The sequence below is a fragment of the Girardinichthys multiradiatus genome, chromosome 9, assembly GCF_021462225.1.
Source record: "Girardinichthys multiradiatus isolate DD_20200921_A chromosome 9, DD_fGirMul_XY1, whole genome shotgun sequence".
NCBI lineage: Eukaryota > Metazoa > Chordata > Actinopteri > Cyprinodontiformes > Goodeidae > Girardinichthys > Girardinichthys multiradiatus.
In genome coordinates, this window is record NC_061802.1 from 30,580,513 (window position 1) to 30,724,691 (window position 144,179).

Here is a 144,179-nt window from a genome sequence, read left to right on the forward strand (position 1 = left end):
AGAAACTGTCCTAGAGGTGCCAAGTACAAGGAAAACAATAGTGGACTTGATACGGATGCCTGTGAGACCCCGTCAGACAAAGGAAGAGATCCAGAGAATGTGTTACTCTTTCTAGCATGTACGATTTTTAACCAGTGCAACTAAGATGCCAAAGTAATAAAGAAATATGTCCAGTTAAAACACAGTCTGCTGTGTCAAAGGCAGAGGTAAGATCTAGCAGCCGTATGACAGATAATAACTTGAGTCTCCAGTTCTCATTGTGAGTAATGTTTCTGAATGATTTACCTGAAAAGCAGACTGTAATAGTTCAAGTAAAACATTAGGTTTTAGATTCTCTACCATTATAGATGTTAATGATCTACTTGATAGATGATGTACAATTGCAAAGCTCTGTCACTTAGCTAAAATACTCTGCCTTCCCACAGCACTGAAAAGTCATTAAGGAGAGATGTAAACATGTAACATATTGTATTTTTTTTCCATTGATTTATTCATTGTGATGTAATGTGGAAAATCACTGGAGATTAAAAGTACTGCATTAATTTAGTTAGTTGGATAGTTAATATTAGCTGATTTTTACCTGAGCATTTTGGTTTTTTTTTTACTCTTACAACTTCAAAACATTTACATTAATTTTTTCTTTAAGAATTTTAAACATACGTATGCCACATTTGCAAAAGTCTAATTTAAAAGTTTCCCAAATTATTCACGAACATGTGCATTTTACTGAGTTCACAGCTTGATGATGCATCTGTAAAAACTTGCAACACTACACACTGGCTTGAAATAGTTCATATTTCAGTGTTACACACTACACACTAGTATGCAAATAAACTGTTGCTTAAAACAACTCTGGGGGCTTCCGTCAGGGTTTAACACAAACGTGTTGCGTCATATCCGGCCACTTATCGCTTCCGGATAGTAAAGACGAAGGAAAACAACGCTCCTACAAGGATTAATTAAGATGACAAGTCGCTGTCGGTGCGGTTAGCATAGCTTACATTGGATTCAGGAAGACGGATCCAGACATTTAAGGCTGTTTGTGACTTAGGTCTTTTTTACGGATTTTTTATATCTTTGCGCTGCTAGCTTAAGCCTCGGTTAGCTGGTGCGCGAACAAACGGCTTCTCTCTGAGAGGTGATCATCGGTCTCGCTGCCGTTTAACCTCATATAGCACTGCTTTTCCTTGTTCAAGGGTGTGCAGCTGTCTACGTGTCTGGGTGTATTTTAGAAGCGTTTAGATCATTTTTGGGCTACGTTAAAGCGGAACAACAGAAAACAAAATTTTTGGCCATCCAATATACGGTTTAGTTATTTAAAAAAAAAAGTGAATAGTGTTCGAAATCAACTTTAAAACTTTACAAAATGGCTGGAATCTGGACTTCAGTCTCTTCCAGGAAAGCTCTTCAGATAGTTTGTGAATAATACTGTGAGTTGTTAGGCTCCACTACTCCGTCCTTGTTCAACTGACGGGGCAATTCAGCTACATCCTGTGTTGGAAATTGAAGAAGACACCCTTTATTTATTTATTCATTCTTGCCTGTCTAAGCAGTGTATTTTCCATAGATCTTCAGCTCAACAGGTACGTCAGTTTTTCTGCTAAGCATAATGCAAATTAGAGCAGTTTTTTTATGGATGCCTTATTCATAATTTAGTTGAGTCTCGTAAGGTTAAAAAATTCACTAACATTAACAGGAGACTGCAGTAGGTGCTCCAAATTTTGAAAATTGGACAAGCAGAGGACAATAGAAGAGTTGGAGTCTAGGACTAAAAATCAATTTAAATCAGGTTAACAATATCTGAAAACTGGGCTTCAGAAATTAGACGATCCAGCAAATAGTCACGATCTTACAAAGTATGTGAGGGATACCTTGTTTATTCGTTGTTTATTAATTTTTTTAGCTGATATTGCATAAAACGTTTTGCTAGAAAATTAGAGTAAAATGAGACAAGGTTTAAATTACTTCTTAGAAAAGACTGAGGAACTATTGCTCCAGACCACGTTAAAAGGATTAGAAGAACTTTAGAAGCAAAATATAAAGAAATACGGGAAAAAATCAAAGCTAGGGATGGCTAGAAATTTGTTTCCAATCTCTGGTTTTTGTTAGCTTTTTGACATGCCAAAGCCGTCTTTAGCCAAGGTCATTACTTTAAGACCTATAATTTCAAAGGACAAACTAAGATTCAAAAAATGTTTCTAGCAGTCATAAGTTATTTATATTTGGAGCGTATTTGATCTAACACTTCTCTGAGAGCAGTCAAGAACAGTGTTTTACTGAAACAAAAGACAAAATGGTGATTTGAAATTGTGACCGTCTTTAGCAACTTATGTTTGTGATAAAACAGATCGTCACCCTAACTCTAAGATTTCTAAAAGGCTGACCACATTCCTAAATCCAGCATGTTAAAACACCACGAATTCGCTGTACTCTATTTAGCCTTCCTGTTATCTGCAGAAACCCTTGCTCTTTATCGCCCTGAATGAACAGCAGACCTGGATCAACATAACATAAATAATCATTTTCTTTTTAAAAACTTCTTACACCTTTTGTGCTTCCTCTGGATACTGAAAATATATAACTTTGAGACTATGCCCTCAGAAACAACTGAGTAGCTTCGGTGTGGTGCGTTCACAGATCAGAAGAAGATTCGATTTTTGAATTTCTCACAGGCTGATCATTGGTCAGGGCAGGTCAAGCTGAAAATTTGAGTCAACAGCTCAAAACCTTTGCGCAGTTTTTATTCAAATCTAAACACCTGTGCTTTAGTAGCCCATATGTTTACAGCAAGGCGTTCTCATGTGTTTATGATGTTTCTGTGGAATCAGCACAGACCAAAATAAAATAAAGGTTCGCATTGAATCAGGAATAAATAGCTTTAGGGTATAAAGCAAAACCAATAATACATAGCTTCTTTATGGTTTGTTTTTAAGTGCCCGCATCTACTAATCTGCAGCAGTTTGTAAAACACAGGTCAACATATTTAGATCTGCTTCTTTGCTCGACAGTGTAATACCCTAATGATATTAATTTAAAATAAACCTATATCAAGCAGGAATTTGTTACTTATCTGATAAATGCTCAAATTTGTCACATTTCTGTCTTCTTTTTATTGTATGTCCAAAAATGAAATTGCCGCTGTGTACCTTGAGTTCCTAATATAGGATATATGTACATGATCATCTACAGTCTACCTGTTAGCAACTTGCTAGCGATCATCATTGCTCTCATCTCCAGGCAAATTGCCTTGCACATGACATTGTAATAAAGCTCTTGTTATGTTGCCATGGGGCTGATGTATATTCAATGGTACAGTGACCCTCTTGTCCTCACAGTGAAGGATGAATAGCCTCTCTCTCAGTGAGCTCTGCTGCCTGTTCTGCTGCCCGCCCTGCCCAAGCCGCATCGCAGCCAAGCTGGCCTTCCTTCCGCCGGAACCCACATATGCCTTTCTGCCCGACCCTGATGCAGGCCCTCCCACAACGGGCGCAACCGGGACATCGAGTCTGCGGTCAAGGAGTGGAGCTTCGGTTTCTGGAAGTGGAGGAGCTGGTGCCGTGGAGGGGAAGTGGAAGCTTCACATGACAGAACGAGCTGAGTATCAGTACTCTCAGCGAGAGCTCGACAACATCGAGGTCTTCTTCACTCGCTCCAGCAGAGGCAACAGAGTCGGCTGCATGTACATCCGCTGTGCACCGAATGCCAGGTGAGAAGCCTGAAAGCTATCCATGCTATTCTTTTGAGGTTGTGATATGTTCCAGATTTAAGGTTTCTTCACTGTTCGTATTATTCTTCTAGTGTGTCACTGGTTCAACACATCTGTATCAAATATACAGGATTGGATGCTAATGGGTGTAATGCAGCCATTTGATTCAGGTGTGATGGACCGGAGACCCATCTAAATGTTGCCTGAAACTGGTTCTCAAGGACTGGAGTTCACTGCTGACCTAAATATAGAGATGCATCAATCTGATGATTGTAGCTGATTTGTGATCTCTGTTTTTCTAAAGGTTAGGTATAAAAAAACTTTTTTACCATTTGGAAAAATAAACTGAATTTGACTGCATTTTTTAATAACTAGGATTGAATTGGAATGTAGTTAATTGCCTTTGAATCTGTCTATACGATTGGATTGAACTAACTTTATATTTATGTGTGTAAACTGGATGTTTTTTTTTTTTTGTAAAGTGTCAAGAGACGGCATTTGTTTTGAAATGGTTCTATATAAATAAACTGAAATTAATTGAAATGGCAGGGAGGAATATGACCTGCTGATGTCTAGCTCTCTGCTGTAGTAACCCTAATTACAAGATAACTTCTCAGTTGAAAATACAGTTTCATTTTAAAAAGCTTCTTACACCTTTTTTATTTTCTCTGAATTAAGTCTTATACACGTCACTGATTCCGAAAACAGCCATCTTTGGCAGCGGGTAAATGCGACTCAAATTCGATTTTCTTTCTTTCTTTTTTTTTTGCCCCTATGCGACCCAGTATCCTTCATTCACATTCAAGTTATCCTCCTGTTCTTGTTTCTGTTGACGTAACTGACTCAGAGATGCTCTCTTCCAGCTTTTTCTAATGGATCACTCTCAACTAAGACTCCTTCCTCTAAAAATCTAAACTATCTTCCTTTTGACTCTTTATAGAAACTTGAAGTTTGAGTTTCGCTTGTTTGGTTTTTATTGCAGCAATCATAATGAAGAAGAGTTGCACTCAGTGGTATTAGTTTCCAGTAAGTCGTCACAGGTCTGTGTCACTGACGACGTGCGTAGTGATCAGTACATGACTTTATGATGCTGGTTTAAACATTAAACACTGTTAGGAGATTTAGCTGTAATTTCGATTCCAGCCCTGCTAATATACGCAGTTATTGATTAACTTACAAAATCAGTAAAAAAATAAAAAACAGTTCATGTGTTTTGACATTCTAGATAGAAAGGTCAAAGCCAAACCTATGACCGGTAGGTTCTTGCAAGCAGAAATACTGAAAAAGATTTTTCATTCAGTTCAATAAGGAGTGACAACAGAATAGTTCTCAGTTTCCAGTTAAAATCCTATTAGTTATGATCAATAACAGCAAAACCAACATTATTTCTTACTATAATTAATAACCTTTCAAGAATCTTAAGCAGATCTACCAACATTTACTTTAAATCTGTTTCTTCTCAGATTTACCATGCTTTTCTCCCACGGCAACGCAGTCGACCTTGGCCAGATGAGCAGCTTCTACATCGGCCTCGGCACTCGCATCAACTGCAACATCTTTTCCTACGACTACTCAGGTTATGGAGTCAGCACAGGCAAGCCCACAGAGAAGAACCTCTACGCGGACATAGATGCAGCCTGGCACGCCCTGCGCACACGGTTTGTTGATGCTTGCTGTGTTCCCACAGGACTGTTTCCAGCTTGTTTAGGTTTAGAGTTTAATAAAATGTATTAAAAGTTTGGGTGGATTAATGGAGTCTTAATAAACGAAGACACCATCCTGTAAAAAAAATAAAATAAAATTTAGGACACCCATTAACATGTTACAAGTGAACATGTAATTATTTATTTCAGTGGTTCTCAAACACTCAGAGTTCTCAAAATAATTTTAAACCAGACATTCAATGGTACCAAAGATTGTCTAGAAGTCGAGGACGTTCAAAACAACTTGCCCAGACTTTGTGTGCAAGGAGGAAACTTTGCTTTCTAAGAAAAACATCAAGGGCAGGTTAAAGTTTCATATAGAGAACGTGTACGAAGGCCAGTGCCCTCATTTACGAAAGAGTGTGCAGCTTTCATACTAAAAGTTGCAGTAGGGAGAAATTCAGATATATGATTCCGCACCAAGAAATGTCACTGAACACGTTGCCTTCATACATCCCAATTTGCTGTGATTTGGGCTCAGCAGCATGTGGCCCTTGAACCGCCCAGTCCCCACCCATAAATACACATCAAAGTAGATTAAATAGCCGGAAGGCACCCAAATATGTCCAAATAACCACGGCAACGGTGCTATGTCTGACTCACAGACACGTATACACACCATGAGGGTTTTTATGAATTAAGGCAAACTAACAATTTCTTGAAAAACATAAACGACTCAAATCTGACCAGTAGCCGTCTAGCTGCTGCATTGAGCTCAATAATAGCTCAGTGTTGATCATTCACACTGTGTGAAGTGTTTTAAATCTTTAAAACGATTCAGGACGTCACATAAAATAAAAAAACAACTTAAAGCCCGGCGCCGCGCACATAGCCTACTTGAGATTTGTTCCCAACTCAACTATAATAATTAGAATAATTCTGCATTTATATCTACAGGTGACAAAAACTTTGGAAAATGTATAGTTTACATCTAACTGAGGTGTTTCCATCATTTTTTGAGGCGTGTTACGTTATTTATGAGGCTAAATGTGTTTCAGTTTCATCGCTCAGGTTTATACCATAAAAGCTCAAGCTCAGGTTTGATGCTCCATCAGTTAAATAAAACTGAATAGAGTCATATTTCAGTGCATTTACGTGAGTTCTCTGTAGTTTATTATTGTTGATTGAAAAAGTGTGCTTGGACTACCGCACACTTTCACGCAACGTTCATTTTGGTACATGCCGAATTGTGCATGAAACATTGCACCGCAAGGTTTCGTGCCTACGCTTCGTACATGAGGTCCAGGACATCTAGAATAATGTTCTTTGAACAGATTAGTCGGACACTGGGGCAGTGGACATGTTTGCTATAAAGCAAACCCAGCATTGCTGGAAAAGAACCTCATACAAACTGTGAGGCATAGAGCTGGGAGTGTCATGGTTTAGTGAGGCTTTGCTGCAACAGGATCTGTTTAGCTCACCATCATGAATCTAACAATGCATCAGAAGGTGAGAAATGTGAGACTATCAATGCAAAACTTAAAGTCTAATCAAGTCAGGACAGTGCAACATAACAATCACTGAAAAGATATCAGTAAATCCACCAAGAAGTAGCTGAGAATTTAAAATGGAAATCCCTGGGCCTAGTGAAAGCCCAGATCTTGATCTCCTTGATATGATGTGGCCTGCCTTGAAATGGGCTGTACCTGCAAGACACCCATCAAACATTTCCTGAACAGCTTAAAGTGAGGAGTAGCGCAAACTTTTGTCAGACTGAAATCCGACTGGTAGATGGTTACAAGAAGCTTGTCACTGAAATTATTTCACCTAAAGAGGGTCACACTAGCTATTAGGAGGTAGGGTGTCTTCTCCTCAGAAGATGCATTTTATGTCTTGTTTAATGAGTAAAAGGAAGATAGTTTCAATGTAAATAAAACCCTTTCTTTTTTGAAGATTATTTTAGAAACAATAGATATTAGTATGTGAACATCTTGTGTAAAAGACCTGAACATTTCATGGGGTGTCCTAAGTTTTTCACAGATTGTAGGTTTAACATTCTAATATTAACTTAAGCCTGCAAAGACCGGGGTTAAAATGACAAAAGGTTTTGCTTCGCCCAAACTAAGGTTGGTAGCAGCGTTTGTTTTTGTGCACTGTTTATGTTTACTGCCGAGCAAAGATTGAAACCTAAGTTACCTTTTTGTTTTCCAATTTTATTATTGTCAGTATCACTCACGAGGCCATAAAGGTCAATCACACGCATAAGTGTTCAACCAAGCAAACTTGGTGTAATGATACAAGATCTGCCTGGAAAATGTTGGTGCATCTGACGCGAAGTATGGCATGCATACGAAGTGCCTCTGCAAAGCTTAAATTTGTTCGAAAGGCTGTGATTTTGCTTTGTAACAGGTTTTATGTAATTACATTCATTTTGGATATTTGTTATTAGGAATTCTTAAAGGTAAATTCTATTTTTGGGAAATACTGAAATAAACCAAGAAAATTGGGATTATTTATAAACAATTTTTTCTGTTCTCTATCTTGATACTCCTTTACTAATGAGGGTTTCTCTCCTTATTTTAACTAGATATTGCATAATCCCAGAGAACATTATCCTGTACGGTCAGAGCATCGGGACCGTTCCCACTGTGGACCTGGGTTCACGCTACGAGTGCGCTGCCGTGGTTCTTCACTCTCCTTTAACGTCTGGGATGAGAGTTGCCTTTCCTGAAACAAAGCAAACCTACTGCTTCGATGCTTTCCCCAAGTAAGTCGCCACAGTGTTTAAATCTTTTCTCACCCTGAGCTCAGTGCTAGAAGTCTCTTTCTACGCTCCAGATCAACATTTATTGTAATTTCATACTAAATTGGATCAAATCACTGGCCGACTGACTCAGGTTTTGCTCAGGAACATCCCTGTATTTAGCACCAGTCACCTTTCCCTAATCTCGGACCAGTTTCCCAGTCCCTGCTACTGAAAACCATTCCCACAGCATGATGCTGCCACCACCATGTTTCACTGTGGAGATGGTGTTCTTTGGATGATGTGTTGGGTTTGCAACAGACATAGTGTTTCTTTGGTGGCTGAAAAGTTCTGGTCTCATCTGACCAGACCCTCCTCCATACATTTGGTGAGTCGCTCACAGTTTTGGCGGGCGGCCCTCTATTGGCAGGTTTGTTGTGGTGCCATGTGCTTTCCTTTGTCCCTGACTTGTTTGGAGAGCTCCTTGGTCTATCTTAAATACCCTCACACATGATTGGACACAACAAGTCTGTTCAGTTCAAGGCTTAATGAGCAAATTTGGTGTTTCAGGTAATCAGTATTGAGCAGTTCCATACATTCCAATCAGCAAAATTACATAGGTATCCAGATTCTTGTACAGTTTTTCACATTTGATTTAATTTCAACAACTAAGTATTGCTTCAATAGAAATCCCCAGTACTCAAATGTTATTAGAAAATTAAAGATTCAGACTGAGACGGCTTCCTAAACTTATCATATGGCTGTACGTACATGTGGCCTATCGAGCAGGAAGTTGGACAATTATTTAGACAGTTTTACAAAATGAAGAGACTGAACCTGTAGTGTAAAGTTCATTTTGTATTTTCTTCTGCTCGTATTGAAACATATTTGCGCTGTTTTACTGTACTGCAAGACAGGCTTTGTACAACCATGTATTGCTAGTTAAAATGTAATTTTCAGTTTACTAGTAATCCATCATGTCCCATAAAGCTTTACAATATAAAAACAGTTTTTTTTTTTTTCTTTTAGTAATTATTTATATTGGCAGCAGATGTGACTTCAACCAGTCTGTGAGAGAGCAGTCACTTTAACACAAGGGCTTCTTGTTACGTTAAAACTAAAACAAAATCATTACAGAGCTGAAATTTTAAACTGTCTTCAGCATCTTGTACTAGCAAGAAGCGCAATTAGCATAACTAGCAGTACAAAAACAAGTCTCAATGTGTATATCCATTTAGAATGGAGATCCTTACCTTAAGTCTGACATTTTTTGTGCTTCCTCTGACTTTATTTTAAACACCTCACTGATAAATGTAACTAAATGTGAGTCTTCTTCACTCTGTAACAACCTCCTCACTAAAGAGTGTTCTTTGTAGCGTGACCGGGTAGCTCATCGTATGGCGCATTCAATGGTCACCACTCAGGGACAGGTGAGCTGAAGATCTGCTCATTCAGGTTGAAAAATGATTTCATGGTCCATCTGTAAATATGTTTTGTATCCTAAACCCAGTTACAAATGAGGGTTCTGTAAAGTCACTCTTTAGTAGAAAAAGTGTCCCAGATGTTCCCTTATGTTTGAGTGATACATAGCTAAACTTTCTCTCTTCCTTTTTCAGCATTGAAAAAGTGTCTAAAATCACTTCTCCCGTTCTCATCATCCACGGGACGGAGGACGAGGTGATCGACTTTTCTCACGGCTTGACCCTGTTTGAGCGCTGCCCTAAGGCGGTGGAGCCCCTCTGGGTGGAGGGAGCGGGACACAACGACATTGAGTTGTACAGCCAGTATCTGGACCGCCTCCGACGTTTCATTGGACAGGAACTGGCTGTTCAACACGCCTGACCTGCTTAAAACCACATCATCATGTCATTTTATACTTCCTCTGTCACTGAAAGCATGGCCTCCCTGTATGGAAGATGGAAATAATGTTTTCTCAGCCATCCACCATGGCCTGAAGGAGTACTGTCCCACACACCGTTACTGTAGGCCTTTAAATGGACCACGGACCAAGGAGGCACAAAGAAAATCTTTATAATCAGATCTGTTTAAGTGTGGAAGACAACATTTAGACTGTTTCATTTAGCAGAAACCTAAATAGTACTGATCATGTTTTTACTGGGCAGTTAAGGCGTCTATATTGTGTGCAATAACACGGACACAGTCCACAGGAGAGTGGCTTCTGATGATGTTCAGAGAAGATACTGCTAAGAAACCATGGAGGTTTTCTAGTCTACTTGTGTGTTTGCGTGGGTGTGTAAAACTTCAATCTGTTAACTAAAGTTGGCAGAATAATGTTGAAGCATGAGAAACACTTTTATTCAAAAGGTCTCCATGCGGTAAAATGGGGATTTTTTTTTTTTTTTTGGTTCTTTTACAGAAATTTCAAATGAGACTCCATATCTGATCTTACATTTTACTTAATTTCTAACACATTACTAGAATCAAGTGCAAACCTCACGCATATTATAATAAATACATTTTCAGATTAAATTTGATGTACACTATAGTCTTTGTTTGTTGTGGCATTGGACTGCATTGCGTTGGAGGACGGTTTTCTGTCTTATGCGTGTACTGTGGTCTGAATTTCTTGGGAAAGGGCAATCTGTCTGGATATAAATTTATATACAGAGTCTTTGATTTAGATTTCACTGTACTTGATGTTTTGCTCAGGTAACCCTGTTTTTGACATTGGGGTCGGCGTGTTCCACACTCGTTTGTTTAATGTAGTGCCCGCTGGGTATTTTCTGTTGCTGATTTCAAGTCATCCTTACCTGTAAACCAAGTAATAAACCAATACTTTGATCCAATAAGGTACTGATCGCATCAAAGGTCGGTGAGACTTTGACCTCCATGTCTTCTTTTTAGCAACCCTTGTAGGAACCCAGTACAGTGAGATGAACTAGATTTGGAATGAAGTAAGGCATTCAGAATCCATCTAGTTTCTTTGTTTAGTGAAATAAGGCTCTTTTTGTTTTGTCTGTCTTCATCTCTCACAGCAGCTCCCAGCTGCACATTCTTCTGCAACGGGAACGTTCGCACTAACACTAAACAGGCCTGGGTTGTCTACTTCAAGCCTGTAAATGTCTTTTTAATACTAATACTGCTGATTTTAACTCAAACCTGAGGCACATTTTTACCATTATACAGTGAATAAAAGTTTCCTTCTGAAGAAATAAATATCTACAAAGCTGCATAATTGTATTATGTTTTATGAATGATTGAGCTTCACACTGCTTCCCAACATGGTTCAGATGAATACAGAGGCATACCAGATCTAAGTACAGTAACATGGTTCATTTTGTTCTAATGCAGTCATTATTAACCACAGATGTTCTGCAAAATATCAAGATAAAAGGAATGTTTTCAAGGCTTTCCTTATTTCCTTTACAGTGTGTTTAATGTTCTGTAAAGTCTGTAATATTTGTGCACAGTCACAGAGGCTCTGCATTGTCACAAAGTGTCATCCAAACTACCTGCTGCTGATGTTTTCTATCTTCACATGCTTAAGGGGAAAAGGTTTAAAGCTGAATTGTTATTTCTGTCTCTTTTTTTTTGTCAATTTCTATATGTATGTATGTCTTCTAAGCTGAGTTGAAATGTTTAACAAACTGTGAGCTGATGAAGCACCTTGACACAGGAGCCTCATGTCAACACAGCTTCTTTTCTTATGAGTAAACACTCCTATCTGTTTATGATACAGATCATTTTCTAGGTTTTAAAGGTTTTGTTTTTGGTTTTCTCCAAAAGTTAAAGAGAACGAGTCAATAAAACATACCCAGAAGTTAATAGCAGTGTTTTTCTCCTTTTTTTATTTTTATCAAGACTTTGTGTGCTGAAGGGTCTAAGAAATTTTGTTTTTCTTTTTTTGTTTAAAAGGAATGTTTTTGTCAAGTTTAGTTTTTCACCCAAGGCTTTTCTGGCGCTCTGAGAATAATTGCCTCTCAGGGCTCGACAAAAAAAATCCCAGAATAGCTTGAACAAATAATTGGCTGATAAGTAAATGAGTCTTTAATTATACTTTCTGGCTCAGCTGTTAAGCCATTTTTTGAATGGGATTTTGAGCATCTGCTTTTAACAAAAGAAAAGGTTCAAATGAGGTTTTGTTATTTAAACCAGTGCAAGGACTGTGGCGTATCCCGGCCTACCCTCTCTCTCCGTCTGCTGCCACGGTGGTCTGATGTAAGCAGAGACAGATGGAGCGTAAGCTGCAGTCACTCTTCAGCTCAAACGCTCCTACACGGATTAAACGCAGCTGCGGCAACGTGTTCCCTCTGTACGAGGCATAGTGAGTGCAGGCTGACCTGCTGCAGCCAAAAACAGTCTGCAACCCTTTGACCCAGCCAGGAGCGCAGAAAAGACGCCTTCTTGCTGAGCTGTGCCCCAGCCACAATAGAGGAGTCAGAAGAAGTAATCTGACAGCTGCTGTTAAAAGATTTTCTATATAGAGCAGCATGTTTTATTGCGTCTGACAAAAGGCACAAGGCAGATTATAATTCATGTTTTATTGACCTGTGACTCATAATCTGCTTGCTGCCGTTCAAAGATCATAGTAGTTATCTGTCTAAAACACTGTTTCTCCTTTCAGGGAGAAAATTATATGCACTGACTTGACATTTAAAGTGCAGAAGATTCATTAAAGCCTCATGTTATTCAAACCTCAATCGCTAGTAATGATGCAGAAACTAGCTTCTCTGTAGACTGTTTAGCATGCAAAGATGTTTTTTTTTTTTTTTATATCATTCCTGCTATGGTGCTTATTCACAAAAGATGTCGCATTTCCCTGATAGGGAGTTTGTCCTGTTGGCTTTTTTCTGCTGTTGGCTGATATTTCTGCTTGGATTCACTCAGTGAACATTCAAGGACAGAGCAGCTTTTGCCAAATGCCAGTAATAAATATCTGCCTCAACCAACAAATCATATTTATGGACGTGTCAGTGATGCCGGGGCTGCTTGACTGATGTTAACCCACAGCCTCCTGTCAAGGGCTCCTCTTCCTCTCAACCATCATCCTGCAATGTGCCAGAATACACTGTGGTGTTTTTTTTTTTTTTATCCAGATGCTACTGTGCCTGTTTTAGGGTTTTGACTAAAACTCTGTGGTATTTGCCTTTAAGTAACAGTCTTTAAAAACGTGTTTGGCCAAGTTGGTTTGAGCAAACCCGGATTTAGGAAACAAAGGTCACAACTATCAGCAGAAATGTTCTTTGAACAGATTCGAAATGTCGTCCACTCACATAAACAGCTGTGACTTTGTCCAAAACAGCGTATTGTTATTCTGAACAGGAGCAAGAACATTGTGCATCATAAGACGATGGACATACTGTATCGTACCTAGAGAGAAAATATATCTCAAAATCAAAAGTCAAACAGACAAGTTTGATGATAATGACAATAATTTATTTGTCCATGTAGAGTAAGGGTCTTTGGCAGTACAGAACAGGAAATGAGGGTGGGTTATAGGAAAACATCTCAAAGTGAAGTGCTGCATAAAGATGCCTGACTGGCAGGTTAACACAAGTCCCAACTTTGCTTTGCTGGAGTAACTGGTCAGTATCATATTATGACCATGACCCTATAGGAACCAGCAAATGCTGCTCTGATTTAGTCTGAAAAGAAGCTCACCTGGCTTGAAGATGAGATTTGTTTTTACGATGGATAGCGAAATGAAATGTCCCTCAGAATTTGGCAAACTAAAATCTGGCACAGATGCTCTTCTTTTATGAAAATCTGAGTTAATTAACACTTCTCTGAAAGACTTCCTGTCACTCTCACATTGGTGAATACATTTCTGGAATGAATTAAGTATTATGTAAAAATACAAAAACATATAAAAAAAAAAACAACACTTACAAACAAAAAAACATTAACTCATTTAGTAAAGAGGGAGTGAAACCACTTACAGAGTTGTTTATTCATCCTTCATGTTCACATAACACTGGCATCTGTCAACTGGCATAGGTTACAACTATCCTCAGTCTAAGACATTTATCTGCTTTCTATTTCAGTGGGATGTCAAATTCATTTTCTGTTCTTGCACATTTTACTCCTTTTAATGCAAAAAGGAAAATCAGAAAGCAGCACTAATTGCACCTCTTCACCCTGAAGACAGGGCATGTAAGGCCTTTTCAGTATTTGCCAAGGACTTGATAAAAACCAAGTACAAGAACCAATCAGAATGCAGCAAACACTGCATTCGTCACACAGCTCACAATATGAAGGAAGGAGGGAACGCACACACACACACCCACATACACACATAAATGTATACATGTACACTATGCACATTGTGCACAAGTCAGACAGGGGCTGTTCAAGACGCCCTACTGGAGAAAAATACTGACATCACAGTTTCTTTCAGTCAGTTAATATGTTTCAGAATACTGTTAGAGGTCCATTTAGTCAATATTAGCAAAGCAAAACAGGTCTGAACACCAGAAATCTTCTGTTTAATTTCCGTTCAGAGAAAATTAAAGTTTCAGCTACACATACATGAAAAAAAAGGAGTTAAGTCATTTTCACAATACTGTTGGAGGTCAGGGGGCTTGGCTGCTCCCTATTGTGCAAAAATCTGTTGTAAAGTTTGGAGGCCACTTGGGGTCACTGTTGTACAGATGCACATTAAGGCGGAGCAGGTGATAATGGCACAATTCGTGATGAGACCTAAATGGAAAGAGTTAAAAAGCAGTCTAAGAGCTCATTAAAATGCATCTGGTCCGGCTTAAAAATCTCAGAGCTCTTTATTAATTAGTTAATCCACCCACAATCACCAACAAAAGTGATTGGCATTAGTGCAGAGCCTGAGGGGGTCACAGCGTGACTTTGCTGAGTCTGAGCGAGAGGCTGGAGCGATGCTGGGCCCGAGGAAGAGTGGAACTGCAGTGGCTCCGCAGCTGCACGGGTCGGCCCGCCGAGCCTCGAGCACGCAGCAGGAAGTCAAAGTTCGCTGAGGTGTTCATGGCGTAAAAGACGTTGGCATTGTCAGGAATCACCAGCTCTGAAACACATTAAAGAGAAGACAAAGACGTAGAATTAGTTGGTCCCAGTGATGTATCTCGAAATCAGTTCATGATCAAATAATAGGTGGAAAACTTAAAATGCAACTGAAGCGGAAATCTTTGTGTTTGTTGTAAATCTGCTTGCCTTGAAATTACAAAAAAGAACGCACACTACATTTCATTTTGTAAATCCATGTTTTACCTTTCTCCTCAGAGATGACCTGCACCAGCTCAAATCCCTCCTCCGGCTCCACCTCCAGGTTGTGCTTCGCCATGGCTCTAGCGATCACAGCCGGGGTCTTGTCTTGACTGGTCAGCTGTTTGAAACAACAGACTTATCAGGTTATATTTGATGTGACAAGGCTATTTCCTTTTTGAAAATACAAAGCATGTGTTATTGCTCACCAGGATGCTCTTGTACAGATTCCCGTTGCCGTGCTCCAGGCTGACTCTGATGATGCACGCGTCCTGCGCCTGGGTGTTATAAGCCGGGCTTTGACCTGGGGAGGTCGGGGAGATGGGCGTGAGGGAGATGCATCGTCTGTGGGTACCGGGACGTCCAGGGAGCGAGGGAGACGCGGGAGTCATGGAGCAGCTGGCTGTCGATGAATTGGTGTCCATGGAGTGGAGCGAAGTGCAGGATGATGACTCTGAGAGCTGAGGGAAGCCACAGAAATGTTCATGTATGAATGTCATTTTAGCAGCCACTGAAGAGAGAACAACTGAAACAAAGTGACACTTTCACAAGTTTAGAAAAGCAAAAACAGAGTTAACAATCAGCTCATTAGAAAGTTAGGATTGATGTTTTCTTTCCCTTTCTTTCTAGTGACCATAGGATCATCACCTGGGATCAAGCTTAAAAACATTTGGCACCAGCTTGGAAAAATGTTTTGCACATTTTCAACTTCAAATGTGAAATAGTGTCAAATAACAGTCATGTTCACATAAATTTGTTAAGAAATAATTATTTGCATATTTCTCTATTCTGAAAGGTCTTTTGTTGTTTTTAATAATTTATTAATGTTTATTTTCTTTAAAAGTATTTCTAAACAAAAAATGATTTGACTATACAATCTTTAACCCCTTGTAGACTGTAGTAGAGAATATCCCTAAACCTTCTTAACCACTAATGCCAGTTTATTCATACTCCACATGTACCAAGGATCATACTGGAAGCACTTTGCTGCCATCTAGTGGTCTCTGAGTTTTGCCTAATTTTTGCTTGTTTGCATATTAAACATCGGCATTTATTTCTGTTGTATATGTGATATTCAAACTAACAACCTCTACTTAATTTAGCACATTCTTAACTATAAGAACACAAAACTACATGTAAAAGGTTAACAAAGCTTTCCCTATCTTTACTTCTGTAGAACTGCTTCCCTGTCATCTTTTTAAGACACTAACATTACTCACTTGTTGCAACATAAGCATTACCTAATTACATAATATTTCATTGTTCTGTTTAAGATTTCCTAATTTTATTGTTCTATCTGCTGGCATTATACTATTCACAAATTAATAAGACTTATAAGGAATTTACAAGTCTTTTAATTCTGTTTTTAGTTAGAATTTGACACAACAGCCTAACATTTTTTAGAATAGTAACTAGAAAACACATTAAGATTACCTTGCAATTGATTTATTTATCTTACAGGATATATATATTTTTACAGATTTACAGATATAATTACAGAATTACATTTTGGCAGGAATGGTTGAGAAGAAAGAAGAAAAAGTTAAATGTGGTGTGTATGGTGACAGGCAGAGCCTTTTGTGTAAAAAATATGAAAAATGTATTTAACAATAATTGGTGATATTTGTTTAAAATTACTTTTTTTTTTTTTTTTGGCATATGGCATCATTACTGTGTAATCCTTTACGTTGAACCATTATTGTAAATCTATAATTTGTTATATGGATCTTTTTAGTTTTTATTTGAGAAAACTGAAGAAGACTGTCGGTAGATTTATGATATTAAACAACCAGCTCGGTTGTAACCCACCTTATTTTGATTGGACTCGGAGTTGTGAGTTGGAGTGGCGAGCCCCTCGTTGTCCGATGGACTGCTGGAGTCGTTGGACGACACGCTGACTGAGTCCATGCTGTCCCCTGAGCTGCCAGTAGGAGGCGAGCGTGGCGTCTCTCTGACTGGTGAACTGGCTGTGTTGTTGTCTGGTCCAAGAAACAGTCTGCGCAATGGAGGGGAGAAGTTATACGTTAGTACAAAGAGGAGATTTGACTGTAAAAACGTCAAACCTTTCTCAAGTCATTCATCTGTTGTGCACTCACAGGCTGAGTCTCTTCACCATGCTTTTTCGAGGTTTGGTTAAAGTCGGGCTGCTGTCGCCGAGGCCTTCAATCTCACAGGACAAAGTGTAGCTGCAAGACAGAACAACAGCAATAAACCTTTGATATCATAACATTTTATTAAGCCATATGCACTATGAGGGAGTGAGGGCAAAATAAAGGCAAAAACAGCAAGCACAATAGCTCATTGGGGAGTACAGACATGGCAGAGAGCAAGGAGAAATAAGCTTCTCTTGTGTTTTTGTGTTTGGACAATAGATCCAACAGACCATAACTTGTGCACTCATTTGCTCAGTACTTAACATACAGCGGTACAATTAGGAGATAAGTTACAGCGAGAGAAAAGCAGCATTACCTCTCCTCCTCACTGAGCTGAGGTTGGTTCTTAAACCAGCAAAGGAAAGCTGGGTCTGCAGTCAGGCAGTAGCTGTTACAGGCCGACTGGAGCAGCTTGATCTGAGCGATCACCTCAAACTCCTGCAGAAACAGAAGGACAGTCATTAGAGACAGAAAAATGCTTCATATCAAACAGGCCATTTGGGTCCTGCAAGTCATTAAACAAACAGGAGAATCCCTCACCCTGCGTCTCTTCTCAAAGTTGATCAGACCACCCTGCAGACACAAAGAGCATGCAGTCAGACCCCAGGACATCACATAGCAGCAGCTGCTTAGACAAACAACATTAGGTGGACTGTTCCAGAAATGGACCAACAGAATTCCTCACAGAAACTCAACACCTCAGTTTGAGACAGCAGTTACACAGACAAACTCCCACATCTGCAAGGCTCTGCGCACTCAGAATCATGCTCTCAAATATTACAATACAAACGGGAAAAAAACAGCAGGTGCATTTCCTTTTACCTCCACAAAGTCTGGAAGGGCTGTATCCAACATGGTCAGGTCAGTGAGAAACGTCCCCAAATACGGTATTGTTCCTTGCATCGCTCCCTGTGCAGAAACAGTTATTTGATCACTTTAAGGGTTTCTTCTAGGCTCGGTTCTTTGATAGGCTCTTAAGGAGATTAAACTTACTGATAGGATAATGTAACTCATATTTTGAGACTCTTATACTGGCCTCTGCTTAATATTTAACATTCGGACCTTGCTACATCACTGCAACAACTTATAGCAACACCAAGAGGACCAGATATTTTTAGAAGGCTTAAACACACTCTCTGCGTTTGTGGGGTGTTAGACAAAACCCTTCATTCTTAGCTCTTCCTGATGCCGTTGGAAGTGCAAATGCTTGATTTTGCTGCATGCAGCTTTAATGTACATTGTGCTGTTGACAGATGGCGAGGCAGGCCTGTAAATTACAGCTCGGTTTAATGTGCGTATAGCACACAGTGCATTGAATAAACAAAGCTAAGTATGTGGCTTCAACATCCTGGAGAGGCAAGATTTGTCCTTTCACTACATTGCTCAGGAGGAATGTGTTGTTGGCAATTTTGTCCATGTCAGCCCCCTTAAAAAGAAAAAAAAAAACATCTGTCTGGTAGTTTTTTTCTAATGTTCACCAGAGACTCTCTCACCATTTCTTTCTGCAGCTGCAGTCTCTTGTGGGTGCGTTTCTGGTGGTCTTTGGCACAGCTCTCCAGACTGGCAAACTTTGAAGTACCTTCCTATGGATGAACCAAAAACCTAAAGTTTGACACCACTGAAAGAAGGAATGCATTTTGGGATTTGCAGATTGGGTCAGTAAGAGGCAGTCTAAATCTAACTTACCCTCATGAGCAGCTCTCTGCTGGTCAGGTAGTTATTGTGGTCAGAGAAAATATCTGAGAGCTCCTCAAATGTCTGTATGCTGTCTCTGCATCAAACACAGGCCCATGTCAGCAAATGAGATTAGAAACAGGTACTAAAGTACAAGTGCAAATTAGACAGCAATTTGCTTCCAGAAACGTCTGCCAAAGACAGATTTTTATATCAAAACTAGCTGAGATTATGTTCATACTGGAGAGATTGTAGGCTTACTTGTGCACACATGCCCACACTCTTTTCAATCTGTACAAAGGATTGGACTGCAGTGCCGACACAATTGCTCTCAATGATGAGAAGTTTTTGCGTATCCTGCACTCCTGCTCCAAGAAACCAAACAAAAACAGTCACAACCTGGCTCTCTTTAGCAGATTTAATCTACATCTGTGATTTTTGGTCTTTTCCTAACCTGAGCAATGTCTATCCAGCGCTGGATGACCCTCGCCCTGACGTGTGGTCTGAGTTGTCTGTGCTTCAGCACGGTGTTCATCACGCAGGCGGCGACGGCGTTGAACTGGGTGATTGTTGCACGGATAGTGGGAGCGCTGTACTTGCTGTCCTTCTTGTCCCTCTGGGACCAGATGGAGCCCAGGCAGTGGTGGGGGACGACCTTCTTAAACAACAGCTGGACAGAAAAGATACAAAAACTGATGAGAATTATAGCCAGAGGTGTTGTTAGGATTCTGAAACATTAGGCGCCTAGTTCAGCCAACAAGTAGCTGAATTTTCATCAGCAGCATCATTTTAAGTATGATATATGACATGTACAAGTTCTCTACCTTGGATGGAGTTTTGAATAAATGTGAATTAAACAAAAAATGTGTCTGATGTTTTTACCTGGTTATTTTTGTCATTAGCAGAAAAACTGAAATCATGACAACAATTTGGCTTTTTTTTATCTAACTGAATCTGGGTTTCTGTTCAATCTGTTTGATAGTTTCCCTCCACTAAGTAAAGCTAGCTTCACTCAGTTTCACCCAAAAGTAATCGTCATAGATTCCTTTATTTAGATCTTACAGTTTCATCAGAGTTACACTCCTGAACCTCAAGGTTTCGTCTTTCCTCGATTATAAAAGAATAATTTTACAAACTGTTTTCTTGATTCTGCTCAAGAGAATAAAACCTAAAATACATAATTCATTTTAATTATGTGAAATTTCACAATAAATTTGAACACAAATTAGGTTCTAAATGTTTGCAAATGATAATTGAGGCTCTAACAGCTCAACTGCTGCATCTACAAACTGTGCAGGTAAGATTATATAAGTCTCTGCAAAAGCTTTAAACAATTTCTAAAGTTTTTATTTATTTACTTTTGCTTGCTAAGATAAGGTGTACAATTATTGGTGGGGGAATGAGTGAAAAAGGAGCCAGAATGCAAAGAAAAACTACAAAATTGTGCAAGATCTTAAAAGATTGAAAGTAGTTCTAACACCTTGGAAGGAGAAAAAAAGTTAGTAAGGTGGTCTAAAAAGTTAACAGATTTCTTCTTTTGTAACTTAAAAAAAAAAACAAAATTTTCTTCCTGTTAAGCTTTTTAATCTTCTATTTTTTTTTGTCATGTGCTTCAAAAGAAGAACTAGACAATAGGAATTATTGTTTGGTTTCATAAAACATTTCAAATCTCCTTAATAAGACGAGCTTCTTCGACCTGGGGAAAAAACCAGGAGCAATTAGCAAATACTAACAAGCCTGCTTATTTTTAAGCAAATGTTTGAAACATGAGATCCAGGGCTTTTCAGAAAACATCCCGGCTTCAGACCCAAATGCTGTGGTCTAATGGTGGTAACAGTTGTGGTGACATTTCGGCAGAAAGCGTTACAGGGATGTACAACATTTTTCCTTCAGTTTCCATTTCATTTCCATCCTCTTACCGCATCCATGTAGGTCAGCTGCTCGGCCACCAGGTCAGCCTCAAATGACAGGATGTCCTCCTGGACCTCAATTTCTACTTCCTCTTCCTCTCCTAGGCAGAAAGAACCGTTTCCATGGAAACCAACTAATAGCAAAGGAAAGAAACTATTAGACTCAAAATAAATGAGGAATAATAGGGAATACATATAAAATTATTAAAAAAACAAACAAACAAACACTACCATCTGTTTCATCCATGTTGGCCTGACTGTGCAGCTGCTCCAGCAGACCTTCAGCGCGTCTAAGAGCCTCTGAACCTGGCAGAGCTTTGCGCAGGTAGTCCATCAGCCTGTGGAGGCAGAGGTAATCTGGAGGCTCCTGGAAGTCCTCAGGACACTGATCCAACCAGGCACGCAGGATAGAAGCTAGAGCACTGTTGGGACAACAGGCACAGACGGATGGACAAGTGTGATCAGTCAGTAATGTAAACAGGAGCTCAGATGGAACGCAGTAGGAAGTGATTAAGGTGTTTAAAACTGTCTTACTTTCTGATTGCTTCATTGCTTTCAGACGCGTCCTGCTCGTTTTCCTCCACACTCCCATACCTGCCAGAGATAAGGAAAACAAACTGGGTGTAAATTCACCGCCAGTTACACTCGGTATCTCATGTTCTTTAATCTTTAGATGGAATAAACAAAACCTTTTTTATCCAGCCCACCTGTTTAGCAGCAGATGCAGTACAGTCTGGGTGCTGGCAAAGGCTCTGTAGGTGGAGAGGAAGATGGAGGTGTAGGTCTGGTCGTTGTCTCCAAAAGCCGTCAATAACGTTTCGACCAGGCGCTCCAGAGTCCCCGCTCGAATACTGCGGATTTTGCAGGTCTCCAGCTGGCTCACCGTGTGGCCCGGGGGCAGCCGATCGCCCTCCGCCTAAACACAAACAAACATACCTTTACACTGTTGTACCAGAGAGTCAAACACCTGCTACCTGCTTCTTTTTTGTTTGGCCTCAGATGGAACATGAATATCAGAAAAATGTCACTTTAGACATTTAATATTTTCTGTAGGAAAACACAGAAAATGTGTTTCTTCTTGCTAAGTCCCAATCACCTGCCCCTATATAAGTGTGTGTAATTCTTTTTATACTAGTTTTTCTTTCAGTATTAGAACCTGTAAGTTTTTTGTTTGTGTGTCATTCTCATCCTCTGTCTTCTTCTCACCCTTTTTCCCCTAAGCTTATTTATTTCTTGTATTTCCTTTTAACATTCCTGTCTCAACATTTAAGAGTGTCGTATTCTTTCCTGTTCCATTACGCAGTCGGGGGAGGCTGTTTTTTTATAGCTTGTCACACCTGTGAATAAATCTGGCAAAATCAAATAAAAATGTATGCAGAACTATATACTTAGGATTAATACGCCGATAGTTTCTGCTAACATTTTACATTTATAATTTTATCAGCGTATTTCCAATCCTGCTTAGATATGTAAATAAGAGAATTCAAGGTGCGAATGTGCCCTAAGGATTTGAGTTGGAAAGTTGGAGCTTTCTCACCAACCCTGGCCTCAAAATCCAATACGGCTGCTGCGTCATTAAATACAAAATTAAATAAATTAGACGAAAGAAAAAAAGAAAAAGTGATTTCACTACCCTATATATCGTTAGTACATAGCAAAACAATAAATTATAAATTTAATATGTTAACAAGATGACAGTTTATGAATTATAGTCTGAGATAAAATGAATCCATCATTGATAACCAAAGAATAAGGAGGAAACAGCAATGACAACCGTGACCTATTTTTAATCCCAATTTTTTCAGATTTGTCTGACTATTGTGTCTAAAGGGAAATCGAGTGAAATGCCTGGAAAAAACAGGCAGTAAAAGACTGAAGGACCTTGGAGAAGTTAGCACGCTGCAACAGGAAACGCTCCAATCTGCTTTTAATCACAGCGAAGCCCCTCCTCCACCGGCCCTTCAGACACAGAGGACAGCAGCAGAGCAAACTTCTCCCACCACTCCCCTCTGATAAGAGCCAACTCACATAACAAGTAAGATTGCTATCTCTGTGAGGTGAGTCACATCTACGTCACACACACAAAAAATGTTGTCCATGAAAATGAACAGCATTTGCATCTTTAAAATCCTGGAAATACAACAGAACTAATTATAACTGCTTTTCTTCTCTGACAATCAACCATTTCCAGGGAATGCACCAATGTGTCCGCTGGAATTTTCTCTTGTTTTCACTGATCAGTAGTTGGAACGGTTTAAAACACCCACTTTGTTTTAATTAGCTGTAGCACAGTTGGCGCCTCACCCCACTGTCAATACATCAATAGGCCCTTATAGCCACAGGGCTTTTATGTTATTGTGCAGCTTACCAGTTCCCACCAAGCCCTGTACAAAAACACAGACAAGCCAAGATACAAGGCTCTGATTTATCTCGAACAGAAACTCTGTGAAAACGTATAAAACCGACTAATGCCTTAAATTTGGCCCTCTGTACAGCTTAATAATACAGTGCACAATGTCTTAATATGCGGAACATAACAGCAGAGGAAACAGTAATGCCTCGTATTCTCTGGAAAAGTGTTTAATGTTCTGTTTTCATCCGTACCACCATTTCATACAATGCGGTTCCCCATGCAGGGAAACAAGCTGCTTCACTAGCAGCTGGAAAAGTCAGGAAATCACATGCTCTGGTGAAACAGTCCAGGTCAAGTGAAACAGTTTTTTTTTTGGCCAGCTGCTGAAAAGTGTTGCCTAAGTTAAGCAGCCTTAAAATGTTAAAACAATAGCAGTGCGGGTGGAGGACAATACATGGTGTTGGCCCACCAAAGGTTGCTTTAAACAAGGAACATGGGTCGAGGCTGTCTGGATTTAAACTTAGCAGATAGCTTCAACAAACCATTCGTACACGAAAACAATCAGGGTTTTTCATTTTTGCAGCAGAACGCTGGGAAGGAAAAAAAAGTGGAGTTCATGTGTCTGCTTGGGATTGTTTTGGGCTCGCTTTCACAATCACCGGCCTTATATCACCTGAAGATCATTTCCATGATTAAAGGACTAATGTCCCAGCAGGAACTCAAGAAATGTATCTATGCGTTTATCTTTAGTCGAATTGAGTACAGCAAAAGTTCTGCCTAACACGTCAATCAGAGAGCTGCAGCGGATCTAGAACGCTGCTGCGTAGAGCATATCAATTCATTTCTAAAGTCCTTGGACTGGCTCCCTGTACCTCAGAGAATAGACATCAAAACACCTATGTTAGTTCATAAATCACTGAATGACTTAGCACCAAAATACATTGAAGATTTGTTGTTAGTGTATCAGCCTTCCAGACCACTCAGTTCCTCTGTTTCAATTTTAATCTGCATCCCCAGAACCAGAACCAAACATAGAGAAGCAGCAGTCAGTTCTTATGTCCTGCCTATCTGCAACAAACTCCCAGAAAACTGCAAAAACATTGAAACCCCTACTTCTTTTAAATTAAGGGTAAAAACCCATTTGTTTAGAGTTGCATTGATTGTTTTATTTAAACTAGTAACTGATATTAACTCACATCATAAATTTTGAGTCTGAGATCCAACTATTCATTACCTGCCTTTTTTATGCCAGTGCAATGTATAATTTGTTTTCTTTTCTTATGTTTTTATCATGTAAAGCTCTCTGAATTGTCTTGTTACTGAAATGTGCCATAGAAATAAACTTGCCTTGCCTTACCCTTGACCTATGATCTACTTGTTTTTTTATTGTAAGGAAATGTGGTTATATGACTCCATTATATAATATGTATTAGCAGAAGGTCACTCAGAGTTATTATGATTTGATCACAGGCCATAATCTCGTTTATTTCATAAGAGCCCACTGGCCCAAACAGGAAGAACCAAAATAAATGGAAAATGGGTCATACGCTCTTTTTTGTGGAAATCAGAACCACAATAAAATGCAAATATGCTGTAATGTAAAATCTAGAGAAAAATTATATACAATTTAGTTATATGAGTTATATGTGAGGTATGAGCAGTTTATGATTTTTTCATAATTCTTTAAAAATACCAAAATAATTAAACTGATTTGAGTGTGAAATGAAAGAGGGGATGAAACAGGGGTATGAACTGGTGGAGGCGAATAGACCAACTGCTGGAAAAGTCTGACCAGATGCACCTCTTCATGTCAGACTCACCCCCAGCCATCTTGCTCCCTTATTGGCCGCCTGCTGAATCTGAACCCTCTTTAGTGTCACGTTGTAGATGGCTCCTTCCTCGACTTCCTCCCCCCAGTCCTGCACCGAACTCTGAAAAGAAGAGGAAAAATATTATTTAACCTCTGCAGGAGAGGAGGGAACTCATGTTGAGGATTAGGAGGTTTTACAGCTTCCAGTAAGCAGCTGTGGGCTGCAGAGCTGACTTGCACAAGTGTCATTACAATAACTTTATAAAACAGGAATTGACTTTCAGAGAGTGGTGCAAGAAAAAAAAGCAGAAGGTTGAACACAAAAACACAACCACAGCACAAAGTAAAATAAAGTAGAGAGAGAGGAGTGCAGGAAAACATCAGAAAAAGGACCACAATCCCCCAACCCCCACAAGTGCTATAGCTAGCCAGCCAGACCTCCCTTTCTCTTTCTTTACTCCCTCTTTTATTCCACATCCATCTCTTTCACAGCCTGTCTCTGGAGTTGAAATCTGGTTTGGACTGCTTTTCCAGAGTTCAGAGAGACAGAAGATCACCGGCTAAACGAATAAAATCTCCTGAACAAACACCTAGATCGTCAATTTTTCTCTTTGTCGATACAGTTGTCTGTTTGTCGGGGCTTGAAGGAGAATGATTGCAAATGTGTGCAGAAAGTGAGAGCAAATATAACTAAATATATTTGTCCTGATCGTTTAACCAAAGACTGATAAGTCTGTTTCTGGATGTAAATTACTTCCAAACAGCAGAGTGCATAAACAAACAGAGCGAGCAGATCCGAGTCATAATGCAAAACTCCTGCTCAGAGAGATCTGCTGAGGCATCAGCATACGGAGACAAAAACAGAGGCAGGGCTGGCAGAGAAGCAGAAGAACTGGCCAAACATAAACAACAAGCTTGCAGCACTTTTTTGGACAATGCTAGCCAAGATCATTCCCATTCTTATTTATACAGCTCAGTGACAAAGTCCACTTCTACTCCCCAAACAGAGGGCCCGCCAGGAAACAGATCAAGGGTCAACATCGCCATTAACAGGCTCAATGGTTGGTCTAAGAGGCCAGCGGTACTCAGCCATGACTGAGCCGTGTTTGGGTTTGAACAGAAGCATGGGATGTGAAAGCAAAAATGCAGTAACTCACAAAAAAAAAAAAGACAAGAGAAAGAGTACAAATGATTTCAGCAAGAAAACACACACTCTCCATCTCATCTGATGGGGGACAGCAGGTCCCCCTGTGACTGTCCTGACCCGCTCCCGGCTGTCCGGCCGACTGGCGCAGAGACAGATAAATACATCAGTGGGTGAATCATGCAGTCCACACACTCCAAAAACAATAGCGGGAGGTTTCCGTGCTGCTGAGCTCACAGTCCTGCATACACACTGTCTGTTGTGCTGCAGATTTTGTTGCAGATTTTGCTGCAGATTTTGATGTGTTTCGAGCAACAAGTTCTGAGAGCTTATTTTGGGACAGCATTCCTGGAGTTTGCATGCAAATGGAAACCAAAGCATTTCCATTTACATGGGAAGTTATTTCAACAACAGCGACGGTGTAAGTGGAGTTTACAGAGGCTGCAGGTTATCAAACACAACAGGGGATGAGCTCTATACTAGTAAAGAAGGATAGTTCATGATTTTTGAAGTGAGGTTCTTGTTAAGAGGTTATAAGCAGTTACTATCTCGGTTGCAGCTGATAACTCTCCGGGCAACCTCATTTTTGTATCATAGTGGATTACATTTGTCTCTGAAGTTGGAGATTGGATCTGAGCTTGACTTGAGCACTTTCCAGTGGAAAGTCATAAAGCCAGCAGGGCCTGATATTTGCTTTAGTGTATTAAAAGTGCAAGCTAAAAGTAATACGTTTGTCTCTATTTTATGCATTTAAACACTAAAGGAATGAGTTGACAAATAGATATGTGTGCATCTGGCTTAATGAAATGCAAACTGTTAGGAGTGCTAATAAATAGCTCATATCTGCAACTTTCTTTACATTTATATGCACGGCCGCCATGTTAGATGCTGTACACTGTGTGCCACAAAAGATTTTCCTTTATGTAACATGCAACAACAACAGAATATATAATGCATTTCCGGGCAGAGTAACTCCCTGATAGAGAAGTGATTCAGTGTAAAATTCAATTTAAAAAAAGGTACTCTGACTGGAAACACTTTACATTCTTCATATTCAGTAGGTGTTTCACACAGGAACTTTACTGATTGTGCACCACCTCCAACCTCCATTTCCAGTATAAAAATGCATTGGCTTCTCTATACGTTAAATGCAAATGTGACAAGGTTCATAAAAAATGCAATAGCATAAACTCCTACAATGTTTTTGCAGTTGTTTTAAACGTTTAAACATTCAATTTGGTCTTAGTCATTTTCAAACTAGTTGTTTTCCTCAGCGTCCAGGTCCAACAAAGCTGGATTTATACAAATTGAATAAACCAAGGGAATTATCTACTGCAGGTAAGATATTAGCTGCTTATAACCGATTGACAGAACCTCGTTTTAAATATTCTGATCTATCCCTTTAACCTGGATCTTTCCACATAAGATGCACGAATGCTGCAGAGTACTGAGAAGCACACAGAAGCATCTCTTCTTAAACACCCCTATCCAGTATTATCAGATGGTTTTTAACAATACCCACAATAAAAGAACAGTTGTGTTAAATCTGTGGCGCTGATCTGCAACATGTTATTCTTTCCAGGACGCAGCTGGGACCTGTGGAGACACTGCTTTGGCCCCTGGGGGCTGCGCCAATTGTTCCCTTTCTCTGTCACACTGTGGATCCCCAAACAAAAGTTTTCATATCCATCATCAGGGAGGCGTCAGCAGACAGATCGAGGATTTTATACTGTCTCCCAGGTCCCTTATCCAAAGTCTGCGCCTCATCGTTACGCAGCAGCTCTATGTGGGTTAAACTGGGTTTAAAGCACAAGAAAAACAGAAGTGTTCAGCTGTTGCCCCCAATTTTCCCCTCTTCCCCTCCTCTTTCTTGTTCCCCCGTTATCCACAGCTTTCCCAAGCATAATACACCCCCCTCCCCTCCTCCCCTCAACCACCAACTCTTTAACCTAACCATATTCTCCCAGTGCTTTCTGAACCACAAATAATACAGTGCAGACTGAAAAACTATTAGTTTTTTCTTTTTTTACCATTTTAGTTTTCCAGGCGAACTTCATGGCTAGCGTTTCTTTCATGATCCGGGGACAGCATCAGAGCTCCAGGATAATCCAACCAGGGAAAATAGAAAAGCTGTTCTTTTTTTAGCCTAAGATCCGTTGAAAATGATATTCTTCCTCACGTTTCTCTCTAAAGTCAAACTCCTGCTATTCCGATCTGTCAGCAAGCACTCCCTTCTTCCACTGAATGACCGATCTCCTCCTCCTTCTCTTCTACTCACAACAGTCCCGTTTAACTCCTCCTCCTTTTTTTTTGTTGTCTGACTTTCATCAGACTGACAACAATGTGCGCACTCATTCGCAGAGCTGGGATTTCTGTTTGCGCAATTTCACTAGAAACATAAAATCTTTTTCCTCCACAGCTAAGAGGAAAGTCTTATGTACGTTCATTTGGATTTTTTTTATTTCTTTCCTTTTCTTTTCGAAAGGAAATGGATGCTTGCCTGTTTTATAGGGAATAGAAACAAGTATTTTCCATCAGTGAAGCTATTGCTTTATCTCATCCGTTACTGATGGATGCTGATATCATGGAACAAAAGTTGTTCCTAGAAATAAAATTGTTTTCATGTATAAAGTATGTATGACCACCAGACTTAAAGAGTGACACTCTGTCTCACAAAAGTAATCACACCCCTTGAACGTTTTCACATTGATTTATATTCCAGCCACAAACTACACTGTAGTTTATCGGGGCTTTATGTGATGGACCAGCACCGCGGCGCATAATTACAGTACATGGTTTTACAACGTTTTGCCAAAACAAATTATCTGAAAACTGTGATGTGCATTTGTTTTTATCCCCTTTTACTCTGGTGCCCCTAAATAAAATCAAAGTACAACCTGACGTCAGAAGTCACCTCGGGGCTGGGTTTTGGAATAGGCCACATTGGCGGTTGCCCAGGGGACCAACTGCTTAAGAGCTCTGCTGCAAAGACTCAAAAAGATTTTTAAAATGACTTTATTTCACAAAATAATCTGAGTGTTTACTTTTCACGTTCCTAATGCTTATAGAATAGGCTAATGAAGCTTTGAAGAAATAGTGAACAATGATATCCTTGTGCCCCCATTTAAATATCCTTCAGAAATTAGATGCAAATTAAATTATTTCACAGTGTCTTTTTGCTGATGAAGAACAGAGCTGCTGTTTATATTGTTTGTTAGGAACATCTCCCTCTTGGTCAGGTTTGTGCTGCTGCGTACCTCTATAAGTGTATTGTAGTCTGTAGTTCAACTTTTTTTACTTTTCTTTATCATGCCACTGCAATGGACATTTTTATGTCTTTTGTCACAGCAAAGTACTTTTTTCAGCATGCAAAGCACTTTGAATTGCCTTGTTGCTGAAATGTGCTATAAAAATAAACTTGCCTTGTCTTGCCTATTACAACTTCCCTTACTTTATAAATCCATAATCTCAACTAAATAATTTCTTATTCAAACAATTTGAACTGTTGTTTCTACATGGATTCTATTTGTTTTAATTTGATAAAGTTTTTCCACATGTTTGACCATGTCCAATGTACTCCATTTCAGAAAACTAACTATATATATTTAAAAACTATCTGACAACCTTCTAATAGTATTTAAAATACTGTGAAATAAAATATATTTGATGGTAAATGTTTACCCCAGGAACACAGGCTGGAACCATCAATATTTATCTCACCATGACACATTAAAGCTGGGATAGCTTGTTCGCATGGTTAAATCTTCCATAGCGACTGTGGTTTTACGACCCCACTTTGCTTTGGGAACCAAAATGGCTAGAGTCGGCTCTGCGTCACCTAATTAGTAAATAGAGTTTGGCTCTAATTTAATTTAATATAAATCCAGCTGTTCTATGAGGCCTATGAGGTTTGTTAGAGACCATTACTGAACAAACAGCTTCATGAAGACCAAGTAATACAGCAGACAGGTCAGGGATATAATTGTGGAAAGGGTTAAAGCAGGTTTAAGTTATAAAACACATCAGAAGCTTTAAGCAATGTACTTTTCAATTTATTATCCAATACTGGAGAGGGTCCAACTAGACTGGCAGGCCAGGCAAGGAGTGCTTCAATCAAAGAAGCCAAGATGCTCATGGTAACTGTGAAGAAGTTGCAGAGATCCACAGATCAGGAGGGAGAATCTAGATGATTATTTTATATGCTCATAACTGATTTGGCCTTTATAGAACAGTTGCAAGAAAAAAGGCCACTTTTGAAAGATAACCATAAAACTTTGCTAAAAGCAATTCAACACACAAAAAACACATCTTTAAGAAGGTGCTTTGGTCAGATATGACCAAAATTTTACTTTTTCGCTTAAACACAATACATTCTAAAGACTAACCATGAGCATCTCACCCTGTAAAGCACGATGGTAGCAGCATCATGCTGTGGGATGATTTCCTTCTGTAGGGACAGGGAAGCGGGTCAGAATTAATGGGATAGGGGATGGAGTTAAACAAATTATGGAAGAAAACCTGTTAGAGGCTGCAAAAGACTTGAGAGTGGGATTGAGTTTGACCTTCTAGCAGGACAACAACCCAAAATATACACCCACAGTTACAATGGAAGGTTAAGATCAAAACATATTCACGTGTTAGATTGGTCCAGTCAAAGTAAAGACCTAAATTCAATTAAGAAATTATTGGCAAGAAATGAAACTTCTTCTTGTTCACAGACACTCAGCATCCAACATAACTGAGTTTGAGCTAAGAAGAATGTGCAGAAAATCTCAGTATCTAGATGTACAAAGCTAGCAAAGACATATCCCAAAAGGCTAGCAGTGAAGTGGAAGGTGGTTCTAAGGTACTGGCTCAGACAGTCTGAATGCAAAAGCAGTCCACACTTTTCAGATTAGAAAGTCATATCAATGCACAGACCATACATATTTAGGGGAATTAAAAATATTGCAACAGATGTAATTGTTGAAATATACTTTTAGTAGACATATTGTATACATGTATCTGTTTTATCTCATATTTTCATATATTTAATGTCTGGGAAATCTATAAGCTTATATCCTATTTCTCTAGGTTTAAATAATCTGCTGCTTTGGTCACTTTGTGAAACACAAACATGTTGTGATGAACCCTGAAGATCAAATGTTCCCTCCATATCTACGTCTATGAACTGTCTATCCATGCTGTGCTGAATTTGTGCTAAAGCTATTGTTCATATTAGGGTTTAGTGATTTTCACTGAAAAAGAGACACCCATACTAGGAATGAGTGCACAAAGGTTTTCATGCAGGCGGCTGGTTTAAACATAAAACTGTAATGTTAAGTGGAGCAGCAGATCCATGTAGTAACTCTTCAACATCCTCCTCTGAAGTTAACATTTCTATCACAGATGTATAAATAATCTACATATAGATATTATCTTCAATCATATAGCTGCCTTGTGTGCAAAGCAGCTGCGGCCCCTCTGCCCCTGCGTGGGACAATACAAGGAAAGCGATGGATGCCGTCACTAGTACTCTGCATTGTCAAAGACAGCAGAGGAGAATGGGTTTAGTGTGTCAGAATAGGCGGTACTGTTCCACTGTGAATGTGTCTCCACACGTACTCAAATGGCCCACTTGTGTGAATAAACGGGAAGATGTGAATTGAGCTCTGAGTTTGTGAGGGATCTTTTTGTATCACAAAACTAAAGCAAATAAACTGAGTTATGACTCAAATGATATTCAAAACTCATGATGCAGGGTTGTAAAGCCCTAAATATACAGACAGTGAACATTGTGATGGTTATATATTCTATGATTTTACTATTAAGTTTATTAGATTTTAATACAGTCCTTTGCAGGCCTCGATAACATCAGCACACAACCGAAACGTCCCACTAACGTCACTGGCTATGACACACCCGTCCACGTGTACACAAGGAGCCCAGCAGTTCTCCCAAACTGCTTGACCCAGAGGGCACTGAGAGGCTAGGGAAACCTGCTGTACATCTCCGTCAGTCTTTCTCCATGTGTGGTATCAACCAGCATAAGATTTTCTCTCTGCTGACTTCTCGTTATGCTGCAGATCTGGCCTGTGTCTAATTCCCAGGCTGAGTTGCCCCCGGTGTCCACTTGGGTCTGGGGAACTCTGGGAAGCCCAGAGGGGTAGTGGGAAGGTTGTGACCCCAGAAGACCTCCAGCTCAGTCCCAGGGGGTAGGAGTGTTGGTCTCACAGCGGGACTAATGTCACATGTCCACAAAAAACAAGACATTGGACAAATGTGACGCCTGCAACTGTGTCTGACGGATGACTGCATGAGTGTATGCATCCTTCAACTGGGGAACAACGTGAACCTTTTCTCATATGATCCATGAAGGACTATATATGATTGTAACAACCAGATTTTAAGACAATATTATTATTATTATTGTTGAGTTGTAATTATTGAATAAGAGACGTTTCAGTTTCTTTAATGTGGAGGAGTCTGACTGATCTCAGTTTGGACAATCAGCTAGAATTATGCTAACTGCTGCTTAAGCAGGGGCGCTTAAAGAGTGAAGCTGCATCTAGAGTTACTTAAACTCCAAACCAATTTAGCTATTGAAGCAGATGCCATGTTAAATATTTTTTACAGCTCATAAGTTAAACATAAAACGATTATTTAGACTTTTACTATTTTCTCAAGTGGACATTGATGCTGCTTCTGATTACCAGAGCTATGGCAGCAAGACCACATAAATATTTTGTGGCAAGAAAAGGAGATACCTGTGTGACACAAGTTGTAAAGAGAGAAAAATATTTGTTAGAGAGATAATGAAAACCCTTTTTGCAGGTTCCTAGAGTCAGCATTAGGATGTTTCTAAGCAGATTCTGTGGCAACACAGTGTTGTTTAGTTAAGAAAACAGAGCCACTTTCTTATGAATGGTTGTTATTACAGGAGGCAGAAAGTTTTTCTTAAAAGGGCCAAGTAGCCATTAGCTTTCAGATTACTGCAGGTAAAATGATTACAGTTAAATACGCCACCGAACCCTACAACAAAATAATGGTTTAAAGAAGAAAGTTACATTATATTGTTGGTTTAACACAAAGGAAAACAGAATGAAAAAAAGCTCAGCTTATGTATACTGATCATTACAAAACTGATGAAGCACTGCTGAAGCCCCTACCACCCAGATCGTTAGCAATGGAGAGACACACCAAAGAGGGTACACTTCATGGAAAAATAACTGCTAAGCTTCACTTTAAAACATGGGTTGAGGACAGATACTGACAGTGTTAAAATAGGGAAATAAATAAAACCCCACCTCAACGGTCTGATGTAGGTCTTGTAACTGACTAAATATTTCACTTACATTTAAGCCCAATAGCAGATTTGGATTAAAAATTTGTTTCGATAAGCCAAGAAGTTTGTTTCAGATTGGAAATGAGACTGGTATCTCTTAAAAGACCAGAACACAATGTGAAAGGGGTCTCATCTTAAATTTGTTTTAAATTCACCTTTGATCAAAAATGGTTTGTCAAAAATGATTCATATCGTTCTCAATAATCAATGGAAAAATCTTTACTGGGAGTAAAGCAATCAACCCCTTCATTAATAAGAAACATTTAGCATGTTTTCACTGGTATTTAGATGATTTATCTTTGGTAATGAGATTTGAGGATTGAAGGCCTCCTTGCCATCACCCGAATCTTTCACTCCCTCTCAGTCGGATTTAAGTTGGGTCTCTGACTGGGCCGCTCCAAAGTGTTATTATTACTCACATTTAGAAGAAAGATGATGGTAAAATTAAAAGATTACTTCAAACCTTAATTTTCAAAAAGGGGTTCTTATAATATTGGACTCAAACTCTATTGTTTTCTTTGTTCACTTCCTGTTATTGCACTTTGTTCATTACAGAATGAGGAGTTGGAGACGGACGGACGGACGGACACGGACATGGTTGGATGGATGGATGGACGGACGGGTGGATGGACTGGTGGATGGACGGATTGATGGACGGAGGGACGGAGACGGACGGACATGGATGGATGGATGGATGGATGGACGGGTGGATGGACGGATGGACGGACGGACAGACGGACGGACATGGATGGATGGATGGATGGATGGATGGATGGATGGATGGATGGACGGACGGACGGACGGATGGACGGACGGGTGGATGGACTTATGAATCCTGATGAACCCAACCAGTTAGATAGACTACAAGCATGTCTTGAAGACATAAAAACTTGGATGACTTTAAATTTTCTGCTTCTAAATTCAGACAAGACAGAAGTTGTCGTCTTTGGACCGGAGTCTTTAAAAAAGAAACTGCTTAGTCAATCACTTAACCTGGACGGCATTAAATTGACCTCCGGTAATAAAGTAAAAAACCTTGGTGTTACTTTTGACCAGGACATGTCAATTAAATCCAATATTAAACAGGTTTCTAGGATTTCCTTCTTTCATCTCCAGAATATTGCCAAAATTAAAAATATCCTATCCAGGAGTGACGCTGAAAAACTAGTCCATGCATTTGTTAATTCAAGGCTGGACTATTGTAATTCGTTACTATCAGGATGTCCACAAAATGCAGTTAAAAGCCTTTAGCTGATTCAAAATGCTGCAGCAAGAGTTATGATGAAAATTAAAAAGAGAGATCATATTTCTCCTATTTTAGCTTCCCTTCATTGGCTCCCTGTTAAATCCAGAATAGAATTTAAAATTCTCCTCCTCACATATAAAGTCCTTAATGATCTAGCTCCATCATACATCAGAGATCTGATTGTTCCATACGTTCCTAACAGAGCACTTCGTTCTCAGACTGCAGGTTTACTGGTGGTTCCTAGAGTCTCTAGAAGTAGAATGGGAGGCAGATCCTTTAGTTATCAGGCTCCTCTCCTGTGGAACAAGCTCCCAGTTTTAGTCCGTGAGGCAGACACCCTGTCTACTTTTAAGGCTAGGCTTAAAACTTTCCTTTCTGATAAAGCTTATAGTTAGAGTGGCTTAGGTTATCCTGAGCCATCTTTCTTATTTTTACCTCCGTCTTCTTCCCTTCCTGTTGGATGGAGTAAGGGGGAGTCAGGTTTAGCCTAAACCGGCTCAGTTATGGTTGAGGTGCAAACACACCCTCCATTTCTGCTACCTGTATGACCCCCTTTCTTTTCCAGTGGTTATGGTCAATCTGACAGAGAGAGGTATCTCAATTGTTGTAGTTTTTAGTATAACAATGACCATCAGTGGGCTCTAGATGGACAAACTGTCTACTTTTAAGGCTAGGCTTAAAACTTTCCTTTTTGATAAAGCTTATAGTTAGAGTGGCTTAGGTTATCCTGAGCTATCTCTGTAGTTATGCTGCTATAGGCTTAGGCTGCTGGAGGACATAATGACCACTTTCACCCTCTTCGCTACATTCTCACACTACTCTCCAATTTTGCATTATTTGCTATTATTTCAGCTTTTAACTTTATGTTCTCTCTACTTTCTCTTCCTAGAAGCTACACCTGGCCTGAGTCTGTGTCTACCTGTGACACCTTTCTGGAGGGGGGCATCGTCCAAGCTTCTGCTGGCAACAACTTAATGCTCACCCTCTACAGATGATCCACATAGCCCTGTCTTTTAGTGTTTAACCCTTTCTCTCTCCTAGACATGGCAATTGACTGAGCTTTTACTGTGACTAACTCTATGTGCTCTCTTTCAGACTCTATCCTTGAAAACTGGCTCAGAGTTTATCTGTTCTTTCTTTCTAGGTGAAACGACTAAAGGAGCTACATCTATTAACATTTACTTTTCCTTCCCATAGAAAGTAATTCTGGATCAGTGCTTCTTTGTTCTTTTTGTGTCTCTGCTCTGTTCTCTCAAACCCCCAGTCGGTCGTGGCAGATGGCCGCTCACACTGAGCCTGGTTCTGCTGGAGGTTTCTTCCTGTTAAAAGGGAGTTTTTCCTCTCCACTGTCGCTACATGCATGCTCAGTATGAGGGATTGCTGCAAAGTCAACGCCAGTGACTGTCCACTGTCTCTACATGCTCATCCTGGAGGAGTGAATGCTACAAATCTCTGACTCTATGTAATCTGCTGGGTTTCCTTAGACAGGAAAACATTTTTATCCAATTTGAATAAATAACTGAATCTGACTGCACTGTTCAATGATTAGGATTAATTGGAATGTATTTACCTGACTGTTGTGAAGTGCCTTGAGACAACATGTGTTGTGAATTGGCACTATATAAATAAACTGAATTGAATGGACGGGTGGGTGGATGGACAGATGGACGGACGGACGGATGAATGGATGGGCCAGTCTGAAGGTTCAGCGTGGCTGTATGTTTAAAAGCCCAGCAGTAATCGATCATTGTCTTTCAGCATTGTGATTCAGGTCAATCCCCTCTCCAAGTTTTCCTTTCCATGGATGTTTAGTGACATAATTCCTGTCAGGAAAGCCCTTGACCAGAGCGGATCCTTTTTTTTTAATTATTTATCAGAGGATTCCTGCCATTACCCAGCCTCTCAAGTGCTATCCTTTCTATTCCACAGACAGCACAGTGAGCTACAGTACCCACAGAAAGGGGACAAAAACAGGAGGAGCACACACAGTGAGTGCTGTTATTGCACTACAGTGGGGAAAAACGCACATTCCAGGAAATCTCCCGCTTCCTGCTCTCAGCCTCCTGACTCCAGCAAAGCTGCTGTCCTCATACCTGACTGGCCTCGGAGCCTCTCTGCTGGCCTGAAGTGAGGTCATAAAAGCTCACCAATAAGGGTAAAGAAAGGAGACCTGATAGAGGCAGAGAGCAGGTAATACCATCAAAAGTGAGGGATGTTTGAAAGCAAACCCAAATATAAAGACAATAACAGAGAATCCTGAGCTGGGTTTGTAACATCTTTGTTTATATACAAGACAAGAACATCATGTATTGGAAGAAAGTGCAGCAGGACACTGTTGAGATTAGCTTGAAAGAACATTATCTCCACTTTGTGAGTGAGAGACTGAGGAGTTCACAGCTCAGACAGAAGCTGAGAAAAACCATACTGACCGGAAGACAAGTGTGACGGAACTGGGCAGTCTTACCCTGCTATAGAAAGAACAAGTCATTCCTCAATTCAGACAGGAAAGTCTGAATTGAAGCCATGCAGTAGTAACTGTGAGTGGAAATCTTTAAGTGGAGTTCAATTCTTTTAAAACTCAAAAGGATGCACACTTCTGAATGAATCCCTGCTCTTAAATCCTGTATGTCTGTGTTCAAGGGAATATGCTTAATGCTTTTGGTCGAATGTTTGTGTGCGGTTGATGAGTTTTGGTTTATAAAGCATGCCTCCCAGTAGAGGGCAGAGTTCGTAAACCGCTATGTTTATCCAGCGTCAGCAGAGATTTTAGTAAGAGCAGGCCAGGGGGAAAGAAGAAAAAGAGCATTAGATTTATAATTCAGGGTCAGAATGATATGTTTTAACCTCATAAACCATACAAACAGACCAGTTATAGCTGAAATTGGGCATTTATGACAAAATACTCAGTGGCAACGAGAGCACATCTTTAAAAAAACGCGGCAGATAGAAAGATAGCACAATCTGGATTTGTGCTCTCCTTTTTCCTTTCTGTTGTCTTTGTATTTCAGCCTCAGTCGAATAAACCTTTTGTTTAAACAGTTGCATTAAAGCTCTGTCTGCCTCTCTCCTCTACACTCTTATGTCATGTCTCTATTACTCCCCTTAGATCCTTTGTCTAGGCTGTTGTTGTTGAGCTCTCTCTGGTTGGGTGACATCATTCATTTCCAGTAAAGTCCAAAGCTGCAGATGGGGCTCCCCCTTCTCCTCCTTCTCCGAGGTCAACATGCAAGTGCTCTTAAAGGAAAAATGTTAAGTCCAGGTGTTGCATTATCCGTAAATCTGCCAAATAAGGTTGAGCTTAAATAGTCTAGGAAAACATGTTTTTTAGAGTCTGCATATACTAGAAAGCAAGAAGACGTGATGCAAGGATGATTCAGATGGTGCTAGTTGGGGTAACGTTAGGAGTTTTTATATTTACAGGAAATGTAAAAAAAAATCTAAAATGTTCCAGAAAACCCTTCCCCCGCATGTGTCCTCCAGCCCGACCCCCCTGAATCTAAGCTCTGCTAAGCCTGGAATGAGTCGGCCTGAACTGGCTTGGATGTCTGTCTGTCTGACCCCGTCAGCTAATGTGAGCAGGACCATCTGTTGCCAAGCAAACAGATGCATTCCCAAAGTTGTCACATATGCAACCAAAACAACACACAGCGTCAACTAAACAGGCAACACACCAGCAACAACTGCTTCCACAGTAAAAGTTAAAGCACCAAAAAACCCACAGCAACCAACAAATGCTGCAAGACAGAGTGGGACAAACCTTTTTTTAATTTTAGCAACATGCAGTTCTGGGGTTTGTTTTAATATTATTATGCAGTCTAACACAGTTTGTTCACCTGTTTCATGAGCGTTGTAGGAAACAAAGCTGAAGAAGTGAAGCACAGAACCCCAAATGCAACACAAAAGAGGCACAGTGACATGCTTGAACAACACTGGCCTTACCGCAGCATTGACTGAAATGTGACACTCTATAAACATATAATAAATAAACATATAAAGTTAAATGAAACTAATGCATGCTGGATTTCCTGTCCTGATGCTGGTATTTTTCTGTGTGTCAATTTAAACCAATAAATCTGACAGTTTTGAATGTTTTACTATCTCTAAGCAACTGGAGTGCACTCTACAAAGAGTCAAGCGCACCCATCCTTGTCATTGCTCTATCTCAGCAGGCAAATCTATAAGGTAATCCTGTTCACCTGTGCTCAGATTGTATTTTATTCACAGAAAGAACTTCAGCTGAAAGCTTCTCCAAAGACACCACTAGTAGGAATTGGACAATATTATTTAAAGTACATAATTGATATTTAATTCGAAAAACTAAAACTGTGCTGAAATTTGCTGATTGTTTGTGGTTGGATACATATTAGTATGCACGCTTTGCAATATAGTTTGTTTACCTATTTCATTCACTGTTAAGTTAAAAGTAAATTATTAAAAGCATTAAGAAACTAGTTAAATATTAAAAGTCAAAGTCAATTGTTGTTTCTGATATTTAATGTTTATCTCATCTGTTTGTAGGTTATCAACCTACTTATGTCCTACGAATGTTGCACTGCTGTTGAGATCCATCTAAAAAGAAAGGATGAATAAACAAATGTGACTGAGTTGAGTGGTTCCAGGGGCTCTTTGGAGGAAGCAAGCCTATTCAAGTTTGGGAAAATGCTGAAGAGACTTCAGATGGAAAAAAAACTTGACACTGTGTTTACTTTTGTTTATGACTTAGGGACAGTTTTTATTCATGGGGATCTGCTGACAAGAAGACTGAGTGAATGCTGACCACTCACATTAAGTCCTGAGCACAAAAACACATCGCAGTGGCAGCTTGATCCCAGTCATGCGTTCTGGCTAAAGCTGCATGTGCTGCCTGAGCGGGAAAAGAGAGAATTAAGTGTGTGCATGTGTGTGGGAGGGGACACCTAGCCTTAAAGCCCCCCAACGAATGCACACACACATAAACACACACGGATCCAATTATGTAGCTATCTAACCATGAAACACACCCAAACACACACACACACACACACTTACTTGCACGTGCCACCATCAAGAGCACTAATACTGCCATATGGTGTGATCAGTTTCTGCCCCAGTTAAGCAAATTGCTGGTGTTGTGTTGCTACTCTGGAACAACATGTGGGTGACAGGGACAGTGCCAGTAGTATTGACTTTTCACACGAGTTCTATGATATGAACTAATTAGGTCCAAGATCACGACCTCTACAGACCTGTAGGCTACGAGACAGCATTACAAGCAGGGGTCACTTAAGAGAAAACAGCATTTAAAGTGTTCAGCTGATTAAGAAGGTCATGGTGACCTGCCTTTTGGACAAAAAAAAAACGATAGTTTGTCAGTGGTTCTATTTCAAATACAAGAAATAACAGAGAAGACCAAATAGGAGACCTTGATTATTTCCCAACTTATAGTATCTTATTAGAGTTTTTTTTTTTTTACATCACTTGCACCTCTACTGGTTTTGTGAAATTACAACCAAATGTGACACATCAACACAAAGCACTGCATGACAGTAAAGGGAAAGGTAATTGATATTACATTTCTAATTTATAAAAATGTTAAAAGTGTGGTGTGCATCTGTATACAAACATCATCATGAAGAACAAGGAACACAGCAGACAGATCAGGGATAAAGCTGATGATGAAACCAGGGTTAGGTTCTAAAACCAAATCCTTACATATAAACAACATGCAATCCATCATGTGAAAATGGAAAGAGTTCAGTAAAACGACAGGCCTACCAAGACACCTAAACTGACAGGAGAGGCAAGGACAACATTGAACAGACAAGCAGCCAAGAGAGCCATGGTAACTCTGGAGGAGTTAGGTGAGAAGGTCTGTTAGAAGGACAACTATTATTCTTGTACTCCCCAAGTCTTGCCTTTGTGGAGTGTTAAGAAGAAAGCCATTGATAAAAGGAAGCCTTAAAAAATCCAATTTTAAAGTTAACAAGAAGCCAAAAAACGTCTTTTTGTGTGTCGTTTTGGCCCAAATGCAAAGTTCTATGTGTGGCAGACATGCAACACATAGACATGTTTCTGCAAGGTGTTCAGGGCTGATTACAAATGCACCACCCCCTTTTCATTTTTTTTTTTTTTTTTTTAATAAGGAATAAAAATTGTGTATCATTTTCCTTCCACTTCAAAATTATTCACTACTTTGTGTAAGTCTGTAAAAAAAAACAACAACATTACAATACAGTTAGGTTTGCACATCAGTATGTGGAAATGTTTAACGTGTATGAATACTTTTGCCTGATGATCAAAAAGAAGTTTCTCCTTAACCTTGACCCCATCCCCATTATTGTTTATTGTATGAGTGTCAAAACTGAGAAACAATCAGGTCAAAGGTTACAAAAACTGGTCTTATCCGGGTGAATGAACCCCTTGGAGTGTTGAAATCATTGTCAAGTCATCGAAACTCATGACATGCAAAAATAGCCAAAACATCAGAACTGGAAATATTGAGACGTCACAAAGCATCAGAATGAAACGTGCTCTTCTCCGTGCAAAAAGACAAAAAAGAGGAAGAAGGAGCGCAACCTCAGCTTTCTTACTTTCTTTCAATGGAAAACACAGACTCAACAAAATTTTTTGTCACCCTCCTGCTTCTTTTCTTTTCTTCTTGTTTTCTTTGTATAAAGTAACTTATTTGTTCCCATTAACAGGCTAGCTGAGGTTACTGAACTCCCCTGTTGGGTATTATACAGCATCAGGACTGGGGGCAGGGGCGGGGCGGTGTAATGGATATTCCCTCTGCTTGAGCTTTCATTGATGGACCTGCAGCTTAATTACATTGCCCTCACACTGGCAGAGACGGGGTAATAAAAAAGAACATCTGAGGCTTTAAAATGAAGTTAGAGCTGTGTTATTACTGAGCCAACACATGCTGATGTGTCCAATGTCATTTGGCTAAGTGCAATGGATCTGGTATCAGAAAACCCAGTGCTTTTATTCAAAACATATATATTAACAAATATTATTCAGCTTTTCTTGTTGATCAATGTGTCCACCAGCATGCGTGAACTGACGTGTGTTCTGACACCTCAGCACTCTTCCTTGGTCTCCGACCTGAACTGTGGACTTGACAGTATTCCCCAACAGCACAGCATGGTGAGCAAATTAGACCAGGTCACTGGCTCTGTCACTAGCACAGTTTCATAACCTCCTGCAAGGAGGTAAAGGTAAAACAAGAGCGTGACAAACACCTGACAACTGTAAAGTAAAGGCAATCAGCATCAGCACAGGGCAGAGGGTAAACTTATAAAGCTGTTATTTTATTCACAAAATGTTTTCCATTTGTTAAAAAGTGAGCTTTGGAAGTTTCAAGTAGTGCCAATATATTATTAACGGTTGCTGTAAGGTTGATACCCCACAAACAGCTCAGTTTTCCTTAAATGACTTTATGGAAAGTATTTAGTTATTTTCATAATCATGTCATCACCTCGTTCCAGCTGAGATGGCGATCACAAGCCAACACTGTAAAAACAGTCACAAGGACAAGCCTCATACAAATATATTTGCAAGTAATTTGAGCTTTCAGAGATAAAGTGTCTGTCAGCTAACCTCCACTCTCCTTAACCCCCAAAAACAATTGCAGGAAACAGTGCTCTGTGATGGGGCCACATTTTGGCCAGGATGTCAGATAGGCAGCAAGGAGGATGACCTACCAAACTAAAAACAAATATATGGGCATCACAGTGAGACTCTGATCCAATTCAAACTGAGCAAAGCATGAAAGAACTACAGATTCAGCTCCACCATGATTTAGCAGGGCAAAGCTATCAAACTGTTTTGAAAAAGGGTGCTAGAAAATTCCCCCCTCCACCAATTTTTCAGCTACAAAATGGAGTCATCCACCGGCTGGAATTTTTTCATATCGACAGTGCACGAGTTTGTACCTACCAGGGAGGACATTTCCTGTCTGCTATAACAACCAACAATTCACAGTCATTTTCTACACTCTTATCAGCCTTCGGTGGCTACTTGACTTTAATAAATATTAGCTGCCAGAAGTTATTTTGAATTGATCAGAGATCATGACTGGCCCAAACAGTTATCAGAACTAAAATAAATGAGCATAATACCTTTTGCATGAATTATACAAGAAATCCTAGCAGTTTTATGACCATTTATCTCCACAATTCCTAAAAAATACAATGAAAAAAAAATGAACTCTTACACAACAGTTTAAGTACATGATGTAAATTGGGAGGTAGGACACAGGATGTGAAATGGCAATACGAAGATGCAAAATGGGAGTAAAATGGGAGTTTCTTTATCCAGAAATTATTCTTGAAATGCAAAATACAATTTCTTTGCAAGCGGTTATATGGAAACCTAGCCAGACTAGTAGTCTCCAAAACAAGCAGATTCAACTCCTGACAGTTATTAACATATAATTGCAAATTACAATGAACATATGGTATCAGTTTTATTGTATTATACCTATTGTACCAGGGTCTAGCACTCCATCTCAGTAGCTCCCCAAATAAGAACAGTTAAAACAAAAACTCATTTTTTCTTTCTCATGTAGGTCACGACTGGATTCAGTTTTTAAAACATATTTTAACTTTATTGTGCTATTAATGAACATGTATTAGGGGTAAATGGGATGTCTAATCAAAGAGATCAAGTTCAACTTCTCCAGGAAAGTCATTACAGCCAATTCTTTCAACCATGAATATCATTTTTTAAGCAATCTAGTTGGTGTTTTTTCACGCTCAGTGCCTAGTTGGCTCATGCTACTTTTAAAACTACCATAAATGCATTTTTAGGTTATAAACAGAAATCAACCTGCATTATCACTATGTTCTTATGGTTATAAGAACAGTAATATTTACTACAATACCTTAAAATCAAATTAAATAATTTAATTCTTTAAAAATACACGCTCATGTTATTTTCTTACTTTGTAAAACAAATATAAAGTCAAAATTGTTATTGGTTTCTGTGCATCTTCCATTGAAAATACATTAAAACTAAAGCTGCCTTGGTCTCTAGGACAGACTTTGTTGTGTGAAGCTGTAGGGATCTTCCTTCAGACATAAAAAAGATATTTCTCTAATAATTACCAGAATGTTACAAATGTTAATTCATTCCTTTTTCCCCAATTAACAAGCTAAGTTGCTCATACGAGAAAATTGTAAGACCTTCAGGCACTTTTCAGATTTCATTTTCTCCCCTTATAAAAAGTCTACGTGCAAGCGGAACACAATGTCTTCATGCAAACAATCATCAATCATAGGGAATATAATGATAATGCAGGTTGATTTCTGTTTATAACCTAAAAATGCATTTATGGTAGTTTTAAAAGTAGCATGAGCAGAACTTTTATGACATTCCTTTTTTTAATTAACATTTATTAAGCTCAGAATACAATGGGAGCCGAAGTAAAGTGAGCGATATCATTTAAACTCTGATCAGTCAGCAAGATGCAAAACAAACAGAAAACAACTAATAAGCAGTAGTTATGGTAAAAGTGAATCACCATCAACATTTATAGGAATCCAGCTGTCCTTCAGTCTGTACCAGATTACTGTGAAGTGTGACATATTGCACTGTGACTTGACAATCTATTGCATAAAAAGTCATCAAGAAAGAGACAATGGATGAGCTAATATTCTGGAAATCTCATTTCAGTTGCTGAGCAATTTAATCGGGGATTTCACTGTCCCTCACTTTCTCAAAGTCACCAAGTACCTCTAATATCTAACCAAACAGACCTTGGAGAAGTTGCAAACACCACTGATATCTCTGACCCTCACTGCATATCTTTGATGCTTACAATTCCAAGCTTCTTATTTCAGATATTCCTTTTTGGCTCCCGTGTTCTGGGAAATTTTCAATTGCATGCCCCATCTCTTTTTTTAAAAACAAAACAATAAAAACCATCATAAACAGCAACACCCCATACATTCCAAGCAATGACCAAAGGCAATCATGTGACAGGTTACATCTGCCAGATTGTTTAAGGAGACAGGAAGGGCCTGTGCTTTCCAAGAAATGCAAACAAAATTTCAATAGACAAAATTATTTTGGTTTATATTGATAACAAGTGCTGTACTGACCCAGTGGTGAGGACTGCTTTCTGGGGAGCGAGGCTGGTACCTCTGCAGAATGACCCCTCCCTCCCCCTCCAGCAGCAAGGTGCTATCCAGGTCGGGGCAGTGGTTCAGCTGGGCACTGATGGGCAAGGGCAGTAGGGTGGCCAGAGGGCAATGTGAAATCATGGCGGCCACCTGCATCAGCTGCAGGGATGACAAGGACGGCAGGCCATACTCCAGTCTTGATGGCAGAGTGGAACAAGCTGTGGTCTTCTCTTGCTGATTATCAGGTTTAAGAAGATGCAAGTCCTCGAGGACAAACAAGTTTCTTGCCAGATATATTATTCCTCCTCTCAGTGTGATTGTTGATGAATGGCAAGCGTTCTCTAAGGCTGTCAACCCCTCCTTCTTTGTCTTCTCTTCTGTTTTATTCTTTCCTTCTTATTTCTCAGCACACATGAAGTTCAGCGCGCCAACAGCTCTACATCACATGAGTGATTAAAGTCTATTGTCTCTCTTTCTCTCCTCACCTCCTGCATTCATCACAAGAGGGGGAGGAGTTATAACTTGGTGGCCCTGCCTCCTTCCCTTAAAAACACCACCCAGGGACCAAAGAGAGTTTGAATGTGAAGAAAGAAATAACGAATGACAGGAAAGCTGGGATAGAGAGAATGATGTTAGGGGAGAGTTTCTAAGAATGGTAACAATAAAAACTACTTTCAAAGAGAGTTGGCTCAGCTATCACTCTGATGAAACTTTAAGCTACCCAGCAAAGCTTAGTTATTAAGGTTTTTGGGAGCTATTTATATATTATCTTGTGATCAAATCTTCGTCAAATGTTCACTAATTTTACCTGGTTTTAAGTGATCGAAAAAGTGGAGTTACGTTAAAAGCTGATGTGTTTAGGTGTTACATGACCTCACAAAGACATTAATTTAGATTCTGATTAGCAGCACAGCTTTGTGGCTGGCCAAATGTCAGACTACCAGAAATGTGTAATGGTCATGAGCAGTGAGAGAAAGGTTCATGTGAGTAACTGTACTTGTTTTATTGTCTCGTGGGGCCCTATTCTATATGTAGACCTTATGGGGACCAAATCTCAACACTGGCTTCTATGCTTTTGTATGTTATTTCACTTAATTATCTGAGACATTGTGTAAACTCATGTGTTATGCTATGAATAAACTTCTGCAGAGACTTGTCTGCCTTTACTGTTTTTTTCAATGACTGTTTATTTACTACAAGAAAACAGGAGGCAAAGTTGGACTTTATACCAAAGCTTCCAACTGTAGGAAATAACTTTCATCATACCTTGTACAACATTAGCTGCTGAGTCCACAGTGTGTTCAAATGTTTGTGTGTGAGAGAGACTCAGAGAGCTGTGCCTGGTCCCAGATAATCCTCTTTTCAGTGTTTTACACTTGACTGGTTCTTATTACTCCACCGAAGTTTAGTCTCCTAACACAAAAGAGACGTTATCTCCAAAACAACCTCAAAAACTTCCATTTTGTTTCTTTCAAGACATCTTCTATGTTCAAACTCTATTGTTTAGTCATCTCAAGATTTTGCCTACCCTGTGGTGCCATATCCACAAATTAAAGTGGTTTATTGAGACTAACATTGTTGTGCTAAGTTGTTTAAATAGTAAACCCTTACCCAGACTCAGATTCTGCTTTTACCTTGTTTCATTTCAGATTTCTTATGACCAGCACTGATTACGAGTTTCACTAAAGACACTTCTCCTTCTTAACTAATATCTGTAATTTAGTCATTTTAATAACAGTTCAGCACACAGGTGTCAAACTCCAGTCTTTGAGGGCCGTTGCAACTTTTAGATGTGTCTCTGCTTTAACACACCTGAATCAAATAATTAGGTCATTAGCAGGACTCTGGAGAACTTGACTGCATACTGAGGAGGAAATTTAGCCATTTGATTCAGTTGTGTTGGACCAGGGATGCATCTAAGAGTTACAGGACACCAGTCCTCGAGGACTGGAATTTGACACCAATGAAATAGATTTAAATTGTCATGTATTTGCTATTAGACCAAATCTGTGGGAAGAATTTAATAATCTTGCAGTCTCTGAATCTATGATAAGGAGTCAAACTATAAACTGACCACACTAATAAAAATGTCTAATCATTACTTAAATGTGTGCTGCTATTTATCTTGAATAATTAAATATTTATAACACTTCATCTCTCATTCATAAGATTGTTATAAGTTGTGAATTAAAAGAACCCAAATTATTGCATAAGCCAGGCAGAATCAATTTAAATTGATTTATTGAACTTTGAATGGATGATGTGAAACTCAGAGGAGAACATAGGAGGACCCAGGAACCATGCCGAACAACAGGAGAAGCCAGCGAAAAGTGATTGAAAACAGAGAGCTAGAGGAAAAGGATAATGGTTACTGGATGAAGAAGTAGGTGCACTGCAGCAGTGTCCCCCCTTCTGTAATTTAATCTCTGCATAAATACAGTTGCTTTTGAAGGCCTGGGAGGTTTGTTAGAGAATATTACTAACCGAAAAGCATCAGTAACACAAACACACCAGACAGGTCACGGATGAAGTTGTAAAGATCGATGAGGTTATAAAACAACACCCAAAGTTTTAAACATCTCAGAGTATTAACCCATCAGGAGAGTATTAATCAGTCAATATCAATATCATGTCCAATTTACTATTATGCATTACTGTGTTGGGCAGAAACATATAATTCTTATAAAATGCATTGCTTGTGATTGTAATGTGAAGAAATGTGACACCAGTTCAATAGTATACTGTATTTGCAGCCACTACACATACTGTCCATTCATTTAGGTCATGAAAATTAAACAGAAGTGGATTGTATAATTTGTAAAAACAACAAAATGTTAAAACTATTAAAGGACCCATGTGAATTAGAATGCACAGTCTTTACCTTGCATACCATCAGGGCAGTTCTGGGAGGCAACACTTGGGAAATCAAAGTTCAAGCTGTGTATTAAAGTCCTGCTTGTGTAAAGTGGGAAGGCTATGTATTTAATCACTTTACACCACTGAAAGCATATGATAGTAGATGAAACAGGCTGGCAATACATAATAATCTTAGATCTTAGGTTCTAAAAAGAAAACATTTTGCAATATAAAATTTGCTTCTCCTCTCAAGCAGTAGTATCACAACTACTCAGTGCTCTCTGGTGGCCATCAACAGAATAACAAAATAGAATCCCATTGAATTTCTTTTCCAGCACACACACATACACACTCATCCGCTTAATAGATTGCTGAGAAGATCGTGTTGACACAAGTTACTCATTATCACTTTAAGTAAGAGGACACATATAGAGAGAACAAATACTTTCTCCTGACCACTGGTTGGAAGAGAAGTGAAAACAAGGGGAAAGGTGAAGGTCAGGGAAATGTGTTTCTTCCTTTATTTCCTTCTCCTTTTCTTCCCAAAAGCTGTTCCAACTTATGCGTACAGTATGCACATGTTTAGGTTATCTCTTTTAAATGTGGTGCAGGCCATGTTTATTGGCACCCTTTTAAATAGTCCCAAAAAGCCTTGAAAGAAATGTATCTTTTATTGCAGTAACAAAAATACCATCACTCTTGAACAATATCTCCCGGCCCATGCATGAAGGTGTTGCAGAACTTGAGAACTCCTTCAGTGACAGACTGCTGCATCCGAGGTGCACCAAAGAGCATTATCTCAGGTCCCTTCTCCCAGCAGCTATAAGACTTTATAAGTATCTCTGCTCCACAGAAACGTAAACAGAATAAGCATTTACATCCCTGCTATTTGTACTTTTTTTTTCATTTCTTGTAAATAATCTGCTGTTGTTTTGCACAAATTTACGTGCACATTTTGTACATTTTATAAATTACCCTACTCAATTACACATTTATTTTCATCTGAGTATGATATTTTTAATAACTTTACAGTATTAGTGTTCTTATATTGTAAATTTTCTCTCACTGCACAGTTTCTTATTTTTATGTTTTTATATTATTTACCTTTGTGTGAATCTGACTTTCAATCTGCTGGTTCACCTGAATTTCCCCACTGTGGGACAATAACAATAATCATTTCTATTATTTTCTCTATTCTATAATTTTAAACTGAAAAATGCAGAAAAACTCAGTCTTTATTGATTTAGCAAGTAAAACCTTCCCCCAGTTTTTAACAATATTGCAACACAACACTACAAAGTGCTATAAAACACAGGATAAACATGTAAACGAGTATGTATGTATGGTGGAGGATCTGTGTTGTTGTGGGTTTGTTTCCCTTCCAAAGACCCTGTGGACCTTTTTAGAGAGCATGGTATCATCAGGACTTTTAAATACCTGGAAATTTGAAATTCATTTCTGGTAGACTGTGAGAAAACTGAAAATGGATCATTTTTGGGTTGTTTACAAGGAAAATGCTCCGAAACATATGGCTAAATCACCCACACCAGACACATAATTAACCTTCTTCCACAATCCTAAATCCTACAGAAAACCTGTGTTGAGCTGAAGAGAAGAGAGCATTAGAAGAAAGTTAGGACTGAATGATCTAGAGAGATTGTCTAAAGAAGAATGGTCAAAGATGTCACGGAGTGACATTTTTGGACTTTGTTTGTGACTTTGTGTTTGTTTACCTTTTGCTTAGATTTTTCTATTTTGGTTTTTGTATCATGTTTTTCTTTTCTCCCTCTTCTGCCTCCTAGTGTTTACTACTTAAGTTCTTTTATGGTTGTTTTCTTATTACTTGGTATGGTTTATTATTATTATTATTATTATTGTAATTATTATAGTTCTTGGTCTTCCCTGGATTCTCTAGTTTTATTTCTCTTTAGTATCTTTGTGTTTAATTGTGTTTTATTATTTGTTCCTTTGCACCCTTCTTGTTTACTAGTTTATTTTCTGTTTCCTTTCCAGTTATTTCAGTCAGTGTGGTTAGGTTTGTTTACTTTTGTAATCAGGTTTTCTTTATGGGTCCTTTGTTTGTTCTTTGGTTGTTATTGTTGTTCCTATGTTCCCTCTAGTTTCTCTGTTTACTTTAGTCATGTTTATTCTAGTTTTCTTATTCCCCATTTGATTATTTATCTTTTTCTATAGGTTTGCTTGGTCTGTGTTTCTGTTTATTGTTTATTAGTTACTTTGCCCATCCTCAGTCTTTGTATTTGTTTTCACCTGTTCCTTCTGCCTCCTTGTCGCACCTGTTCCCTGTTCCGTTGATTATCTGCCTTTGTTATCTCACAGTATATAAGTTTGTTTTGTGTCTTTGTTCAGGGCTGGTTCCTTGTGTTCGTCACACCTCCTTCTCGACCATGATTATGCTTTGTTTTGCTTTACCTTGGAAATCTTATGCTACGCTTTGTCTTGGAGTACCTGCGGTGATTTTTGTAAGTTTTTTTTTGTATTTGGACTCTGGTTCGTTCCTGCAGAGTTTTTGCTACGTTATAACTTCATAAATAAACCTATGAATTATAAAGATGATCCTGCCGAGCTCTTGTCTGCACTTTGGTCCGATCCAAAACCACACCGTGACAAAAGATCCCTGTCTCTGTGCTCTCCATCTACATGAAATGCTATAGGATGTGTTCCTATAACAATATTGTTGATGTTATAAAACAATTTTAAACCACTCAGACTTATTTACTTTTTTACATTTTTACCAATAAATATGGCTGACAGTGTAAATGTGCATTTATTCAGGCTCACAGACAGACACAATGACAGGGCAGCTCTATAACTTGTATTTTCACTGCTGAACACATCATCAATGAGTCATTTCACCCACTTATGAACCAATTTCAGTTTTGTTATACAAAGAATCAGAGTATTTAGCATACTGTCTCTAACACAGACGCCGTTCTTACTTACTGACTAACAGTTCAGCATTTGCATGCCCTTTGCATTTCACGTACATCAACTGAATCATCCATAAAACATGCAAAATGAGGAGATAAGACACAACAACTTCAAGGTCCAGATTATTTTTACACTTGTTTAAAGAAAATAGTTTCTTTGGCATCTGCAGGTCATACAAAAATGATCTTAATAGAAATAAGTAAATTGTTTCCCTGTTCTTGTAAAGTGTTTCTCACCATACAAGCTTCCAAGGTAACTTGGGGCTAGTGGAAACGTAAGCTGAAAATGACCACCTACATTGGTCATCAACTATGTAATGTAATATAATGTGATGAATGAGTAGTTTAAGGACAGTCACAGGTTAATTCTCAAAAGCTCTTTTATTTACTCCCCAAACGTTTGGCAGAACACAAATGAACCAAAGACATGAGATTAATATGTAATTAGGTCCTTAAAACAGGTCAAATAAACAAGACTCTACTCATTATACTGTATATATAATAACATATATAATTTCAGTCACAAACCAAAGCAATTAACCTAACCAGATGAGATGAGAAGTGAGATGAGTATCTTTATTTTTATGTTACTCTGTTTTTGTGTGCGTTTTATATTCTATGAATGGAAGCTTTTAATTTTTCTCCTTTTTGTCATTTTGAAATAGAGTTAGTTTACAAATATTTGTATTTTCTACTTATGTTACATGTTACTCTTCACTTGTCCAGGGACAACAGAAAAAAACAGCATGTTGACTAACTCACGTTTATTTAACAGGTTTTTAATGTGCACTGTCCATTGAGGGCTGTACGGTGGTGCAGTTGGTAGTACTGTTGCTTTGCAGCAAGAAGGTCCTGGGTTTGACTCCCGATTGGGGGTCTTGCTGCATGGAGTTTGCATGTTCTCATCTGCCTCTCCAGCTTCCTCCCTCAGTCCAAAAACATGACTGTTAGGTAAATTGGTCTCTATATTTCCCTTAGGTGTGAATTAGTGCGTGCATAGTTGTTTGTCCTGTGTGTCAATGGAATAAGTGGTATATACACAGAACCAAACATGGAGAAGCAGCTTTTAGTTCTTATGCTCCATTCATTTGGAATAGACTCCCAGAAAACTGTAAAAGCGCCGAAACCCTAAGTTGCTTTAAATAAGATAAAAAACGTATTTGTTTAGAGTAGCTTTTGACTGTATAATTAGTTACGTTTTCAGTCCAATTTTCCTTTCATTTTCTTATCCATCATTCTATTTTCTTTATTTTGATTTTTTTTTTAATTACCTCTGTTGATTTTATCTTTTGATTTGTTTTTCTGTGTCTGTATCTGTGTTCGTTTTCTTTGTGATTGTATTGTAATTGTATGTACAGCGCTTTGTCTCATTGCTGAAAAGCACTATATAACTAAACTTACCTTACCTTACCTTATAGAAGATGAGTGAATGAATAACTCAAATTGATGGGACTCAAACAGCCAATTACATTCAAAACACAAAAAACTCAGTTTACTTGAACTCTGCATCTAAATTTGCAGTTTGGACAGCTGTAATTACGTCCAGCAACTTCAAGTATTTATGTTAAACAATTTTCACATCATTACAGATTAAATGTTATACTTTAAACTTAGCTGCTTGTCTAAGAGCCAAAAACTCCACCTTTACCTGTGAAGTTGTACGAATACCAGTCTAATATTAGCCTTTGACAAATATCAAACAATTATACAATCTAATGGTGCATGCAGTGTTTAAATATATACTCTAATGGTAAGATGTCTCCCCTATTCCAACAGAAAACCAACAAAAACTCCAAGCAAATCTACAAAATGAATAAATGCATGAAAAAAGCTCAGTTTTGTTTAAATATTACTGGTATCATCAGATGGATTTCAAGGGATGGAGCTGCTGCTCTATAACCTCTTCTTCCAGGAACAAATGTAGTTCCTCAAACATCAGTTCAGTGGACCTCAAACTAAAAGGCCCAAGTTCTGCTGATGAACATTATGTTACTGCAGCCTCTGTTTTAGCCATGAATACCATCATGACATCAATATTTAACATGTTGGGATCATTTATGCCTAACAACATTAATGCTATAAACTGATTCTGTGAGGAAATTATAAATACTTCATAACTAAAGTACCGTTCTGCTAACAGAAGTTTGCCTGCAATTTATGTATTACAGTGTGGTTGTGTGCATGATGGAGAACTGGTGTCTCCATTTACTGCATACTGAATGCATCACATAAGTTCAGTTCAGTGACCCTTAACGGCTGCTAAAGGCCAAAGTATAACGTGCACAATAGTAATATTTAAACTTTGCTACAGTGCACATTTGTAAACATCTAGTAGTATGTATTTTATGATATCTCAGAGTGATATAAAGTTTATTGTTGCATGCTGGAACCTAAAAAGCTTGAGTAATTCAAAATGTAATTCTAGTTTCCTCCTCCGAAAACACCAGAATTTGTTAACCACGTTTGAAACGGGAATTGGTAGAGATGTGTGATTATGAGTAAAAGAATAGATTAGTTTTTGTATTATCAGGTTTATAACAATAAGTCCCAAATGGTTACTCAAGGGATTTATTTGTGCAACTAAACAATTGAGCTGGGGAGGAGCAGGTTCTACAGGTTCAGTACAAAACCCAAGTTGATCGTCAACAAGACATTAAATAAGAATGTAAAATGTTGTTATGCTGCGTCTCTTTCCTTGACTGACATATTGACAGACCTATTAATCTCATTTACTCTGCAACCCTTGATTATTTTTCCTATTTTAAACCATCCAGAACTGATGATTTTTTTAATAGTTCTGTGTTTCCTCCTTGTCCTCCTCATCCCCAGTCGATGCCCTATCAACCTAAGTCTGGTTCTGCTGGTGGTTGTTCTAGTAAAAAACAGCGTCACTGTTGGACAATGTCTCCCACCCGATCATGAAGCTGTTGCAGAACTGGAGAACTCCTTCAGTGACAGACGGCTGAATCCAAGATGCACAAAGGAGCATTATCGGAGATCCTTCCTCCAAGCAGCTGTTAAGACTTTATAACCATCACTGCTGCAAATAGATTCTAAGTGTGTACATCCCTGCTGTAGTTGCAATTTTTCCATTTCTTATAAATAGTCTGTTGTTGTTTTTTACAGTATTTATTTTCTTATGTTGTAAATTTTTCCCTAATTGTAGTCTTATTACAGTTTCTTTGTTTTTATATTTTTTACCTATATACATCCATTCGCCTTTTACTTTGCTGCTGATACACCTGAATTTCCCCACTGTGGGACAATAAAGGTTATTTCTATTCTTGTCGTCATTTTCCGATTTATCCCGAACCGGGTCGTGGGGGCCGCAGACTCAATAGAGACGCCCAGACGTCCCTCTCCCCAGACACCTCCTCCAGCTCCTCCAGGGGGAGCACAAAGTGCTCCCAGGCCAGCCGAGAGACATAGTCCCTCCAGCGTGTCCTGAGCCGTCCCCTGGGCCTCCTCCCGGTGGGACGTGCCTGGAACACCTCCCGAGGAAGGCGTCCAGGAGGCATCCAGTATAGATGCCCGAGCCACCTCAACTGACTCCTCTCGATGTGGAGGAGCAGCGGCTCTACTCCTGCCACAAGCTTCCTCAGAGAAAATGTTTTTCACATTAAATGAAATATTGTAATTTGATGGTATTGTATTATGTATTGGACTGAACTGGATTGTATCTAATTAGATCTGAATCTTAAATGATCAGATGGAGTACATTTTTTTTATTTGAACTGAATTGAATGGAATTTAAACTCTATCTACTTGGATATAAAGTGAAGCTCTTTATCTTGTAATGTGCAGTACAGAAACAATTGATGTTAGTCAATGTTGTATAAACACACTGAATGGAAGGTCTTTAAAACCTAAGTACCTTGAAATGTTTAATTTAATGTGAAAGTATTTAGTGAAGTATTCATCTATGGCCAACAGAGGGCAACAAAGGATAACACATTTTCCGTTAAATGAAGCACCACAAGCATAAAAACCTGCAAATAAATTTAACAACAGCAAGAATTAACTTTATGACAGTATGACAGAAAGATAGTTAATATACTTCAACTAAATATTTTCAACACATTATTTGAGTAAACAAGAAACAATTGTTTTTGTCCCCTTTTTCCACCTCAACTGAAAACATTTAAGAAATCAAATGATGTATCTAGGTTACAACTTTTCCTCTTTTATTCTGCACTACATATACAGACCATTGTAAAACTATTCACAACCTTTGAACCTTTTTTGCATTTTGAAAGAATTCAACCATTTTTGGGAGCTTGCAAATAGAAAGACACATGAAATTGAAATTAAATATAAATCTGTAAAGTTTAACTTGCACTTGAATTCAGCCTCTCTGAGTCATTGCTTGACAAAACAATTTGGACGCCTAAATGTTCTTGGACCTAAACTTTCATCGTAGCACTGGATGCACTATGTTTAGGTTCGCTGTCCTTCTGGAAGGCCCAGTTCTCAAGTCTTTTGATGGCCTTTAAAAGAAAAACATCTAGCATGATGCTGCCTCTACCATGTTCCACAGTGGGGCTGGTGTGTTCAGGGTGATGTGCAGTGTTTTCGGGGGCTTTTTTTGACACAGATTAGTGTTTTAAATGTAGGCAAAAAAGTTAACTTGTGCTCACATCTGATCTGAGCTGCTTCTTCTATGTTTACTCTGTCCCTTACACACCTGGAGGCAAACAGGCCTTATTTTAGATTTCATAGTTTCCATAGTTTCATAGAAACTTTGGTTTCTCCTCCTTCATTAATTTCAGATTACTTTTAAAATCTAAAGTTCATTAAAACTTCTCCAGAATTTTTTTTCTAACCTGTCTGCTTTCTTCCTTGGTCTTCATGACGCTGTTTGTTCACTAATGTTGTCTAACAAACCTCTGAGGCCGTCACAGAACAGCTGAATTCATATTGAGGTGTTACAGACTACGCACATTTACTAATTGACTTTTAAAGGCTACCGGTTAAACAGGATTTTATTTAGGGGTATCGGAGTAATACAAATACACCCAAAATTCTCAGATTTTTATTTGTAAAAAAAAAAAACATTAACTCTGTTCCTTGGTCTATTACACAAAATAAGTATTTGGTTGTAATATCACAAAACGTGCAAAAGTTCAAGAGGTGTGTGAATCTTTGGAAGGAACTGTAACTGTAACCCCTTATTTCCCCAGTTATATCCCACAGAACATAAGAAACAGAACTGTGAGAAATATTTCAAGGAACTGGTGAACACCAGGAGGTAGCACCAACAAAGATAGATTGACCTTTACACAATCACTGCTCAAACCCTTAAATTAAGAGGGAGGCCTAAGTTTCTGTTGTGTTTTACCACCATCTGTGTAATCCCATGGTTCTGAATCCCATTACAGGGGATCCTAGGGGGTCATGGGAATATTCAGCTGAAATTTATGCTTGTTCTCAACTCTTCAAACAATAATATACACAAGTTAATTACTAGCAGAGAAGAAAACGTTTTCTGTTGATTTGTTTCATAAGCTTTAATCTGGCTGAGCAATTTTTTTATAGCCTCGAAACACTCCACCAAGCAAGTACAACAACAACCCAGGAGAGTGTAAAAAGACAACTAACATCTGTCAGTTTAGTCTGCAGAGACAGAGATAGCACAGAGGTGAAGAAGCTGTTTTATTGCTTCAACTCAGCAGCACAACTGAACAAAGAAGTGCCTGTGCTGCACAGAACTGAAGAATCCAAAAAACCCAAGCCATAGGTTTTAAAATCACCAGAGGTTATTAAAACTGTTCATCGTTCATTTTAATTGCAACAAGATGCCCTGAAATGTTAACAAGCAGGACCAGCCTGCAATGAAGACTCTTCTTTCTGCTGCAACAGAAACTCTTGGCCCTAACAACATCTGTTACTGCCCTGCTGCTTGGCAAGAAATGACTGGATATTTTTATTTTTTTCAGTTTGCATTACATCATCTGAAAAAGTGACACCCCTGGGTACAAAACGTCAGCCTCTGTCCTCCAACACGTGTTCAGTTTTGGAAGAACATGAAAACGCACCAGTGACCAAACCTAAACGTAAATACATTAGAGATGTTGATGCACAGCTTTGTGAAAAAGTTTGCGTTCAGCTTTAAGTGTCTTTTTTTTCCCCCACAGTCTGTTAGACACACATCTATTCTGTTTAAATAAAAATAATCTTCTTTAAACATAAAAATTATTTCACATAAGATTTTTTTTTTTCATTTCACATCATGTAAATGCTGTTAGCCAACTTCCGTGTATAAAGTTTTCAGGCTGTAACTGGATCCACATGCACTGAGGAGACACATGGAGAATAAATAAAGCTCTATGTAGAAGTTGTGCTGGCTCTCGTCCTAGATTCTGCTTGCTTCGTCCCTTCCTCAGGCAGCAGATACCAGGTTCATCTCATTTCTACCTTAATCCACCTGTTTTTTATTGATGTGAATGCCTGTAAAGTATGTCAGCTCCAGTTTTTTTCCCCCAAGTGTGCATATGTTGGCAATTAACCGAGTCTCTCCTCTGTCTTGATCAGAGCTCATCGCGTGAAGCTCGGGCGGCAGGAGGCGGCGAATCTCCAGTCACGCTGTTTTGCGCCATGGGCCGGATGCTGTCCTGCTGGGACGTCTTGCGAGCGTGCTGCCGGTCCCAGTCCGTGGCCACGGCTTCGTCGTCCCAGATGGTGGAAGTCTCGGTGTCGCTGATGTAGCCCGCCTCTCCGGTGTAATGGGTGGGATAGAGCAGCAGTGGCTCCACGGAGAAGGCCTTCAGGTCCCGTGGCTCGAAATGGGACATGTACTGAACACTGAGGAGGACAAGGGAAAGAGAAACAATGGAGTATGAGAGATATTGCTATTATTTTTTTATTAATTTGATTAAAACTAATAAAGTATTTAGTATTTTAGCCTTCTTTAAGACAATATTTTATTCTCCCAAAGCCCTCTTATTCATTATTTAATTTAATTTCATTATTTAGGTATGTGTACATGCCTAAATAATAATTATCTACTTGACATTTATTTCCTTGCAACAGCATTCATTCCCTCTTAAACTTTTTCACACATTTGTCACATTTTTGTACACAACAAACAAAAACTTCAATGTATTCTTTGGGAATTTATGTGACAAACCAACACAGAGTAGTGTAATATCGAAAGAAAACATTACATGGTTTCCAAATTTGTTTACAAACTAACGTGGCATTTTAACCACTGAATCTGATACCCCTAAATAAAGTTCAGTGCTGCCATTTGCCTTCCGAAGTCACCTATAGTAAACAGAGCTTAGCTGTGTGTAATTTACTCTCAGTAAAAACACAGCTCTTCTGAGAAAACAGGGTTAGAATATAAAACAATATCGGAAGCTTTCCACATTTTATAGAGAGTGGTTCCATCCATCATTTAAAAATGAAAAGGTACAGCTGCGGATCTACCAAGACATGGCTGTGTATCTAAACTTACAGGCGGGGCAAGGAAAGCATTAATCATAGAAGGAGTCATGAGGCGTGCAGAGCTGCAGATATCTACAGGGGCTCATTGGATAGAGTAGTTGTCCAGCAATCAGAAAACATAGGGTTTAATACCAGCTGCCTCTTACCACATGTTAATGCTCCCCTGGGTCAGGCTAAATCCGATTGCCTACTGATTTGTGTATTAGTTTATAAATGTTTCCGCGTTTATGAGTGCAACAGGGTGAATGTGGCTCTAGTATAAAGCGCTTTGAGTACTTGTTATGACTTGACTGGAGTCTTCCAGTAGCTGTGTGAGGTTCCCTCGTGCTTCAAATTCTCCACCATCATCTCCGTCCCCAAGAAACACACCATCACGTGGTAAAATGATTACAGGCCTGTCACTCTGACATCTGTGGTCAAAAATCCTTTGAGCGACTGGTGTTGAAGCACCTGAAGTTGTTAAACCACCCAGCAGGTCTAAGGTAAGAAAAGGGAAGCTAACATCTCTGTAGACCCCACACATCCTGGACACAAACCATTTTGATTTTTACCTTTTTTACCTTCAAGGTTGTCGCTACACAGAATTATTCGCAAAAACAAGCTGCCACAGAGACAGTTTCTTTCCCCAGGCTCTTTCTCTGATGAACACAATGAATACCTTACAGCCAGAGAAGTCAGCTAATCTGCTGGAAACAAATAAGCACATTTGCACTATCACAACCTGCCTTTGTTTATTCTTTACAAATAAAAAGAATTGGCTGTACATACACAAGCATGTACATACTGCTCCTCTATCCTTTTTTTTAAAATCTCATCTAAAGGTTATATATGTATAGTTAATGTCAGTATAATGTGAGCGCTGGAAACTAAAGTCATGTGATAAATTAATAAATGACAGTTAAATGAGACAGTTGCATTAAAGCCTTGCAATTAGGGTAAGCCATGATCTGTCAGCTCATGTTATTGTTGCTGTGTAAAAATATAAATAAGGTGTTCTGTTGTCTATATTCAGTTTACCCAGAATATCACAAGGAAGTCAATGAATGAACAGAACAGGATGGAGATTTCTTTTTGCATGTTTCTTTCTTTTTTGAGGAGAGAGACATGAATGAAAGGTAATCATTGCATTTATTGTTTTGCAGATTATGCACAAACAACAAATACACATTTAAAGTGTTTAAAAGTGTTTTTGGTAAAGGCTTTATTAAATAATTTAGGTAACAACAAGCAGATTTTATTAGACCTGTCCCAAGTGTCAGATCAGGGTCCTGACTAAACTCAACCTCCAAAATCTGTTGTTGGTGTACTGTGTACAATTTGATGTCAGCCACATGCATAGATTTAGTTAGCAAGCTTCGTTTTGAACAACAAAATTTTAAAAATCCCTGCCTTTTTGCAACTGTACATCTTGCAAAGCTGTATAAAAGGCTGTGAATATTTATTTAATCTAATAAATATGATTTATCCTAAAAGATTGATGACTATTTGTAATTATGTGACTGAAATAGGATTAAAAGTATATTTTAGGCACCTGGGAGTTGTGCAACAACTGAATTAATGAGGGGAAATATTTTTTTGTGTGTTTTTTATGTGGTATCTGAGGGGAAGATGAGGCACAGATATTATGTGCATGTTTACCATAATGTACAAACAGCAGCCTAATAGATGGCATGACCTTAATCTAGTCTAACATGCTAATTTACAACTAAGCTGGATTGCTAAATTTGATTAATCGGTCAGTATCAGGTATCAGATTGATTTATGTTATTTGTTATTGTTGTTCTAATCTAGAAAACATTTTTAAAACAGACCAAAGATTAATTCAATACTGACGTACCTCTCTTTATAATACCTTGGTAATACACCCCCCTATTAGCACAGATGTTGAATAACAAAATGAATACAATAGAAAACACTTTTATTTTATCTAGTTCGCTATACATTTTTGTATGTTTTTTATTTTTTTTTGTTATAGCTGGATATGAGGAGTGTTTTTGGTGTGACACGTCGCTACGCCATCCCTAACCCTTTATAAAATCTCTGAGGAGCTCACCTACAATAACACACACACATTCACACACATCTTCCACAAAATGAAACCTTTTACACCAGGTTTCGCACCATTATTCCTCTCTCCTCTGTTTCTGTGCATTTATAAGCAAGTGAGCTACCTGAAAATGATGGCGACATAAGAGCTTAAAAAATGAACAATAAATAAATATTTTTGCTTTTTTATTGCTTTATCGTTTTGATGTCTGTGGAAAATGAATATTTTGTAATTTATACACACTGGACACACATATTGGTGTGGTAATAAAGAGCAAAAGAGAGACACACACTAAAACATGCACACATGCAGAGTGTTCATCTCATACCAACCCCCATACTCAGGACTCTATCAATGGGAATCCTGTCCCCCTGCACCAGCCAGCAGGAAGAGCCACGCTGCTCGACATTCCTCGAAGAGAGGGGGAGGAAAAGTAGGTGACACTGCGATGGAGAAGGTGTGCTTTCGAACAGAAAGGAGTATAACTTTAAAGGATACTTTAAAGTTAAAGAAGCACATGAGAATTATGGAGAAAGACGGTAGAGGTGAAGATGATTGAGAAGGGTGGTAGTTGAGGAGGAGAGCAGGGCACAAATGGAAAACCCTAATCTGAAGAAAGAAAAAAAAATGTTACGTTGCCTCATGCAGGACAAACAATATGAGGCACCGTAAGGCATGGTGAACCCTCAGAACAATCAGTGCCCTGTGTGTGTGAGGAGAGGAGAGGAGAGGAGAGGAGAGGAGAGGAGAGGAGAGGAGAGGAGATACACTGTTCGTTGCCATTACAGCTACAGGATTTCTGGGATATTCTCCACCATCTTTGCACCTCTAGAGGCTGACCTTCTGAGAGGGTCTGTGAACATCAGTTTTAAAGTTTTGCAAGAGATTCTCAATTGGACATATGTCGGGACTTTGACTAGACCATTCTAACACATGAATATGCTTTGATCTAACCACTGTGGCTGTATGTTTAGGGTTGTTTTCTTGCTTAAAGGTGAACCTCTAACCCAGTCCCAACCTTTTAGCAGTATTTGCCCTGTATTTAGCTCCATCCATCTTCCAGTTAATTATGACCAGCTCCCCTGTCTCTGCTTAAGAAAATCATCAGAATGATGCTTTAACCAGCACTACCATCTTTCATTATAATAATAATGCAATCAGATTGATTTGTAGCATTAATGTTCCACCACACAGGGTTTTGCATGTAGGACAAAAAGTTCAACATGGGCTCATCCAACAAGAACACCTTCCACATTGCATTCCTTACCATGCTTGTAGAAAACAGCAAACGTGACTTCTTACTGCCTTCCTCTTCTTCCTCTCTAATAAAAGTCAGATCTTGGAGTTCATGACTAATGGTTGTCCCATCAACTGCTCCGCCAGAGATCCCACGTGCCTTTTCTGATTAACGCTCTTCCTGCCCCGCCTGTCAGCTTAGGTGGCCGGGCATGTCTTGGTAGGTTTACAGCTGTTGTGTACTCTTTCAGTTGTTAGACTACTGATTGGACAAAGTAGTGACTCAGGAGGACTGAATACAAATGCATTCCACATTTTTCAGACATTTCTTTGTAAAACTTTTAAAAACCATGTATCATTTTCCTTCCACTTCACCATTGTGTTACCTTGTGTTACTCTGTCACTTAAAAAATCCCAATTAAAAACATTAGTTTGTGGTTATGTCAAAATGTGAAAAGGTTCAAATGGTAAAAACACTTTTGCAAGGTGCTAATTGTACTTCAATCTTAAATCAGAGAAATCCAAAGTAAGTACTAACTTGGGGTGTTTGTTGAACATGATGGGAAGAAATTCATCGACAGGCAGCATCTTCGTTAATGGCTGAACTGCCAGTAACTTTTGGGCCCCTTGCTGTGAAAGAGCGTAGGCCAGGGTCCAGTAGGAATAGTCAGCTTCAACCAGGTTGTTCACACCTTCCACTGAATGTTCTGGCTGGTGTACCTGCATACGCTTTCTTCCCACATAGCTGAAGATAGAGTAAGAAAGAGTGTGTCAGTACTCTTTTAGAGTTTAAAAAGGCTAATCCACACAGAAGTGCTGATATGTGTATTCAGACAAGTTTTTACATGAGGTCCCAGTCCAGCTGGGCTCTGTCTACGTCCTCCATTATGGCCTGAAGCCTGCGTTTGAACCTGGGCTCAAACCTCACATCATCCTCCAGAACGAGAACCTTCTGGAGGCCACGCTCGACCACCTAATGATTAGAGAACAAAACGAGGTAAAGAGAAACGATTTCTGCTGGATGACCAGTTTCCTTCTTTTGATTGGTGTATATTGGTTAACCACTGAGCCACTGTCAGCTGTCCCAAATCATCACCACTGAACCACCGTGGTTGACATTTGGTGTAAAGTGTTTATATTTCTGTTTTGATCAGGACATGTATGTGCAAACCTTCTTAAAAGTTTGTAAACAGTTTATTCGCTACACGTCTTTTTCCCTAAGACGTTGAAAGAAATAGCAATTTTTTGCCTAAACCATCACCATTTCAGCACCATGCTTGAAAGCTGTTGTGAAGTGTTAGAATTGTTGAAGGAGAAGATCTACAGATCTTTTCAAAATATTTATAATTAAATTTAAAATTTCGCTTTAATAGCATAGTGGCACATTATTTGTATCTTTTAAAGAGCTCAAATGCTGGTTCAAGCAAAAGGTTTGAAGAAAACTAGACTTGGGTAACACACAGGATGATTGCCTTTTCCTCCTGCCCTCACCAGTTTCCATATAGAGTGATGACTCAGGAAGCAGCCAATCTCCCCTCTGGTGAGGACACGACCAGAATATGGATCCTTGTAGCCTGGCAACATCTCAATTCCCAGCGCCTGCAGCTGGGACGTATTGAGAGCTCTGAAAGCAACAAAAGAAAAAAATGGACGATGAGGAGAAGAATAAATACTACATTATGTATCTCAACATATTTTATCCAACTCAAGTTAGTCATCATTAAAATCACTGCAACATCACAAAGTTCCTTTTGCCAGTTAGGTTGTCAGACAAATGAAAGGAGGCAGAGGGATTAGGAGATTCCTAAGAAAGGATTAAAGTGTGCAAAGAGGAGGGAAAATAACTCAAGCATGAAGGAATAAATACAAAGCTAGAGAGGAAGGTTGGATTTATTGACAGGAAATGTAACAAACTCAAGATGGAAGATGAAAGCTGCTGGCGACACTTTAGTTTTCTCAGATATGTCAGTCAGTGTAAGAAGATCCATCATATTTCTGATTCTGATGCATGAAGGTTTTCAGCGTTTGTGACCTACTTCCCGTCCACTGCGTCAATCAGTGTGGCTCGAAGGCCCATAGAGGCCATTGTTTTCAGCATCCTGGTCCTTCTGTCCAGCCGGCGTTTCAAGTTAATCAGGAAAATCTAAACGTTGCAAAAGGAGCAAATGAAACAGAAAAACAGTTTTACAATCCAAAACAACTCATTCCACAGTAGAAAAAATCTTAAATTCAAAGTGTAGATTGGTGATTAAAAAGCTGATTTAAATACAGACAGACTTACTTCATCAAAGTTCATTAAGTCTGGGGGCACCGGCGGAGCGTAGACATACTGAGAGGAGTCAATGTCGTGTTCAACTGATAAGAAAATCCAAAAAGGTCTATGTTAGAAAATTACAAAATTTCCTCTCAACTGAGCACAATGGGCTCTGCTGGAACAAAACTGAGATGGAGGTAGAGGTCTGAACAGAAACATGGGGGGGGGGGGGTTGGGGATATATGCAGACAACAAAGATGTGGAGCTGGGTTGATGCGGGGCAATCATGAAGGGTCATCGAGGTCAAGACGGAGGACAAACGACCCTGAGAGGTGAAGAAGTCAAAAAGTAAAATCTTAACATGTTAAAGAGTCTCTAAGTGTGGAAACTCACTCAGAGCTTCTGTGATGGTGTGTATGAAACTCTCCGTTTCATCCTCCTCGTTTTGTTGGGCCTTGAGCGGGACAGGCAGAAAGCCATAGTGGTCCCTGTTGCACACGTACATCTGAACACCTGAAACACACACAAATACATAAACAGGCTGCTGTAATCCAAACACTTCCAACAAACATCGGAAGTTAGACCAGCACATCATCATCGTACCGCCTTGACCAAAAAGGACTGCAAACTTTGAAAAGTCTCACAAAAAAATAAACTTTATGATAAAAATTAAAGTTTGGAGGAACACAAATTAAAGTTCAAACAACAAAAAGAAGCACGAAGCCATGAAACTGTAACCTCAATCCCATTTTAAGATCACAGTGTCTAACATTTACGTGACATAATGTTAAAAAATAAATGCTTATTATAATCGTGTGAACTTTCCTTGATCTTATGTTTCTGCAATTAGTGCCTTGTCTGAAATGAGATCATTTATTATATGCTTTTATTAATTTGGAGGAGTGAGAAAACAATAATAGTTATCTTTTCATCCCCTTATAAAAGTGAATCCATACCTAAAGATATTTGTCCATCTGCTGTGCCTCATTACTTTGTTGCTATAGTAACCAATATAGGGCTCAGAGTGGATTCTGACAGAAAAAAAAAAGATTTATTTGCAGTTTGTAGATTAAAACCAACCAGCTAATGGTGTAGAGAAGTTCTTAAATATCCCGTTTTTAAATAAAGTCACTACCAATTCTTTAGTAGTTACTAAGTTAAGTTCATTAAGTCAGGAAATAAAACAAATTATAAAGGTTTTAGCATTTAAGAGGCTAGAGGCTGGAGGTGGCTATATTAATCATTAATCTTGATCAATTAATGTGCTTTTAAAAACTATACCAGTGGTCTCCAAAGTTCAGCCCATTAAATGATTTTGTATGACCCCCGATCACAACTTGGCCCGCCAGCACAGGCAATGGGCAATTGTTAAAAAGTTTTAGGGCAAACTTTTACTAACAAATAAAAATATTCTTAAAATGTATAACATTAGGTACAGCACAAAAGTGTCTTTTATTTACCTTGTGTTTTTTTGCTTCCATTTAAAATTCATGTTAAAAAGGCATCACAAACATCCAGCGACTTTTACTCAAAAGCAGACTGCAGGTGCACCCATTTATTACACTTGGTTAAATACAGCAAGCATTTTCGGAGCAAAACAATTCCCGACCAAGAGAAATTAAAAAGTAACTCTTTGTTTTAATAAGGATAACATGCAAGACTCTTTTTGTGTTTCTGATCTACAATGATTACATACTCCTTTTCCACAAAACTTTTATTTGTTTATTAAAATATTACTTGTCTAGTGTATTGCAAGGCAGCCAATAAAATTACGTTTGTGTTTTTAATTTAATTAAATAATTTTTGTACTTTCAACTTGACAATTTTGACCCCCCTTTTTGCTCTTATGAGTTAGGACTCATGAAATGAGTTACTGGATTGGGCAGGCCATTGAATTCTGAAAAGGTTTAGTAATCACTAAGAAATAAATAAAACCTTAAAATGTAAATGAAAAAGAAAACTGATGGAAAAAGTCACCAAGGCGCTTTAAAAAAAAACTAAAAGTAAAGAGGTTTCATCATTTTTTTTATTAAACTGAGTGAATTGTGGTTATTTTTCATCTCTGAACAATATTTATAATCATCAGAGTCAGCTCATAATGTATTCATAATGTGTGTAAAATATATAACAAAACAAGCAGGAAGAAATGTAATCAGAATACTTCATCTTTTTGCACTTTCCTGCTGCATCTCAAGCAACAATGTAAAATGCATCTTAAATGAAATTTATGGAGACCCAATTAACAACAGCATGACAAGTTTATTTTCACTTCAGCTCTGAGAGGAAAATCACAAAAGAGCCAGGGGGCCACAGCGTAAAGGCTCAGGGGTCAAGAAAACGGGTGTTCCACCCGGATGGTAAATCTTTGTAACAGAACAATAATGAGCTTCAAGGATGTAAAACGTCTGACTGAAACTCAGAGTAATTGGATGTGCTTTTATCCTGTTGGTGCTGATATTCATTTATGAGTTGGAGGAAACGCATGCTTCCATCTGCTGATATTTGCATGAATGCTTTGATGTGTTTGTTTGGTTTTTCAGCACATATGGAGAATGTTAAATGGTCCTGTTTGTACCTGTTGGTGATTATTTACTTGAAACTTCAAAATCCACAAACTGTGCAGTTTGTCTGAGTGACCTAACAATAATCTGAAACGTAGAACTAACTGCTAAGAAGCTAATTACTGGTGGTCTGCATTTCAACAGTGAATTTGTTTCTCTGCATGAAGTCCCGTGGTTTGGTGAGTGTCAAACCAACCTGCTTGACGTGCCGAGAAGGCAAACACCATGATATCATCAAAAGCCCAGCTGTAATCCGGGTGAGGTGGGTAGAAAGCCAAGTCCCGACTGGATTCACGCCGAAGATCCAAAAAGAAGGTGCTGTGCACCATGGGGACAGGAAAGCAGCCCAGTCTCTTCCACTCCCTGATTGGCTGGTAGTCTGGGGTTCGTTTGTAGTAACCCTGAGAGAGAAGAGGGGGAATCAGAAAACCATGTTTAGCTGATAACTCTGACAGGGTGGATAGATGGTCCACAGACGTCTGCCTGAGCTGCACCTGTGGGGTGACGCCACACCAGAAGTTGGAATAGAGAGAGCGAGACTCCATCATGGGAGCGACCAGCGTAAGGTTCTCGGCTATCAGCAGGTTCAGCAGTTGGGGGTTGGTCAGCAGGTTGTCGCTGTCAACAAACTGAAGAGAAGCAGGGTTTGATCGCATGAGTGGTTTTATACTAAGAATGTTCTTGCTTCATATTAAGTTACAAATCAAAAATGAAAACAGCAAAATGATTGATGATATCCAGAACTGAATTGTTGCATTCTGACCAAATCTACTAAGCAAAGCTGAAGTATTCATGCCCCTGAAATGTTTTCACATTTTGTCACAGGATGCTGAAGTTATAACCACAAACCTCAATGGGTTTTATAGCAATTTAACGTGATGAATCAACACAAAGTAGCACATACATACATGAAATGTAAGTAAAAGGATACATGGTTTAAAATGCTTCGATAGAAGCCGCTTTGGTGGATTTCTAAAGATATTTTTTCAGTGGTCTTTATTTAAATTTTTTGACAGTAGGCAGACAGTCGGTCGTGGCAGATGGCCGCTCACACTGAGCCTGGTTCTGCTGGAGGTTTCTTCCTGTTAAAAGGGAGTTTTTCCTCTCCACTGTCGCGACATGCATGCTCAGTATGAGGGATTGCTGCAAAGTCAACGCCAGTGACTGTCCACTGTCGCTACATGCTCATCCAGGAGGAGGGAATGCTGCAAGTCACTGACTGGATGCAATCTGCTGGGTTTCCTTAGACAGAAAAACTTTTTATCCAATTTGAATAAATAACTAACTCTGACTGCACTGTTCAATGATTAGGATTAATTGGAATGTATGTACCTGACTGTTGTGAAGTGCCTTGAGACAACATGTGTTGTGAATTGGCGCTAAATAAATAAACTGAACTGAATTGAATTGAAAGAGGGGTAGAGAGAGGGAGAGACATTCGGCAAATGTCACCGGATCCAGGACTCGAACCCGGGACGGCCGCTTCGAGGACTGTAGCCTCTGTATATAGTCGCGCGCTTTCGCCCCTACACCATCAGCGCTGCACCTGGTGGATTTCTCATTAGCTTTGAGCATGTAGAGACAATTTATGACCAACTTTTCTCTGCAAATAAGCTCAAGCTCAGTCAAATTGGATGGAGGTCATGTCTGAACATCAGTTGTCAAGTCTTTCAATTGGATTAAGGTGTGAACTTTGACTAGACCATTCAAAAGTAAACTAAATATGCTTTTATCTAACGCTTCCTCGGTCTAACAAGTTTTCTAACAGGATTATTTTGTATTTAGCTCCATCCATCTTCCCTTCAGCTCTGATCTGCTTTTCTGTCCTTGCTGCAAAGAGCATTTGCTCAACACATTTAATTAATTTTGAAAACCATAAATGCGTTATTCCATTTTAGAATTCTGCTCTACTTTGTGTTTGTCACATAAAATCCCAATAAATCATACTAAAGGGGCATGAAAACTATTACAGGGCTGTGACTCTATGCTATAATGGATGAATGTTTTTGCATCTTTTGCATTAATCAGTCAAATTGTGATCAAAATTTTGATTACAATTTAATTCTAATAACATAAGTTACTAAAAAAAAACACTGGTGTGTCAATATGTTTTTGTAATGGTTAGAAATGGCTGCATATTTCTACTTTTGGTGTTACCAGTATGTAGTCGGCCCATCGTTCTCGAGCAGCCTTCAGAGCTGCCTGTCTCAGCTTCATAACATGGCTGAATCTGGAAGGAGGCCAGTGTTTCGGACCCCACTCATCTGTGTAGGAACTAATGCAAAAATGCCAAGTGTCAATTAGAGCAAATGGAGTTTTTTATTGCATTAGGAAGGAAATTATTGCAATAAAATAACTCATATTTAATGAGACTAACTTGTTTAAACAGTTTTCAGAGAAACCAAGAGAACCCTTATTTCTCACCTGGTGATTTTCAACTTTTAACAATCTGACATTCAAATTCTAATATTTTCCAGATCAAAAAACACTATATAGCTAACCGACTAGGTCTCACTGAATAGGAGCTCATCTTTTGCAGGAATACAGGTAGAAGAAAACACAAAGTCAAGTGTCAGAGGCTACTTTAAGGACAGCTGCATCCTGTGCGCGCTGTGTGTGGTGAATAGATACATTTGGATCCTCATCCTAGCTACGTGTGGCACAGTTTCCGGTGTTTGTTTTTACTTTTTCATTTTTGCTCTGACTGTACATATAACAGGTTAAGGTGATGATTTATTTTATTTTAGCCAAATTTAACAGATTAAATACACAGAGAAATAACCCTCTTTGTCACTATATGAATATACCCCAGTGAAACAGAAAGTCATGGATTACTAAAAAATGTAAGCAAATATTACATTATGGCTTGTGTTATATTTGTGTTAAAAGGATTGTGCTAGCAGTGATTTTGTTAAAATGTTCTTCCCCTTTTGAATAAAATATGTGAATAAATGTTTTACTGTGAGGTTGCTCCAACAAATGATACATTAGTTATAAAGTATTACACCTTTCTTAATGTGGGATGTCTGCTGCTCATTGTGCTGCTCTTTTCTAAAAGGTTGAGGTTTCACTTTAAAGTACCAGCTGCCAGTTAAACAGGTGACCTTCCAAGTGCACTCTATCACCTCTACATCTATATCTATTTCATTGTTTAATTGTTATTATAAATATCAAACGGTAATTTGCCATGAAGACAGACACAACTAAATTAATTATTGGATGAACAATCTTCAAAAGCACAGTTTTTTTCTTAAACATTAAGTCAGACAATGCTGGGATTTATTTCAAAATATGAATTGCCTCATGATAATAAATTTTTGTGTCTATGCAATAAGAAACATAAAAAAAGAACATAAAAACTTTTATGGAGCTACAATCTGCCTTTTGATTGTTTGTTTTTTTGTTGTTGTTTTTTTTACTGTTTTGGTAAACTGCAAAACTTTTTAAATTGGATTTTATACTTTAAAATAATAAATTAGAACAAATATTTTTTTGGCCATCAATAATTTTTCCCAGCATAAAATTTTAATCAGTCAGAACTGTACAAAAAATTGAAGAAATTGAAACTAGACTAGAAAGCTGCATTAGGTGTATTTCTGTTCATGAACGTACCTCGGCTCCTCCATCGGCCTCCACTCCACATAGTGATAAACATGCTGCGCTCTCTTCAGCCATTCTCTCAACATGGCTGTGGTGTTATCCATGTTATGGTCTGTCGCTGCCCTGTAAAGCCCCCACAGACAACATGCACTCATCAAACTATGACATACGCTGGGACATGCTGAGATGAAGTCATGGAGAACAAGTTCTATCTTATAACAGAATGAAGGTTTCACAAACAGCCTCTGTGTTGTAAACCACATTTGCTGTCTAAGTAGCTGTAGGAAAATGGACCAAATCCCAGGTACTCTGGTTAGAAATTATGATGCTGCAGGCTCTAATTCTCCCTCACAGGGTGGCTGTGATAAAGACATTAATTGCAGAACTCTTAAGTCTTAATAAAACATAAAACATGCTGAGGGAGAACTGATGCAATAACCACTTAAAGCACAAAAGCTCTTCAAAAGTAGCAAAGCACCAACTTGCACATAAGCATTTGTAATAGTGGGAAAATATAGTCAACATGAGTGCATCAGCTGGTTTGCTGCTACTGTGGTTTGTGACTGTTTTTAAACATTTTCACCTTGGTTAACATTGTTGATTTAAAGAAGACACTGGCACCACTGTATGGGAAAGTAGGGGTGTGTGCAAAGGTGATACATGTATGCAAGACAGAAATTAATACCAAAAACAAGCCCATCCATTGCACTTCATCAGCTTAAGTTTTTTTAGGAGTCACTAAAATAAAACATCACCTGTCCCTTCCTCTAGTTAGAATTAAAAAGTAATTTAAGGAAAACTGTCAACAGAATATTAGGAAAGCTCCTGAGCTCAGCAGTGTGAATACAAACACACGGTAGTTTTGGACTTTTCCACTGCCGGCTGTAATATTCCTAGCTGTGCCGTCTCTAAAAATCGCAGCCATTTTTAGGTTGGACAGACAGACAAACACACACACTTGCACAACAAAACACCAGCATGGTTCGCTCACATTTACAGCCACCAAGATGGATGCAACGGCTGCTTTCTGTATGAGAATCATAGGATCACGTACGCTTGTACACACATGAAAATACCCACACAGAAAACCTATTTTTCCCAAAGCTTTGCCCAAAAACTTATCTTAGTTGCATGTGGAATTTCAATCATATTCAGTAAAAACAAATAAAAACATAATCCAAAATAAACATCAGCAGGCCACAAACCACAGGGTCAAGCTTTCTAATGCTATGTGTCTGTGCTTGCAAATATGTGGCAAAGCATGATGATCATTTTTGCTTCCTGGGAATGTTCAGTTACGGCAGTGTGGCCTGTTATTTATGTGCTGCAGGACCGCTAGTTTAAAGTTTTCAATGAGAGTGTAAAACCAAAGTAAAACTGGGAAAATAATAGCACAGAGGCAGTACAAGGTGCCTTTGATAACTAGCTGCTGATATTTTTTTAATTCTAGGTCTGGTCCATACCGAAAGCCCTGACTCTATGATAATGAGAAGGTGTGCAAACACATTTATTTCTCCAGTAGGCTATTGGAGCATAACTGCAGACTCTAGCTGCAGATTATCAAACAGGGGAACCCCTTAAAGACAAAATAAACACAATACATAGTACAATATGAGGGAACTATGAGTATTGGTTCAACAGAGCTTCTTAAAACATCCTCTGCATTTAAGTCATAGCTCTGACTTCATGCAAGACATCATTCTCACTTTTACAGGCTCTCCTTGGCAGAACTAGCTCTTCCTAAATTCAGATTGAATGAAGACCAGGGCAAACGTATGTCTGTTGAACTGGCTGGAACACTCTGGGCACTCTTACATCCATACACAAGGCAATTTTATTAAGGCAACATTGTTTTTTTAACTTTATACCAAAATCTTTTTTGGTGTCACACCTAAATGAATAATACATAATTCCCCAAATTCTTCGTGGAGATATTTCCGACTTTCTTTGTAGTGGAGTGAATCCCTCCTACAAGCTGCTCTGGCACCAAGGCCTCAGTACACGTTGTGATTTTCCATTGCCATTCTATTTCCGGGCGCTCTCTTATTTATGGATATGTGAAACTAAATGATGCTTACAAGTCCTTGCAAAGGTATTCATACCCCTTGAACTTTCCCACATGTTGTCACGTGAAAACTTTTATCCTCTGTGGAGAAGAAAAATAAATAAATGGCTACCCTCATTAAACTTTTTCAGGAGATCCCACTGGAGATGTTTTCTACATACATAGCATGGTGCAGGAGGAGCTTTTTTGTTCAGCGGAACAATGGAGCATCAGGTTGCATGGCGGCATGAAACTATGGGTGTATTCACACCAGGAAAATCTTTTGGAAATGCTGCACCATTGGACAGAAATGACTAGGGCGGGACAGAGCACAGATGGAGGTTCAAATGGAGGAAAACTCTCACAGAAAATAATGCTTGCTGTATTTCTGTTCTGCATATTTGTTTTGCAGTTGTTACAGCTGCAAAATTATCGTAAGAGCAGCTCATTCAACACAATTTTCGCGATATTCAATTTCTAATTTTGTGTTGGCATTGGCGAATGAGTGCTGCAAGCTGAAGAAGACGCAGTGCTCTTGCCCTGTCCAGCAACATGCAGCGCTGCTAAGCAAAGGACGGAAGATTAGGTATGACTTCAATACATTCACTATTCGTAACATTCGCTTTGGCGGCTCGTTAAATCCAAAAAGCATACGTTTCCTGTAGTTGGGTCGGATCGAGTCAGATTAGTATTCACACCAGGAGTGAACTGCACCAGACTCCATTTGGAAGCGCACCAAGGCCACCTAGAAATGTGGGTCTCGGTCAGATTTTTTGGTGAGGGGAAATTAACTCTGGTCCGTTTAAAATGGACCAAATATGGCAGGTGTGAATACACCCTATGAGAAAGGAGAATAACACTCTTCTTTTGGACCATCTTGCATGTTGACCTGATTTAAATCCCCTTCAAGAAATTTTGAGAACGGATGGCAAGTAAGCTTAACAAAACAGATGTCAATGCCGCTCATCTTCATTAAATTTAGAAACTTTCCCACCAGCCGACCAGAAAATTTGCATCAAGCATTTCTAAACTAATTTTTCACGTAAACAACACGAAAATAAGCAGTACCCAGTACTGAGTCTTTTTATGTACATCAACATTACTATGTTCCAAAATGTTTGATCAGCAGCAAGTCTGTTAAACATAGTTTTTATTTATCTTGTCTCTTGCTCCTTTTCTTGTTTTTAGATTTAGACATTCTGCTCACAACCTGATTCAGTTATTCACTACTTTGTATTGGTGTGCCACATGAAATCCCAGCAACACACATTGAAGTGTTTGTTAGCAATGTAACAAATTGTGAAAATGTTCCATACTTTTCCAAGGACTCTTGTTTTCTCCTTAGGTTCGTCACCCTAAAGCAGTTACTGACAAGTGACTCTTTCCAGTTTCTTCTTCCTTCATGCAGCCAAACTCTATCAGAAACTCTCTGCAGCTGATTTCAAATCCACTGGGGGATTTTTGTTCATCTGTCCATGGAAAGGAAATGCAAAATGGGTTTGCAACCCTTCATGCAAAGCAGAGAGGGATTCATTGTTATACAGTTGTCCACATGACAGACATGCAACAATCTGGGTTCTTTACATAAAATCCCTAATTTCCTCTTGTTATACCTGTGCCTGTCCCTCTCTCCTGCCTCATGCTGTGTCCACACATTGCTGTTTTTGAAGTTTACAGTAAGCAAAAGCCTCATTATTCTGTCGCCTGGAGCAATAGGGGTTAGGCTTCCTCTCTCCTGCAAATTTATGAGCACCATCTGGACAACACATGAGTGCAGGGCCCTCACCTACATAGCCCCACCGCTCCTTCTCATATCACATTAGAGACGCCCATTCTTGTCCCTTATCTAATCTTAGCAAATTCAGTCTTTATGTAGACATGAAGGCAGTCATCCAGTGGTTTTTATCACCTTCAAATATTAGATTAGATGCATTTTGTTAGAACACAAAACATGTGGGTGATTCCTTTTATAAACACTGTAGACACCAATCAGACTTCCTTTTCAAATCACCTGTCTCATACTTTTAATGTCATCAGAACAGCTCTGAAAAACTGGGATCTTTTGAAGTGTAGTGAAATGTTTAGTAATATGATGCTGGCAGTAGATCTTCATGTGGGCTGCAGGATGGGGTTTGTTCCTGCAGCTTCTCAGGTCCTAAGACGAACTGGAATCTTAAATGTTACAACCAAAATATCCGTTTCTTTGTACAAATGCCCTTCTGTTGTGACTGTTGCTATGGAATATATTGGTGGATGATATTGATATAATGGTTACATTTATTTTGATGCAAAACTTAATATGTTAAGCTTCTGATCAAAGTCCTTCAGGTCTTGTGCACTACCACCGTACCTGCGTATCATCCCTCCTTCAGCAGTCTGCCTCAATTAAGCACTCCAGAAAAGTGTGGCCCCTGCTGGCCCCTGAAACTGGCCCTTTCAGGTAAACATAGGTCTGAAAAGAACCATTTGGCTACTTTAAGCTCACTGTTGGCTCAATAAACTATCTAATATCATCATCAATAATGAACCTGCCCTGCATGCAAAAAAGGAGTAAGAATACCCCCTTCAGGCAGTTGCAACAACAGCCTTTACAACATAATGACCCTGCTAGAGTCCAAGTGTCTCTGTGCTGTCTTTGTGGTTCAATCCCCAAGCTGACGTGGCCGTCAGGTTTTTGATGGCGGGAGGGGGCAAAGGAGACAGAGATGGGGGTGGGGCAGGGGGGCAAAGAGAAAAGGAGGGCGGAGGTGTTTGGTTAGACGGAGGCTCTTAGCTGAAATTCCTCACGGTTCTGAGGGTCAACAGTAGCTTCAAAAGTCTGCAGAGTTGCACTGAAGTGCAATGGTCAGCATTCAGATTCAAAAGTAGAAGGAAAAGTACGATTATTCAAGAGAAAAAATACATTTCATACTAGAAGACTTGACACTTAACTTTAAGTGGAAATTAAAGGAACTGTTATATTTGATCACCTCTCCTTGCTTTATTATTGTTCAGCAAATTTCCTGGTTTTCAGCTTCATGAAGCCCAGGAAACGCTGTGTTGCAATAGAGAAAGCTGTCCTGCTGAAATGTCTGTCATAAAAAGAACAAAAAACAAAACAAACAATAGAGAAAGTACGAGTCAGAATAGGGCACAATCAAAGTACTGTGAAGAAATATAGCAGGGAAAGCCAACCTCACTACAGAGAATGATTTTTAAAGACTTAAGTAAAGTCTTTTAAGCCAAGCACTTAACTTTACAAAAACGTTCAGTTGTACCGAATCGCATTTTAATTCGTATTCAGTTATAAATGTGAGATTTAGCCATTCAACACTTCTGGAAAAAAGAGACTGAAGTCACTGCGTTTAGTGTTTGGACCACATAGCAATCATCTCATAATAACTCCTCAACATCAGGTGTGGAAGATAGCAGATAACCTTCAGACACATGAGCAATACCATGGAAAATCTGAATCAATAAGAATTAACGCCCATTTTAAAGTAAAACATTTACAATGCTATGAGCTACATATTCTGCAGTCCTTCATATACCTAATTAAGGCATACAGGCACACCGCACAATGGTGTCTTACTGCACCGTGCAAACTAGGAACACATTTTTCCAGCTTAGGTCAGGATTACCAAAATTATCTCTATTTGTTACATGCCAGAATAATGAGAAAAATATTTGATTGATATACACTAAGTTTATTATGTCTACAAACAATTTTGGAAACCCCAGATTATGATACCATGGCTTTGTAAGATTCTCATAGATGGATTCAAAGGACCAGTTAGTTAAACGGAAGAACTTTTGCAGATGTGTTTTAAGGCAACCCCTCAAATACATTGTTTTCCTGTATGTCATCATGGGAAAATCTAAAGAAATCAGCGAAGGTGTCAGAAAAAGAATTCTGGACCTCCACTGGTGTTTTTCCTCCTTTGGACCAATTGTCTGACATCTAAAGGTTCCACATTCATCTGTTCAAACAATTATAAACACCATGGGACACGTCGTAGCTTTGAGGAGGGAGACGGGTTCTATGTTCCACAGAGAAACGTGGTGAGAGTGTATATATCAACCCCAGAAGAAAAAGGCAAGACGGTGAGAAGATGCTGGTTATCCACGTTATAGCAAATCATCTACTCAAATGAGCTGAAGAGCCGCTCAGAGGCGAAGAAGCCATTACTCCCAAAGCAACATAAAAAGCCAGATTACAGCCTGCAAATGGAGTCAGCAAATGTTTTTTTACTTTTTATTGTGATGAAACAAAAATCGAAGTGTTTGGCTGCAGTGACCATAGTTACATTTGTAGGAAAAGGAGGTAAGCTTGCAAGCCTGAGAACACCATCCCAGCTGTAAAACACAAGGGTGGCAGAATCATGTTGTGTGGGTGTTGGTAGGACTAGTGGATCTTACAAAATAAATGGCATCAAGAAAGAGCATTATGTAGAATTATTACTTTCTTCTATTAAAGCAATTATTTGTCGACAACAGAAAGTTAAAGGCTGGACACAATTGGGTCTTCTAAACTGACAACAGTCCCTAATGATACTGTCAAATGACTCACAATGTGGCTTAAGGACAATAAAGTCAAAGTTTTGAAGTGGCAGCTTACAGCCACTTTGAAAGAAATACTAACCGATCTAAAACAGAAAACGTTTATTCGGATTTCAATTCAGACAGTGAATAAATCTGGTTTCAGCTGTATCTATTTATTTAAATTCAAGCAACATCTAAGTTTATCATTGCAAAGTCATTCTACATATAATGCCTGCAATGCCTGGAAAACACAGATATTCTTGGCTTTAGAAATTATGGGTATGACCAGCTTGTTGGGGCGCTAGGGTCACACCCTAGGGCCAGAAGATAAGGTTAACTCCTGGTTAAGGACAATCCGAAAGGGCCAAGCAGGGTTAAAGGTTAGGGCAGATGTCAACTTGCCAGTAATGGGAGTTGAACACCAAATCTTCTTTTCACACTACATTAGTCGTTGCCATCTTTATTTCAGTATATGTACGTGAATGTAAATGAAATATATATTTATGCACTCTCCAAGCCATCAGACATTGTTGCTGAAAATTCTAGTCTACATTTTCACCCAAATTGTCTTTTTTTAAACTCATCTGTGGTAAACTTTAATTATCTGAGTCACTTAACAATGCACTTAAAGTTAAGGGTGAGTTTAGAATATGTTGTGGATTCCTGCACATGGAGAAAAAATAAAGACAAAGACAGAAACATCTTCCTCTGAATTTGTCTCATGATGAGCTTCTGTCTGGGAAATTTCACTTTGACTTTTTTTAGGAGTCTCCAGCTAAAACTGGAGCAGATGCTTGAGAACTTTAAAGTTCCCTAAGAATTGGATATGACGATAAAAGGCAACTCCACAGGAGATACTGATTAAAAGGCCAAGGTTGATTGGGTCCACTTACTTCACAGAGTTCTGTCTTATGGAAGGCTGAATGGAAAGCAGGGAACGAGCCCAAATAACAGCAGAACACATGTAATTGAATCCATACCTAGCTATCTAACACAGAGATGCATGTGAAACACACACTATTGCACAGTCATAGGCATCCTTGAGACAGAACCTTATAAATAATTAAATTGTTTACTCAGTGCCAGTGCTGTGATCAAATGCATGCTGGCACAAACCAAAAACACTAATCGTTCACAAATGCAAGATAATGCACAACCATGCAGATAATCTGTTCCATACAACTGGATCTCCCAAACATGTCTCACAACACAAAGGCCACTTTTCTCCTCGCTGATGCAGTCCAATAAACTCCATTGTTGAATCCTGTTTAACTCCTTCCCCGCTCTATGTGGCGTCTTTATCTTCTATGCGTACAAAGCATTCCTAATGCTTTTTGCGATACAGAGGAATAGGGTAAGCTGCAAACAAGTCTTCTCCTTCAAACAGATATTTTTTCATGGAGTCACCTCAAAGAGTTACAAGCTACAGCAGATGTGCTCACTGTTGTCACCTACAGTTTCTTCCAAGCACATTTATTTATTTATTTATTCAAAGTATCATCAAGTTGCAACCACAACCTTCAATGTCTTCTATCTGGATCTTTCTTAGACCAACACTTTGCTGCACATAATGTTGAAGTGGAGCAAAAATGATTCAGTTGTTACTTATTCCTAAGTAACTAGAGTTTAACTGTGTGCAATTTGAACTCAGTATAAATCCAGCTGTTCTGTGAAGGCCTCTATGGTTTATTGGAAAACATTAATGAACAAAGAGCACCAGGAAGACCAAGGAACACAGCAGAAATGTCAGGGATACAGCTGTGTCTATAGAAGGGTTAGGTTCTAAAACAATATATAGCAACCCTTGAACATTTCCATCTGTTATCTGTCATAACTGAGTACCAGAGTAATGAGGACTCAATACAAATGCATGTCACACTTTTTTAAAATTTTGTTTTCATCAAAATGTTGAAAACTTTTTATAATTGTCTAGTCTATTTGATTACTTTATTCAGTCGAAAATGTATATATATATTTCCTTAGTATTTTGTAGAATTTCCTTTAAATTACAGGACTTGGGTCAAATGTTGAGGGTATCGGTCCATAGGCTTCTCTAAACAGTTGCTTAATCACAAATTTTCTACACTTCCCACAGATTTTCTAAGATTGTGACTAAGATCAGGGGTTTGTGACGGTCACTCCAAACACTGACTTTGTTATCCTCAAGCTACTTTGTAACTAATTTGGTGGTAGGTATATGGTCAATGTTCATTTGGAAGATCTATTTCTGCCAAAGCTGCACCTTGGCAAATATGTTGATAGGTTGTTTCCACATAATGATTTTTCCTCATCATGTCATCTCTTTGTGAAAATACACAATGCATTCACTCTTGTACTTCATAGTCAGGATTATGTTCTTAGGCGTGTAAGTTACCGTTTTTACCTCAAAATGTAACGAAGGTCTTCATGGCCAAACAGTTCTGCTTTAGTTTAATCAAACCATAACAACATGCCTCTGAAAAATCCAAGTCTTTGTTTCTGAGTGCAAAACTGAAAAATGTAATCTGGTTATTTAAGTTGGTTTTGGAGTGATATCGTTTTATCTCAGAGAGGGATTTCACCGGTTGGACATTCCCATCATGTTTATACTTGTGTATAATTGTTTGAACAGATGAACTTGGCATCTTCCGGTGTCAGGAAATCATGCGCAAGAATGAACCAGACTTGTGGAGGTCCACCATTCTCCTCCTGATTTTTTGCCTGATTTCTTCTGATTTTTCCATGATGTCACACATGGAAGCAGTGTGTTTGAGGTGTTGCCTTCAAGCACATCCCACAGGTGTGCCTCAGTGTATCTCACATGATCCAGTGTGATCCTTGAGATTTTAAAAAGACAGACGACATGCCGGTACTTTCACTGAAGGATGTGGAAATGCTTTTCAGTTCAACCAACAAATTTGCTTCTAGGGATGCTTTTGTTGATGTGAGTTATTGCCTTCAAACCTTTTCTTGTCAAACCAAACATTAGTAAAGCTCAACAGTACAGACAGCAAACCTCACCCAGTCAGGCAGGCTTTCACTCAGCATTCAAGCACAATTTGTTATAGTCCATTTACCCACATTTCTCAGTGCACTTGTCAAAATAGATTTTAAAAATTTGGTGATGTCATAACATGTGGGTTAAATGTCTTCAGGCTACATTATATGAAAACCAGCGCAAGATATAACTTCTCGCTTTCTCTGACAGGAGCTGCAGCATTTGACACATCCGTCAGACCTAAAGTATTTAGGCAAATGTAGAAAATTCTTAGCCTCTGGTGTCATTTCATGATCCACATTTTAAAATAAAGCAAATCTTTACGTTTGAAAGGTAAACAATGACGTGCTGTACATCAGTCAGTTTTTTATTATAACTGAATCATTTTGAACAATAAATTACAAGAACCATGTGTTCATTGACTTTGAGCCTTACATAAATAACACTATATAACCCAAACCTCATTGTCTCTGAGCTCTGTGATGGCGTAAAAAAAATGACAGATTAGTAGTTTTCCAATAACTACGAGAACAGACAACATGATGCTATTAAAGTGAGAACGTTGGTCCCGAAGGGAGTGGCCAGTTATGTAAGTATTATTTCCACTTTAAGTCAAACTCTGACAAGTCCGCAAATCATCTGGACTCCAAGCTCAGCACCTGGAAAAGCACTCCACCTCCACATGAACAGAGCCGGCAGGCAATCGACACCAGGCAGTGAGTAATAAGTGGAGAGAGAATCAGATTATCACCGCATGGTTTAACACATTAAGAACGTTTGTCAGAATTTTTTAACATAAGAGGCCAAAACACAAAGTTCACAACTCATGGAGTCCATCATGATTTCTCTCATAGCTGCGTATGAAGAACACCATGCTGGTTATCTGCCTCTAACAAAAAATAATCAATAGGGAGCAAAACTATGAAGAAGATCCAAGCCAGATGATTAAGCTTTTATGGTGTTGCCCTGTTGGATTATATTTCAGTACAGCTCTGGATACATATCAATGAGAAACAAGAATCTTTGTGTGGTTCAAGTGGCGGGAAGATTTAGTTGAGTTAATTTGAGAATGCAGATTACCCAAATTTCTATGCCTTCTGGGTAGTTTCTAACACTGCTGACCACTCTCTTTCCAACCACCCACCCCCTCCCTCTGCTACCTCACATTCTTCATTTTCTAACAGGGGCATGAGAGGTTTCTCCTTCCTCTGTGATTGTTTGATAAGCCCTGTGCCCATTTCAAAGGAAGAAACTTCTGAAAAAATCAAGGGCCAGGATTCACTGACAAACAAAATATCTGCACAAATAAGAGCAGAGGTGGGATTATCGATTAGATCTAACCTGAAGGAACGGATTTCACTTACAGAGTTGACACTTTTCTCCCACCACCTTCACAGATCAGCTACAGGCTTTCTGTACTTCTTTGGGAACATGTATGTTAGTTTTACTCTATGCATAAAATGGTTTGATGAGATAGTCTCCATCATCTAAGCAACTATATTAATGCTAAGGGGAAATAAACGTTTCTGCGATCATTATTTTTAGTAGGATGTCCAGCGTTAACTTTTTGAAAACTGCACACTTTGTTCAATCAATCTTAAACTACCATCATAATTGAGTAAAAACTTGTTATTACTGCATTAATTACACGTGTACAGATGTTTGTGTTTTTAACTTAAAGTAAAAGGTTGCAAGTTAAATTTTTATGTCATTTTTTATGTATTTTCTCTTAGTTGTGGGGTGCCTCGGGGCTCTACTTCAGGCCCCATGCAGTTTTTTTAAGATTTCAACTTGGATCAGTCATCAGACAATACAATATCTCCATGAATTTATTAACTGATGATTTACAGATCTATTTGCCCATTCAAGCTATTATATCTGCTTTAATTCAGGTGTTAAAGAATTGTCTTAAAGACATTTCACTTAATTTTAAAATGTTGATTTAAAACTTGCTTTCTAAGTCTAAAAGGACAGCCTAAAAACATCTTGCATATTTTTTAAACATTTACAAGCCTACCTATTGGTTTAGTTATCTAAATATTGTTTCACTTGGTTATTAGCTTTGAACCCCGTTTTCTTTATATTTTATTGTTTCACAGTATCCATTCTCTTTTAACTTGTTGTGCTTGGTGTATTTACATTTTTCCCACACAGCATTTTGTTGCAACTAAGGCTGTTTTAAATATACAATATAAATTAATAAATAAAAGTGAAATGAAATCCCCAATTATATTCCTGCACCAGACATGCCTTGCTTATTATAAAAGGACAAAATAAATATGTACTGCTGGAAAGAAAAATCTGAGTCTAATCTCTGAAGACTATAACACTTGCTGCAGCATGTAAGCAACTGAATTTTAAAAGTGAAAATTTATAGAGAGCCTTCAAATTAAAGCGCAAGTTGCCACAATTTCTCTTTACATTTAAGGCTTTCCCTCACCGAATGAGCCTTGTCAATATTTAAATGCAAACAGTGTAAAAAGGTAACGTCCAAACACACAAAACATGATAAAACAATACAAATACCGAGTGTACAGGTTTCTTCATGCCTGCTTTAACAAGGTTTCTTCCAGGGTAAGGATTTATTCACCTGTCAAGCCATAAAGACAAGACAGAAGTGAAGTGAACCCCCTCAGCTGACATGTGCACATAACCTATATTCTCATGTAAGCCCGTTGGTTCTGTCAAATAAAAACAAATGCCATTAAGTGATATCTTAGTCATGCAAAATGAAACTGACTGCCTGAATATCTTGTTTGCCTATTTCTGTGGAGTTTTGTTTTTCTATATTACGCTTTGGAATAGCACACCTTGGTGGAGAGCGGGTATTTATTAGGTGGTTTGGCTCAGGTATTAAGCTGCAATGATGATGAAAACATAGCAACGCATAGCTGCTGGAGTTAAATTCAGTAAAACATGTCATTTTCCTAACCAATATAACCACAAAAAGCCAATAAACTTTGTTCGAAGTAAAAAAAAAAAGTATAATCTAAATGCATCAAATGTTGTTTTCTAAATATCCTTGCAGTTTCGAAATGCCAGTCTTTCTATTTTACTTTCCCCGAACCCAAGCAGTGCTGTGTATTACAGTGTTTGTGCTGCAGTATTTAGTTATTAGTTGAAATGTACTGGCCTTCTGGTCAGCTTTATGTTGCACACTGAAAATGGTTCCTTTCAACAAACCAAAAGACGCTAACAAATTATTGCACTTCTTCATTACATCATTAGCAAAGGAAGTGGGGTACTACCAAAGCTGCAGTGCTCCTTGTGGTGATGGAGGACATAGCACCTGAACTCAAATAATTTGTTTTTATAAACAGATGGCTAACTGGAAGCAGCAACACTGTTACAAGGGAGGCAAGAGATAACCCATGCATATTTACTTGCTAATGTTAGCATAGATGCAGGAAGTTTGAAAAGCAGCACATTACAATGTCACCTAAGTTTTTGCATGAAAATATATGAAAATGTTTCCAATCTGGCCACTAAATATGCAGATAACTAATGCAGTGAGTTTATTTTCTAGTTTTTAATATTGGTGTTGCTAAAGATGTTGGTTTATTCCTGTAGTCAATAGCTGCCATTATCCTTGCTGCTCCATCAATGACTTAGATGTAGCCAATGTTCATAGACTTGCAATTGTGTAGAAAGCCAAAGCCGTGACCTGTTAATCAGTGAATTATACGTGGAAATAAATTATTGTAATTTGACGTTTATTTGGAATTGTTAAAGTAACACCTGTCCCCAAACATCCTATAGAAATAATTTGAAGCCGCTCCGTATTATATGTTATATGAAATCAGGATTCTCTGCACATCTTCCAGTGAACAGTAGCTGAATTAGGTGCTTCACAGCTAAAATGCAAAGAGATGCCACTCATAAATGATGGGGTCCCTTTCTCTGCTGATTAATGCCCTCACAAATCCATGTAAGCTTCAGTGCGCTTTGCTGCAGAGTGCAGATTCCCACACTGCGGACAGTTTTTCCAGCGTCTGAGCTCTCGTGTGTGAACTGGGTGTATTTGATAAGGCTCGCTGAACTGGAAACAGACCCCCATGCAAACAAACCAGGGATGGTGGGAACAAAAATAACAAAACAAAGCTCTAATAACTGAAATGCAGTGCCTTGTAAGCATATTCATACCACTTGAATCTGATCTCAATTTGACATGCTGCAACCACAATTGGATTTTATGTAATAAATCAGCACAAATTAGTGCCTAATTGTGAAGTGGAAAAAAAGAGATACATGATTTTTCAACGATTTTTACAACGACAAATCTGGAAAATGAAAAGTGAGACTGCATATATATTCTGCCCCTGTGAGTCAGTACTTTGCAGAACCAAATTTGGCTTGATTAATCCATCGTCCCATCAACTCCCTCTCATTGAGAAGCTTTAATGTCCCACAGCAGGATGCTGCCAACAACGTCTCACAGTGAGGATGGACCTCTCTGGGTGATGTGCATTAAGTTCTTGGCCACCAAGAGGTTTTGGCAGGTCAAAATGTTTCATTTGACCAGTGCACCTTCTTCTGGATGTTTGCTGTGTCCTCTGCATAACTTGCGGCAAACTACAAACGGGAACCTCTTATGACTTTATTTTAACAACGCCTGTCTTCATGCCACAGGGTGACTTCAGAAAGTTCCACTTAGATTTTATTTATGGGGTGTAACAGTAGAGGGGGCAGACACTTTTCAAAATTTTATTTGTAAAACAAAAAAGAAAACAATGTGTCCCTTTCTTTCCACTACACCATTAGGGACTAAGTTGTGTTGATCATTCATTTAAAATCTAATTTCAATACATAATAACAGAGCTTGTACTTTTAACGTGCATCAAGAATACTTTTGCCATGCATACATAACATCGAGTGGTGAAATCATTGCACAGATTCATAACCACCCCTTAAGAGTCGTGTCCTTAATGAAATAATTTTCACAACTTTTTGAAATCTACATAGCTGAGGCTCGATATCTCTCTGATTCCACAAAGATTTTCTATCATCTGATTCATAAGCCAACATAACCTATCCAGACTATACAGGGGCTCACACATATTTCACACATGACTTCCAAGAGCTCTCTGCTGCTGTCAGACCAACTGAATATCTTCTTTCATCCCTTCACCTGCAGGCACCCTCTTTGTCTGCTTCATTTTCTCCTAAATAAGAGAGGCACTTTACAGGACCCTGCCTGTGGTGAGGCCCCTCTTTCATACCTGCTGTTTTAAAAAGCCAGTTGCTTCCGCAGGTTAATGCTGAATCAGCCAGATGGAACAATGATTAAGGGTTAAGTCTAACTCTAACATGCCACAAAGGCTCTTTCATCTTCTCCCATCCTGAGCAATTTAGGAGCCAAACACACGTGGGGGACGTATCGTAAAAAACGCAGAAACGGCTCTGTTGTTAGACTAACTTGCAGATCACACCTAAATGGTACCTGAGAATGTAAACCTTTAAAAAATAATAAAAAAAAACGTCTAAAATGTGTCTCTGCTGAATAATGCAGGTAAACCCGACCTCAGCACCCCAGCCGGTTCACCTCTCTTACCAGATCGCTATGCGCTCCTTCGGGTACTCCAGCCTCTCGATGCAGCCCAGGTAGTGCGGCAGGCTGTGCGCTGCGTTCCGAGCCAGGATCGCGATCATAACCTTCGGCGGCAGCACCGGGGATTCGGGCTTCACTTGCTCCTGCACTAGCGTCACCAGTTCGCACACGACGCCGCCCAACAGAACGGCCAGTACGGCCCACAGCTCAGCGACTCCCGCGGCTCCGATTGCCCGCATCTTTACTACCGGATTCCGCCGTGAATGTTCCGAGCTGAAGCCGGAGTCTTTCAGACTGAGAGGAAGGGAGGGAGAGAGCCCTGGAAAGGTGGAACAGAGGGATAGGAGGTCTCTACCTCTGTTACCCCTCCTACAGTCACTGGCGGTTCTTGCTTGAATGCCCTCCTTAGAAACTATATTCCACTGTGCGATTGACCTGATTTCAGTGTTGAGGCTAAACAAAGACCTCATTTAGACATTGCGCAATGATATGCGTAATTCCAAAATTACGCATATCATTGCAAATTCAGATTCAAAAGCATTTCCATTCAGCCAAGAAATTTGTTTACCCACAATCTAAACAGACTGCTAGTTTACTAGCAATTCTTTGAGGTTGGAATACTTTCTTGCCAGAGTTGAAGAGATTGCCTGATCTCTTAAAAGCATATTTTGTTTATCTGTATGAAAGTTATCTGTATTCAGAATAATGAGAAGAGAGAAATATTGAGGTCCTTTTTTTTATAAACAGGTGTGCAATACTATTTAATTTAAATATTCTTATTCAATGGATGCTTCACTGTCTTCGCTGCTCTAGTTGACTCCAGGCCAGCTTTTGAAAGTCTCTCCCTCACTCAAGAAACAATCACAGCTGCCATTCCTGAGCAGGCTCTGCACTGGTGGCTACTCAATGTCACAGGTTAATGATCTTTAGAGGACAGTCTTAGCATTTGTATGACTTTTTGGGTGCTTTGACACTTTCTCACAGCAGTTGTACTCTATTTGAAGTTCTTGATGTCTCGTAGATGGTTGGTTTGGGTTCAGTCCTACTCACAGTGACGTCCTCACCTGTGATGATGACAACAGTGGTTACAGTGGAGGTTGACATAAGGAGAATCTTTTTAAGCATTGCTCCCTTTTAAAACTGCTATTCTGGGCTTGTATTTTATTCAGAATCATAACCTGATATCAGCAGTTTTTTTTAACACTTTTCTTTCAGCTAATCATTACATCATATAAAAACAAGAACCTGGAACATGGTTCTCCTTCAAATGGTGTGGGACTTGTACAGGATATTCTTCCTATTAGCTTTTTCAGTATCAAGACACAATCTGTGCATAAACAATGACATAACATGTTGCTTTGTAATTTTTTGATGTTATAGATTTATTCCCCATTTTTTTGCCTGTAAAACATAAGATTTGTCCTCTTCTTCCAAATTCTCATTCCTCTCATACTGAGTTTGTTTTTTCCATCTCCACACCCTGACTTTGCTCAACATTTTGAATGTTGCAGAAGTGGACGGCATGAAGTCATCACCATAACAGGCTGTTGCACTATTTGATTCCCCCCTCCTGTCCTGATTCACTTTTAATTCCTCACAGCAACACACTATGCGGAAAAAGTTAGACCACAGGTAATTTCCTTGTGTGTGTCTTCAAGTATCTAGACTTTCATGTAAGGTTTCAAAGTTATATCAGTCAATTGTTTTTCTGGCTTTTTTTGATTATTCTGATTTGTTTTCTAGACTGACTCGTCTCTTTCTCATTTTCTGTCCTGGTACGAGACAATGACAGCATAGTATGTATTGTGTTCTTAAAAATTGAGAATAGCAGTTCATTTCAGGACAAAAGAATGTAAGTAAACCCTTGTTCTCTGCAGATAATCATCAGTGTTTGATTGTCACGTCTTCGAGAAACAGGAAAATAATCTGACATTGAAAGATGCATCATCCTCAGCAGATCTTCTACTGTATGTCAAGTTTTAGCTAATGGCTCTATAATCTAGTTGATTTCTTTTGCCCATCAAAGTTAGTTATATTTTATAATTTACACAGATTTATCTAAAGCAGGGGTACCAAACATTTCAGCTTCCAACCACTCTTGTGAGCCTGACTATTGGCTGATTGCACAAGTATGGATGTTAAAGGGCATATAAAAAAGTTCTCCATCAGGTATTTACAAGTGCATCTTAATAAATTAGAATTTAATTGAAAGTAAAATTATTTCAGTAATTCTATATATATACAGGTCCTTCTCAAAATTTTAGCATATTGTGATAAAGTTAATTATTTTCCATAATGTCATGATGAAAATTTAACATTCCTATATTTTAGATTCATTGCACACTAACTGAAATATTTCAGGTCTTTTATTGTCTTAATACGGATGATTTTGGCATACAGCTCATGAAAACCCAAAATTCCTATCTCACAAAATTAGCATATTTCATCCGACCAATAAAAGAAAAGTGTTTTTAATACAAAAAAAGTCAACCTTCAAATAATCATGTACAGTTATGCACTCAATACTTGGTCGGGAATCCTTTGGCAGAAATGACTGCTTCAATGCGGCGTGGCATGGAGGCAATCAGCCTGTGGCACTGCTGAGGTCTTATGGAGGCCCAGGATGCTTCGATAGCGGCCTTTAGCTCATCCAGAGTGTTGGGTCTTGAGTCTCTCAACGTTCTCTTCACAATATCCCACAGATTCTCTATGGGGTTCAGGTCAGGAGAGTTGGCAGGCCAATTGAGCACAGTGATACCATGGTCAGTAAACCATTTACCAGTGGTTTTGGCACTGTGAGCAGGTGCCAAGTCGTGCTGAAAAATGAAATCTTCATCTCCATAAAGCTTTTCAGCAGATGGAAGCATGAAGTGCTCCAAAATCTCCTGATAGCTAGCTGCATTGACCCTGCCCTTGATAAAACACAGTGGACCAACACCAGCAGCTGACACGGCACCCCAGACCATCACTGACTGTGGGTACTTGACACTGGACTTCTGGCATTTTGGCATTTCCTTCTCCCCAGTCTTCCTCCAGACTCTGGCACCTTGATTTCCGAATGACATGCAGAATTTGCTTTCATCCGAAAAAAGTACTTTGGACCACTGAGCAACAGTCCAGTGCTGCTTCTCTGTAGCCCAGGTCAGGCGCTTCTGCCGCTGTTTCTGGTTCAAAAGTGGCTTGACCTGGGGAATGCGGCACCTGTAGCCCATTTCCTGCACACACCTGTGCACGGTGGCTCCGGATGTTTCTACTCCGGACTCAGTCCACTGCTTCCGCAGGTCCCCCAAGGTCTGGAATCGGCCCTTCTCCACAATCTTCCTCAGGGTCCGGTCACCTCTTCTCGTTGTGCAGCGTTTTCTGCCACACTTTTTCCTTCCCACAGACTTCCCACTGAGGTGCCTTGATACAGCACTCTGGGAACAGCCTATTCGTTCAGAAATTTCTTTCTGTGTCTTACCCTCTTGCTTGAGGGTGTCAATAGTAGCCTTCTGGACAGCAGTCAGGTCGGCAGTCTTACCCATGATTGGGGTTTTGAGTGATGAACCAGGCTGGGAGTTTTAAAGGCCTCAGGAATCTTTTGCAGGTGTTTAGAGTTAACTCGTTGATTCAGATGATTAGGTTCATAGCTCGTTTAGAGACCCTTTTAATGATATGCTAATTTTGTGAGATAGGTATTTTGGGTTTTCATGAGCTGTATGTCAAAATCATCCGTATTAAGACAATAAAAGACCTGAAATATTTCAGTTAGTGTGCAATGAATCTAAAATATATGAATGTTAAATTTTCATCATGACATTATGGAAAATAATGAACTTTATCACAATATGCTAATATTTTGAGAAGGACCTGTATATATATATATATATATACATATTATTCAAATTAATCACATATAGATTTATATTGACTGCATGTGTTCTCTTTCATCCTATAGACTTTAAAACCAGCTGAGAGCTTGTCAGAGTTGTATGGAAATAATACTAATATTCATAATAATAAAAAAGTCAAAATAAACAAATGACTGAATCTTATAGTAAGACAGAAACATCCCAAATCAAAAATTCACTTTTCCACCTGTGGGTGGAGTCTTCTGTCCCCGAACTTGGATCTCCTGCTCCAAAACTTGGCATCTACTCTCTACATATTATAATATTATACTATACACTCTCATATGATTACAGCGGCTCTGCGGCAACATCCTTTAATTATAGGAGACTAACAACAGGCTCAGACAGACAGGCAAACCAGCTTACTTTAGCCGCTGCCTTGACTTCATTGTGTTTATTTATGTTGGGCTCTGTGCCACACAGTAATGTTTTCCCTTCCTTAGGGTAATGACAGCATTTTGCCATATTGTTGGATGCACTTGATGTGAGCAATCTCTCAGCTCCCCCTAGTGCTTCCCCAAAGATATTAGCAGTTTAAGAAACGACCAAACCATACAGTCCTAATCATACAGAACCAGCATCAGCAGTATGCATTCTAACAACTCTGAGCCATACATCTCTGTAAGATGCATCTTTTTTATTCCTTCACATATCTGCCCTAAACACAGGATACCTGGATGAGCAGTTCTGACTGATGGAAGCTGTCCATGATCTGACTTGCCCTAGTGGATGTTGACAGAGTGAACGTCTTGGCTGAAACTCTGGTCACACCAAACTGTGGATGTTTAGTTTTTCAGTAAATAACTAAATGCCACTAAATAAAACCCCAAACAGATTTCCTTCTTTAACTGATGTTAGTCATTGTACTCTGGGTTCGGCATGGAAACAGCCTCACCCTTCTGGCCCAGAGTCAGCCTTCTCCAGCAAGGCTGCGTTTTCATTTTTCAGATGGCTCAAACTCCCTGTTCTGTCACAGTGGAACATCTGCTTTGTAATTTTGGTCGTGTTCTTGACACGCAGCCATTTGTCTTCCTGAGAGCTGATCTTTGGCTGACAGACACAGCAGAGCTTTCTCCTTTGTTTTAGTCATGTTTGGGATAAATGTATGTTTCAAGAGTTGCCAAGTTTTTGTTTTGTTCAGTAAACTGTTGTTTCAGAGAAGGCAGAGCTTAAATAAATAAGTTCTTTTTGCATTGTGGCTTTTAATAGCAGGGTAAATCCTTAATGAATAAGATCAACATTTACAAGATGTGTCACTGGGAAAACTAGACAGAGAAATTTGTATTGCTGTTTTGTAAAAAAAAAAGAAGCTTATAAATGTAATGTAATTCCATAAAAGATTCACATTTTCTTACCTTCCCGTGGCAAAAAAAACCACATCATCAATGTGTTTTATCAGGATTTTATATGATAGAATATCAGAAAGTAACACATCATACTCAGGAGGAAGGAAAACTATAAGATGGTTTTCAATTTTATTACTGAGAATATGTATTTAGCCTCTGTTACTCTAAAATGCCTAAATATAATACACATCACATTAATAAACAGAGCATACCTGTGTGTAATGTAATTTCTGTTTTGTGAAGTTCTCTGAGGGTTTTTTTAGAAAACATTAGTGAACAAACAGGAACCCAGCAGACAGGTCAGGCGTGAGGTTGTTGGATAAGTTTAAAGCAGGGTTAGGTTATGAAATAACATTCAAAGCTTCTGTTTAATCCATAATCCAAAAATGGAAAGACTATGGCATAACTGCACACCTACTAAGACATGGCCTTCCACCTAAGGTTACAGGCACTGCAAGGAGAGCCCTAATCAAGGAAGCTACCAAGAGTTCCATTCGTAACTCTGGAGGAGCAACAGATATCCACAGCTCAGGTTGGAGAATCTGCTAACAGGACAACAATTACTCATGCAATCCACAAAATTGGTCAATATGGATGCATGAAGAGAGGGAAGCCATTTCTGGAAGAAAGTCTTCCGATGTTCTGAAGTTTGCCACCATGTAGGTAAAACAACAAACATGAGGAAGAAAATTCCCTGCTCAGATAAGACTAATATTTTACTTTTTGTCATACACGCAAAAAATGCTGCAAACCACCCTGAACATGCTATCCCCTCTGTGAAACATGGTGCTGGTGGCATCATTCTGTGGGGATGCTTTTCTCCAGACAGACAAGTAAGCTGCTCAGAGTTGTTAGGAATATGGATGGCGCTAAATACAGGCAACTGTAGAAGAAAACCTGTTAGAGACTGCAAACAAATAAAAAATAGGACGAAGGTTTATCTTCCAGCAGAACAACAGCATTAAAAATACAGCCAAATCATTGTCATGTGTTAATTCAATTCAATTTAATTCAAGAATAGATTATTAACCCCACAGGGAAATTAAATGTTGTTGTAGCCTAGTCAAAGTCCAGACCAATTGAGAATTTTACTGTTTCTGTTCACAGATGCTTATAATTCAATCTGACTGAACTTGAGCAAGAATTGGACAAAGATTTCAGTACCATGAGCAAAGCTGGTAGAGACATCAACAAGATCTGCTGCCGTCAATGCAAGATAATTCAATATAGTGCTGACTCAGAAGAACTGAATACAAACAGACACCACACTTTTCAGACTTTTATTCATCAAAAAAACATGCAAACCATGAATTATTTTCCTTCCACTTCATTATTATGCTGAACCTTTTATTGGTCTATCAAAATCCCAATAAAATACATTGAAAGTCTGTGGTTGTAGTAATGGTGGTGAAATGATGTGAGAAAGTTTGGCAAAGTGTGTGTGGATTAAAAGGTAGGCGCTTTAGCCCTTCATGCCAACCCGCCTTGCTCTCAGGGTGATGCACATCGCATGTATGCATTGCATGTATGCATGTATGACATGGAGAGCCACAGCCAGCAGGTGGTGCTCTTGTGTTGTCCTTGAAGATTCCCCCCCCCCCCATGTACATAATAGGTCCCTGCTCCTGACACAGTCTTTTTAGTATTACAACTCCAGATACTGACTGCTTACTTAGCTCACGTGAATTTGCAGACTGCTGAGAAACACAAACGCACAAGCATCCGTCACTCAAGCACTTTGGCTTTTTACTGCCAGTTTTTTCAGTTGTGTTGGTCACTTCCACCGCAGCTCAACCCTCACATAGGCAGGTTGACATTAAGTAGCTGCATTGAGATAGTTGCATGATTGTTCATAAAGAGGGGTACACTCAACAATTAGCTTGCAGTTTATGTAGGTCACTTGTTGTGGGTGAGCAACATGAATCCAAATGCATGTTATCCCACCTTACTCACCCCCTCTAAAGTGATGCTTTGCCAATTTAATATAGAATATGGATCATCTGCATGGAGAGATTTTTGAAAGCAAGTAGAGAGAAAGTGCAGAGCAGTGCTGATGTAAGGGAATAATGGTGGTGCACATTGTAGATGGATGGAAGTTAATTCTTCACAGGAGAAACAGGGTGAAAATGAAACTGGTTGTGCAGTTAGATGGGTTTAGAGCAGTATAGGTATTCTGAATTGGGTATTAGGGAGCCAGGAACTGCTGCGGAGAGCTTGGGCAAACGGCCTGCAGGGCATCCAGGCAGGAAGCCAGCTAGTGCCTCTCACAGTTGACTCATAATGTCTACGTGGGCAAAGTCTGCCTGTATACACACACGCACACACACACATACATCCACACACACACATTTTGTGCTCCTAATTCGGAAGAAAAAATTATTTGTTTTCTATTATTCTGCACAATAAAAGGTTTTATGCACACAGGTTTAGTTAAATTTGTAAAAGTGACTGACAGCTGAAAAAAAAGAGCAAAACAGAGCGGCACCTAGTACCAGGGGGTATCCTCTATGTACAGAGGCTGATGGTCCACGGTGCAGCCATCCGGGTTTCGGTTCCGACCCTGGGACCTTTTCATGTCTTCCCCCTTCTCTCCCCTGCTCATTTCCTGTCTGACTGCTGCTAATAAAAGTCACTAGTGCCACATAAAACTGAAAGAAAGAAAGAAAGAAAGAAAGAAAGAAAGAAAGCGTCAGTTAAAAACAAACCACAGTAAAAGTTCAGTTGGTGAAGTTAGTGCTTGTTGCTATTCAGTGATTGGTTAAAGCAAACTTACTATTTATAACCTGCTTTCTCCTAATGAGAATTCACATGTACAAGTCTGCCGGAGGCTTTAGCTGGCTGTTTAACCATATCACACAGTGTTTTCTTACTGGCTTGTTTTGTTTGTTGATCACTTAATTTTATTAGGAAAGATGTGTTATCCAGTGAAATCACTTTTTAGAATGTTGTTTTAAATGTTCTTTTTTATGGGATGTATCTAAATTATATGAATACATTAAAAAGTTCAGTGAACTGTAATTGCAATTGTCTGCTGCGTTCTTCCACTTGGACCAGAACAACTCATATGTATGTTGTTCATTGACTACAGCTCCATTTTTAATACCATTTTTTCATCCATCTCATCACAAAGCTCCATGATCTGAACATCGAGATCCTGGACTTTATTAAAAGCAGCCCAAATGGCATTAATCAGAAATGACATCTTGTCTACTTCACACCTCAACACTGGTATCCCCCAGGGATGTGTGCTAAGCCCCCTTTTGTGCACTCTGTTCATCTACCATTGTACAACTAAACATTCATCAATCAGCCATAATATTATGATCACTGACAGGTGAAATGAACTACACTGGCACCTATTGTTGGGCAAGATATACAGTTGAAACCAGATAACGATGTCAACTACATAATGAGGAACTTAGCATTTTCTTTCAATGTCTGAGGTTAATTTTGAATAAACGTCTCCTGTTTAAGGTCAGTTAGGCTTACCCAAATTATTTTATATTCCTAAGTGCCAGAAAAACAAAAGGCTCTGTGGTCCAGAGGTGAATATATGGTGTAGGTAATTGTTTGATTTCAACTATATATTCACCAACACTAATATGTGCTATGGTGAAGAGATAAGCTTTGTTAGTCACTTCACCTGTCAAGTGTTGTAGTATTTTGCCTGACTGGTATGCTTATGTTTAGCTGTACAGTGGTGAATGAACAGGGTTTGCAGCAGGGAGCTCAGCACACATCCCTGGGGAGTACCAGGACTGAGGTGCAGTGAGTAAGAGAAGTCATTTCTGATTTGTGCCATTTTTGGATTACTTTTTAATAAAGGCCACGATTTGGATGCATAGAATTCCACCAATCTCCAGATCTTGTAGATTAGAAAGTTTGACAAGTGCCTAACTTTTATTGCTAGATGTCTAGCCATGTCTACAGCATGACACCCTATGGGAAGGAGTGTAAATTGTCACTCTACAAGAAAATCAATATCAAACTGTATGAAATTAAACAATATATAGACTTATAACATTTTAAAAACCCCAGCTTGTCAAATGTCTATTGGCACCATTTCAAAACTTTCCAGTTATATTGATTTCTATTGATTTTCCTACAAATATTTCTTAAACTTAAGCCCCAAAACACATAGGAGCCAAGAACACGCTGTTCCTCTATAAAGGCTCTCACATGTCCACTTACACACATACATAATGCTCACCAAGCTGGGAGGAGAGAGCTTTTTTTATTGCTACTTGCATCAGAGTGGAAAGAACATTTTCTTGCCCATATTCCTGTCTGAGGTTAACGGGCAGCATCTGTCTCCTCCTTTCCTCTCTCCTTCCCTGGCTCATTCCCACTCTCCCAAACACCTCCTCTTAATTTCTCGCTCCAGCCTTCCTCAAACAGTTTTATATGTACCCGTGTGGGAGATCATGGCTGGCAGTGCCAGCCCGCAGGGACCCTTTCACATTTCTGATTCACTGGTTGCTGATTATAACCTTAAATGCCCCTGCCAGTGAGTCATGCTATGTAAAGAAAGAGTTTGTGTGCATCGTGTGTGGCAGAGAGAAAGCAGGGAGCAGCTATTACAGAAACACTCAGCCAGAGATCATTTCAGCTTCTTTAACTCACCCAAAGCATTTTAGGATCTAGTCCCACTGGGTGCATGTTAGGCTAAGCATCAGAGCAGATATTGATTCAGCACTTCAACATGTTATACAGCACCGTATCATGTGGCTATTTATGAAAAAAACTCAGTTGACAACAGAACTATAAACAGAACTCACTTCTTCATTATGAAAGCATCCAATCGATGAGATGTCGGCTGCCTTTTGAACCAAGTTGCTTCTTCACATCCCAGAGGAGAGGAGTACAAAAAGAGGGATTATTGATTCCAAAACCAGCGTAATTTCTGAAAACACCATGTTTTACAAAGCAGTAGTAACAATATTTTGTTGATTTAGCCCTCCTGACATTTATTTAATAGATACGTTCTTCTCTTTAAAAAGCAGCTTGTCTATTGTCTATCAGATATTGTTTGCCTGTTTTTAAATACTTTTAATTTATTCCTTTCAATCAGGGACCAAATGGCTGCTCTGGTCATAAATCTGCAGCACAGAAAAATCAAACATTGGTTTTTAAGATGCTGTATTTGGACATGAATGTCTAACTTTCTTACAGTGAATTCTGTTAAGAGCCATATTTTTTCAGTAACTGATTGTAGGTTATTTAAATAGTTTTTCTACTTTAAGCTCTCCTCTCTTCAGATCATCCCACAAAATTGTTTTAATGGATTTAGGTTTGTGGACTTTATGGCAATTGAAGGTGGTTGATTATGTTTCTGGTGAACCATTTCTTTGTTAATTTGGTGAAATCTTTTGAATCATAGTCATAACTATAAGAAGGCTGTCCGAGCGACTGAAAGAAAAGCAGGCCCAAAGTATCACAGATCCACCACCAACAGAAGAGTAGGCAGGAGGCTTTTCTACATACTTGTGTTTCTCTCCAAACCCACCTAGAGTGCTTGTTGCAGAAATACTCAATCTTATTCCCAGTTGACCAAGGTAGAGGTCCAGTTTAAGTCCCAGATGAGTTTTAGCTAGCTCTACATGTTATATTTGTTATTGTAGGACAGCAAAGGTTTTTTCAGGCATTGCTCCAAAACAACTGGTTGACATGTAGACAGGTGTTCTGGAGACTTGGTGACCCATACAGGCCACTCTGCTGCAGATCTCTAACAGTTCATTTACTGTGATGGTGGCAAGATAAACTTGGCTCATTATCCAGCCTAGAAGCTGGGGGTTACAACAAACAAGCATCTATGTCGAGTCAGTTTTTACCCAAGGGAAACAGAAAGTCACAGATTACAATTAGGAATTAGCTTAAAAAACCTTCAGTTTCATAAGATTGTTAAGGGTATCAATTATTTATTTTGTGAATATTTCTTAACGTGAGATTTTTTGTTTGCTGAAGACATGTACTCAATGCACTGTGTAAGATAATGCTGCTGCAATAAAATAATTGATTTTAAGGCTTCTAACTAATCTTTACAAGATTTTCCAACGAAACTGTCAATGTTTGTGTAAACAGTTTAGTAAAGTGGTCTTGATCAATATTTCTTCAGGCTTTAGTGCTGTAATTTTTGCTTGCTATGGCACCATAAAAATACTCCTAAAACTCAACAGTTGAACCAGTGTGATGTGGACACATAACAGCAAGTTTGGATACCACCACTTTTTAAATTGGATCTTTAAAAAAAATGTCTACTTGTCAAAGACACTATGTGTCTTCATATCTTTAGTTAAAGCAATGAACAACTACAAAGAAAACACAATGTGATAGAAAGTATTCCAGCTCAGTCTAACTTTGTGCTCTGCTATTCCTTAATAACCCTTTAGGGAAAATTTAAATAAGCGACTGGACAAGAAATACAAATTTTCCTTTGGATTACAAAAGGTGATGTCTGTGCTTTCATAAATTGTTTTTTTGCAAGATTTCACATCCATGCATGTCTATACAAGTTTGACCCTAACCCCATCATTTGAACAACTAAAGGCCAAGTTTAACTTCAGCAACAATTTATAAGCCACCTAAATTAATTATTCTCATTATAAAAGAATATTAAACTACATATAATAAGGAAGTGGGAGGCTAAACCTCAAATAGAAATTCATCCATCTATTTTCTATGCAGAACTCTTTAGTACAGGGTCGCGGGTTTGGGGGTGGGGTCTACGGACAAGAGGCAGGGTACACCCTGGAGAGTTCGCCAGTCCACTCATTTCTAAGACAACTTATAGAGACCCATCAACCCAATGGTTGTGTGTTAGGACTGCTGGAGGAAGCAGGAGAACCCAGAGAGAACCCATGCATGCATGGGGAAAACATGCAAACTCCATGCAAAAAGACCCCAGCCTGGGAGTTGAACCTAGGACCTTCTTGCTGCAAGACAACAGTGCTACCAACTGTGCCACTGTGCAGCCCTCAAATAGAAATGCTACCAGATAACTGGGAGGAAATTTATACAAATGACCAGTTGGCAACAAATACAAATTAATGGAGGATTGAAATGGAAATAACTTGGCATTTCAGGACAACAGAAACAATGAAAAAATATCCCCAAGCTATTTAAACATTTGTCTAAGAATATGTGGTACAAATAATGGGTCTCATATGTGCACATTTTAGCCAAGTGCAAAAGTATTTGCATACTGCAATAAACATTTTTATGCTCAATGTAAGATTTGTCATCAGGATGCTGTTAGGAAGCCAATGGTGGCATTGCTTGGAGTAATCCCTGTGGGTTGTGAACGGCCAGGTGTGAAATACCTGTTGTGATTACTATCAACAGCAGCAATCAAATGCATTACAATCAACTGATTGAAAACAGATCCTCTAACATATGGTATGTTATAGACAAGGTATAGATGTATAGGCAAGGTATGGGAAATTTACCTCATGGAACAAATACCTTAATCCTAAAGACATCAGGGAGAAGTATTTATCAAAAGATGAAGGCCTGCTTCCACAATAATTAAATAATGAAACGGGAAAGATCTGGATACGAGTTGGAGCAGATCCTTTTGTTTTTACCTGTGGGTTATTCTTCCTTTATATTGTGTCTTTATTTGGTTTTATTTTATTTGAAAAATACACTTGTAAGTAGTATATTCAACACTAAGCAATGGTAACAAGTGTCAATAACAAAGAAAATATTCCAGTTAACACGATGTGAAGTGATGAATGGATGGGCAACCAACACTGCAATCAAAATCTCTCATGATTGTCCGATACCATGTTGAATTTACGTCATGAAGAAATGAAGGAAGTTCTGAAGCCAAATTGGGGTCCATCTTGCGAAGCAAAGGTGTACCTAATAAAGTGACCAGGCAGTCCATATAGCTACACGCACTTACTGGGATGCAGTGTTACTATTTTACCAGCAGGGGGCATAACACAGCCTTGCAGCTTTAAAGCAATGTTGATACACACGCCCCTGGAAGACTGACGGTTTTGTACGCTGTAGGAATGAAAACATGACGACACCATTCAGAGCTCTTACATTTTTATCTTTAATAGAAAAAAACGTATTCAAAAATAATACAACAGGACGTATCCAGTAAAGATGGTTAAAAAACAAAAAAGGTCTGTGTTTCAGTGACAACCACAAATTCTCTTGAGTTCCTCCACTTTTTTTGTCGCTTCAATGTTAACGAAGGGGCATAAAAGTGTGTGAATACTGACTCAAAGCAGAAATAAGCTCTACGGGTATCTCTGATTATTTCATCTGATAATCTGCTGGTGAAACAAATGGGATATTGTAATGTGTGTGTGGTGTGTTTGACGCCCATCTTCCACACTGGCGAATGTGTTCCTCTGAGGTAACCAACAAGACCTCCTTGTGTGTTTGTGTGATAAAGGAGGAGGGATTGTGCTGAAACACAGACTAAATTTTGGAGTTCATTTTGCCAATGATGACACTACTATGATGGAAGTCAACAACAAAAGAAGCTGGAAACAAACATTAAAAAATGATAAATTTAACTAAATAATTGGATGTGGCATAGAAAAAAAATAAAACAAAAAACATGTTCTTGACTTAAAAAGTCTGGAGGAGTTTAGGAGTTCTAAACTACCAGCTTCCTCCTTACTCTCTCATATTAAAATATCCCATGTCTCCCCAACTCCCTCACCCTTTTAGTCCATCACGGACAAGGCAAGCCCGACTGAAGGTACTCAGGCTGTAAAGTTCAGCAAAGATCCACCACCATCTTCTCCTCCCTTGGATTTCATTTTTCTACTCTGTGTTTTCGTCCTCAACACTCAAAAAGATGCTCCTCTTCGATGGGTCTCCACACTCAGGAATTCCTTAGTCCTTAGTTATATATTTAGGATCAGGCCACAGAGGAGGACACGGTGAGATACGAACGGACAGGTTGGGGGGGTGACGAAGTCCGACTCAAGGAAATATCTGCTTGGCCCAACGAGAATCTGTCCATAGTACTGAGGGTTGTAGTCTCTGATGAAGGTCAACTTCTTTCCATTTCTCTTTGTTTTGCACTTAAATCACCCATGCCGTACGTTCAGAAAGCTCCCCCACACCAACAATGTCCTGTCACACCAATGTCCCACCTGTAAAACACTGATTAAACTTTCAGGAACACATATACACACGCTCTCCATTTCACACACACTCAATGAAGCTGTCTGTGGGGGGGTTGACTCTGTGGGGGCCGGTGTGCTATGTCCCGTCTTCCTCCTCCTCCGAACAGTAGTCTCGCCCCTAAAAGCACAGCAGCACAGACGAAATAGAAGGTGAATACCACTGGTTTAATGACTGAACTGTCTGCATGCAGCACCTGTCACTTCAGTCACATTCAAATAAACATCTATCGCTGCGAAAGGAGATGCTGAATGAGATAGTGAAGTGCAGACAGGTGGGTTGTTCTGCTGTTTGGTTCCTTTCATGAAGGTGGGAAGCTGACAGCTTTGCTACGGTCTTCAAAGCATCCCTAACAGCCCGTCTCTCCTCTGAACAGAAATGGGCTTCAATGTGCAGGCTGCATCATAAAGAGGGGATTTAAACCAAGCCTCTACCTGCAAAGCACAGTGAAGGCCTTATCTGTATTATTTCTGTTTACAGCTACAGTATATTTCTGTTATATTTTAAAAGAAAAAGACTGTAGGCAACTAAAGGCAATTAGTAGATCTGGACTTTATTTAAAGACATCAGAGTAAGGAGAACTGAATACAAATGTACTTTTTTTTGTAAAACCTTCTATTATTTCCTGCTACATCACAAATATGCACTACTTTGTGTTGGCAGATGGACAATTACGATCTGATCCAGGAGCTGAAGATAAAAGGTAGCAGATGCAGGTTTGTCCTGGTGTCACATATTGCTGCCACAGTCTCAAATAACAGCAACACACTAGTATGTAGTCCATTCTTGCCCAGTTGGCGCTTTTGTCAATTGTGCCTCTGGCATGCTGTGCAAAAGACACTAGTCAGGGACAATGATCTCACTGTGATAAAATAAAACGGAGTTGAATCTATTCAGAATATCTGTTGCTACAGTGGTCTGTTCTTGCATCGTTTTACTTGATCTGTCGGTGATAAGATGTGTTGTTTTAGGCTCCCTTCCAGATACGTCTAACTTTCAGGATGTCATCACATGACAACAAGAAGCTTGTTGGATGGCGCTGACTGATGACGACTTGCCTCAATAAATCTCACTTTTTATGTTGTCCTTGTGATCAAAGATAAACACAAACCTTAAGGGTTTTTTGCTCCTCTGGTGTACTGAGACTTGTATTTCTTCGTGCAGCAAATGTTCTTCTGTTCATACAGTTTGGAGGTAATATAGTGCCAGCCACAATTACTGGCACCCCTGGTAAAAATGCCTAAAAAATATGCATATTTTATTCCAGCAGCACAACCCCATATCGAAACATTTTTAAAAATACAGCTTTAATTTTGAATACATTTCTTTAAGTGAGGAAAAAAACCTAATGTGAAGAAATAACCGTTTTAATAACAAGATCACTGCACAGTTTTAGGTTCCCCAAACAATCTCTGTGAGATAAATATATTTATTTCATTCTGGAGTTTCAAGGAGCTTTAATTGGAAAAACATGACTATTTGTTTCTATGGTGTATAAATATAATGTGACACAGTGGTATATTTCTGTTTGCCTCTAGCCGCTAGGCTGGACAAGGACCCATGTTTTTCTTTCCACTTTGCATGGTAAGCAGGATGGTAAAGGAGGTAAACACAAATCTCAGAAAGTCACTATTAGAGAACAGAGTGGCAACATGGGATGCTTTGGTCTCCATGACACCCATTCAACGCCATCTATATGCCAACTAGTGGAAAAATAGCTTCTCTGTCCAACCATCACAGATGTAAACATGTGGAGTTGGCCAAACTCCACTGAAACTATGTGCTTTGGTCAGATGAGACTAAGATTGAACGTTTCAACAACAAACAAACATTCCAGGTGGGTCTGAAGATAAATGAAGAAAGTGTATGTGGAAAAAAACCGTATGTCCACCGTTAGGTATGGTGGAAGATCTGTAATGCTGTGGGCCTGTTTCTCTTCAAAAGGCCATGGGAACCCTATAAGAGTAGACTGCATCATGAACTCTTTGAAAATACCAGGACAATCCAATTGAAACTCTGATGGACAAATAATTAAAAAGCGGTCATCACTGGGATGTTCCAAGTGGATAACACATGGCCAGGACAACAAAAAATGCTTCACCAGAAAAAAAAAAAAAAGACCTTCTTCAATCTCAGTCCCAATATCCCAGACTTAAATCCTATAGCAAACGTGTAGCTGAAGAGAAAAGAGCAAAGGAGAGAAACCAGGACTCTCCAGGACTTTTCAGCTTCTGACCCATATTCCTATTGGAAGGAGTACACAGAGATGATTATTAAGTTAATCAAACTGGATGTAATATAAGCACAAGCAGCATTAACAGTCGTTTAAACCATTTTGTAAGTTCTGTTTTCATCTGTGGGAAAGGATCTACAAACATCTCTTCTGGGATAAAAAAAAAATGCTCAGAATCAAAGTTCGTTCTAAAAATGTAAGTGTGAGATTATACTAATGCAATAAAAGACAAATTATTTCAATTGTTTAGAAACATTTTTACTATGGGTACCAATAAATGTGGAAAGCACCGTATTTTCTATTAAAGCTGCACAATAAGTTGAATCACAGCTGTCATCACAAAAATGTATGTGTGCAAAAGCATCTAAATATTCGCTAGGCTACAACATTTCAAGTGCCATGCAGTAACACTTTACGCGTCAATATGTTTGATCAGATGGATTTCGCTGCTCCTGATGCCTACACCCAACATAGCCAATATGCTGAAGCTTTGCAAAGAGAGCGGTGGGGACGACCTGATGTGACCACAGGAAGCAAAGGTTTTCCTGATATCCTGCAGCCTTATTTTCTACTGCTAACGATGAGGTAAAATCGATATGATAAACAGATTGACTAGGGTATTATACTCAGCGTTCCTCTGACAAAATCAATGACACAGAAAAAAACGTGTTGCAGTAGGACGGTTTGGTCCCATCAGTAGTTGGGTTTTGGCAAAGTCTTGAGGTTTTATACTCCTATGCGGAAGTTAGATTGGAAGAGGTGCATCTCACATCTTATGCATGCAAGACACAGTTTGGGTGGTGACTCATATTGTGTTAAAACCCCATCTTCGCTGGGGCATGACTCCATTTAAGTGAGGACTTTAAACTTTGTAATTTTGCAGAACATTTAAATACACGAAAGGGAAGAAAAGCCTTAATGCATAATAAGGTATCTTTCGAGTGATCTGAGGAGAGCTGAAGAGTTAATCAATCAGGTTAATTCACAATGTATGAGTTAAAAAGAGGAACATTTGTGGATGTATTTTAAGGAAACAACATAAAAACACTGCTTCCTTGACATCATGGAAAAATCAGCCAAGATATCTGGAAGAGAACTGTGGACGTCTACAAGTCTAGTTCATCCTTGGGTAAAGTTTCCAGATGAAGGTGCCATGTCTACCTGTTCAAACAAAGTATATGAGCCTATAAACAGCATGGGAATGTCCAGCCATCATATAGTTAATGAAGGGGAACGTGTTTGGGTGTGAAATGTGCTTCTCAGCCCTGAAACAAAAATAGAAGACCCTGTGAAGATGCCGGCTAAAGCGAAACAAGTCCTCAACAGAGATGAGCTGCAAGGCCATTCAGCGAGGAAGAAGAAGTTACTCCAAAAACAACATAGAAAGCCAGATTACAGTTTACAGCTGCACTCGGGGACAAAGACAATAATTTTTGGAGACAAGTCCTTTGGTCTGATAAAACTAAAATGAAAGTGTTTTCATTTGAAGGAAACAGGGTCAAGCTTGCAAGCCTGAGAACACCCTCCCAACTGTGACGTACGGGGGAGGCAGCATCATGTTGTGGGCCTAGTTTACTGCAGGAGAGATTGATGTACTTCACAAAACAGATAGCATCATGAGGAAAGAACATAATATGGAGACGCTGAAGCAACATTTCAATACATCAGCCTGGAAGGGAAAGCTTGAGCACAGATGGGTCTTCCAAACGGACAACGACTCTAAGAAAATGGCAAAGTAGATACAAAGTGTCTTAAGGACAACAAAGTGAATGTGTATTAGTGGCCATCACAAAACCACGACATCTATCAACCCTACAGGAAATTAGTGAGCAGAGATGAAAAGGTGTGTGTGAGCAAGGCTGTGTGCAGACCTGACCCAGTTACAGCAGTTCTGTCATAGAAAATATCAGTACAAAATTCTCCCCCAGTATTTTGGCATCAAGCAAATAAATAAAAAATTTTTTTGCTATTCTAACTGACCTAAAACAGGAAAATTGATTTAAATGGCAGAAAGTGATGACATGAAATCTGTGTATGTATATATCTTTTTTCAACTGCAGAAAACAATAACTGGGGGAATTCAGAGATATACAGTATGCACAACTTTTACCATTTAACAATATGATAATAGTCTCTCAGGACATGATTTAAATCTTTTTAAATTTAACCACAAGTACAAAAATGTTGCAAAGCAGAGAGTAAAAATAAAAATGAATCATTACTCATTTCCCTGTGCATGACCAGTGTGTCCATGAATGAGTTTTCGGTGTCATTCTAGTAGCAGAGAGGTAAAAGTATTCATAAATTGGAGCGATCACCGGTTCCTTCCTCTTGAGCACGTATGACCCAGCTGTGACTTTTTAATGCTATTAAACCTATTTTGTACTTCCACAACAACCCTGAGCCTTACCTTTTCAATCTTCTCATCCAGCATCCTGAAAAATTCCTGCTGGCTCTCTGACGTGTGAATGCTGAGGGAGACAGAGAGAGGGAGGGAGAGGAAGTCGGAGGTTGGTGATGAGGAGGAGGAGGAGAAGGGAGGCAACAAAGGCATCATGAGAATTTTCCATTACACCCCCCCCCCACCACAGAGAACAAACAGCAATGAATGCTCTCTCTGCAGTGTGAGAAATTGTCTGTTTAGGAGCCTACAGAGGATTTTAAAGAATAGGTCAATAAAATTAAAATATTAAAACAGTCCTTGAAAGGACAAATAATGTGCAACACATAGCTGTCATCATTCACCCGGAGCTTGAGGTGGACCGCGAAGCTGATTTACAAAAGCCAGACACTTTAGACTATTTACTTACAGGAGTCACACTGTGAAGGAGGCGACAGTTTGATTAAGGGTCAGTTCAGCCCAGTGATGAACCAATGAATGTGCAGATCTTCTGTCAACAACTTCAGCTGCTCTTACATCTTAAGATCGGCTAAAGATGTAAGCCATTCCTAAAGTCTCTCTACCGGAACTGTTTTCAGAGGGTGAGAGAAAAATCCTTCTTCAAAAGGCTGCTTTTGTCTGGATGGTAAACTATTTTATCTAAACTAATTTAGGTAAAATGCAGGATCATTGTGACATTGTTGCATGTGACGGGATTGTTTATTTTTAAAGGGGCTTAGATGGATGGATAAAAGGACACGTGTAGCTAGTAATGCATGCATGTACGTAGGTTGGATGGATGGACAGACACATGATAGACTAAGATAAGTGGACAGATGGATGCATACAACTGTTACATTTTTCCAGACTTAAACAACCTAGTTATAAGAAATCTTACTGTGATGTTTTATAAAAGAATATATTTTCTTGTCATTTTTGTAAAAACCTTTACTTAAAACACCCAGATGACTTTCTGTATGCGGTATCATGTATATCATCTAACTTCATATGAGTAAAATATCCCTTTAACAAAGTTGTTTGAGTGCTGCTTACACTGCGCAGGCCTCTCAGAAGAGTATTAAATAAGAACATGGATGCTTGAACCCTTCAGTGAACTAAAGCAGAGGCTGCTATTTGTCACAATGGAGGGGTCAGCTTTCTCTTCCAACACTATAGGTGCTGCTTCAACCCCTTCGTAATTGCCAAGGTGCGTCATGTTGGCACTCCATGGTGGGACAGCTTCTTCCTGTGATGGTTCATGCTGTTTTTTTCCTTTGATCCATCACTCAGTATGATCTAATATACATAAACAAAGTATCTCTAAATCAGCTCTAAGGGCTGCAGCCTTCCACTTACTTAGATTTGATGTTCGTTGAGGCCGCCTCTTTCTGCAGTTTGCCTCTGTACTCCACATCACTCTTCTCCTAAGAACAAACATGCCTTTAGTTTTCATTATCGGCAGACAGAACATGTCGCGAACAAACAATCTGCAGCCACACTGCTGACAAATCAAAACCGGAATGATTGAACTATTTCCTCGCCCAGCTGCTGCAGGACATAGGTCACGGACACAAGGTATGAACTTCTAATAAACCTGTTTATCATCTCTGAACAAGGTCAGCTCCAGTCAATGTTTCTGCGGGTGTGAAGTGTTCAGTCTAGTGTGAGGGGTAACTGTTGACAACCCAGGAAAGTGTAGAATAAACAACCTGTAGTATTCAAAGTATTAAAGTATTCAACACTTCTAAAACTGTTTCAAATTTCAGCTCCATTAATGTTCCCATCAACTCTGACTGCCTTTGCTGTCCTTGCCGAGGAAGGACAGCATCATGCTGTGGCACCCCCACAGCATGATGCTGCCATCATCATGTTTGACCATGTGCATAGTGTGTTGGCAAGATGTGCATTGCTGGTTTTCAATCACGGATAGGTTTATGCATGTTGACCGAAAGGTTACGTTTAGGTCAGCAATGGTAAATTTACTTCTCATCTGACCAGAACTCATTCTTCCACATGTTCGATGTATCCCCTACATGGCATGTGGCTTTTCCAACAATGGCTTTATTATAGCAATTCTCCCATGAACGCCAAGGTTGAGAAGTGCACAGCTAATAGCTCTCCGATTAACAAACCTCCCAGCCTGAGCTGTGGATCTCTACAGCTCCTCCAGAGTTACCAGGACAGTCTGCACTGTGTTTTAAATGGCTTTGTCAATATACAGTTTAAGGAGTTCATTCAACAAATTACCAATCTGTATCCACTTTTATACCAACCCATTACACTTTGGTTATTTCTTAAAACAAAAAAAAACAAAAAAAGAATATTCCTTTTGAGGTTTTTAACAACATGTTTAAAGCAAGTCTTTAAAACATTTGACTTTTGTTATCCTAAATCAATTAATAAACGTATCAGTCAGAATGTTTCCTTTATAAACACTTGATCAGAGTGTAGTGCTGTTGGGGCAGCAAATAAAGAGTATCAGATCTTCTGCTTGTAAACCTGTATTTTTATAAACCTGTATTTTTATAAAGCTGTATTTTTTCCTACAGTGTGATCCTGCTCTTGCTTTACAATCAGGATTTATTATGCTGCTCATTGTTTATCGCTTGTCAAGTTGTCCATTTACAAGAAAAAAAAAAAAAACTTGAATTCTCTCACCATCATAATGTTCGGGCCTTTTGTGACCTGAGGAGGAAGTAGATTTATTCTGAGAGATAATGTGCCTCGGCTTATTAATTATTTACACTGTCAGGTAAGACATAGTGGGCAGTAAAATCATTTATGAGGTTTTAGAGCAAAGTGACTTCATGAAACTTCCCTGATGTGTTTAAAACCTAAAGATTTCTGCAGCAGCGGATTAGAAAACCGACCATTTGCTCGACCAACACTTTCCACACAAGCCAAACGGTCGTCTCCACCTGATTGTGAGGAACCTTTACGTTGACCTCGCTGTATCTTGTTTGTGCTTTTGCAAGAAGACAGTAAGTGTGTGTGGTTGCAGACAGAGAGAGCTGCCACTGGACACATAAGCAGGCCTTTTGGCTGAAGCTGATGAGCTGTCAGAAGAAGGTTTGAATGTGTGCAGATGACAGGCTGTCAGTGCGTTGGCGGCTGTGTGTTTGTGCCTGTCTCTCACCAGGTTCTCCTGGTTGCGTGCGTTCACCCGGTTTTCATCCCCTCTCATGTACTTCACCTCCTCCACTCCCTTCTTCTTGTATTCATCTGAGAAAAGAAGAGTTGGCATGATTAAAGGAGGGGGATTTAACAATTACATGTATTTATGAGGAGTTACCCAGAGATGAAACGATGAGCAAATTCCTTCCATTCGCTTTTAGACACTGATTTTGAGTGGAAAGCTACAAAAGTCCTTTTCTGCACCATCACTGCATTACATCATCAAAACTGGTTATTGTTCTATTGGTGTTTAGCACCATATAGTCGACAGTAATTTGATAACAGAACTTGATACGACATTTCATGATGTGCACATAACAGGCGAGGGGGTACATCTACATGAGACATAGCTTTACCATTTCAGCATTAGAAATAAAAAAGCAGCAACCTAGAAACAGCAGGGGGAAATACCAGAGCAGACAGAAGGAAAAAGGAGGGCAGTGATAAGAACGAGGAAGATGGGGAGGATTAAGGATCAGATGAAGAGCTTCTAGGCTACATGGACAGCTTAGACAGCTAAGACAGTTAGTCGGAGCTCAGTAGCGAGAGGAGTTTTAAGACTTCATTTGAGACGGCAATGCACACACACACACACACACCGCTGTCCGTCCTCACAACAGAATGTTAGTAGCAGACTGATATTTTGGATTTATTACTGATCAATGAATTAATATTTTTAAAACATGTTTTAAAACATGTTTAAAATTGTCAAAGAATGTACATTTTGTTAAACAACAATTCAAACACGAGGCAATTCACTAAACACTAAAAATATAATTAAATACTAAATATGCATTACAAGAAGCGTAAAAATTGAACATTACATAAAAACATTAAAATGCTAAATTAAAACAAATAAATAGCTAAAACTAATGAAATGTTAGAAAAATGTTTTGCATTTACTGTAAAGCTGTTTTCATGAAGTTTGTTCCAGAGCTTAGAAACTAGATGATTCCCCCGTTTACTTTCTGGTCCTACAAACCAGTAACAACATCTGAAAATATGTCTTTTTACAAATGGAGCGCCACAGAAGACATTAAACCACCGATGGGATTTTTTTGGTGTTGGTCAACACTCTGGCAGCAACTTTTTCCATGACATACCATGAAAGAGACCTGTACAGACACCATCACAGTAATATGAATAAGCTAGAGGAAATCCTGACCCATACATTTATAGATACAGATATAGATACAGATATAGTTACTGATTGAAATGTTGCAAGTTATCAGTGCAGGAATTGTAAGCGAAGCTGTAATGCTGTATAATATGAGCTATTGGGAACATACAGATATTAATTTAATGTGGCCTGAGAATGAAGCCTTGAGGAACCCCACATCTGACCTTTATTCACTCAGATTTTAATTGCTAAATGAATAACATAATCCCAATCTAACAAATCAGATCTGAACCAGTTAACCCTAGTATCTGCAATTACCTCACACTTTTCATGTCAACAAAACCAGTATGTCATACTGAACTGAGTCAAATGCATCAATGAAATCCAGCAACACCAAGAATGAAGCTCCTGATCAACAACTCAACCCATCAGATGTACAAAGCAGGATGCTGGTGTAGTAAATTTATCAGGAAACACAATTGTTCCATCAGGAAACTAGAGAAGACAGCTGAGTTTCAGGTCAAAGACAATACCTGAGAAAAAGGTTCCCCGGGGACCAATTAATACACAATTCATATACAGGGGTTGGACAATGAAACTGAAACACCTGTCATTTTAGTGTGGGAGGTTTCATGGCTAAATTGGACCAGCCTGGTAGTCAGTCTTCATTGATTGCACATTGCACCAGTAAGAGCAGAGTGTGAAGGTTCAATTAGCAGGGTAAGAGCACAGTTTTGCTCAAAATATTGAAATGCACACAACATTATGGGTGACATGTCAGCATACCGCCAAGAAGGACAAACCACATCCAACAGGATTAACTGTGGACGCAAGAGGAAGCTGTCTGAAAGGGATGTTCGGGTGTTAACATGGATTGTATCCAAAAAACATAAAACCATGGCTGCCCAAATCACGGCAGAATTAAATGTGCACCTCAACTCTCCTGTTTCCACCAGAACTGTCCGTCGGGAGCTCCACAGGGTCAATATACACGGCCGGGCTGCTATAGCCAAACCATTGGTCACTCATGCCAATGCCAAACGTTGGTTTCAATGGTGCAAGGAGCGCAAATCTTGGGCTGTGGACAATGTGAAACGTATTGTTCTCTGATGAGTCCACCTTTACTGTTTTCCCCACATCCGGGAGAGTTACGGTGTGGAGAAGCCCCAAAGAAGCGTACCACCCAGACTGTTGCATGCCCAGAGTGAAGCATGGGGTTGGATCAGTGATGGTTTGGGCTGCCATATCATGGCATTCCCTTGGCCCAATGCTTGTGCTAGATGGGCGTGTCACTGCCAAGGACTACCGAGCCATTCTTGAGGACAATGTGCATCCAATGGTTCAAACATTGTATCCTGAAGGCGGTGCCGTGTATCAGGATGACAATGCACCAATACACACAGCAAGACTGGTGAAAAATTGGTTTGATGAACATGAAAGTGAAGTTGAACATCTCCCATGGCCTGCACAGTCACCAGATCTAAATATTATTGAGCCACTTTGGGGTGTTTTGGAGGAGCAAGTCAGGAAACGTTTTCCTCCACCAGGATCACGTAGTGACCTGGCCACTATCCTGCAAGAAGAATGGCTTAAAATCCCTCTGATCACTGTGCAGGACTTGTATATGTCATTCCCAAGATGAATTGACGCTGTATTGGCCGCAAAAGGAGGCCCTACATCATACTAATAAATTATTGTGGTCTAAAACCAGGTGTTTCAGTTTCATTGGCCAACCACTGTACATCTTCATATATTTTTATATCAGATGTTTAATTTTGCAAAATGAAGAATAAATGGATGTCAAAACCCAAGAAACAAATGTCTTCTCTGCTTATGTGAGAACATAGAAACAGTGTGAAAAGTTATTCAGCACTCCCTAATTAAACACTTAATAGGGTATCAATGAAAAAGCATCACGGTCAGCATCCACATACAGTTAAAACCAGATATTTACAAACACTGTATAAAAGGACACATAACCTTTTCAGTCATCAATGTCTGACAATAAATCAAATCAATTAGACTAAACCCACCATGTTTAGGTCAGTTAGGATCATTTGCTAAATGCCCGAATAATGAGAGAGAGACATTTATTTATAACTATGTTCAAAGTCAGACGTTTACATCCATTAAGAGTATATGCCTTTAAAGAATTTGGAAAAGCCTAAGTAATGATGGCATGGCTTTGAAAACTTCTGAAATCTTCACACCTATGGATGTTTCTGAAGGCAACACCCTCAACCAAACTGCTTGCTTGTGGGACATCATGGAAAAATTTAAAGAAATTAGGGAAGTTCCAGAGACACCTCCAGTGGTCTGATAAAACTCACACTGAAGGACTTTGGAAGAAAAAGTTAAAAGCCTGAGAACACCATTAAACTGTGAAGTATGGAGGAGGCAGCATAATGTTTTGTGGGTGTCTTGATCCAAGATGGACTGGTGCACGTCACAAAATAGATGGCATCACGAGGTAAGAACATTATGTGGAAATATTGAAAAAAAACATCTTAAGACATTAGCCAGTAGGTCAGCTTGGCCTCAATGGGCAAAAAACTGCTTCAAAGTGGCTTTAAGACAACAGAGTCACTGTTTTGGTGTAGTTCCCTGTGGGCAAAGCTGAAAAGATGTGCAAGCAGGATGGCCTACAAAGCTGAGTCACTCACACTTGCTCAGTCAGGAGGAATGGGCTAAAATTCTAGCAACCTCCTAAGGGAAAGCCGTTTGACCCAAGACAAATCTACCAAAAAAATAAGGATATGTATGCAAACTTCTGACTTGTGAGAAAGTAAATAAACTAAAACCTAAAACTTTGCTTCGTCATTACTCCTCCATGTAACAATAAGAATTACTTGTGGTGACCCCAAATGCCCATAAAAGGCCACGATTAGTCTGATTTAATATCAGGCAATGGGGAAAAACTGGTTATGGGTCTTTTTATTTGGCGTATGTAAATATCTGGTTTCACCTGCATCTACAAAATATGCACATTGGCAGAATATCTTGAGAATATAATGTGGTTTCAAATTTTGTTAGACTTTACATTTTTAATAAATTGGGCATTAGAAACGGTGCATAGTGTGAGAAATATATAGAATGTGGGACTTACTGATAAAGACATAAAATAAAGACCTAAAAGATAAAAAAAACTGTTGCTACAGCTCATATTCTTTAATAGACCTTCATGAAAGAAAAGGCATTACATGATTAATAGAAACACCCCAACGGCATCAGCTGAATACCTGGTTGTTGAACATAGGTCTTTTAAGGTAGTCGGCAAAGGTGATAAAACACATAAAAAGCTAGAACAACTGGTTTTATCTGTTGCACATCTTGTATTTTTGCCTACATTGTATCAGCAGCAACTCAGTATCTGTCTGTGTTTATATCTGTGTGCTTGTCCGTGCCCCTTTGTACCCAGCTGAAGCTCTGCCTCCCTCTGCTCACCTGTGTGCCTGCATTCAAGCACAATCACATGTCTTTGTGCGTGTCGACACGTGAATCGCCACAGAGCCGAACGGCAGTCCGCGTTTACTGACGAATGTTTGGAATCATGTGTGGAAGACAAGGTGAAGGGAAGTGGCACTACTCTGCTGTTTATGCCAGGAATGTTAACGAGTTCTAGCAAAGCTGCTCCTGTCTGAACACGACACTGCACACGCACGCACGCACACACACAGGTCCGTAACGCAAGACAGACTCACCGAGCTTGGATGTGGGGTAAACACATGGCACATTACATTGCTGCAGCAGGAAGCAGAACTAAGAGCTGTTTCCTCTGCTCTCCAGTATGGCACTAGAACCATATACACTGATGTCAAGCTGTGTAAGCTGTCATTTAGGGTGGATGCAGCAGGCGCGGAAATTACCAGTTGTTGGCCACAGAAATAAATCAAAATGTACATTTGTACATAACGGTTATAAGAAATGCCATTTTATGAGGGTAGATTTGCTAGAATATTCTCTTACTCTTAAAAGCATCCTGACTTAGTGATGAATATAGAAAGATCAAAGCAGCCCAGCTTACACCCGCACAGACTTCAGTTTAGATAGGAGGAAAAACCGGTAAGTCGCATTCATGTGTGTGGCCGTCCCCATCAAAACAAATGACACAACAATTTCGTCACGCCGTTGCCGAGGCTCGCTTTTGGGTGGGAGGGAGAGGGAAAACCGTCAGAGAGGAGAGAGAGAGATGAAAGGACTATTTTGAGAAGCTGAAGTTTTGTGATGTGGACATCTTTCTCGTCTCTGATTAGAGAGCAGGGATCTGCCATGACCTTAAGAACCCGCTGCAAGCGCACGGATGTGTCTGTGGGACCGTTTGAGAGTCAGAATGCCTTTGAATTTGAATGTCGTTGCGCCCATGTGTCTGCGCGGCTCGTGAGTCATTTAAATGGCCTTTTTTGGTTATGTCTGCTCTCACAGCCTGGCCTGTCCTGTGGCTGTGTCACTGTCCTTCCTGCTGATCGTCCTCCCTCTCTCTCTCCCAGCTCCACTGGCTGCGAGCCTGGCATCAACATTTACACCTGAACTGAAAGTCAAAACACATCCATCAATTGGTAATCGGCCATCAAAGAAAATACTGAAGAATAGGTTCAATTCGGACGGCATGAAATGATAAAATTCTGGAACTTTAAACCAATTAAACTAGATGTGACATATTTCGACATGTGATATGCTGAACGTTAAAGAGGTGCAGCTAATAATGACACGAAGATGGCCTGCCTGCTGGCTAAGCAGGTGAAACATACTGAGCAGAGGAACCACCTGGAGAGCTGGGATTGGCATTTTCTTGAGTCATTTTTAGTACTTTTGGTTATTATGTGAGATGAATGTTTTGCAAGTGTTGAGAAATTCTCTTTCCTCGGTTGCTTTAAGCTTTAACTGACTTCATTAGTATTTAAATTGATCATTCACATTTCCCAGGGCAGGCTTTGAGGCGGTTCTGGTATAACGAGCAAAACATACAGGAAAAACTGTTCCACTGCCTCATAAACTTGGTGCTTTGCTTTAAATGTCATAAACTTTATTAAGCAGTGGTTCAGCTGCTCTCCGCACAGCCCTGCCCAACAGAGAAAGCCACCTGAGCAGCTCACATAGCACAGAAGGACAAGATGCTGCAGGAGTCTCTCTTTCACTGTGCATGCATTTTAAAGGATGGAAAAGTGTTGGATTGTTAGGGAAAACAGTACAGTTATATATTGTCTCAGGAAGAAGATCAACAAGGTGGAAAATAATGCATTAACCGGGCTCTATAAACAACAACGAGGAACTGAAATTAAATCCTAAATCAGGGGGATATGAGCCCTTTCTGGGTGGTGGTCCTGGACGTTGTAAACAAATAGAAGGCATCAGCAATGCCTATAGGCAGGGCTGTAAGTTGACCTGAAGTTTTCCAAAAGCAACCAATCAAATATGAGCTAAACAAGGTATCAAATTGCAATCATTATCACAATATTAATATGTCCAGAATCCCAATCACTAAAGACTGCTTGGATGCAATATTTGGTAGCTTATTAAATTTCAGGTTCCATACATTCAGGCTGTGTGCTCGAATATTATGGAAGGATGAACTCTCACTGCCCTTGTTTCCCACACCTAATATAGATTTTAGTGGCCAGTGGAAACGCAACATTACACTCACATGTTTTCCTGTATCATGTAACCAGTGACTGCAACCATCTTAATGGCGCTTGCTCTTTTAAATGCTTTTCTGGTGGCAACATTTTCCAGATCAATTTGAAATACATAATGAAGGCACGGAGTATTTATTCTGTGTGTGCGGACAAAACGAACAGTTCAATTAAATTTGAACTGGTCCCACAATAATATGCGGAACCGAGGTTGCTGTAGTGACGCCCTTTTACTTCTTATCACAACAGGAATCAAAGAGCAGCAAGTTCCTCATCACTGCTTCCACCACTGATCCTTATTTGCCTTATTTTTGTAACCGCAACCATTGCAAGCTGTGGTAAAAAAAAAAAACTAGGAGTCCAGCTGCTGATAGGTGTTCTCATGCTATCAAACCGCCACATTTTGACCAGTGATAGTTACACAACTTTTATTAAAGGCTGATAATATATTCCTCTTTAATGTAAGGTCAATGAGTTGCACCCTTATCTGCTGCTGTTTGTATAGACCAAAAAAGTAGACATTTGCTGTGAGTTTAAGATTTGATTTAGGTTTTATTCAGGCTTCTTGTCCATCCACAATGGATAAGAAGTTCCTTAAAATACGATAAAATAAGATCTTGCTTCTAGGGCGACTTTGCACATTGCTTAATATTTCCAATGGCTGAGATCCTGTTTAAGAGTCACAAAAGAAAATAACTGAAATTCTTTTATTTTATTTAAAACCCTTGAAAACAAAATTCACTTTGAAGAAAACCTGTTTTACTCCCCGGGTGTAAAACATCCCAATGCAAGTGTTTTTGGACAAGGTAAAAGAGCACTGAAGCAAAGATTTAATCCTATTTTGCAGTGTTATCCCTGCTCCTAGCCCTTTACACAACCCAAATAACTTCAATTAATTAGTCGTTGAAATATTAAGAAGCAAACAATCCTTCACAAAGTTGGTAAGTCTCTCACAGAATCCCAATAAGTCAAAAATATACTACTTTATTTGCCCTCAGGCAAATGACAATTGGTCTAAAACAGCATAAGAATACTAACCTTCAAACACTAATCTTGAAGTACTAGTTTAACATTCCCTGTACATTTATTTTTTTACTGTTAATATATCAGAATACATCAAACTAGCATTATAGTTTTTTTTCCGTTTCACTATATAAACTGAAATAATACATAATCTTTACCCTTTTTTGCTTGTTAAAAATTGAAATGAATATCAAACAGCAAACATTGGTATAAATCAAAGTATCCATTCTAATGGATGCTGTAATTGTAAATTTATATGTTCGCTTCCTTTAGCATTTTTCATGGTAACTCACAATAATTAACAGTGACACCAAACATAATATCTCTGAACACTAAACTGGACATTACAGCGGTTATTGTACCATTAAAAATACTTTTACTGTCATTTATTACATTAATTAGCGTACCCATTTGTTGCCCTCTGCCTTGTGAGTGCGGCAAAGAGCCGCTGCTTCTGTGGCATCTGGACTAACTTAGATCTGCTCGGTTTCTCCATGTATAATTCTTGGACTTGACAAAAAAGCAATAAAGTATCCTAGATATCCTAAATTCTTTAACAATTCTAGTAAAAATTCTTAAAAAACTGCAGATTTAGTGATTTGTTTGGGATTTTTGACCCAGTTTATGAACCATCTGAATTTAAAGTTGTTTTGGAGACGAATCAGGTAGTAAAATAACTATTTTTTCATTTTTGAATAAGTGTGCATTCAGTCAGTGAGTCAAAAACCAAATCATAAGATAAAGCATTTTAATTTAGCATAAATAATCTAAACTAAGAAAGAAAAACTCTGGAAAATCTAATATTTTTCCCTACTCAACTCACTTTTATCTACATCTGAAAAATAATAAAAGCTAATCATTTATTATATCAGTTATTTCCCAGCATTATGAAGACAGCATGGGAACCCTGTTGGAAAAATAAATGTAAAGTTGGTTATAATGGAAAGCAACAGTTCAAGCCTTGTAGAAAGTATTGATGTCCCTCTAATCAGAATACACCAAACTACATGTATTGTTTTTATGACACTACATTTTAAAACAGAGAGTTCCTTCATTATCATTGTTTTCTCAAAAATGGCAATTAAGCAATATACAAATTACAATATTTTGTGGTCATATCAAATGTAATAAATTGTGAAAAACATTAAAGTAGTCATTATGAAGCTTACTGAACCATTAAAAATATAATAAGAAAATATTTACATTTGTGAGTGTTTTTGAAGTTTTTTTAAAAGGGCTAAAAGGCCATTGTCCCCCACTGGGACACCTTAGCCCTTAAAGACCAGAGTTGGAGGCTGAGAATAAAGGGGAAAGGCTGGATTCACCACAGGGGTCTGCTGACAGCTTTCTCTGGATCTGATGCATACGGATTAAAAAACGTGTTTTCCATGACACCAGCTTTAAAATAACTCTGAAACCTGTATGCTGTGTCTCTCTGTGTGAGCATTTCGGTGCCGCATCATCTGGTCTTTACAAACACATGCAACACATTACGGAGTTATTGGCTCTCCGGTCTCCTCTCGCTGTGATTGTTACGCAGATCAACAGCGAGATGCTGAGAGAGTGTTGCTATTTTCTCTCGTCGTCCCTCGGTGTTTGTGTAATAGAGCTCAGCCTTTTCCGGTTATTGTGTGGGAGCAACTAACTGGGGTGGGGGTGGTGGGTGGTTTAGGGTTAGACTGTAGTCTGGATGGAGAAGCCCAAATATCTGGGACGCACTTGCAGTGAAATCTGCCGGTGGGCGGATTAGTGTGAGAAAGAAGAGGGCTCACAGTGTAATTAAACGCACCTATGTACGACACACACACTCACAGACATGCAGTCCACTAGGGGTAAATTTATGAGTATAAGCGAGACGGACTGGCTGACCAGAGGCTACCAATCTTTTCCACCACAGTTATGACAAGTGAAATAGATGCAGAGAAGTAGCTGGAGAAGGGTGGGGAACTCAGAGGTGAAAGACTACACTTGCAGCAAGTTAAGGTAGATAAACACAGCAGAACAAGATGACATGAAGACATGAGGGAGCTTAAAAGAAAAAGGTATTGCAATGGTTGTGGCTTGTAATCACTCTACCCATAAAGTCCCACATCTACATAAATATGTGTGGACAGGTCCAAACAGTAGTCTGCTCCATCCACAACTACTTCACATTCCACTTTAATCAAAAGACAGCAGAAAGGGGACGGGACAGGCTGGGAGGAAGCGGGAGGAAGGGATGTGAAAGGACACAAGGTTTTGACCTAATGTTGTGCAAGAGACGAGAGGAAAAGAGCTGGAGAGAAGAAATGCTGGGAGATGAAGGCAGGGAAAGTGGGAGGAGGGAGATGGGACGGCAGGGTCGTGGAGACCCAAAATAGACAGAGTGGCAGAGAGAAAGAGGAAGAGAGGAACAAGGCCTTGAGTAGGGGGAAGGAAAGGAGGTAATCTGAAAGTGTTTGGGAAATTTAGAGAGGAGAAAAAAAGATGACCATCAATGCATGTCAGTCTCTTTTTCTCTCTCAAGGAAATTACTCTTCTCTGCCCGCCTCCCTCTCATTCTTGTTTTGCTGCTCTGGAAAAAAACAAGAAAAGAGACAAGAGCAAAGAAATCTCTGGGGTGAGGCAGAGTAAGAACAGGAGAACGTGTCTGAGGGAGAGTAGAAGGGATGGGAAAGGAGCAGAAAGTCAACGGGAGGTGGAAGAGAAGAGGTGAAAAGGGTCGAAGGGAAACCATGGGAGACAATGGAGGCAGAGAGGCGGGAGACCTCCGATGGATCGTCATCTGCTACAATCCATCCAACTGTATTGCTCCTAATTCTTAATCTCTGTTAATCCTACAGCCAGCCACCCTCTCCGTTTCGTTTCCATCCCTCATTACATCACAGCGGCTGTGTACAACTAAAGATAGAGCTGCGACCGTTTATATCTGTCACTAATGAACCTCGGGGCTGTTTTCAACCCATCAGATAATTAAACTAAGGGGTCCTTCACTGGATCATTAATGGTTCAACAAGGAACAAACTCAAATCTCCACCAGCTCAGCTTGTAACAGCGTGAAAAAAAAAAACCATTAAATGAAAACTCTTAAAAAAGGTTAACATTTACAGGCCTATTTTCATCACATTAGCGAGTGAAAAAAAACACCCTTTGACAGCTTATACCCGGGGATGGGGATAAGCACAGCCTCCAGAAAATTGTGAAGCAAAGCCCGTAGAAGAGTTTGGGGGAAGAGTCACGAGATGTGCACTGGAATCAGCTGGAGTCAGTGTGTCACAGATGGATTACTATCTTCTGTACCTAATAACTAAAAGTCAACAATACACACTGGAATCTGAATATCCAGAGTTCAGTTACTCTGGTTGCATTCAGTTTTATGGTGTATTCACACCAGGAAAGTCCTTTGGTCCACTTGTTTGGTCCAGACCAAAAGCAGATTTTATTTTTTCTGTTTGGTGTGGTTTGCTTTCACATTGTATTTTTTGCAAGTGAACTATAACTTGTGAACAAAGCCATGCGGGTGACGATCATTGGACCCATTGGACAGAAATGACGGGCTGGGACAGAGCACAGACAGGGAAATGGAGGAAAACAACTGTTGAAGTTCTGCGTGCTGCCCCTCTGTTCAGCTGGTTCGTATTCGCACCAGAAGCGGACCGCACCAGAGTCTGTTTCCAAACAACTGGACCGAAACCCACTTTTTGAGGTGGTCTCGGTCCAGTTGTTTGGTCCAGACCAGGGTTCCCTTGAGTTTATTCACACCTACACAAATTGTCCGGACCAAGGGGGGAAACAAGCTCTGGTCCGTTTAAAGCGGACCACAAGTCGCTGGTGTAAAAATACCCATAGAAATCTAAAATTATTTTTTATTGCATTCTCCTCCCCTTGAACAATATAGGAAGGTTTTGTCGCAACATTTTTCGCAGTTCAGATAAAGTTCAAGACTTTAAACTTTAAGGGAAGATTTCAAGCATTTTTACGAAACACACTAAAGCCCTATTTTGGATAAAATGATCTGGATTTACTCTGAACTAGTTGTGTTTAAATGCATTTGAAGCTCTTGGAAAGATGAACACGAGCAATGATGGTGGCCCAAATCCTCTTGTGAGCAAGAATGGATAAAAACTGTTTTCAACATGACCAGATTTTGTCTTTGGTTCCCAAACATTTACAATATTATATTAAAGAAAATAACTGATGCAACTAAGGGGGGGAATATGGAGCTCATCGCCTGATCAGAAATGGGACTTGTCTCATGTAAAAAATTTAGCTTTTTTATGATACAACATTTCATTCAACTTTTACACACCATATGTGTTGGAAAGGAGTTTGTGTTAAAATTGCTATAACATATATCCTAATAAAGCTGTTTTTCGAAACTCACACACCCTCAGTTATCTCTCCATCCAGTTTAGTGCTGAAACGTTGTTCATCAACAGTGTCACTCTTATCACCAACATAATCACCCTATGGGTACCTCCTCTCTCCTACATGGGCTGTAAACACAGAAGACTCCAATAAAACTGCAGATGTTTACAGATATTTTCCAAAACGCAAAACCTAACTCTGCCAGAGCGGGGCCGCGGGTCTGAGCTGCGGCGTTAGACGGAGCAGCGAGCATCATCTCGACAGCCGGGAATAAAACTGACCAGAGTAGAGGTCTCCGTTGCTGTAGGCCTTGCCGCGTCCCTCCTCATCGTTTGGCACAGCCGACACCTGCTTGGCCGAGGTGCAGCCCATGGCCTCACTGTCTGAAACTTCTCCTCATCTCACTCGCACCTGGCCAGGGCAGAGAGCAGATCTTTATAATCACAACAGACACAATAAAATGCATTTAAACAAGGATTGGATCAGACTGGAGACAGAAAGCATTAGTTTTCTATATGTTGGTTACATACAGTTGAAAGCATATATTTAATTTATTTCTGTATAAAACACACTTAACTATTTTTACCTCTCTTCCATTAAATCACGCTAAACATTTTATTTTTTATGCCATTAGGAATTAGGACCACAGTTCTTTCTTTTTGTTAAATGTCAGAATAATAAGACTGAGATTTTTCTTTTTTGACGTTTAAATAGGCTAATAAAACACGATGCCTTTAAACAACTTGAAAAAACTAAAAGAATAATGTCAGTTCATTGGTGTCAAAAGAAGATGCCAGATTAATCTGTACAAGTCAAGGTAGACCAGAACAAACAGCCTAAGAACGTCCAGGCATCATACATTTCAGGTCAGAGATCAACTAATCAAAATATCTTATGAAGATGCTGGCTGAAGCTGGTAAGAGCCAATCACTATCCGCAGTGAAGCAACTGCTGTGTTGACAAGAAGCCGTTACTCCAAAAGAAAAAATTGTTGTGTTTAACCATGATGAGAAACTGTTAGCTTCAAAGCCTGAGAACAGCATTCCAACAGTGAAGTACGAGGATGGCAGCATCATGATGTGTGGAAACCTAAATACAGGAGGGACTGGGGCACTTTACAAAATAGATGACATCTTAAGGGAGGACAGTAGGTGGAAATATTGACCCAACATCTCAAGACATCAACTAAGAAGTTAAATCTTGGGCACAAATGGGGCTTTTCAAACGACACAAAGTGACCTAAGAACAACAAAATCACTGTCTGAAGTGGTCGTCACGAAGCCCTGATCTCAGTCTCAGAGAGCTTGTGGGCAGAGCTTAAAAGGTGTGCAAGCAAGGCGGCCTACAAACATGACCCTGTGATGCCGGATCTGTCTGGAGGAATCAGCCTTTCTTATATTTAGCAAACCAAAATAATCTTGGTAATCCTAACCAACCTAAAACAAAAAAATATTTTTGATTTAATATCAGACAGTGAAAATATCTGGTTTTAACTGTACAAGTTGATGAATCCTGCGACAAACAATAGCATTAACGCTTCTTTATTATATTTTTATTTGGAACACATGATGGTAATCTTCCCACTCAGCAGGAAAACTGACAGAAAGCTGAAAGGATCCTTGTCAGTCAAACACATCACACCATAGCTGGTCTTCATGTCAGTCACACAACATAACGGCGTCATTGTCAGATCCCTTCTGACTGCTGCCAGTTAGAATCTGAGCTGCTCGAACATAATTGAGATGAGGAGGATGAGGGTTTTTATCTAAAAAGGAGACAAGGGTCAAGACGAAGATGGACAATAGTGTGAGAGAGGAAAACATATGAGTGCAAATCTTCAAATGCACCGCGTGCCCCTCCTTCCAACCTCAGTTATTGAAGTTGACAGGGCAGGTGTTTATTCCTGTGTTCACGCTGCACCCAACCGGACCCGTCTCATCTGCCTACAAAGTACCGGGTGTATGTGGTGTACAGAGATGCTAGAAACATCAGTGTTCTGATGCTAACTGAGCTTTAATTTATTTTAGACGACTTGATTCCACAGTGTGAGGCTTTAACAGATTAAGAGGGAACCCACAGGTGAATCTTTCCTCACTCTCTTGGAGAATCAACGTTAATCTCTAGAGTCCGAACGGAGCTCACATTAATTTTCTTAAAAAGGGCCCCACCAGCGAGGCAGAGCCGTACCAAAGGAGCAACAAACAGGACAAACTCCCTCTCCCACAGACACAAAAACAAGCTTCTAGAGCTGCTTGTTGCCACCTGTGGGCTTCCTAGGACACCTCTTAATACAGCCACAACTTCACTTCACACTTACAATCCAGATGCACCTCGGGATGATCTTTATACGTTCAGAGGCACGTTGTCCAAAATAATCGCATCAGGCACAATCTGCGTGAGCCGAGTGAGCAACACAAACGAGGATCCTGCGCCATTCAAGACAAGGTGTGTGACCAGAGTACTGAGCTGGTACATATGGCTGCAACGCGGTGGAGCAGAGGGCGCTACACCAGCAACAGATGATAAGATGGAACGGTAAAGTCTCTCTTCACACTGCAAACGTTTTTCCACCCCATGCCGTCAAACATTATGATGTTAAAACAAATATTAACATATTTTATTGGAATTTTTGGTAAGAGACCGACCACATATTAAATGCAAAGGTTACAGCTGTAGTTCTAAAGGCCGGCCACAACGCATGACTGAATTGTTAGGTGGAAGTAAAAGATTTATGGTTTTCAACTTTTGTTTGTTTCTTTGTTTTGTTTTCTTTAGTTTTTTTTTTACAAATAAAAGATCTGAAAAATGTGGCAAGCATTTGCATCCAGTCCCTTTTGCTCTTAAATCCAAATAATAAAATCTAGGATTGCCTTGGAAGAAGGTAGTCTGGTCAGATGAAAGTAGGACTGTACAATATTAGGAAAATATGATATTGCGATATTGTTGTTGAATATTGCAATGACAATATCGATTGTGAAAAACCCACATTTACCTCATGCTAGCCATTGCTTTTCCAGCATCAGGGTGACACCATCAGTCCCTGAGTTTTCTCATCTTGGTCACTAAAGCAAAGGTTCATCCAGGTGGCCAAATATATCCACTATATAAAGTGGAATTATAACGCATGGCACCTAAAATAATAAAGCTAGCCAGATATTGCATCCAAGCAATCCTTTGCAACTGAAATGCTGCACACACTGACATTGTGATGGTGACTGCAATTAGATACACTACGCTGCTCTAGATGACACCAAGATTGGACTTTTTGACTACATGCAAAACGTTGTGTCACAAAAAACAAATACTGCTTATTCGTTATTACTTGTTTTTATTGTAACTAAATATCAGGTCAGGTCCCTCTTGAAAAAGAGATTTTATTCTCAATGAGGTTGTTAAATAAAAAGGTTATATAAAAACAAAATAAATGAATAAAATAAACAACCCCACTGTGAAACATGGTGTGAGCAGCATCATGCTGTGGGGATGCAGGGAACATGAATCTGGTCAGAGTTGATGGGAAGACGAATGCTATATACAGGGTGATACTGGATGAAAGGCCGTTAGAGGCTGCAAAAGACTTGAGACCTGGGCGGTGATTAACCTCAACAAACAGTACAGCATCATGATATCAAAGTAAAACATCAGACAGATTATGGATAAAGACATGGAAAAACGTTTGAAGCACTAGGTCATGACATTCCAAGATCAGAAGTCCAAATTCAGTTCATTATCTGAAAATGGAAACAGTGACACTCATCTGCAAACCTACATGGCCACCAAGCTAAACAGAAAAATAGAGTCGCAAGGTAACTCTACAGGAGGTCCATAGATCCACTGCTCAGGCGGGAGCTTCTTGGGACAGTGGCTAGGAGAAAGCCATTAGTTGCACAGGAAACACAGTTTACCACAAAAGGAAGAAGGTGCTCTGATCTGAGAGCATAAATAAACTTTTCAGCCTACATGCCAAAAGCTATATGGGAGAAAACTAACAAAATAAAATCAGCTTGAACACAAGATGCCCACTGGCAGAATTTTGCTGTGAGGATTCAACACCATTTAGCCGATGTCACGCCACATGACCTGAACAAAAACATGAATATTCAGGGTTTGTACTTTTTTCCACAGTAAAAAGCAAGCACTTTTCAAGGTACATTTTCAAACTTTTCCAGGACCAACCTTCAGAGTTGTCCTTATCCCTGTGCGCCTTTTCTTCGTTGAGCTTTATAACCTCAGAATACAACCTCAGATTGGCCTTACTTGACTCCACTTGGCTCGATTTGCAAGCGTTTCCATTACTGTTCCTGCTCCTGAGCAGGTCTGACCGAGTCGGGAGTACATGTGACAAAGAACAGACTGCTGTTCACTGATTGGCCATGCCTAAAATTATTTTAAGGACCACAATGGATGTAGCGGGTCAAGCCCAAATATAATTTTATTATTTACAAATTATAAACTATGCATGAAGGCTGAAAGAAAAGAAAAATGACACATCAGCTTTCTGAATTACACACAGGTAGGGGGTGCTGTATTTAATAGAATCCTAAGACGCACAAACATTTTCCCCAATACACACAAAACAATACCACCATAAAGCAGCATGTTTGGTTCTGGATAGGGGTGCATCAATTGCAGTTTACAGGCCAATCACCGATTACTGTCCTTTAAAAAGACTGGCCTGTCGATCCAAATTTTGGCTGATTCCAATTTTTTTTTTATAACCGACACTGTCAGGTGTTAAAAGGTCACAATACACCTTTAAAGTTCCAATCTTGTTTAATTAAAAAACATTGAACAGTACCTGTGAAACAATACAAACTTGTTTTAAATGAAAAGTTTGGAGCATTGCAGTCTTTCATTTTTCACTTTTTAAAAAGAAAATAAACTTCCACAATAGGTTAGACAAGTTGATAAGATCGGTGGAAAAGATTGCTGTAAGATCACACGTAAGTATCGGCCGATCGCCGATCTCTCAAAATTGAGAAAATCGAAGCTGGTCTATAGGCCAGCCGATTAAATGGTACACCCCTATTTCAGAAATTTAATGACGGTCCTTTAGCGAACCAGTGTCAGGCAGTGAGCAGCTGCCCGCAATTAGACTGCCTGCATCGGGTCAAAAGGGAGCAAGACCTGTTAAATCCGTGGAGCAAGAATATCTAATATCCAACCTAAAACTAACTTCACCGCAGTCAGAAGTCCACGGTTTTGTACTTTACAGTCCTTAATGCCATAGCTGGGACAACAACTTCCTCATAAAGCCCAAAATTGTAACTTTTTCAGGCAAACTTTGGAGCTTCACCAGCCCAGACAGCACCATCTCTCCTCTCCACTTCTTCTGCCACACCCTTCATATCAGAATCCCCGAGCCTTATTTTATAGGTTCTGGCTGGGCTGTGGTCCAGATAATTAACCCAGTTTACCATTTTATACATGAAAAAACATATACAACAAATTCTTGCATATACAATAATACAAACATTATTAGTATTTTGTTTCTTTGTGTTTTTATTTTCCATTTATTATTTTTTTTCACCAGATAACTTTCATGTGACAATGCAACACAGTGATGCTAACAGTAGCACAACGCTCTACACTGACGGGTGGAGCCGAAGATTCAGCCGCCAGTGAGTCGGTGGAATTACAACTGGTACCAGTACTGAGTAGAGAGAGATCGAGTGGGGCGGAGCCATGCCACCTAAAACGAGCCAGTGGAAAAGGGGCATATGCTAAAAGGAGTCTATCAACAATCTAAAATACTTGCAACTGATTAAAACTGTGCAAGTCATGGTATTAATATGAAATGGATATATAGGGTTAAGGGACCCAAAAGGCACCAGAGACACTGGACACATAAAGGGACACTGCCAAGCCACAGCTACTTTTTGCGTAATTAAATCATTAGCTAATCACTATTACCAGCGTTTTCAATAAAAACGTTTTGTCGTTGCACATTTTAAAGAACAGTAGATGACATTAAACCCTAACTCGACCCATCCTTCTAACAATCTATTTGCAATTTACCTGCAAAGTTGTCAGCTGGCCTAAATTTAAGATTCATCCTACTGCTATGGCTTAACGTTGGAGAGAGCCAACCCTCCCATCGCAAAAAGCTGCAGGTCCTTCTTGAATATGTAGCAGGAAGCTGCTTGGGCATTTGATCCTTGTTTAAACCATGATTTGTATCTAGAGTTTTCGAGCCAGCGGTAATCAAAACAGCAACCGCCTGGCATGCTGTTCTCTCCCACTCACCGGAGACGTACGCAACCGTAAGACACAGTTAGGTGTGCAAAGTAGGTCAGCTTCATGCTATGCCAGAGGACGCTGCCAGTCCAGCGGCTGGTCTGTTCATCAGGTGAGGTCTACTGCTCACACACCGGTATCATGAAAAGGAGCAAACCGCTCTGCGAGGCTTTCTGAGACTACATAGAAAGCAAAATGATCGCTCTCCATTTTGTGCCTTTAACATAAAATGTCAAACTAAGGTTTTTAAATTGTTGGAGTGCTCTTTATTACAAAACTGTGCAGTTAGAATATCAAGGACTTTATATAGAAATCAAGCACTTTCCCAACCTTGAAAACACCTTGTTAAAATTCAAGCATTTTCAAGGATTTCAAGCACCAGTACCAACCCTGAATATTAGAGGCGGCCGCTTGCGAATGGTGAAGTTAATCTTCCACCAGGACAACGACCCTAAACATTCAGCCAGAGCTACAATAGGATGGCTTAGATCGAAACATACTCGCGGGTTAAAATGGCCTAGTCAAAGTGCAGTCCAATGGAGAAATTTGCAACACTTTATAACTCGTATTCAGATGTCTGACAGAGCTGGGGCTATTTTGACAAAGAAGATTGTGCAAACATTTCTGCCTCTAGATGTGCAAAGCTGGTAGAGACATACCCCAAAGACCTGTGACTGTAGTGAAAGTTTACAACTACTTTAATCTGTCTCAAAAAATCCCAATAAAACAAATTTAACTGTATGAGTACCATTGCAAAGCACTGTATTAACATTAACATTGAACTGAAGTAAATATAGAATGAGCAGAAAAGCAGGAACTTCCATTAGGAAAACTTGTGGTTGAGGAGCATTGAGAAATCTCCGCAGCCTTGACAGATCTGAAGTTTCAAAAGGTCCTTGGTGTCTGGGCAGCATCTGTTTGAAGGGCTTTGATTTTTGTATATTAAAGCAGCAAAATTGTGAATAGGAAAGTTGTAAAAATAGACCCGGCAGACCCAGAACTGTTGTTGTGTAGGGATAATGCTAGGCTCTTTGGTTCTGCAGGCTGCTATTACTTAGAGTTAAGGCTAGTAGGCGGACTATTACACAGCAGAATACACCTATAAATACATAGCAGTGAGCCCTATAAAAAGGCAAAGGTTGCAAAGTGTCTCATGGCAGTTTGCAAAGATTCAACCTATCACCTCTTAAGACAACAGAAAAATACCCACTGTGAAACCACATAGACAGATGAAAATTCAAAGATTTAAAAACACAGCATAGACAGTTTCCCATTGCTGTTTTGCAGGCAAGAAGAGCCACAGGCATGGAAGCCTCACCAGACTCAAAATATTCCCGTTCCCCACTTGTTTGCATCCTCCTACGCCTTTTTGCATCTGCTTCAACTTTTACACTTCAGCTGAAATTGGGCCTCCTGCGTTCCACGCAGAGATCGACTCATCGCCATGAGCCAGATCACAGTGTGGCATCTCTCTGTGTTGATTTAACCCACAGGACAGCTGCAACGTTGCCCCTCAGAGCTTGCTTACACCCATAAAAACTGAAGTGTGTCAGTGGGACAGGCTTAGTCCGTCTAACTTTCCCCACACACACATAAACACGCATTGGGCCGACATGATCTGATAAACAGGTTACATGTGACAGGGATAAAACGATTCTAACCTCGTAGGGATCCGTGCATGTTGCTCCAGATGCTTCACATTCATGCTTTCCAAAACAAAGCAGCACCTTAATCTGCAAATGCCGTACATGTCAGGTTGCAGTTCTTGCAATGGTTTTACAATAAACCTCCATTTGCACAAAGCAATGCAGAGCTCCAACTAATTTACTCATTTTAAAAGCATGTTAAGTTGCGTGGCAATCCTTAACACAAAGCAATACCTCAAACATTTAAAATGGAGATGAGCTGTCAAGGAGAAATACTTGCCCCCGCCTGCAAACTTTGACAGTTGGGACGTGACATGCTCTCAGATCTGAGGAAAGCTGACTTTCTATAGTTTGTTAAACAAGGAACTCATAAATGACAAAAAAAAACCTGATGAGGGGGATGTACATGCTTGCATAAACATGCACTGTGCTCACAGTGCTGAGAGGTGTGAAGGTTTCTCAAACACCGGGTTGGGCCAGAGGAAGAGTGATCAGCCTCATAGCCTGAAAAACTGGCTCAACAGAAGTGAGTGAGTGAATAAGAGAGAGATAGATCTATCTATCTATCCATCCATCTTCACCAGCCACTTTATTAGGTACACCTGCCCAACTGCTCGTTATTGCAAATTTCTAATCAACCAATCACATGGCAGCAACTCGTTGCATTTAGGCATGTAGACATGGTCAAGACAATCTGTTGCAGTTCAAACCGAGCATCAGAATGGGGAAGACAGGTGATTTCAGCGACTTTGAACATGGCATGGTTGTTGGTGCCAGACGGGCTGGTCTGAGTATTTCAGAAACTGGTGATCTACTGGGATTTTCACGCTCCACCATCTCTAGGGTTTACAGAGAATGGTCTGAAAAAGAGAAAATATCCAGTGAGCGGCAGTTCTGTGGGCGCAAATGCCTTGTTGATGCCAGAGGTCAGAGGAGAATGGCCAGACTGGTTCGAGCTGATAGAAAGGCAACAGTAACTCAAATAACCACTTGTTACAACCAAGGCATGCAGAAGAGCATCTCTGAACCACAACACGTCGAACCTTGAGGCAGATGGGCTACAGCAGCAGAAGACCACACCGGGTGCCACTCCTGTCAGCTAAGAACAGGAAAGTGAGGCTACAATTCACACAGGCTCACCAAAATTGAACAACAGAAGATTGGAAAACTTTGCCTGGTCTGATGAGTCTCGATTTCTGCTGCGACATTCAGATGGTAGGGTCAGAATTTGGCGTCAACAACATGAAGGATGGATCCATCCTGCCTTGTATCAACGGTTCAGGCTGGTGGTGGTGGTGTCATGGTGTGGGGGATATTTTATTGGCACACTTTGGGCTCCTTGGTACCAATTGAGCATCGTGTCAACGCCACAGCCTACCTGAGTATTGTTGCTGACCATGTCCATCCCTTTATGACCACAGTGTACCCATCTTCTGATGGTTACTTGCAACAGGATAATGCGCCATGTCATAAAACATGAATCATCTCAGACTGGTTTCTTGAACATGACAATGAGTTCACTGTACTCAAATGGCATCCATAGTCACCAGATCTCAATCCAGTAGAGCACCTTTGGGATGTGGTGGAACAGGAGATTCGCATCATCTATCTATCTATATATATATATATATATATAAAAATAAATACACACAGTACAGACCAAAGGTTTGGACACACCTTCTCATTCAAATAGTTGTTTTTATTTTCATGACTATGAATATTGTAGCTTCACACTGAAGGCATCAAAACTATGAATTAACACATGTGGAATTATATACTGAACAAAAAAGTGTGAAACAACTGAAAATATGTCTTATATTCTAGGTTCTTCAAAGTAGCCACCTTTTGCTTTGATTACTGCTCCGCACACTCTTGGCATTATGTTGATGAGCTTCAAGAGGTAGTCACCTGAAATGGTTTTCCAACAGTCTTGAAGGAGTTCCCAGAGATGCTTAGCACTTGTTGGCCCTTTTGCCTTCACTCTGCGGTCCAGCTCACCCCAAACCATCTCGATTGGGTTCAGGTCCGGTGACTGTGGAGGCCAGGTCATCTGGCGCAGCACCCCATCACTCTCCTTCTTGGTCAAGTAGCCCTTACACAGCCTGGAGGTGTGTTTGGGGTCATTGTCCTGTTGAAAAATAAATGATGGTCCAACTAAACGCAAACCTGATGGAATAGCATGCCGCTGCAAGATGCTGTGGTAGCCATGCTGGTTCAGTATGCCTTCAATTTTGAATAAATCCCCAACACTGTCACCAGCAAAGCACCCCCACACCATCACACCTCCTCCTCTATGCTTCACGGTGGGAACCAGGCATGTAGAGTCCATCCGTTCACCGCTTCTGCCCCGCACAAAGACACGGTGGTTGGAACCAAAGATCTCAAACTTGGACTCATCAGACCAATGCACAGATTTCCACTGGTCTAATGTCCATTCCTTGTGTTCTTTAGCCCAAACAAGTCTCTTCTGCTTGTTGCCGGTCCTCAGCAGTGGTTTCCTAGCAGATATTTTACCATGAAGGCCTGATTCACACAGTCTCCTCTTAACAGTTGTTCTAGAGATGTGTCTGCTGCTAGAACTCTGTGTAGCATTGACCTGTTCTCTAATCTGAGCTGCTGTTAACCTGCGATTTCTGAGGCTGGTGACTCGGATGAACTTATCGTCCGCAGCAGAGGTGACTCTTGGTCTTCCTTTCCTGGGGCGGTCCTCATGTGAGCCAGTTTCTTTGTAGCGCTTGATGGTTTTTGCGACTGCACTTGGGGACACTTTCAAAGTTTTCCCAATTGTTCGGACTGACTGACCTTCATTTCTTAAAGTAATGATGGCCACTTGTTTTTCTTTACTTAGCTGCTTTTTTTCTTGCCATAATACAAATTCTAACAGTCTATTCAGTAGGACTATCAGCTGTGTACTGTATCCACCTCCTGCACAACACAACTGATGGTCCCAACCCCATTTATAAGGCTTGAAATCCCACTTATTAAACCTGACAGGGCACACCTGTGAAGTGAAAACCATTTCAGGTGAGATAACTTTAATTGTGGGGGGAGATTCATAACTCCAGGGCAAGTCTCCGTGTGATCCGACCTGTGACACGGCACTGATTAATTTGCTGTTTTATCAAGCTGCTCTGTGTGTCTCTGCACTTCTCCATAATAAACTGAAGTCAACTGGGCGGGTGTGACCTCTGCTGAAAACCAGAAGTTTCCACAGCAGGAGAGCTTTTGGCAAATTCACAGAACACGCAACTCATAAAGTGACATCCCTAAATGGATGTTTTATATGTTTGTATGTTTTATATACAAACAAAAAGATATTAAATTACATTTATTGTATTTGTTTAAAAAAATGACAATAAAATAGCAAAGCACAGAGAATTTTAGCTTCATTTAGGTTCTCTGCAGATGTTTACATGCAGTAGGCCCAACAACTACATTTTGTTGATATGAATATGATAATTCCAGTATATATGCAAGCTATGTAGGTTTTTTGTGTTCAACGGGTTAGCAAAGACACGGATCCTGTGTTGCCTCGACTTTCTTATCATACCCCTTACGTTTGCCCCTAAACTTTGCTTTCTGCTGAATACTTATGACAGGTAGAAGACTCTGAAAACTGATCTGTGTGAGGTCAAAATAAAATAAAGCACAACTAAATAAATCACCTGCAGCTGTAGTTACTCTGATTTTATGATGGTATGGATGCAAACATACCCTGGATCCCACGAAAGGAACAAAAACCCCTAATAACAGAGTATCTTGGGTCCTGTTTAGGCCTCGCACTAAAATGTGTCAAAAGTGGTCAGCTGCAACGCAATAAAATTCATCCTGAGCGATTTACAAGCAAATAAACAGCTGGGCAACAGACAGAGCATCACCAGGCCTTTTGACATTCCTGTAATGTCAACTCAGTCCCATTTTTGATGTGTAATTTACACAACCCTTGACAAACTTAATTATGCAACCTATACTATGGGATATGGGAGAAGGGAAGTAGAGTAGAACAATTCATGACCTTATAGAGCTGTAAACGTCTACTGTAGTGAAACTCTCAGCTGAATTGATAGAGCTCCTTTAAACTGGCTGGTCTCCAGGCATACGGCCGGCTTTTAGGCATAGTCTGTAAATCTTCATTTCGACCCTGAGAGGGTTTGAGGAGTCGACGCGAGCCTTTAAAATCTAAGAACACCCTATCAACTATCAAGCATGGTGGTGGTAGCAATATGCTCTGGGTTTGTTTAGACAGTCTGAAACGTATTCAAAGTTCTGTGTTTACTTATATCAATCGGCCCGACCACAAATCAAAACTAGTTTTGGTACAGATAAAGCAATAACCTTGAGCTTTCGCCATGGCCTACTCAAAGCAACGGTTAGATTGCAAAAAAACAACAAACACACAAATAAATGGTTCTGGTAACCCAATAATGGGTAATATCCTGACAAAATGTTTACTTTGACAAGAATTCTGACAGTTCCTCAAAACTACTTATAATGTTCTAGCAGCTGTCAGCAGCTGAGTTTGATTTAACAATGATGTTTGTTGAGGGTTTTTGAGATTTTTGCAGCACTGGTGACCTTCATTTGCAGTAATTGGACAGGAAATAGTCAGATAGAGAAAGGGGGGAAGGCATGCAGAAATCGGGATTCGAACCCAGGACGGCTACGTCAAGGACTAATAGCCTCTGAACATAGGGCGCCTGCTCTACCTCTACGCCACCACAACCCTAATGCTCTTTATAAGAAGCATTTATTTCTGTTGTCTCTTTTTATTCAGTGTGGTAAATGTGTGAAAACAGTAATTAGACAGCAAAAACCTAATCCACATTCCTTTCAATCGAATTGTGCATGCCCAAAGCCATCTGCAGTACAGCCTGAAGAAGTGATCACTAACTGTATTAACTTTGTGGCAACATCAGCAACCCGTTCACATCCTGTTACATTGTCACCTTTTTGAAGCAGCTAGACCTCCTGGTGAAGGACCACGTTCGTGTGCTGCGCAGCGCCGTGTGTGTCTGTGAGGCTTTTCCCCAACAGAACTGTTCTTCAGCACAACTTCGAGTCCGACGCACCATAATATTTACTTTAACCAGGCAGCAAAGGCCTAACCTCTAATCGGGTTGCAGTTTGGGCTCTCAGAAAGAGCAGACGGTAGAGGTTGCTTTTAAATGGAACGCTTATACTTAACGTATGAATGCAGATTTTATTTGCTTCTTAAGAGTTGCTACAGTGTTATTTCAAATTTCCAAACTTATCAAAGCTTAATTTTAAAGATGTTCTCTGACGTCTGTTATGACATTACAGACCCGTTTGTACAAAACTTTCAGCAAAATCCTGAAACTGGCTTCCAACTCAGCACTGAGGTAAAGCGCCATTTCACAGCTTTCTTTGGACAAAAATACACTGCTCAAAAAAAATAAAGGGAACACTCAAATAACACATCCTAGATCTGAATGAATGAAATATTTTCATTGAATACTTTGTTCTGTACAAAGTTGAATGTGCTGACAACAAAATCACACAAAAATCATCAATGGAAATCAAATTTATTAACCAATGGAGGCCTGGATTTGGAGTCACATACAAAATTAAAGTGGAAAAACACACTACAGGCTGATCCAACTTTGATGTAATGTCTTTAAAACCAGTCAAAATGAGGCTCAGTATTGTGTGTGACCTCCACGTGTCTGTATGACCTCCCTACAACGCCTGGGCATGCTCCTGATGAGACGGTGGATGGTCTCCTGAGGGATCTCCTCCCAGACCTGGACTAAAGCATCCACCAACTCCTGGACAGTCTGTGGTGCAACGTGACGTTGGTGGATGGAGCGAGACATGATGTCCCAGATGTGCTCAATCGGATTCAGGTCTGGGGAACGGGCGGGTCAGTCCATAGCTTCAATGTCTTCATCTTGCAGGAACTGCTGACACACTCCAGCCACATGAGGTCTAGCATTGTCCTGCATTAGGAGGAACCCAGGGCCAACCGCACCAGCATATGGTCTCACAAGGGGTCTGAGGATCTCATCTCGGTACCTAATGACAGTCAGGCTACCTCTGGCGAGCACATGGAGGCCCTCCAAAGAAATGCCACCCCACACCATTACTGACCCACTGCCAAACCGGTTATGCTGAAGGATGCTGCAGGCAGCAGATCGCTCTCCACGGTGTCTCCAGACTCTGTCACATGTGCTCAGTGTGAACCTGCTTTCATCTGTGAAGACCACAGGGCGCCAGTGGCAAATTTGCCAATCCTGGTGTTCTCTGGCAAATGCCAACCGTCCTGCACGGTGTTGGGCTGTAAGCACAACCCCCATTTGTGGACGTCGGGCCCTCATACCATCCTCATGGAGTCGGTTTCTAACCGTTTGTGCAGACACATGCACATTTGTGGCCTGCTGGAGGTCATTTAGCAGTGCTCCTCCTGTCCCTCCTTGCACAAAGGCGGAGGTAGCAGTCCTGCTGCTGGGTTGTTGCCCTCCTACGGCCTCCTCCACGTCTCCTGGTGTACTGGTCTGTCTCCAGGTAGCGCCTCCAGGCTCTGGACACTACGCTGACAAACACAGCAAACCTTCTTGCCACAGCTCGCATTGATGTGCCATCCTGGATGAGCTGCACTACCTGAGCCACTTGTGTGGGTTGTAGAGTCCATCTCATGCTACCACGAGTGTGAAAGCTCCACCAACATTCAAAAGTGACCAAAACATCAGCCAGAAAGCATAGGTACTGAGAAGTGGTCTGTCGTCTCCACCTGCAGAACCACTCCTTTATTGAGTGTGTCTTGCTAATCGCCAAAGATTTTTCCCTGTTGTCTATTCCATTTGCACAACAACATGAGAAATTGATTGTCAATCAGTGTTGCTTCCAAAGTGGACAGTTTGATGTCACAGAAGTTTGATTTAATTAGAGTTATATTGTGTTGTTTAAGTGTTCCCTTTATTTTTTGAGCAGTGTATAATAGTTAGACATCTCTGGAATGGGCTACCCTGGATTAAATGAAGATCCTTCAAACCACATCTTACAATCAATAATACATTCATTCCCCAAATTCCAAATAATAGGAAACCTAATAGCAGCACTTTTCACTTTTTCACCATTAATGTGGCTGATTAGGTGCCTTGGAGATTGGTTGTAAAGTGAAAAATCAACAGATCTCTCAATTTGCAAATGACATATACAAAGATCTACATCACATAGAACTAGACCCTTTTGATACAGCTTATCCTACCAAATGCAGATTCAATCCAGGGATAACATATCTCCTCTGAGGAGTTTCAGTTTACACCATGGTGATCTCAGGAGGACAAATTGTCCTGAAGAGCAAAAGGCCTGCTGTCAGGCCTGTTTTAGTCCTCATGGAAATCTTTTCTGCTGCTAATTCACATTGTGGCACAAGTAGAAGCAGGTCAGAACACGGTTAAAAGCTAGTTTCAGTGAGAGGAATACAATTAAAACATAGTCTAAATAAAGAAATCCTACATAATAAAGCTGCAATACCAGCATTAAGGCAACAATAAAAGGCATCTTCTTAATGTGCTCATATCCATGGCTGATCTCTACACCACCTGCTTTAATATATTTATTTACCAGTACGAGGGATTCTGTTTGTGGTTTTTTCCGATCGACAGCTGCAAGGCCGACAGAGTGGGCCCACTCTGGCACAGCAGCCAACCACGCAAGGTCGACCTTGTTTACGTTCTTTCCCAGATCCATCTGAATTGCAAACAAACCGGCCCACGGGCTGCAAAAACCAGAGAATACCCGCATTAATATTCATTAGTAATTACCACGACTGAAGAAAATAAATATCAGTCTGCGTGTAACCGGTGAGCAGCGCGCTACAGGATAAATTGTTTCAAAGCTGTTTCAGGCGAGAGTCTGTGGGCTGAAATAAAAAGGAACGCGCACTGAAATGTTTGCCTGTTCCAGCCCTGCGCCGAGGAGCTGCCGATGAGTCTGTTTTCTCACATCTCAAAATGCCTGGTGTCATATCTACGATGCTAGGCTTTCCAGATGCAAACCAGCTCTCCTCACCTTACATGAACAAGGCACCCTTTAAGAGCATACTATAACACTGAACATGAGGTCGGTACTCTGCATCATGGCAGTGTGGGGGATCCTTTCATAATGGTGCAAACTCTCAGATTCTTTCTAATTTGGGAAGCCGGGCCGTCGGATGGTCAGACTCGTGTGCAAAAACCGTCACAATGATCTAAACATCTAGTCTGCATCTTTTTGGAACAGCAATACAGTGCATTTGTGTTTGTGAATGTTTTACACCATATTGATTTAAAGTAGCAAATTGTATCCAATTATTCATGGTTTCACACCTTCCTTGCATACATGGACAGAAAAACATTTAAATAAAAACTTGCAGACTCAGAGAAGAGGGGTTTTAACAGTACGTTCAATGCTTTAACAAAATATTATGGAAAAAGATTAGAAAAGAAAATGTTACTGCGGGCCAAAGAAAAATGCCATTTCAGTCTTAACAATCGTAAATAAAAGGTGTCCTACGGAGCTAAAAGTGTTTGGAAATCTGCATTCAGTAGTACCATCTTTGGCTGGATTTAAAGCTCGCAGTCTCCCAGATGTTCCTCTACCAGTGTAGCAACTGATGAAACAAAGATTCTTCCCCATTCTTCTTTGTAAATTAGCTCCAGCTCATTCAGATTTGCCGGAGAGTATCTGTGGACTTTAGCTTTTGAACTCTGGATACAGATTTTCAATTGGTTTAGGTCTGGCCTTTGACTGAGCCATTCTAACACATGAATGCACTTTCTACACCATTCCTTTGCAGCTCTCATTGCATGTTTGTCCTGTTGGAAGAAAAGCCTCTGTCCCATTCTCAGCTGTTTTTTTTTTTTTTTGCCCCAATGCATTTCACCATCAACTCAGCAGAGGAGTTGATGTCTTCATGGTGTTACTTTTCTCCAACAGACAGCTTGGATGTGGTCCAGAAAGTCACATTTTGGTGATATCTGACCAGAGTACCTTCTACCACGTCTGCTGTGTCCCCTCCCCTGTATGGCTTGTGGTAAACTTTAAATATGACCCATTATACCCTTTTTATCTCCCACCTAAGCTGTGGGTCCTCGCAGCTCCTCCAGAGTTTCTTTTACTGATTAATGCTCTGGGTGGAGCTTAGACTATTGTATCCCAACCCTGCTTTAGACTTCTCCACAACATTCTCCCTGACCTATCCACTGTGTTCCTTGGTCTTCGTGATGCTCCTTGTTCACCGATGTTCCAAAACACGCACCTCTGAGGCCGTCACAGAACAGCTGGATTTACCTCTACTGAATCACACACAGAGGTAGAATTTGCAACTAATTATGTGATTGAATGCAACAGATTTTATGTGAAACATTTAGAAAGCCATGTATCATTCTTCCCCATTCACAATTAAGCCCTACTTTATGTTGCTCTGTAACACAAAGTCTCAAAACAGCACAATGCTGTTTAAGGTTGTGCCAAAATCTGAAAAGTTAGATATGAAAGATATGAATACTGTACAGCTCGATATATGAGTCTTTTCTGTTGGATTCATCAAAAATCCTGCAGAACCTTTTTTTTTTAATGCTCCATTGCTACATTAAATCCTCATTTTTCCTTAAATACCGGAACTACAGCCCAAGTTCATTAGTTTAATGGTCACATATTGAACTGTTCATCACATGGTTATTCATATAACATTTTATTAAAGCCATAAACTTTAAGTGAAGATTTAGCACTCCTAATGTAGGCTTGCAGACATCCTTCTGTGTCCTTCTTATGCACAATCACGAGATAAAAAGATCCTGTTACTTCAGAGGTAGAAAAAGAGAAGCATAAATCTAAAGAAGCAAAATAAAACAAGACAAAAAAAAAAGGTTAAATCAATCCAGCAGTCCATCTCAATCACTTGTTCCAGCTGGGCTCTGAGCTTAAACTGAAATGTAAACACAGTCAGGGACAAACAGAGAGATGCTGCGTCAGACGAGCTCCCCTGCAAAAGGCTGCACCGCCGGTCCTTGCTGACATAAAAGGCGAAGAAGAGTCAAAAAAACAGACCCGGCTCAAACACAGCCCACAACCACGCAGCGGCACGTCTACAGCAGCACGCGCAGACACGTGGAAAACCCAAACACCACATCAGAAACAACAGTGTGACTGCACCTCTTGCATTTAGCAGCAACATTTGCAGGTTTGACCGTTACTGAGTCGGGTAGACGACCCGGCAGTCCGGCGCTGCCCTCAGTCAAACAGAACACAGAGGGATCAGGTTCTGCTGGCTTTGTGCTTTCTGCACCGCAATATGGACTACATCATCCCACCTGACAGCACCAGGCTCTGCCCCATAGAGAGCACAACGACTGCAAAGCAAACACAAACTGCATGTGAGAAACAGACATGGGAACTCCCTCCTACGTCCACGCAGGGACAAAAAGACATTCAGGTCACCACGGAAACTCCCCACCATGTGTTGCGTGAAGACCCCGACAGGGCCAAATGCTCATCCGAGCTGCTTTTCATCAGCTGAGGGTTAAGAGGGCACGGGGCAGATGATGGTGATGATTGAGAGGGTGAGGAAAGAGAGAGGAGGAGGAATGCTACAAATAGCTCCTCCTCACGCCTCAGGGAAAGGGAGCAAGAAGTGAGGAGGAGTGAGAATTTGGTGTTTTCTGTACAGTCACCAGATCAAAAAGCCATATGTGAGCAATAAGCATGAACATAGACACAACGCTCTGCAGCCGAGACGTGAAGAAGGCAGACGGGGAGCAGGCTTAACATGTCCACTGATTACTGCTAACCTATACACAAGGTTTCTACACATTCTTTATTCTCAAGACTCACGTTTCCCGAGTCCTTAGTCCTTTTTTAGACAATTACAGGATGTCCACTGTGGATTTATGACATATATTTCTGCAGTGGTCCAATTGTTAAATATGGAACTGGCCAAAACAACTGACTCTAGGAAATGGATGAATGGATGGATGGATGGATGGATGGATGGATGGATGGATGGATGGATGGATGGATGGATGGATGGATGGATGGATGGATGATGGAAGGAAGGAACATTTAGACAGTGAGATAATGAAGAAAGTCTTGAAATGAAAATAATTTAATTTACCCATCCTTATCCAGACCTGGAAATGACCTAAAATCAAAATCCAGACTTTTCCAGACTATGCAGGAATTTTCATGTTGAAATCTGCAGTAACCAGCAGCTCCTGTCAGAGCAGCCATAAACACAGGGCTGGCTGGCCCTAGATATAAGCTAACTTTGTGAGTGCTCAGATATTGACAGATATTAAATAAACCCTTGATAGCTTCAAAGTTAGTCATAACTTACTTTATCATTTTCATCCAAATTTACATAATTTTGCTGTTGTTACTTTAGCCTTTATGGTAACTGTCATAATTAATACAGATAAATAATAAAGTACAATATTAAAAAAAGTAAATGTTATTATTAGAAATGTTTAAAAAGGACACCGCATCTCATCTACTACTTATTTAATAAGTAGTGACTCATGATTTAAAGTGACTCATGTCACTTTAAATGTTTAAACTGACCAAGCATACCGTCCAATTAAAGCTACCAACCAAACCTGTCAATCAAGTCAATCAAACCTCACTTTAGATGTAGTTTGTTATCCATGAAACCTGCCATGGCAATGGCCCCCTGCAAGCACCTGCCTCTGGTGACATCATAAAAGGCATAAAGCCACTGATCACTGTTCTTTTCAATACATCCCTTTGTATTCTTCTTTTTTACTATTCCTTATGTTATTAATCAAATTCCTCCTTTAACAAAGGGATCACTTGTATCCCGTACAGCTACAGCAAAACATGCAGAATGTCATAAGCTTTGTTTGGATTACAGGACATTTCGGCAACAATTAAAGACATAGAAGCTGTTTGTGAAGAGGTCCAGGACATGCTGGAATGGCCAGATTTCATGATCTAAGATCTTCAACTATCATTTTGAGGAAAGTTGTTATAAGAAAACCTCATGGTCTGGTCAATACTCTCAGTTACGATGATTTTCCAAGACCCAACAGAGTTTTATGCAGAACTTTGGCATGATCTGCTACTTTTGTCACCACCAGGAACAGCAATCACTGCTTATCAGTCGGAAAGAAAGTTTGTTAAAGCAGGAGCCTAAACACATTAATACCAGTTAAAGCCTTAAAGCTAGGTCAATGGGGTCAAGATGCTACATAAACACACACATGTTGAACCAACTCAATGCAACACACTAAATTGAAAGTTGCCTGTCCACCATGATGTTTACCAGTTGTGCCTCTTGTGATGTCATCAACCCAATTACACCCAAAGCAGAATTTGGAGGGGGATTTTTCAGTGTAAATTCATAGTGGAAAAAAGTATCCAACTGGATAGTATAATTCATAGTAGGTGGGGGCTGGTGAGCTTGAATTGTGCAGGGTCCCACATGAAATCTGCTTAGGGTCACATACAACCTTGGACCGGCTCTGAATAAACAGCAGAAATGACTAACAAAAGCGTGCATGCAGTTTGATGTTACACCCCAATAGAACCCACAGGGAAGTTGTAAGTCCCGGGGGTCTCTGTGCAGGAGCAGCGGCATGCAGCCCCGTCGAGCACCGAGGCTGAAGCAGCTGTGTCCGGGCTGCACCACGGGGAGACACTGGGTGCTTTGTTCCCCCGGAGGGCAAGGAGCTCTGCGGGGAAGCAGAGTTCAACCCGTGTCTGTGTGCAGTTCGACTTCCTCAGGAGTAAACGGCCTGCAGTCTCGGTCTGCACAGGTCTCCCTTACAACAGTCGGCCTCAGAGAGCAGCGGGACAGGGTGGCACAGCCAACCAGGAGTGGAAAATTTGACCTGCGCTGAGCCGAAGCTGTCCGAGGCAGCCCACTCACACAGACGGTTCAAAGCACGTCACACTTTCGCTTCTTCCTGCGCTGTGGTGATAGCGTGAAAATAACAATAAATACGGCAGCCGTGGTTTCTCACGGAGCCCAACAGACAACAAAATGTGAAGCTCCGAGAGCGGGGAGGAAGGAGAGCGTCGGATAATCACGGTTCACTCAGGAAACGGCGAGAAATTACACCCAGCGTGGCTCTGACTGAAGTATAAACTGCACCTTTGGGAGACCCTTGGAAAGTAACTCGCGTTTGTACTTACTCAGAGGAACCGGTGTGGCTCGGTCCACTGGAGGAACAGCCAGACAGCCGGGTCGCTCGCTCGAACGGTCTTCCGGGGCTGGGTGCCGGAGCGAGATCGGAGCTATGGAGACTGGGAAGCTGAGAGCTGAGAGGACTGAACGTAAACTGTGGCCTGCGTCATTTCACCAGGATGCCTTTAATGCGCGGCGCGCAGCGATGCAGCCATCTTACCCCACCGAGTCACCAATCACTGCCGGAGCCGAGCAGCTTCTGGAGCTTCGTTATTTATTTTTATTTCCTGTTTTGACAAATTGACAATTCCTTGAAGCAATCAATTAATTAGGGTTATGTAATAACTAATAAAAGCGTAATTTGTATTTTTGGAAATTAAAAACATTGTAATTCTTTTTGTTTTTAATTGATCATATATTTAGTAGTTTGTTTTTACTTACAGTTTTAACTACATTGAAGTAACAATTTAATTGTTTATTATTTAATTGAAGGGACCTTCGCCCCTGTATATTGTATTGTATTTTATATTTTTATAATTATACATTTTACTACGTACATTTTTGATTCATGACATATATAGTAAACACTTGCTTTCATTTCCGGCTTTTAACTAACAACACATTAAAGTAGCTATTTCATGAAGTATTTATCAGTGAAGTGTGGCTCCTTTGGTGCTCCATACCATACGGCCAGTATTGTACTCTTTATAACAGCGGACTGATTTTATTTGAATTCAAGTTTTGAAATAGGTACATTCACACAAATCCCAAATACCATTAGGTTCAAGATCAATTTCAACAACTCTGATTTTAAAGACATTTTTTTTTTTTACAGACAAATGTACATAGACAGTTACATAGACACAGCTGGATTTCACAAATACAAAGTTTTTAAACCTCTGCTTATTCTACTTCATTTGAGTTGATGACATCACCAGAGGTACAACAGTTGAGCTGATCAGCTGGCATTAGTAAACAGGTCCACAGGTTTTGACAGAAAAGTCTGGTTAGTAGCTTTAAACACCTTAAATCTATTTTCCACATACCATCTTGACAGTTCAATTTGTACTCTCTGTTAATAAAGAGATCAATTAACAGGAAGACATGAACTCACCTGCTACTTGCCGATTCTGTTTAATCCAACTTGTATTTTGATGTAAATCTATAGAACTTCACAGCAGTAAATGTAAGATTAGTTATATAATTTTATTTAGCATGTTATTCTAGCTCAGTTGCCATCTTTCTGACAGTAATGCCCTTGCACACACCGAGAAATGTCCCATTACATGTCATGTTGACTCAAGTGATTTGACGTGGGCGTTCACCCACTGTTTATAGAAACGTATGTCGGAAACAATCGATTTGAAAACCTTCCTTGACTCAGACATTCCCATTATCTTAATGTCAAGATGTGCTTTCTATTATTTATCAGATTATGAGAGCTTTTCCATCTTCTTGGTTTCAATAAAATCCTCCCCCTAGTGTGTAATTATTCACACTTATAGGGTGTTTTCCATCCAGTCTCAAGCAACAAACTCCGGATAAAAGATTTAGTTTAAAAATACAATGAACTCAAAAGATTAAGACAACTTCGTTTTGAATCTTTATTGAATCTCATCCTTTAATTCATTGATCTTTGCTTTTTCCAGAGGCCTGCATATAAAATCAGTTCTTCCAGCGCCATCCAGTGGCGGTCTGTGGTTGCTCCAATGTGGTCCAAAGTATGTTGTTTGTGTCAAAGGTCAGTGCCTGGGCAAAAAGCACTGTAATATTTCGGTCAACCTATCTGGGCAAATAAACATTTACATATCTTGTCATATATATATACCCCTGAAATTATAAGTTTGGTGATCTTTTGTCAGACATACAGCCATAAAAATATATTTATCTTACCAATCTTCCCCAATATTAATACTTTTTTTTTTTTATTCTGATGAATGAGAGTCTATGATCAGGTTCAAAACCAGAACATTAAATTGTTAATCACATATAATCGGCACATTCAAATAGAATCAATTAGGCAATGGATTTACAAGTGAGAAGGAAGTTCAACTGAGCAAAAATGGTCAGAAATGCATAGACAGGAAAAACAGACTGGAAAGTACAGTACAGTTACATACAGTTTCAAGCAATCTGGTCCAAGTCATTCAATAAAAAGACACACAGACACAAACTGTTTCACAAAGTGAGGTAAGATCCCTGGGCTCTTACTCATCGTCTACCAAATGACTCCCACAGTTACAGTAAGGGGGCCGCCTTTGCAGGTAAAACCTTTCAGCGGGTAAAATAAACCTCTCATGGCAGCTCCCTCTGTGTAAATGCATGCCTCCCCCTCTGGGTCCCCTCCCTATGCTGGGGTAAAACCACAGTTAAAGTGCAAGGATGTGTCTAACATCTGTCAGAGGTCATCCTTCTCCATCTGCTTGAAAGCCTCCAAGTCTTCCTGCCAATCAGCTAGCAGCTGATCCACTGACTGGCTGCTCAAGTCTTTATCCCCTCGAGGCTCTTCTGTCTTCTCAGAGTCTCTCTCCTCTTCAGGCAGAGCTGTATCCGCCAGTGGAGGTACAGCTCTATCTTCCTCTTCTATTCTGAGTTCTTCTGCAGGACTGACCTCCTTAGCAGGAGTAACCTCCTCAGGAACAGATTTATCCAGCTCATCCGTGCTCATTTGCGACTGGCTAACAGGTTTAAATGAAGTGGGAGTCGTTGCCTCGGTTTGACAGTTCTCCTCTTCTTGCACGTCCATACCTAGAAAGGAAGCAAGGGTGTGATGAGCAGTTGCATAAAAATGAGTACAAGTAACACACACTTTTCTTTTTCTGCCAGTAATCCACGCATGCTTCCACGTCAAGTCAAAAATAGAACAGTTTTCATAAAGAGGCTGTCAAATCGAACAGCATGGTGCTGATTGTGACTCATGTTTCTGCAGGATAAAGCATTCCTCACACAGTTGTGCAGCCATACAAAGAGTCACCTAATAAATGAAGAAAAAAAACTGCACTGTGAATTTTTAACCAGAACTGACAGGAATGAGGGAATGCTTGTCTCGATTCTAATAATACACTCAATTGTAACTGAGTTTAAGGATCAGTTTAAGCTTTTAATGACACAACCGAAAGAATTACACTCAGGACTACTGCGAAATTACAGCAGCAGATGATGATCCGGGTGCAGGCGGGTACATGCATTAGTGGTGTTTTACAGTTAGAGCCCGAAATCAAATAATTTACAAGAAGCAAAAGATTGCAAAGCAGAGGAATCCCCAACACTGGATTCCAAATCCTGCACACGTTTCATGTCAAAATGTTTCTAGACTCAAATTTGCAGGCAGCCCATTTGTTGAGTATAAATAAAGGACAGACGGATGGATGGAACGTCTAGACAAAGGCACAGGAATTGAGGTCTGGAAGTACTATGCTAACAGCTCTTCTTGTATTATAGACATAATGGACCTTGGTTTAGGCTGTTTCAAATAACCAAAACTGTAAGTTATGAGAAGCACACAGAATGGAGGGATGCAAACATTACAATTAAACCTGGAGATGGGTAACAGACAGAAAGTAGGAAAAGAAATGACTTACTGCCCTCAATAAGGCTCCCAGGAAGAGGTTTACCTTTGAATATAGCTGCTGCTCATCAAAAGGAGTGAAGGTAGCAAAAAAGGAGCAGAAACCAAGAAAAAGAGGAAAGACAAGTACAGTTACAAGATATAGAGGGAAAATCAGAAAATGTATTATTTACACCCCATCTTTTGTTTTATACAGCTAAGCACATGGATGTTGGGCAGATTGGTGATCTGATCAAACTATTGAGCGATA

General features: G+C 39.7%; 5 protein-coding genes across 11 annotated transcripts in view; 1 reads left to right on the plus strand and 4 right to left on the minus strand.

The window, feature by feature from the left end:
- The first annotated feature begins 902 nt into the window (after nt 1-902).
- Nucleotides 903-11,878, plus strand: abhd17ab (abhydrolase domain containing 17A, depalmitoylase b). Its single transcript, XM_047374597.1, has 5 exons — nt 903-1,583; nt 3,336-3,706; nt 5,170-5,364; nt 7,937-8,116; nt 9,709-11,878. Exons 2-5 carry the CDS (start codon nt 3,342-3,344, stop codon nt 9,932-9,934), a joined length of 966 nt encoding a protein of 321 aa, XP_047230553.1. The 5' UTR covers nt 903-1,583; nt 3,336-3,341; the 3' UTR covers nt 9,935-11,878.
- Nucleotides 11,879-13,467: 1,589 nt separating this feature from the next.
- Nucleotides 13,468-45,405, minus strand: rgl1 (ral guanine nucleotide dissociation stimulator-like 1). Of its 2 annotated transcripts, none has more exons than XM_047374598.1 (18): nt 44,980-45,405; nt 25,194-25,304; nt 21,728-21,936; nt 21,555-21,614; nt 21,252-21,442; nt 21,030-21,154; nt 19,565-19,780; nt 19,372-19,475; nt 19,123-19,207; nt 18,930-19,019; nt 18,259-18,345; nt 17,977-18,009; nt 17,753-17,874; nt 17,380-17,469; nt 17,093-17,279; nt 15,493-15,744; nt 15,290-15,404; nt 13,468-15,086 (listed from the first exon to the last, which is right to left on the minus strand). In XM_047374598.1, the coding sequence occupies exons 1-18, from the start codon at nt 45,154-45,156 to the stop codon at nt 14,899-14,901; spliced, it is 2,442 nt and encodes an 813-aa protein (XP_047230554.1). In that variant the 5' UTR covers nt 45,157-45,405; the 3' UTR covers nt 13,468-14,898. The 2 variants fall into 2 exon arrangements, with proteins under 2 accessions (XP_047230554.1, XP_047230555.1); XM_047374599.1 differs by lacking the exon at nt 44,980-45,405 and adding an exon at nt 28,358-28,565.
- Nucleotides 45,406-54,675: 9,270 nt separating this feature from the next.
- Nucleotides 54,676-85,424, minus strand: colgalt2b (collagen beta(1-O)galactosyltransferase 2b). The gene is made up of 12 exons (XM_047373907.1): nt 85,042-85,424; nt 69,961-70,071; nt 68,506-68,623; nt 66,843-66,977; nt 66,545-66,749; nt 64,181-64,300; nt 63,815-63,888; nt 63,570-63,676; nt 63,025-63,157; nt 62,379-62,506; nt 62,072-62,278; nt 54,676-57,605 (listed from the first exon to the last, which is right to left on the minus strand). The coding sequence occupies exons 1-12, from the start codon at nt 85,275-85,277 to the stop codon at nt 57,332-57,334; spliced, it is 1,848 nt and encodes a 615-aa protein (XP_047229863.1). The 5' UTR covers nt 85,278-85,424; the 3' UTR covers nt 54,676-57,331.
- Nucleotides 85,425-91,884: 6,460 nt separating this feature from the next.
- zgc:92140 (uncharacterized protein LOC447854 homolog) lies at nt 91,885-141,806 on the minus strand. Of its 4 annotated transcripts, XM_047373951.1 has the most exons (8): nt 140,370-141,391; nt 134,802-134,955; nt 119,616-119,745; nt 107,177-107,262; nt 105,397-105,464; nt 104,071-104,131; nt 95,053-95,113; nt 91,885-92,922 (listed from the first exon to the last, which is right to left on the minus strand). In XM_047373951.1, exons 3-7 carry the CDS (start codon nt 119,704-119,706, stop codon nt 95,060-95,062), a joined length of 360 nt encoding a protein of 119 aa, XP_047229907.1. In that variant the 5' UTR covers nt 119,707-119,745; nt 134,802-134,955; nt 140,370-141,391; the 3' UTR covers nt 91,885-92,922; nt 95,053-95,059. The 4 variants fall into 4 exon arrangements, with proteins under 4 accessions (XP_047229907.1, XP_047229906.1, XP_047229905.1 ...); XM_047373950.1 differs by lacking the exons at nt 134,802-134,955; nt 140,370-141,391 and adding an exon at nt 141,476-141,806 and having other exon boundaries at nt 91,886-92,922; XM_047373949.1 differs by lacking the exon at nt 134,802-134,955 and having other exon boundaries at nt 91,891-92,922; nt 140,370-140,974.
- Nucleotides 141,807-141,951: 145 nt separating this feature from the next.
- Nucleotides 141,952-144,179, minus strand: part of edem3 (ER degradation enhancer, mannosidase alpha-like 3) — a 15,024-nt gene continuing 12,796 nt past the window's right edge. Inside the window, exons 20-21 of one of the 3 annotated variants that reach the window (XM_047373947.1) lie at nt 143,976-143,990; nt 141,952-143,109 (exon numbers count right to left, since the gene is read on the minus strand). In XM_047373947.1, the coding sequence (XP_047229903.1) occupies nt 142,760-143,109; nt 143,976-143,990 (365 nt within the window). In that variant the 3' untranslated portion in view covers nt 141,952-142,759. Of the gene's footprint in view, nt 143,110-143,942; nt 143,991-144,179 lie in introns of all 3 variants that reach the window. The other 2 variants (XM_047373946.1, XM_047373948.1) reach the window with 2 other exon arrangements.

Coding starts and splice junctions, on each gene's coding strand:
- rgl1 (XM_047374598.1), bottom strand. CDS start 45,156: ATGCAGGTGGCCGCCATGATTTCACATTGCCCTCTGGCCACCCTACTG. Junction 21,937..25,193: donor AGGGAGCAAGATGGCTGGGG/GTGAGTCTGACA, acceptor GTTTGTGTTTAG/GCGGAGGGCGATCGGCTGCC. Junction 17,470..17,752: donor CAGCTCAGTGAGGAGGAGAG/GTAATGCTGCTT, acceptor TCTGTCTTGCAG/CTACACTTTGTCCTGTGAGA.
- colgalt2b (XM_047373907.1), bottom strand. CDS start 85,277: ATGCGGGCAATCGGAGCCGCGGGAGTCGCTGAGCTGTGGGCCGTACTG. Junction 66,978..68,505: donor GATGGGCCGACTACATACTG/GTAACACCAAAA, acceptor GCTTCTCTTCAG/TTTGTTGACAGCGACAACCT. Junction 63,677..63,814: donor ACTTAATGAACTTTGATGAA/GTAAGTCTGTCT, acceptor TGCAACGTTTAG/ATTTTCCTGATTAACTTGAA.
- zgc:92140 (XM_047373951.1), bottom strand. CDS start 119,706: ATGGGCTGCACCTCGGCCAAGCAGGTGTCGGCTGTGCCAAACGATGAG. Junction 107,263..119,615: donor CAACGGAGACCTCTACTCTG/GTCAGTTTTATT, acceptor TTCTTTTCTCAG/ATGAATACAAGAAGAAGGGA. Junction 104,132..105,396: donor TCAACGAACATCAAATCTAA/GTAAGTGGAAGG, acceptor TGTCTCCCTCAG/CATTCACACGTCAGAGAGCC.
- abhd17ab (XM_047374597.1), top strand. CDS start 3,342: ATGAATAGCCTCTCTCTCAGTGAGCTCTGCTGCCTGTTCTGCTGCCCG. Junction 3,707..5,169: donor CGCTGTGCACCGAATGCCAG/GTGAGAAGCCTG, acceptor GTTTCTTCTCAG/ATTTACCATGCTTTTCTCCC. Junction 5,365..7,936: donor TGGCACGCCCTGCGCACACG/GTTTGTTGATGC, acceptor TATTTTAACTAG/ATATTGCATAATCCCAGAGA.